The following is a 142,774-nucleotide window of genomic DNA, read 5'->3' on the forward strand; positions in this document are numbered from 1 at the left end:
TCTACATAGCAGCACTAACTTACACCATCTACCTGAGCCATCATCACCACCTTCTTGAGGCTATTAGGGATAGAAAATAAATGTATTGAATTATATTTACTGTATTTGGGGAAGAAAAGAAAGAACGCTAACTTGATGGATGCACATGGAAAGACGAAAGATTCAAATACCAAATTCTCTAACATATAAATTCAGCTAGCTAAAGGAATAAAAAATTGGTAAAAAAAACAAGGAATACCAGGAATACCAGAGCAATAAAATAAAATACAAGTTGCTAAGCTACAATTAAGAGAACTACGTGCAAATTTTGGTATCTTACATAAATTAAATTTTTTTTTTAAATCACAAAACAGAAAGAGAATGAAAGTTAATTGTAAAACTATCATTAGGAGATATTGGTACTTTTTCATTCAAGCAGAGGAGAAATGAAGTTTTAAGCACAAGAGATTCTGCAGATGCTGGAAATCGATAGTAACACGCACAAGATCCTGGAGTTGTTCACCAGGATCAGGCAACATCTCTGGAAAGGAATGGAGAGTATGGAAGGGGGAAGAAGGTAGAAGAAGATGGTGTGGGGGGGGGGAACAGAGGACTAGATAGAAGGTGATAGGTGAACCAGGTGAGGGGGAAGGTAGGTGGGTAGGGGATATGAAGTGAGAAGCTGAGAAGTGATAAGTGGAAAATGTTAAGGACTGAAGAAAGATCTGAAAGGAGAGGAGAGTGAACCATGGGAGAAAGACAAAGTGAGGGGTGGGGATGCTGCAGGGGGATATGATAGGCAAGTGAGAAGAAAAGAGGTAAGAGGGGAGTCAGAGTGAAGTTTTAAGAATATTTTTAAACTTATCAAGTTGTGAAAAAGTGAAAAGGAAAATTATTTTTAATGTCATTAAAGACGTTAGCAATTGAACACTGGACTATTTCCAGCAGCAGAGAAATCTATGATTTATTGAATGATTCAGAGAAACAGGCCCTTCAGCCCCCTGAGTCTGCAATGAGAATCAACTACTCATCGCTAATAATCCTACGTTGATCCCATTTGTATTCTGTCCATTCCTCCTGAACCACACACCCCCACAGAGAAACAGGCCCTTCAGCCCTGAGCCTGCAACGAGAATCAGCTACTCATCGATAGCAATCCTACATTAATCCCATTTGTATTCTTCTCTTTCCTCCTGAACCACAACTCCCCCCTCCAGATTCTGCCACTCACCTACAAACTAAAAAAATTAACAGTGGCCAATTAACAGCCCAAACGGCACATGCCTGAATTGGAGAATCCACAGTCAGTGGGGGAACGTACAAACTCCTTGGCTTTCTGGAACTGCAATACAGCAACACTGTGCCACTGCACCTCCTGGAAAAGGCAGGCCAAGACAAATAGTCCTGAAATACTTTAGAGTCAATGCAATATATTATACTACATCTGAGCTTTTCCTTTGTATTGATTATACTTGACTAAACTCCAGCAAGTTAAATATGCACATAGAGTCAACGAGCACTACAGCACAGAAATAGGCCCTTCAGCCCATCTAGTCCCTGCTGAACTGTTATTCTGTCTATTCCCATTGACCTGCACCTGGGCCACAGCCCTCCATACCCCTGCCATCCATGTACATCTCTTTTAATCTCTTATTGACAGTGACTATTTCTAACCCTTTAAAGAAGGATCTGCATGGCTTATTTTCATTTTATGTCTAGTATTTTGATACATATTAAGTTTAATCTGCCGTTGCTATTCCCATTTCCATATGTTGTCTTTGATTACTATTTCCTGGTTGCTATTTAATATATACAGTATAGGTTCTCTAAGGTTGTTATAGCCAGCAAAGGTAATGGGGACAAGCTCCCACTACCGATAAATACATGCGCCTCAAACAGCCTCTGATAAACAAGTTCAGCTCCTGGCCTTCACATGTGGTTTAACTACTAAGCCCAGCGGAACCATTTCTGCTGACAGGAGAAGGGGCAAAGGCGGTCTACTGGTGCCTTAAAAACAATCACTTCGGGCAGATGGGGCTCGTCAGCCGCGGTTGGCAGCTCTTCTAGGAGAAGAAAAGCTCTGTTGCCTGGTAGCTAAACCCACGCACAGGGAAGGCTTCGGGAGTCATTCCCGGGGGAATAATCCAGAGCTGGAGTTCCTAAGGCAGCCCTACATTGAGTTCCATGTTGACTGGCATCTCCTGCGATGCTGTTGGTACCAAACTGCATCAGTGTCTGCCGTTCCTTTGGGTTCATCAGATGTGTGGAGAGGGGGAGCTTGCTACAGGGGCAACCGCTTGCTCTCCATATCGTACTGCCCAGTCTTGCATATCTAGACAGCTAGGATGCAGTATCCATGGTCAGCTATGCCCAGCAGAGGCCTCACCCACTCATTTAATATATTATCCAATATCTTTACCCATATTGCTTCATGCAACAGTCTAATATCTACCCAGAATCATATTTGTATCCTTTAGATACTTTCCAGATTTTCCTCTGGTAAATGGAAATCATCTGTTGAATTCCCAGAATGGACAACAAAATTCCTGATCCCTTTGGATATGGTCCTCTGTGGCTGGTAGTTAGTTTAGTTATCCTCAACGGTTCTTAAATTGTTCATCTTAACCACAACTGGACCAGCTTGTTCCATCTTCATTATGATCAAATTAGCTTTCCCATGAAGTCTGCACCCCCTGAATCTCTACTACCACTTCAACTTGTCTTCTCTGATTCTAAGAAGTAATGTATATTTTGTGCTGTGAAATCTCAGTGATGTCTACAGTCTATTCCATGGTTCCAGCAGGGATGAACAGGGCTTTCTAGCATTCATGAAAATAATATAAAATGATTTGTTATTGACAAGATACAGATAGATCCATGTTCCTGATATATTTTCCCTCAAAATTGAGGGTTACTCATTAAACTTCATAGACACCACACTGATCTTGCCTTTACTAAGTGGGGCCAGCTTTACCTCATTTTCCAATTAGAAGGTACTGCTGCTGGCACAGAGATGAATCAGACATTCACTACCATTCATCTAAGAGTTCAACTAATGTCCCTTTTCACCATATAGTGAAAGCAAGTACTTATAACTTAAAATGCAGAATTGTTTTTAAAGTTTGGAGATTTTACTGTTTTGCACTGGCATGCTGACATTTTGAAACCAGGACATTACAAGCCATTATAATGCAGTATTAGTTTGGGAATAAGTATTTATTTTTATGTTTATGAATTATAAGGACAAAATACAAGCACAAAAATCCACTATTAATTCTTTAATATATTGGACGGAATGAAGAGACTGAGATTCAAAATCACAGATCTTCATTGCAAGTGAAAATCTATATTGGTATTGTTAATTTTCTTCTGAGTTGACGGGTATGAAATGTTTTTGAGATATATGAAGATTAAATTAATGTTAATTGATAGAAATAATGAATAATAAGCAAATTATCCATAGCAAAAGTGGCAGAAGCTGCTAATTACCTTCTAATTGTTTGTCAGTGTAGGTTACAAGGGAGCTATTCAAAAGTACCAAGCAAGAGCTGAATAATTAATACTACAAATCATTTACTCCATAATTTACCTTTCTTTTGTGTCAAAGGCCCTCTAATATAAATTCACTATATACAAGAAAATATAGTCATCGTCTATGAGTTGCCGTCAAAATGCAGACCAGCAGTACTTCCTTTGATGCACAAAAGCTACAGCAGTTTACGGCAATGGATGGCTGCCCATTTAACCTCTTAAATGCAAAGGTCTGAGGCAACATTTCACCAACAGCTTTGCCAAATCAGCATCTGGTTCTTCGGTTCAAGTGAAAACTTGAAGAATGCAGAAATGTAAACTTTTTTTTGTTTTAAACAGTGCCAGCACAGTTTCCATCATTTTAGAGGGAAGTACAATGAAATTATGATGACATGAAAAGTGTAGCTGCTATATTTGTAGATACAAATTAAATTGCTGCCTTATCCATTTACCAATGTGATAACTGTAAAATTGTCATAATCAAGTTCTGCGACATTGTAAATTGCCTATTGCTGGTGCAAAGACTCATTTCTTCACATTTTAATTGTTAGGTTTCAAAACATTTTTAAGCAATTATTTTTTCTCTCCATCCATATTTCTCTAAATCATATCATTTATTTTTCCATTAACTGAACTAGCATTGAACTCAATCATTTAAATTTCAGCTTTCCCTTTAGTGCAGGGGTTCCCAAACTTTTTTATGCCATGGGCCCTTAACATTAACCAAGGGTCTGTGGACTCCAGGCTGGGAAGCCCTGCTTTAGTGTTTGATTATGAAGTTAACAGCATAATCTATTTAAGGAGATATACAGTTTCTTTTTCTCTCGAGTCACAGTTGTCCATTTTCCCCTCACCTCACTCTTTCCCCAGGTTCTCCTTACACACACACACACTCACCCATCTATTTTTATTTTCCTTTTTTTTCCACCTTGCCTATCTCCCAGCTCCATTCTATCTGCCATCATCTTCTCCCTACCTGGTTCCACCTCACCCATTCCTCCACCCACCCCCAACCCACTTTTCCTCTTCCCTTTCAGTCTTAATGCAGTCTACATCCCCTTGTTCACCCCGCAAGGAAGTCCCACAGAAACATCATCCAGGTTGCTAACCTAATACATCATCATGCCATAGTCTGAAATCATTTGGCTAACCTGGGTTTCTTTTCTGTATCATATTATTATTGCTTGATCCCTCAAATATATTTCATCACTTGCTTCCCAGTAATATTATCCATAATGCCATTGGCACTCACATCAGCTAACTAGATAATGTGGAACAATAAAGCAGCATACGGTCAAGGAATTATTTGGGACCAGGATCTAAAGGATTTTCTAAAATGTGGTAACTACAATATGGATTTGAAATAACAAAAGAAAAATGGAGAAAAAAAAGTATCTTTAGGAAAAGCTTAAAATGTCACTTTGCCTCTGGGTATGAATGTTTAATAACCTATTTGTCATTTTATTTTTCCATAGTACTGCTTTCCCTGTCATATCCAGTTTGTCCCAATATAGGCCATGAGATTCTCGCCTCATTCAATGTTCAGACAATTAGTGGTCACTTGAAGCCTCACTCCTCCAGCCAAACAGAACTGTGGCACCCCAGTGTCTACTGCAGTTGACGTTAACTAATGTAGCCCAAGACAAAGATTCAACTATGGAACTTGAAAGCCTGGTATTCTTCATCCGCTAGTGTTACTGTTCAAATATGCCTGAAAATCTTAAAAGTATATGTTGGGAGACTGTCATCTACTGTCTGAAGTGCAAAGTAGCTTTAAGTAGTGTTGGTTAAATGGTGCTAGACGATGAGCAAAGTGGTTAGCTATCTTTCTCAGGCTTTCTACCTTCATTAGAAGCAACAAGGACAAGAGCACATTCCAGTGACCATCCAAATGTACCCCAACACCCTTTAAGTGTACGGAGCATTGCTGATTCCTCTTCTTCAGATGACTTTCCTTGATGAGGTAGATTTCAATAACAAAGTCCCCAAGTTCTATTTTCAACAGATGCATGTGAAATTCTAAGCACCATAATATTCCAAAAGTCTATTTAACACCTCAGCCACATCTTAAAATAATTTGTTAGGATATACATGAAATATGAAGGACAAAGCTGTCTGCTTTAGGCATCCTGTACAGTTTCCACATACATATATCATGTACTTGGGTGTTTTGACTAGCTAGGAACTTGCTATAACCTACAGTTCTCATTCACTCTTTTGTGACTAGTGTTAGGAACCACAACGCAGAGGAATTAAACTCTGTAAATCCTTCACAAATTTACACACACGCACTTCAAGCAAATGGTGAGATCAACCTCAGCTGTGTTCCTCCAGACTGAATGACTTACTACGAATTGAGCATTTCGCAATGGTAGGCTATTGTATCAGTGTGTTGATCATCTCATGTGTGGATGGGAGGAAGTTTGGGGGTGGGGGAGGAAAGAACAAAAGAGAGGAGGAATTTGACTCAGATATATTTGTGGTTATATTTAACTCACAACTCATCCGTTGTGGAAACCTTCAACTTCACTCACTTTTTCCAGATCAAAACTGGGATAGACCATAAGACATAGGAGCATAATTAAGCCATTTGCCCCATCAAGTTTGTTCCAACATTCCATCATGGCTGATTTATACTTCCCCTCAACCCCATTCTCCTGCCTTCTTCCCATAACCTTTGATGCCCTGACTAATCAAGAATCTACCTCTTCTTTAAATATACTCAATGACTTGTCCTCCACAGCCATCAATGGCAATGAATTCCACACCATCCTCTGGTTAAAGAGATTCCACCTCATCTCTGTTTTAAATGGATTTCCCTCTATTCTGAGGTCATGCCCTCTGGTCCTAGACTCACCCACTATAGGAAAGATCCTCTGCACATCCACTCTATCTAGGCCTTTCAATATTTGATAGGTTTCAGTGAGATTTCACCTCCCCCCACCCCCCATTCTTCTAAACTCCAGCAAGTACAGGCCCAGAGCTATGAACCACTACTCACATAATAACCATTTGATTCCCTGAATCATTCTCACAAACCTCCCCTGGACCCTCTCCAATGCCAGCACATCATTTCATAGGAAAGGGCACAAAACTGCTCACAATACTCTAATTATGGTCTGACCAATACCTTGTATGCCTCAGCATCACATCCTTGCTCTTATATTCAAATCCACTCGAAATGAATGCTAATTGTCTGCATTTGCCTTCCTAGGCAAATGTACTCTCAAGACCATAGAGAATGACACCATTAAGAAACTCTTTGACTACAAGTACCTCGGGTCAAGAATGATGAGTTCGGAGAAGGACATAAAGATACAGAAGGCGCTGGCGTGGAGGGCTATGAACGACATGAAGGAAATCTGGAAGTTGAACCTGACCAGAGAGCTTAAAAAGAGGATTTTCATAGCCGTCATACAGTCCATTCTCATGTACGGATGCGAGACGAGGACACTCACCAAGACACTGCGAAAGTCTGTAGATGGTTGCAATACACGGATGCTCCGGATGGCTCTTGACGCGAGTTGGCAACAGCACATGACGAATGTTGAGTTCTATAACAACCTACCGATGCTCACCACTAAAGGCACGCGGCCACTTCGGTGGTGATGTCTGTTATCTGTCAAGTAGGGGACCATGCACAATTCTGATATGATGGAGACGGATGTCAGAGTACGGAGGAACATCTGGAAAACTTCTGAAATGCCCGCTTCGCTGCCACTGCTACTGTGTGGTAACCAGAATCTCCGGAGCAGAAGGCCCCGAAATCCTTGGCTTTGCTTGTTTCAGCGGCCAGTGCTAGGTTGAAGGCACTCGACAGAGGATGGCACTCGGGAGGCTGTATCGGAGAGGCTGTTCGGAAGCTCGAAGTTTTTGGACGGATGGACTCAGTGTTGGCTGTGGTCGGCTGCTTCCAAGGCGTCGGCAAGTTGACGGTGCCTGGAGGTTTATGGCAGGGTGTTTCTCCCTTTTGCCACCTGCTATCGGGGACTCGGGAGTCGATCGACTCAGGGACTTTTGAGACTTTATTTACTGTGCCCATGGTTTGTTCTTCATCAAATTATGGTATTGCTTTGCACTGCTGTAACTATATGTTATAATTATGTGGTTCTGTCAGTGTTAATCTTTGGTTGTCCTGTTTTCTGTGATATCGCTCCGGAGAAACATTGTATCATTTCCTAATGCATGTATGCATTTCTAAATGACAATAAAAGAGGACTGAGTGTTCTCATAATCTAAAATCAAGGCAAGAAGACTGCAACTAGTGGGGCACTGTCTACGACACCCCGAGCTACCTGACAGCCTAGTCATCATATGGGAGCCCAAGCACAGGAGGATGAACCCTGGGCACCCTCCCAAGACTATGGTCAGCACGGTCCTAGAAGACAGCAGTGTGGCTAATGTAGATGAACTGAACACACCGATGAGGGAGAGGGAGAAGTGGAGAGTCCATCATCGTGCCCGACGCCAGCCCCCTAGGCCTGAGTCTACGTAGTAGTAGTAGTAGTGCCTTCCCTACCAACTCAACCCACAAGTTAACCTTAAAGGAATCCTACACAAGGGCTGCCAAGTCCATCTGCATTCCTAATTTTTCAATTTTCTTCACATATAGAAAATAGTCTATGCCTTTATTCCTTCTACAAATGTGCATGACCATACACTTCCCTACACTGTAGTTCATCTGTAGTTCATTTCTTTGCCCATTCTCCCAAACTGCCCAAGTCCTTCTGCAGACTCCCTTCTTCATCAACACTACCTGCTCCTCCATCTGTCTTTGTATCATCTGCAAACTTGGCCACAAAGCCATTAATTCCATCATCCAAATCTTCGATATATAATGTTAAAAGTAGCGGTGGCAATACCAACCCCTGCGCAACACCACTTGTCACCAGCAGCCAACCAGAATAGGCCCCTTTATACCCATTCTTCCACTCCTTCCAGTGAGCCAATGCTCTCTCTCTCTGCAGGTATCTTTCCTCTAATACCATGGGCTCTAATCTTGTTAAGCAGCCTCATGTGTGGCACCTTGTCAAACACCTTCTGAAAATCCAAGTGCAAAACATCCACTGACTCTCCTTTGTCTATCCTGTCACTTTTTCAAAGAATTCCAACAGATTTGTCAAGCAAGATTTCCCCTTAAGGAAACTATGCCAACTTTATCCTGCACCTCCAAGTACCCTGAAAATTCATTTATAACAATGGACTCCAACATCTTCCCAACCACTGAAGTCAGGCTAACTGGCCAACAGTTTCCTTTCTTCTGCCTCCCTGCCTTCTTGAAGATTGGGTTGATGTTTGCAATTTTCCTGTCCTCCAGAGCAATTTCAAACCTGGAGATTCTTGAAAGATCATTACTAATACCTGCACTATTTTTCCAGCTACTTCATTCAGAATCCTGGGGTGTAGTACATATGGTCCATGTGACTTATCTCCCATCAGGCCTTTCAGCTTACCAAGGACCATTTCCTTAGAAAACAGCAACTATGCTCACTTCTGCCTCTGACAGTCTTGAATTGGATAAGTGGAACAGTCATAGTTGTAGAACACTACAGTACAGAAGCAGGCCATGGAATCCATGCAGAGCTGTTATGTTGCCTAATCCCATTGACCTTCACCTGGACCATACCCCTTCCATCCGTGTACCCATCCAAATTACTCTTAAATGTTGAAATCAAACCTGCACGCACCACTTCCACTGGCAGCTCATTCCACACTCTCACCACCCTCTGACTGAAGAAAATCTTGGTATTTGTTAATAATTCTCACATGCATCAAGATAGGAGTGAAAAGCTTACCTTGCATACTGTTCATTCAGAACAAATCAATGCAAAATAATGTGTAAAAGCTACCAAAAAAGTGAAGTGCAGATAAATGACAAAATGCAGGATCATAAGGTGAGGACTGTGAGGTCAAGAGCCTATGCTATCATACAAGGAGGTCAGTTCAAGAATCTGATAACAGCAGGATAGAACCTGGTGGTATGTGCTTTCAGGCTTTCGTATCTTCTGCTCAATGGTAGAAAGAAGAGAGAATGTCCGGTGTGGGTGGGGTTTTTGATTATGCTGGCTGATTTACGGAGGTAGCAAGAAGTAGAGACAGAGTCCATAGAGGGGAGACTGGTTTTCATGATGTGCTGTGTCCACAGTTCTCTGTAGTTTCTTGGCAGTCATATGTACTGCAGTTGCCATACCAAGCCATTAGAGATTCAGTCAGAATGCTTTCTATGGCCCAACAATAAAAACTGGTAAGAGTCAACTGGACATGGCAAATTGCTTTAGCCTCCTGAGGAAGTAAAGGTGTTGGTAAGCTTTCATCAGCACGGTTGGACCAGGATGGTCTATTGGTAATGTTCACACTTACCGTAGGAACTTGTCCTTACTCTCTAGAAGTTTCTTCCTGTACACCAGCAACTGCATTCTTGCTGCTCTCTGCACCCCTGCAGTACTTGAAGATTTTACTACTCTGGGTAAACCACTTGCAACCCGCAACCACCCTAATCTTACCTTCACGTAGAATAGTTCAAACTCTTTTGTTGTGATTATTGTTAATGTCTTGTTAGCTCAATTTTTCTTACCTGCTTATACAAGCCAGGTGTTGGGCATATCCCACAAACTTACCTTTGAAACACAAATTTTCTTGGTCTGTGTAAAATGCTGCTAACTGCTTCCAACTCACCCTGTCATGAGAATTCCCTTTGATCTACCCATCCTTTTAATTTATTATGGGCAACAAGGAAATGGCAGACAAGTTGAACAGGTACTTTGGATCTGTCTTCACTAGGAAAGACACAAACAATCTCCCAGATGTAATAGTGGCCAAAGGACCTAGGGTAACGGATGAATTGAAGGAAATTTATATTAGGCAGGAAATGGTGTTGGATAGGCTGTTGGGTCTGAAGGCTGATAAGTCCCAGGGCACTTAAGGAGGTGGCTTTAGAAATTGTGGACGCATTAGTAATCATTTTCCAATGTTCTATAGATTCAGGATCAGTTCCTGTGGATTGGAGGGTGGCTAATGTTGTCCCTCTCTTCAAGAAGGGAAGAGGAGAGAAAACAGGGAATTATAGACCAGTTAGCCTGACGTTGGTGGTGGGAAAGATGCTGGAGTCAATTATAAAAGATGAAATTATGACACATCCGGATTGTAGTAACAGGATTGGTCCAAGTCAGCATGGATTTACAAAGGGGAAATCGTGCTTGACTAATCTGGAATTTTTTGAGGATGTAACTATGAAAATGGACAAGGGAGAGCCAGTGGATGTAGTGTACCTGGACTTTCAGAAAGTCTTCCAAGTCCCACATGGGAGATTAGTGGGCAAAATTAGGGCGCATGGTATTGGGGGCAGAGTACTGACATGGATTGAAAATTGGCTGGCTGACAGAAAACCAAGAGTAGCAATTAACGGGTCCCTTTCGGAATGGCAGGCGGTGACCAGTGGGGTACCGCAGGGTTCAGTGCTGGGACTGCAGCTGTTTACAATATATATTAATGATTTAGATGAGGGAATTAAAAGTAACATTAGCAAATTTGCCGATGACACAAAGCTGGGTGGCAGTGTGAAATGTGAGGAGGATGTTGTGAAATGCAGGGTGACTTGGACAGGCTGGGTGAGTGGGCAGATGCATGGCAGATGCAGTTTAATGTGGATAAATGTGAGGTTATCCACTTTGGTGGTAAGAACGGGAAGGCAGATTATTATCTAAATGGAGTCAAGTTAGGAAAAGGGAAAGCACAACGAGATCCAGGTGTTCTTGTACATCAGTCACTGAAAGCAAGCATGCAAGTACAGCAGGCAGTGAAGAAAACTAATGGTATGCTGGCCTTCATAACAAGGGGAATTGAGTACAAGAGCAAAGAGGTCCTTCTGCAGCTGTACAGAGCCCTGGTGAGACCACACCTGGAGTACTGTGTACAGTTTTGGTCTCCAAATTTGAGGAAGTGCAGCATAAGTTCACAAGGTTAATTCCCGGGATGGCGGGACTGTCATATGTCGAAAGGTTGGAGCGACTGGGCTTGTATATTCTGGAATTTAGAAGGCTGAGAGGAGATCTTATTGAAACATAGAAGATTATTAAGGGATTGGACACGCAGCAGGCAGGCAGGATGTTCTCGCTGATGGGTGAGTCCAGAACCAGAGGCCACAGTTTAAGAATTAGGGGTAGGCCATTTAGAACGGAGTTGAGGAAAAACTTTTTCACCCAGAGAGTGGTGGATATATGGAATGCTCTGCCCCAGAAGGCTGTGGAGGCCAAGTCTCTGGATGCTTTCAAAAAAGAGATGGATAGCGCTCTTAAAGATAGCGGAATCAAAGGTTATGGGGATAAGGCAGGAACTGGATACTGATAGTGGATGATCAGCCATGATCACAGTGAATGGCAGTGCTGGCTTGAAGGGCCGAATGGGCTACTCCTGCACCTATTGTCTATTGTCATCCCTCCCCCACCTACTCTCCTACTGAATTGTATTTTTCTTATTTCCAGTTCTGAGAGGTGTTGCAGACTTGAAACATTGCCCATTTCCCCACCCACAGATGCTTCCTGACCTGTTGAGTTTTTCCATGAGTTTCCAACTCCCCTTTATGTAAATCTCTGTAACTTTGGCAAAAAAAAATTAGGCAATAAGGCATTTAGTATCAAAAAGTACATTGGCGACACTTATAATGGAGGACAAATGTAAACTTGAGAAGGAATACCTCTCACCAAAGCCACATTAGATAAAAAGAGACGATGCCTCAATGTGCCAGAAATAAAGTTTTGTTAAAGTACCCCTCCAGCTGTTTCTACAGCAATCACACAGGAGCAAGCACGACTTGCTTCCTTTCTAGTCTTTAGGTTTCATGGTAGCAGAAGCCAAAGGGGGAATCACAACACCGCAGAGGAGACACACGTTGGCTTCAGGACAATATGCTCCTTCTGCCAAGTATACAGGGCTTCCATATGCTCCCAATACATGACTACAAAGTTCTCAATACCATCCCAAATCTCCTTCTCAATTTTGCCCTCTTGTGGGGCAGAAATTCCCATGAATCTGTAGAGATGTGGTAGTTCAAATTGCCAGTGCTTCCATAAATATTTTTGTCTGCTAAATTATTTCCTCCCACAACAGGGCTTAAAATAGAGTCTGTTTCAGGAATCTCAGGTCAGGAATGTGGCCTGACCAGCATGGTGGATTAAGAGTAACCAGGCCTTCAAAATTGGGGCTGGTAGTCTGATGTTGGTGCGCTCATCCTTCTGAGAATGAGGATTTTGTGGAGACGACATTGGAGATATTTTTCCCCCGGTGTCTCGTGACACTTACTATAGGTAGTGGCACATTTTCAGTATATACCCAAATTGAGTGGTTAACAGCTAGAAGTTGAGATCCAGTCTCACTGCAATATAAGGAATCTGTCACAATTACAGTCTTTCACTAGTTTGAAGATTGGATTTCTATTTTAGCCCCTTTTTATAGCCACAGGGAAGTCAGAAAAATTTCACCCCACCTCCACAATCCCATTTCAAGGGGAAACAGTACCATTGCATAAATGAAGAAAAGCAACCACACATTCCATATTTTGTAGCAGAATTTATATACATTTATTATGGCTCCATACAATAACAGCAAAGGATTGTTCTGGTGTCCTTAAATGTACACTATCAGGCACTTGTCTATGAAACAATATATTTAGATACAGTCTACATTATTCAAAGAATATAAAGCTGTGAAAACTTTCAAGTACTGCTACAGTTTGCAGAATGGACAAAGCATTATTTACATGCCAGTTTTGGATTATGGTTGGTCTATGGAACATCCATCAAAATGAGGGTCAGTTTTGTGCAAATTGGTTAACTTTTGTTTGTTGATTTTTTTTTAAAACCTACTCCTACTGAAACTTTTATAAACTGGATCCAATAGATAAGTCACATTTGCATCGAGTATAAGTTAATAAATGTAAGTACTTAGATTTCATTAATGATTCATAAAAGTATGTTTAATAAAACAGTTAAAGTTTAAGTGCAATTAATTTTCTATATTAAAAACAATTGGTCCAATGATTTTTTTTCTTCCCTCTTCCTAGGGATGTTCTGCTGAATCTGATTAGCTACTTACATTAGGCAGTCATTGCAATCATCAGTTGTACTGAAGTATACAAGTTTATCAAAAGAATAAGATTTCCATTGCTAACTTCTAAATAAACTTTATATGACACATTTGGTTACACTTAACTATATCTGGAACAATAAGTCTTTCTGTTACAGTTAAAATATCTCGTGCTCTAATATATTTTTAACAGTACAAATCTGCAAAAATGTTCAAAGTAAGACTTTGTATGCATAGGTAAATCTGCACATTTCACAGAGCAATTAATCATTTAGAATTAAGGTAGACCTATTTAAAGCTTTGAGTTTTTGTTGTAAAATGGCCAATAAAATACAGTTATGAATCTGTTTGAACATCTAGCTGAGAATGTGTAACACTTTGTGGTACTTTAAACTTAATATAATCTGAAGCAGAATGAAAACTTGTAAAAGAAATCTGATTGTTAAATAATTGTTCAAAAAAATAAAAAACTTACAGCTTTACACAAGTCCCTGCGCAAAAAAAATCCACAACAGCAATCTAACTCAGAAAACTCATATGCTTTTGAGTATTTACAAAAACAAACACCATCACTTAATAGCACCCCCTAGGATGTAAAAATCTAACATACTACATACAAAAACCTCACTTAATCCAGTTTAATATAAAACTCTGAAGGTGCAAGATGCCCCTTTTTGTGTGATTCTGTAAACTCAAAACGGGAGGAGAAAAAAGACAAAACCATTTATGACCCGCAGAACTTGCCTTTAAATAAAGGGGTAAAGTTTTCTTTTAAAAATCACATTAACAATGTCAATGTAAACGCGAATCTCTTCAATTTTTCATTCTTAAGCTACTTTTCAAACATGTCAGTTTATGGTCAAATAAAATGCTGCTATAACACTGAATGTCATCTGATCTGGCCATCAATAATGTGCTGTAACAAAGTTAAAGAGTTAAGCAGACTTTATGACTTTTGTTTGTTGACATTGCCAAAACCCTATGCAAACAACCACAGACTTTAATATTAAAATATTAAAGTGTATGACTGTATTGTTAAACATCTCTAGTAATTGTGCCAATAAAGATAACAATTAATACATTTCTACAAATACAGTGATGAAAGAAAGCTACTGGGGTGAGGGACAGGAAGGGGGAAATGTTGGAGAACACATGCAGCCACAACTATGGCAAGTCTCCAACATGTGGCCAGTCTTCACTGTAAGCCAGAAGCTTTGCTAAGACTGAGAACTCAGGCATGTGGATCACGCTGTTCCACTTGTGCATATAATGGAGGTCTGCGCAGTGATAGACAAAAGCACCTATGTAGGCAGTCATGGTGCCAATTGTCCATTTAACAATTCCCAAAAGTAGATAATAAAATCAATGACAATATTATCTTGTTTTATATTGGAATAAGATGTGGCGCGTTGGTTTACAGTGTCAGCTGGAAAAATTCAAAAACAGAACAGGGTTCGATTCCCACAGCAGTCTGTAAGGAGTTTGCACATTCACCCTGTGACCATGTGGGTGTTTCCCACCCCCAACCCAGGTGCTCCACTTTCCTCCCACACTCTAAAGACAGGCAGTTAAGGTTGAGTGGAGAGCATGTTATAATGGCGCGAGACATGTGGCAACACTTGCAGGCGGCTCAGCACAATCGTCACTAATTTGATTTGATGCAAACAATGCATTTCACTGTATGGTTCAAATGTACTTGCAACCAATAAAGCTAATCTTTATCTTTACGTGCGATAAAATCTCTATATTGCATAGGGCCTCTTACAGTAGTCTAATCTAATACCTTAAAAACTATATTCAATGGTAGACTTTGTCCTGATTACACTGAGATTTTAATCCAAATCATTTACTTGTATCCACAGAGACAGCTCAACCCAGAATCACCTGGCTCAGACAGTGGCTAGAGGGGAACTTGACAGGACATGGATAAAATGGAAATCTGGATGGAGGAATGGCAAATGGAATTTAATCTGGTTATGCGTGAGGTAATGCATTTTGGGGAGGTCAAATGTAAGAGGAAAATATACAGTAAATGGCATTCCATAGCTCCCTGAAAGCAACAACACAAGTTGAAAGGGTGATAAAGAAAGCATACAGCATGCATACCTTCATTGATGTTGAGTACAAGTGTTGGGAAGTCACAATGTGCTGGATAAAATACTTTGAATGTGGGTGTAGTTCTGATCGCCACACAATAGGAAGGAAGTGGAGGATTTGAAAGGGATGTGGAAGAGATTCACCAAGATACTGAATGGATTGGAGTGTGTTAGCAGCAAGGAAAGTTTGGACGCATTTAGGTAGTCTTCTCTGGAGTGCCAGAGGCTGAGGGGGTGACCTGGTAGAAGTATACAAAATTGTGAGAGTCACAGAGCTAGGATAGATAGCTAGAGTTCTGCGCACCCCCCCACCCCCCCACCTCGGGTGCAAAGGCCAGATACTGGAGGGAAGAGATTAAAGTACGAGGGTGAAGTTTAAAATATTTTGGTGCGTGGAATGCACTGCCAAGAGACAAGTCATTACAACTGTTTCAGCATCATCATTCTGCTCAATACCATTAAGGAGGTATGACTTTGAAAGACAGAATAGAAGGCTCTGATATAGCACAATTAAATGGGGATAAATTACTAGGCATGGCCGAAAACATTGTTGCTTCAGCTTTTAAGAACAACTACTTTAATGACAATTCACATTTCTCAATAGCTAGGCAGACTGGATATTGTAAAAGAAATGTTTATATCCAAAATTAAAGAGCTATATGGAGATCTACTGTCAATATCAAAAAACAATATTGTTCTGTTTTAGAAATATAAGCCATTTCCTTTTCATTGAGATGGTTAAGTGCAATCTTAAGTGCAGACAGTTTAAGTAGAAAATTCCTCCATTGGCTGTTACCCAGACAGCAGACACAACAGTCGTGGTCATCACTCATTGGGTCCTTCTACCAATGACAAGCTGCCAGTTATCATAAAATTCTTCTACATAACATAGAAGTCAGTCTTGTGATACAAAATAAAACCCTTTCAGAATTAAAAACCAAGTCAAAAATAGTCCAAGGAAACAAAAAGGTTTAGATTACTCTGAATTAATCTTGCAACTTAAAAGGTGACTACATGTCAATGGTGATTGGATTGTATGCATGTAGTATGGGAAGGATAGCACATTCCACCTTCCCATGTAGACAGCACACCCAAGCAAAGGCTGTCAGAACCATGGAAATTCTACAGAGAATGTAAAAACTCACTGCAAATATCACACTGCATTTCAAGAGCATAACAATATTGATACTGTAAACAATATTTTACAAGATATTTTACTGATCTCCTTAAATATGTAATTGTTGGGAAAGAGGGATTAATTTTTAATTGACATGTGATATTGAAAAATATTGGGTTCAGATTAGGGACCCCTATTTTTACCATTCAATCATATCAAGATGACCATGTTAAATGGGCCAACTCCATTTCCTGAGTTCAGATAAAGTACAGTGCCCCCTTCCGCATTCTTTAAAATAAGATTTAAAATCTAGGTTGACATAATCTTTTAAGAATTGATTTAAAAGATCTAAATTTTAAAAACAATCAGCATTAAAAACATTGAACGTGCAAGCAATCTGTTTTATGGCTCAAATTATTTAAAATACTAGTGCAATTAAATGTCACAATTCCACAGACTTGAAAACCAATCTCATGCTTAGCTGCAGACAAGCCTGAGAGGTGAGTGATGATGATGCTTTAAAACAAATGGCAAATGTGTTACTTGCATGAAGTTTTTCCACAACAGACCACTAGAATTTGTTAGAGATCTGGGATTTTGGAACCAGAGTTTGTTACAGCCACAGTTAACAACCAGATCAGGCCCATATAATGCTCATAATTAGAAAAAGAATTGTTAATTAAGCACACCTCACATCTATGTTTTGGAAATGACATTCTGTAGTGAGTTTGGCACTTTAACCAAACAGCTCCAAATTCCAAAGGCCTTATCTACAGCAGCACATAACCTGCAAACATTGGGCAAACATCCTGTGCAGGAAAATGTTCTGTGTTGCCAAGTATGATGAAAGGGAAAAGGGAACATGTTTCAAGAGAATTCAAATAGGGTGAAGGACATCTTTGGATTGCTTTTCCCAACTCCTGATGTCAATCCAGTCATGGTATCTTCAGATAAACCTGGTTTAATGAGAAAAAGGCAGCGTCAAACACAAAACAAAACAAAACAAAACAAACATGAGCTACTCAACTATTGCAAGTTAACCCGGGTGAGGCCAACACTTGTAACAATTCAGCAAAAGGGTATTAGCCTTTTGATTTTAAAATTTTGAACCACAATTCAAATTATGTTTTCCAAAATCAGAGAATCTGGCATGTCCTTGAATGTTTAAATAATACGCAATTCGAACTTCATGAATATGAATCATATCCCTGTCACAGTAATGTGGAAATGACGGAAAAAAAATCTCAATTAATCTCAAGAACACAAAACTAAATATTCCTCATTTGGTTACAACTTAGTAAAAGCTCCTTACATGGACCTGACTTCGGCCTCAGTTTCTTAATTAATAACTATTAAACCTTAACTATTCTGGCAATGTTACACTTAGATACAAGTTATGCAGACATATATATGTGCATATTTGACTGGAACTGTTGGTGGCAAACTGAATTTTAACAGGTATAAATTAATGTTTAGTATAGTAGGGTATAAATATTAGTTAAGACATACATTTAGATAAATATAGAATGTCACAATAAACTAACATGGCACAAAATTCATTTTTATTGAAAATTTACTCTATTCTACCTAAACAAGCTTGCAGCTTATTATCAAATTCACAGTGCTAGCGCATATTACAGTAAAAATCAAATGGTATGGTTATGCAATTTAAATAAAGATCAGCCTTCATTAGTTACAAACTTCAATCTCTGCATTCTGCAGTTGTACAATCCAAATAAATGTGGTATTACTGTCTGAGTTAGACAAATTTTACAGATAAGAAATAAAAACATATTTTGCATTTATACTGGTGCATTACATATCAGATATCCAAAAATGCTCTCAGTCCAAACAAATTACTTTTGAGATGGTTTATTTTTGTAGCCAATATGCTGACGAATTTGAATATTAAAAAGGGCCAAGACAAATAACTGGGTTTGTCTCAAGACAAGTGATCTGGGAGGTGCCAAACGTCAGAGAGATTCACGAACACCTTAGTCTTCTAACAATATCATAAGGTTATTCACATCAGGATAAAACCTCCAATTTAATATTTAACCCATGAGACACTAAGAATAAGTATGCATATTCCCAGTAATCATAAATACCAACTCAAATTTGTTTACTAGAGCTTGACCTCTCAGGCTTCTGAACCAATTTATCACCAGCACAGAAAATGGGACAGCTTGCTTGCAGAAATGGAAAGCTAATTTCCGTCTCCATAATAGAAGCTCTTGTATGATATTCAATTATTTTTCATAGAAGTGTGGAAAGCCCTACTCTTACTTGACAGGTACATTTTCAAACAAAGATGTGAAGCATTATTGGAGCACCCTCTCAAAAACACTAAAAAACAAATTCTTATCTAGTGGTATGTAGTGATACTAGTACCTTACTTGGTTTGTAACAAAGAATTACCAATTCAGAAAGCTGGGTAAGTGCACTTCAAAAATAGTTGGAGGATGGAAGGTGAAGAAAGAGTCAAGTTAAACTATCTATCCAGGGAGGTAGCCAGTTAAAAAGGGGATGTATGCCATTGTCTCATTCTGATGGATTAGTTCTTCCGAGCTGGTTGTAAGCAATGGAGATCTTCTATAAATATGCAAACTAACATCTGATGAAATCCTCAATCACCGATTACTAATTTCTACTATAGTAGGAGTGCTGATAACCTCATGACAATGCCAAATTTAATCTAAAAAAAATCAGTTTGAGATGATTTTGCATTGCAACACAAAGATACTCTCGCTTCTCCAGGCTTCATAAATCTGGAGTTCCCATTATGTTAGTCCCAAGCGGAAGGCATAACAACTCCCCAGTTTTCAAAGAATGGCAAACACCCCAGTCACTCCGCTGGGACACGAAGGCAACAAACAGCAGATGTATCTCACCAAAACCTGTTGGAATATTGAAAGGCCAGGATAGAGTGAACATGGAGAGGATGTTTTCTATGGCAGGGGCAGTCTAAAACCAGAGGGCACAGCCTCAGAAAAGAGGGACATCCATTTAGAATGCTGGTGAGGGATTTTATTTTTAGCCAGAGGGTTGCGAGTCTGAAATTCATTGCAACAGACAGCTGTGGAGGCAAAGTAATTGAATACATTTAAATCAGAGGTTCTAGGTCCTTATTTAGTAAAGGCCTCAAAGGTTATGGAGAGAATACAGGGAATGGGGGTGTGTGAGACAATAGATCAGTCATGATGGAATGACAGCGCAGACTCGATGGGCTGAATGGCCTCATTCTGCTCCTGTGTCTTATTGTTTTAATTAAATTTCTTTCCCTTGAAATTACATTCCCTCATTTTCATAGGAGAGCATATCCTTCTTCAACTCCATAATATTAGTTCAAAGGATAGCATTACTATACCACTTAATTTACTTCAAGTTATTTTCACTGAGGTAGTGTTAATAGACACAGAGCAAGAGCATGCAATTTTAGTACAAAATCTAATACTTACCTCATAATAAAAATTTAGCCAGATACCCAGCTGTGTGTGGGTGCTTTTGAACTGTTTGAATAGCAGTCTAAATTAAAGTCTAAAGTATCACCATCCATAAGGTCATTACGAATAATGGACTCAACATCACAATCCAGGCTTTCAATGAACATATCATCCAAATCACTAGGGAGCTTCTCTTGATTCACAGCAGCAATATTCATTCTTCCATAGCCTCCGTTGCTATTAATATGGTATGGATCCATTGCATTAAGTTGCAAAGACATAGGCACGTGTATCTGGTTTTTTGGGGCTGAAAGATGTCGGATATTTGAAGGGTGAGTCATGATGCTCACGGTACGAGGTATGACACAGCCATTCATTGCAACTGAATGCTGGCTATGCACTGGATGTTGCTGGATGTTGGGGTTCATCAACTTGGTGTGAACTCCCTGGTTAGCATATGAGGACATTGTGGTGGGGATCATCATATTCTGACTGCTCATTCGACTGTTAGCTTGTGATACCACAGTATCCACTTGTGGTAACATATCGCTGTGCGGAGGCGAGTCAGAAGTTAGTAACTCTTTAAGCAGCCCCTTTGGGCAGTTATATTGGGTGATCGGCCCAAAGTTCTGCTTTTTCTCTTGAAAGGTCTGCATAGGCATTTGCTGCAGAGAATTCATACTGCTCTGAGCATACAGGCATTTTCTGTAATCTGGGGTCTGTGAACCAATGGCTGTGTTCTGGGGTGCAAATGAGTAGCCAGTGCTTTGCTGCATTAGTGACACTGACGAAGGCTGGGTGGATGCTACCAGAGATGAGTTTGGGGACAAAAGATTCAAATTGTCCAAGAGATCTTCCATCACATTTTCAGTCATAGAATTGTTCATAGAACTAGTCATCTCACTTAGACTTGGTAGTGTTGATGCCATTTTACTGGAGCTACCCGGATAGACTAAGGGTGACATTTGATGAACCTCACCATCGCCAATATCTTCCTGTTCTGTCATAATAGGAGAGAGCCTTCCACTTAATGTGCTAGCATTTGAACCAGTTCTCGTTCTGAAAGTGGTCCAGGCGTCAAAATCATCATTACCGTGCGAGTTCGGACTTCCAGGCCACTTTGAGAACTGTGTTCCGGGACTATCAGCACTGCCATCTTGACCTGCCTGAAGAGCTGCCTTTTTCTTAGCCGCCCTTCCTCTGCTTTTTGCGAACTTGCTGTTGTTATCCATGGATGCTGCTCTTCTCCTTGGAGATTTTCCACTCTTTCCCCCTTCCGGATTTAGCATCCACCAAGAACTCTTGCCAGTTCCCTCATTCTGAACTCGTACAAACTTGCTGTGCAGTGACAAGTTATGACGGATTGAGTTCTGCAAAAAGAAAATACATATTGCCAAGTCAGAACCTCTGCTTCAGTGCACTGCTTTAGTACATTGCCACATAAACACTCAACATTCTAAGCATTTCATTCCCAAGCAAGTTAAAGTTGTAGGGCATCGGGGGAAGAGTAGATGGAACCGATATAGTTGCAACTGAGACATAAAACTACAAGATATTGTACTAACAAGAAACATAGAACTACAAGATATTGTCAAGTATTAACAAGATATTGTACTAACAAGAAACATAAAACTACAAGATATTGTCAAGTATTAACAAGATATTGTACTAACAAGAAACATAAAACTACAAGATATTGTCAAGTACATTGTTTATTCAGTTTTTACAGATAGCCAAGCAGGAATATTTAGAAACAAAATCTAGAGTCTAGTCTCCAAATACACTAAGGACTGCAGGCATGCACAATTATCTCATTTGATCACAACACAAGTTTATGATTTCAAGACAATAAAGATTTAGGACAAGACTTGCATGGCAGGAGGTATTTTGGAAACAAAACTATTGTATTAAGTTTTTAATTTTAAAGAAACACTGCCTGTTATACTCAAATAGACTACTAACAATTTCAACTACAACAAATCTTCTTCCAGTTCAGAGTAACCCAACATTCTTCAGCAAATCTATGTTAAAAGTTACTAATAAACTGTTAAAACTATTGGAAAAATAAAAGATGTTCTAGCTCAATCTTTACAATTGGTAACATCAGATGTTCCATCTGCTGAGCATCCCTTGCTCACTAGAAATGCAAGTTTCTAGCAACATACTACCAGTCTCTGGAATGGAGATCAACACAATCATCTGGCAAGGAAATGTCAGAAGAGGGGGAGTAGAAAGATGAGTGCTGGGGTGAGGTTGTATATGGAGAAAGATAGAAGGGCTGGTGACAAGCAAGCATCAGTCATAATCAAAGCTAATTAAATCAAAAATGTTCATAGCCATATGCTTATTTATACTTTTCAGCCTTTAAACAGTATATGCATACACTACAAGATGTGCCATATGGACTACTGGTATAATGTACAATATCCTTAAAATTAAGATATAATCCAGCAAAAAAAAACTTTGTATAGTAAAATAATGCAGTTTGAGCTTTGGGTTCTATTTTATTAACCCAAGCTAGAGAAAAATTCTATGACCAATAAGGGGCTTAAAAATGAGCATCAGGGTCTAGAACCAAGAAGAGAAAAGAAATTGCATTTTGTGCTTAAAAATTTTAAATTTGCTCAAATGTACCGAGTGTTGACCACAACAGTGGGACAGCAAGCTGATTTTGAAAAAAAAAACCTGAAACTCAAATTGCTGGTCAGTGCAGAAACTCAATAATATCCATTAAATTTGCTTGAAATAGAACTGATCACAGATCCAGTCATTTCTGGCATACCTACAAAAAAGAAAATCTTTTGGCAATACCTCAGTTAGTTATGCTGCCAGATACAGAATTTAAGTTTCTGCTAAATGCTTTTTGTCACAACTGATGTACATTACCATTTCGTGGAACATTTATTGCATCATCTTCCCCTTCTTACTGATAAGTTATACCCAACTACTGAAAACTCAGGTCAGGACATTTTTCAAAAAGGCTGTTATTTTGAATAGAACATTTCACCCAGCTCTGATCACATTTTTAGTTCCAGTGTTCATGTAAACATTTAGCGGCAGAAACAAGGACATTAAATTAATCACTTGCAGAATTAAATTGGTGGAGGTCAAAACATCATTGCCTTATCTACATGCAGTTGAATGTTGATAGTGTATATGGGCCTCCTTTCACTTTTTAAATGAAAACAATTAGACACCTACAGAGATCCTGTAACAGTTAGATCAATGGGCGAGTTTTCAGGTCATGTTTCCAACTAACAGCACTGCCTCCCGGTGCTGCCAAACAATAAAGTCTTTTTTTCCCTAACAGGAAAAGGGCTGCAGGGTTGCTACACAAATTCCTGTTTCTCGTGCAAAGCTCAAGCCATAAATGAAGCACTAATTTAGCAGCCAGGGAGGAAAGAATGATTACCTCTTAATCTTTCGAAAGTATGTCCTGCTGTTAATGATGTTGTGTCTGCTGGCAACTCCAGACACAAATACAAACTGAAAAGGGATATTGGCAAGAGGGTTAAACGCAATGACAAATCATTGCACTCTTCCTCATCTGTCTAGGCACTGAACAACTTCTGGGGCGCCACAGTAGTGTAGCAGTTAGTGTGATGCTATTACAGCTCGGAGAGTTCGGAGTTCAGGGTTCAATTCCAATGTCATCAGTACATCGTTCCCATGGAATGTGTGGGCTTTCTCCACAGTGCAAAGACGTACTGGCTAGTAGGTTAATTGATCATTGTAAATTGTCCCGTGATTAGTGTCGGGGTAAATCTGGGGTTGCTGGGAGGTGCCGCTCGAAGGGCCTATTGCAGCCATATCTCTAAATAATAAACTAAATAACTTTTTCCATGCTGTATTATGTCACACATACACAACTCATTCTGAACTTCCACACAGGGTAGTTCGGACTTACAATAAGATTTCCAGGTTTATACATATTTCAGGATGAAGGTGCTACTCTTTAATAACTCGACCAGCTGCATCAATTAATTACATGGGAAATACCAAAATGTCCTTGGCGGACACCAAGGATTCAAAGCCACGTTAGAGAACAACAGACCCATAAAGGACCATATCTCACAGGGAAATGCTGGATGTTCTGCACAAAATATTTTTCTCCATATTAGCTCTGTAATTTAGGATTCTTCTTCAAATATAGAACTCTCATACTTACTGGTCTTTCTTTGACAATGGTTTTCTGAAATCAGACTCCTTATGAAGTCTTAAGTCTGAGTGAGAAGGTACAGCAATTTCACCATTCTTGCATCCAAAAGATACATGGAATTAATGGATGGTTAAATCCAGAGGTAAAGATTATCCTCCCCTTCCCCCCATCAGTTATTTAATGAACAAGGATTGTTATAGCTTCAATCTGATGCGAAGGCATCGATTCACACAAAGGATTAGGTTAGTTTAGGAGCACAAGGTAACTAGAGTTGATTTACAAAATGATCAAGTTCAGCAACAACCATGGACTACTCACTGGTATAAAGTTCTGAGCCAAAATGATTCCAAACCAGTGTTCTTTAATAATTAACATGCTAGAATGTACAAAGGATAAGCATTTTCATAATAATTAGTAGTATATTAGACAAAAGTAGCAATCCTTATAATTATGCTACTGAAGATGCTTTGCTTGGTAGGGTTGATTCTGGGCAGCAGGGGATCCCTGACCATCATCAAGCTACTGCTCATAAAATTCAAGTAACACAAAAGAAAATTATTGCCACTTGGAATGTAAGAACCCTATATCAAGCAGGAAGATTGGACAATGTGATAAATTAAATGGAAAGATTAAAGATTAACATCATGGGAATTAGCAAAGTTCGTTGGGCAGGTGCTGGAACATGTCAGAATAGAAATGAAACACTAATATATTCTTGCGGAACATCCCATACTAATGGAGTAGGAATTCTTATGGATGAAAACATGCAAAAAGTGATTCAGGACATTGGGCAATATCAGAAAGCGTGCTCCTTGTTAGATTCCGAGGACAGCCATTTGATGTAGCAATTATACAGGTATATGCATGAACAACAGATGGAACAAATGAGGATATAGATAAATTCTATGAAGAGCATGAACAAGCAAAGAATAGATGCAAATCTCAAGATATTGTTATTGTCATGGGAGATCAAAATGCTAAAGTAGGACAAGGTGCTGATGGAAATACCCCAGGAAAATTTGGACTAGGGGAAAGAAATGAAAGAGGCGAGAAATGGGTAGAATGGTGCAAGATGAATAATCAGGTCAGTATGAATACCTACTTTAAAAACCATTCAAGACACTTAAGGACCTGGAAAAGTCCAGGAGATAGCACCAGAAATCAAATTGACTTTATTACTATAAACCAAAGATCTAGAAACTCAGTGACTCAATGCAAAACATAGCCAGGTGCGGACTGTAATAGTGACCATAACCCAGTAGTATGTCATGTAAAAGTAAAACTTAAAAAACTAAAGAAGCAAAAACCAGAACAATCCCTTGACTACTCGCAATTAATTAAAGAAGAAAACTTAAGACAAAAATTTACAATTGAAGTAAGGAATAGATTTCAAAGTCTAGAAATAGAATCTGTTGAAGATGATAGCAATCATGAAGTTTAACTCTTTAAAGGATGCCTTGGTAGAATCAGCAAAGTCAGTGATTCCTAAAAGAGAAAAAAGCACAAAGAGTAAATGGATGACAGATAAAATCAAAAATCTAGTAGAAGAAAGAAGACGGAAGAAAGCAAATCCTATAGAATACAAGTCCTTAGATAAAAAAGTTAAAAGCTTGTATCAAAAAGCCAAAGAAGAATGGTTAAACCAGGAATGTGAGCAATTAGAAAGAATCCCTATTACTGATCCAGAAAGGTTTCATCAACAAATCAAGAATATCACTGGTAAAATAAACTCCTCTGTTCTTCAGATGGATGTTTGAAAGCAAAGGACGGTACCATTATCATGAAAAAAGATGAGATTATGAACAGATGGACTGAGTATATTCCAGGAATTCTTTGAAGACAAAGAAGAACATTGAAGGTCCAAGTATTTTAAAATCTGAAGCAATAGATAAGATGAAGAAAGGAAAGGCAGCAGGTCCTGATGAATTAGTAATAGAACAAATTATCGCCCTTGAAGATTATGGAATTGAAAAACTTAATGATTTAATCAATGACATTTATGAGAATGGAATAATACCAGAAGAGATGAAAAAAAAAAATCAGTATTTATCACTCTTCCTAAGAAAGCTGGAGCAATAGAATGTGAATTGCATAGGACCATAAGTTTAATGAGTCATATCACCAAGATCCTTCTAAGAATTTTGATGACAAGAGCTAAAAGTAAGATACAAGCTGAAATAGGTAAAGAACAATGTGATTTTGTGAAAGACAAGAAGGTACAAGAAACGCGATATTGATGTTAAGGATACTATCAGAACAAGCTATTCAAGTGCAAAAAGATTTGTTTGTTTGTTTTATTGACTACACAAAAGCATTTGATAAAGTGAAGCACAATAAGTTATTCGAAATATTACAGGAAACTCTAGATCTAGATTCGAAAGACCTCCGCCTAATTAGAAATCTGTACTGGGAACAAACTGCCGCTGTAAGAATAGATGGAGAAGTGAGTCAGTTTACGAAAATCAAGAGAAGGGTGTGTTTTCTCCCCTGATCTGTTTAATGTGTACAGTGAAACAATATTACAAAAAATAAGAGACATCTTGGGAATCAAAGTTGGCAGTGAAAACATCAATAATTTCAGATATGCAGATGACACTGTGTTAATTGCAAGTACGGAGGAAGAATTACAAAACTTAATTGATATAGTTGTTGAAGAGGTGCAAAAATGGGTCTATCAATTGCAAAAAGACAGAATGTATGGTGATATCCAAAAAGGAGAATCCTATCTGCAGGCTGAGAATAAACGGGGAAGACATAAAACAAGTACAGAACTTTTGCTACTTAGGAAGCTGGGTGACATCAGATGGCAGGTGCGATATGGGCATCAAAAGAATAGGGATGGCAAAAGACACCTTTACGAGAATGAGGAGTATACCGACCAACACTAAACTAGGCATGACAACCCATCTCAGAGCACTGAAACGTTACATTTATCCAGTTATGTTATATGGCTCCAAATATTGGACAATATCTAGTAACCTGAGGAAACAAATTGAAGCAGCAGAGATGTGTTTTTTGAGGAGGACACAAAGAATATCATGGACGAAACGAATATCTAACGAAGATGTCATGAACAGAGCAAACACAAAAAGAGAAATAATGTATGAGATCCTGAAAAGGCAATGTAACTTCATCGGACATGTGATTAGGAAAGAGGAGTTAGAATGCACAGTAATTATGGGAAAGATTGAAGGGAAGAAAGCAAGAGGAAGGCAAAGACAAATGATGATGGAGACAGCAGCCAGAGAACTGGAAATGAATACCAATGAATTGATCCACTTGACCCGAAACAGGAGTGTGTGGGCCATGGCAGTCAAAGCTCAAACTGGGCATGGCACCTGATGATGATGATGATGGTGACTGGAATAGCAACTGGTAACCTCGTCTCAGGGCTATATTTTTAGTGCATTCCATTGAAGTTTGTTGTTCAGACAATCCGCACTATGTAGTCAAAATTAAATCTCTGCTGAATGTTGTAAAGGCACAGTTAAAAAATCCTTCAGTGTGTCAGGATCTTTTCAGGAAAAAAAAAAGAAATCTTGATACCAAATAGAATGACAAGTACATGATCAGCTAGCATCAACTCTGATATCCTTACACAAATGCTGTGTGTCAGCTCACATGCATTTAACAGAGTACCAAGGTCAGAAATGCGTGCGCAGGTTAAGCAGTCAATGCACTGTTGACAAGTTTATTACTTCAATGGTGTCAGGGACCACCCAGGCCTCAGCTTTCCTGGTAAGTGACCAAAATTGCACACTGTTAAATCACAAGAATAATGAGCCAGCTACTACGAAGGAGCAGACACCAGTCTCAACTCCCAAAATCAGACCCACCCATCTTAATGAATGAATATAGTGTATATCACAGGGAAACTAAGCCGGTCAGAGCATTCTAAATTTCATCAACAGAATTCCACTGTATTCCTTTAAAGCAAAAGGAAAAGCTGAAATCATTCCCAGCAATCAATCCAGTGGTTATTATCCATCACCCCTAATATTAGCTTATTGCAGGCAATGGAAGCAATTGACAAAGTTAAACTCCAAGGCAAACTAGCAATCTATCTCTAACGTAGGAAAATGGTAGAAGTCAATTGAAAGGCTTGCAAAATGGTTTTATTTTGGAAAAGCGGAGTAAAAGCTGTTTTGCTTACAACTTCAGAGTAAGGCAACTAAGAGGCTTTACTAAGTATTTTTGCAACTAAACAGGGTACAAAATACCACAAGCGAAAATTATCACTAAGCTTGCACTCTCAAACCTTCAGAACAGATCAAAAAATCACAAAGGCTGTTGTTATGGCAACTACACTGCTCCCCTTTGGTTTCCTATATATACCTCACACGTTTCATTATCAAATAATTCTATCTGCCATTTATATTGACCTTTTCATATCAATAGTGGAATATTAGATGGACTCTTCGGTTTGTCATTTATTAATTTTACTATTTTATTTTTACTTTTTGTATTTGATTGGTAATATTTTAGCAGCTGAACAACAACTTTATTAGACTCCATCAGCAATAATCCTTATAGTAATCCAGCTCAGCAAAACTGCAGCCTTACACTGTTCTTAATAAATGTTAGCCATCAATCGTTATAATTAGCAGTTTTCTTTGTAATTTGCACAATATGCTGACTTTTAGACCTGGCACATCAATCTAGTAAATTGGAATGGAGACACTAAGGCAACAACCATCATTATCAAGATACAGTTCAATCAACTGGTGTTTAATGTTAAAATTCAGACTGACTGATATGGAAACAAATTTAGATAAAAGTTCTAGCATTTGCACTCTGCTTAGAAAACTTAAATTCTGTACACAAAAAGTCTAAATGCCTAATTGAACGGAATGAACTCTTATTGCAACAACCGTTACTCTAGTGGGACATTGCTATCACCCAAGTGGACACAGTTCAACACGCACTGATCTGGGCAGTAGCAATTCTCCACAGCCAAGAAAATATGATTAAAAGAGTATAGTAAGTTTTCAAAATCCAAGACTCAACTGATCAACCTGTACGATACAAAGTGCTGAAAGCATCAAAAGAGCTGATCAGCTAAGAAGTGGGAGGTTTGTTTTAATGTGCAAACTTTTCCACAAGATAACAAAATGACGACGTACATTTCTGGGTAGGACCCAATGTCACATTAAGCCAAAAATAGATTTAACAAAAAAAAAATGCTGTTTTACGGTCCTTGCCATTAGTGTATGCAGCAAAAGAGCATCACATATTGCTAGAGGGTAGGACGGTGCTATCATTAACGACTAAAAGGGAAAAAACTCCTCACCTGGCTTCACCCATCACTGCCAGCTTATACTCCTTCCTTTCCCCCCACCTTCTTATTCTGGCTTCTTCCCCCTTCCTTTCTAGTCCTGCTGAGGGGTTTCAGCCCAAAACGTCAACTGTTCATTCATTTCCATAGACACTGCCTCGCACCACTCACCCTTTACATCAGCAGCACCGCATTCTGTGTGTGTGTGTGTGTGTGTGTGTGTGTGTGTGTGTGTGTGTGTGTGTGTGTGTGTGTGTGTTGCTCTGGACTTCCAACAATTCCTGTTTGTGGAGGGATGCTAAAGAATTGCACTCACAACCAGGTGTACCTAATAAAGTGGCCACAGAGTGCATGTTATGAAGTTTGCTTGTGGCAGCAGGAAATGAAAAATTTCTGCAAGTTACAATAAAAATCAAAAAGTAAGCTCATGTGTGAACATAATACTCGAATGCATAGAAACATAGAAAACCTACAGCACAATACAGGCCCTTCGGCCCATAATGCTGTGCCAAATATAGAAATGACCTTGGGTTACCCAATGCAGCACCTCAAATGATTGAAAGGTTGGTCTGTTTTCCCCATACTTACATAGACTACATCACTGAAATCATGTGAAATTAGAAAACTATAACAGCAGAAAAAATTATGGCTCATTATGCTTGTGCTTCAAAACTATCAAATGTGAAAACTGCATTCTTTCTTAGTGGTAGTTCTCAAAATTCATTGAGTTATTGCATTGAAGCTTTTATTCACAGAATATGGATACACCTGCAATAAGAAATTTGAAATAAACAATAAATACTGGACAGACAAACACACACAAACAAATCTGGCCGCATCTGTGGAGAGAAATAAAGAATCAAAATGTTTCAATGACTGATGAAGGGTCTCTGCCCAAAATATCAGCTCTTTATTCCCCTCCACAGATGCTGTCTGACCTGATGAGATGGCCTACAGACAGGAGATAGAAGAGCTTGAAATCCGGTGCCAAGCAACAAACCCCTTGCTTAATGTCAAGACAAAGGAGATGGCTATCAACTTCTGGAGAACTCACTCCACTCACCCTTTACACCAGCAGCACAGCAGTGGAAACTGCAAGCAGTTTCAAACTCCTGCAAACGCACATATAACAACCACCTCTCATGGTCCCAACAATACAACAGACATATAATCAATGTATACAAGCTATCCTATGTACTTATGTCTATTGCATGTTTTTTTAGCATTATTGTGTTCTTCATCTTTTGTGCTGTATCTGATCGGGAATAACAATTATTTCATTCTCCTTACACTTGTGTGCAAGAAATTATACTAAACAATCTTGAACCTTGAGTTCCTCAAGCATTTTGCGTGCGTTACTAAGAAACTCGGGGCTTCTTGGTTAGCTCATGAAATTATTGGACTAATGCTAACTAAACACCAACTGCAAGCATTACCACCAAGGCCAACAGTTTAGTATCCATCTCAACTACCCCACAGGTTGTGCAGGAGAGTTGCCACTTTGAACTGAGGCAACAGTTCTGGCAACATCCCTCCTCCATGCTCCCAGATGAAATGCTTAAACGTTGGATCCAAGCAGCAATACATCTCTAAATATGGATTGCATGCAACTTGGAGGGGGAACTGAATAACTCTTGACGCTCCCCATGCATCTGCTGTACTTGGCTTTGCAGTTGGTTAGTTGTTACAGGTTTGGGAAGCTGCAATGCACAATGTAAGCGTGGCTGACATGTTGTGGTGCAGAAAGTGAATTTGTTAATGTGGTGGCTAAAATCCCAGTTAAGCTGCTGCATTGCAGAAATGAAAAGCACACAACATTTATTCCATCATACTTCCGACCCATAACTTATAGCTTTTAGGTGATAGAAGTAATTAAGGGAAATCAGGAGAATCACTGATCACAGAGTACCCAAGCTTTCGAAAGGCTCACATGCAAGGGTTGCTCCAAGTACCATAGTAGCCAAAAGTTGATGAAAGTAGATCCAATTAATATAAACTCAAGTGGTTAGACATGTCCATGTTGGATGAGGATCATTTCCTGGCACATGTGGCCTGTGTACCTTTGCACATTTCAGTCCATCTAAATGCTCACTGCACCTTAATGTTGGAGGGAAGTGAAGCAGCTCCAGGATACTCTAGAAGTTTGGTTCGGCAGCTGGAACAACTAGCCTCCAACAATTACAAACACAATCCTCTGAGAAGCACAGCTCTAATTTGTGGGGGTTTACTACTTAATTAGCAGCATCTTCACTGTTCCAGGGGCTGCTTGATGGGACACAGACAAAAGATGCACCGGTATCAAGAGCATTAATTCTCACCACATGGAACTAACCTCTTGCTCTTGGAGATTTTGGAGCAGGCAGTAATGAGCTGAGTGATCCTTACAGAACACAAAAGGAGTACGAGTGAGCACATTACTGGCAAGTGCTGCTTGAAAACATGATTGACAAATCCCATCATAAATGGAGAAGTTGAGTAGAATGGTAGGGCAGTGGATGCCCTGATTAAACCTGTCACATTTTGACCAAGGGGCTTAGTTGGGTAATTTTATTTTAAATATATGCTTTGATGATAGATGCAAGGATTGAAAAAGCTCGGTAAAAAAAAGGCACACTTAACAAGTGCAGCACAACATCTCTGTATGGGAATTTTGTGGGAACCCAATTGCCTAATGCTGCATTTAGTGCCATCAATTGCTTCTTGATTTCATGTTATTCTGGTCACAGCCATTTAAGGTTGGTAAAACTGTGTAAATGATGTAGTTTATAGTACAGCTAACTGATCCAATCTTGGATACCCAGAAAAGGAACAATGAAGCTTTAGAGTGTCTTTCCCATTAATAGCTCAAGGTTTGTTTACAATTTTGTTTTCTCTTCTTATTTATATCTTTCGTCTTTTTCCTCTCTCCATTACTTCACTTCATTTTCCACCTGTTTCTAAACCTACTCTAATTTACCCAGTTTTTTTTCCCCACAACCATTCACTCAATTTCTTTAAAAATAACCTTGCTTGGTTCAAGCGACTGAAAACCTGAATTAGATGTCCACGAAGTCCCAAATCCCCTGCAGCTTAGTGATTACAGCTGGCAGAGGTTAGAGTCAGATAGTGGGAGGGAGAAGTGGTCATGAGGGGATTTAAACTTGATTATGAGGGTTTTGAATTACAGGAGCAGAGTATCAGGTTATGAACAGTGAAGTTTCCATTGAGCTGAAGCTTACCAAGGGCAAGATATGGGAGCCCAACCTGATCTATTAAAAATAAAAACAAAGAGGTGGGTGGATGGAACTCACTGCTGGAGATGGTGATAGAGGCAAATATATTAGGGACATTTGAAATATTGTGGAATATTGGTAGCTCGAGTTGGCTATTTGAGAATTTGGCTGACGCCGAGCTTGGCAAAGTGTTTGCAGATGTTTCGGCTCAAATTGAGAAGCCATCATCAGTGCGCAACTGAGGGTGCTGTCTCCTCAGAATGGAGACTCACGTAACATCAGCAGTCAACAAATCACCAGCAATCTCGGGATCTGGACAGTGGAGCAAACATTTCCAACGGAGCTCCCTCGAAGCTAGCCGATCAGAACCTTCTACTACTAAACTGTCCACATTGACAGTCCAATCAATACCCATTCGGACTCTGGAGGCCGGCATTCTGAGGAGACAGCACTCTCAACTACCCACTGATGGCTTCCCGACTGGCGCCAAAAAGTCTGAAAACATTTTGCCAAGCTTGGTGATCAACTAAATTTCCATATTAGGGATATTTTAAGAGACTCTTACATAGAGACATAGATGAAAGAAAAATGGACGGCAATATAGGAGGGAAAGATTAGATTAATTTTGCAGTAGATTAATGGGTCAGCACAACATCATGGGCTAAGAACCCATACTATACTCTACTGAACACTTTTATGTTCTGAACGTTATTTAGGTTGTCAAACGAGGTAGTGACAAAGCTAGCATCCAATATAGGAGGCAAAGTCGAGAGACACTCCAGAACTCATGGTGCCCAGTGTTTGGTGTCCTAATGTTGGAAAGAATTCCACCTTATGCAAGATAAACCTTCAAAGTGGCAGCAGTACAGATGCAGTGGAAGGATCAAAAGGCATGGTGGCTCGTTAAAGCCATGTACCAAGTCGGATTAATATGGCAGCTGACCACATGTCTGCTTACTGACAGCGTCGCCAGAATCAGGATACACAGAAGGAAAGTCTCTAGCACTGGTTGTGTGAGGGTAGGGAGAAAGAAGATTCTTTGATATAATCAGATTGATAAACAGCAAAATTACTTCAAAGAAAATCTGTCAAACTATACAAGAAAGCTTTTGAGGAAGAATTCACAGACAACTAGGGCAGAAGTCACTGGAAGGCCAAAGAGACAAAAAAAGAGTGAATTCCAGTTAATTGGGTCATCGGCGATTCGGGACAGCTGCTCATTTGGGACACAAAATAATCTGCAGATGCTGGGGTCAAAGCAACACTCACAACACGCTGGAGGAACTCAGCAGGTCGGGCAGCATCCAATATAGGAGGCAAAGTCAAGAGACACTTGCTGCCCAACCTGCTCATTTGGGACAATGCTTAAAGAACAAAAACTATTTGAGAAATTAGCCTGGATTCCCTTCGTTTATTAGGGCCACTATGCCGCTTAACTGGAGTGGGAGACTGTTTCTGAACATTTTCTAACCGGCATCACTGCACTGTACTTAGAGCAAACAGTCTTTAAAATGGTGTCACTTGTGTGTTTGGGTTCAAAAAGCAGTGATTTTTGTCACTGATAATTGGCCAGTAATAAACAGCAAGATCATTCAGAACTGTTTTGCTCAATGTGGTTTCAAGCATTGAAGAGCTGGTGAGATTGCATCCACTGTAGACCTATTGTGGTGAAAGGCAAATTGCAGCAGGCACAAGCCCTTGCTTAGGTGGGAGTTGATTCTGGCCTTGACCAACCTCTCAAAGCTCTTCATCACAGTAGATGCAAGTGCAACTGGGTGATGGTCATTGAGCAGCTCAACCAGCTCTTCTTGGGCTCTGGCATGATTGTCATCCTTTTGAAGCTGGTGGGAAGCTTCAACTGCAGCAGTAAGAGATTGAAGATGTCCTTGAACACTCCCACCAGTTGGTTGGCACAGGTTTGCAAAACCCTACCAGCTACACCATCAGGGCCTGGCACCTTTGAGGGTTCACCCACTTGAAAGATGTTACGACGTCAGCCTCCCAGACAGAGATCACACGGTCACCAGTTGCTGCAGGCACTCACACAAGTGCAGTTTTACTCTCCCTTTCATAGCGTGCTGAAAGGTGTTGAACTCATCCGGGAATGAAGAACCCCAGCCATTCCTGTCAGGTTTCACCTTGTAGGAAGTAAATCACCTGTAAGCCCTGCCAGAGCAGATGTGCATCCGACTGCATCCCTAACTTGATTCTTCAAGTAGTCTTCAGTAGGTTATTTGTTAAATTTATGTGTGATAATATTATTTTGTACTGTGTACCTTGGTCCGGAGGAACATTTGGCAGTATACATGTATACAGTTGAATAACAATAAACTTGAACTTGAGCTCACTAAATTAGCATTGATAATCAAGCACCCGCTTACACTAATCCCATGTTCTTTATTTCTTCATATTCTCATTTCTCTCTCCCAGGCTCCCCTGCCCCAGATTCCGCCATTAATATGCGCTTGGGAGCAACTGACACTGTCAATTGATAGTGTGTTGGACTTCATCAATCCATCTGGTTCCACCACACTTGCAGTATTTCATTCAGTAATGGCTCCCTCTTATGCGGAAAGGTTGAGTGAGCGAGGGCTTTTCTGCATGGAGCGAAGGAGGATGAAAGGAGACTTGATAGAGGTATACAAGATATTAAAAGGGTATAGATAGAATGGACTGCCAGAGACTTCTCCCAGGAAAGAAGTAACACAAGGAGGCCTAATTTTAAGCTCACTTGAGGAAAGTAAAGGAGGATGTCAGAGGCGGATTTATTTATTTATATATATGTTGTTGTTTTTTTAAAGAACACAGAGTGATAAATGCATGCTATGCCCTCCCAGGGGTGATGGTAGGGTCAGATACATTGAAGACATTTAAGAGGTTCTCAGATAGGCACATGGATGAAAGAAGAATGGAGGAGGACTATATGGGTGGACAGGGTTAGATTGATCTTGGAGTCATTTAAAAGATCAGCACATCATGAGCCAAAGGTTTGCGTCTCAGCTGAATCTATAGTGAACTCAACAATTCACACATCTTTGGGACATGGGAAGAAGCCAGAAAACCTGAAGGAAATTCATGCAGTCATGGAGAATGAGTAAATGTCAGAGAATGCCAAAGGTCAGGATTGAATTCTGGTCACTGGAGATGTGAGGTTGCAGCTCTACTAGATAGACTGTGCTGACCAATTCCCCAGTTCACAAGATTACACCAAGATGCTCTTGTCTGCGGAGACACTTAATAGTGCATGGACTAAGGGCCAGGCAAGATGCTGAGAAAGTATTTTAAAAGGCTTCAGAATCTCAGCTTTATTTTCGTACCGTCCCACTTGGTCCACATCACACAAACTGCTATTCAATGCAGGTTAAAGCTTTGGAAAGTGGGTACAATTTTAACCATGCACAGCAACAAGCCTAGTTTCATGCACAAGTTGACATTGGCATGAGAGATCATTATTCAAATACGACAATTCAATTGGAAGTTTGGTTGATCGCCGAGCTTGGCAAAATATTTGCAGACATTTCGGCTCCAATCGAGAAACCATCATCAGTGCACAGTTGAAAGGGTTGTCTCCTCAGAATGCCTGCTTATATAGTCCTCCATGGATATTGATTAGGTGACATCAACAAATCGCCAGTAATCTCACAATCTGGACAACAAAGCAAACACTTCCAACACACTTCCCTTGAAGTTAGCCAATCAGAATCTTCTGCTGCTAAACTGATCACAGTATTTTGAACCAGACAACCAGATCTTGATTAGTAAGGCTGTCAAAGGTTACAGGGCAGAAGAATGGGGTTGAGAGGGAAAATAAATTAGCCATAGTGGAGTAGACTCGATGGGCCAAGTGGCCCAATTCCGCTACACCTCATAATTTGTATTTCAGTTAACGTTAGTGAGTTAAAGAAATAGCCACTAGAAAAGGAAATGACGAAATTCTTTGGCACTGGGAAGAGACACCAGTCATGTGGAGTTTGATGTTGTTCAGTCTGTGCAGATGATTGGATGCTGTCAGGGTAGCAATCCGCTAGACATCAGCATGAACAGTCCACCCCACACTCCGGCCATTAACCCATCTTCTCCACCGTTCCTACAGGTTCAATCACTGGGAACATTCAGTTAATCTTGAAGGAATAGCCAACCCACACTCATTAATTCACATACCTTTCCTAACTGTCCTTCCAAATTTCCTCCAGTTATTTGAATGCCATGCCCAGCTTTTGAGGGTGGATGGAGGTGTGGTTGTTTCAAAGCAATCTTAGGCCATTGGGAATTGCACTCTGTCATGACACTATTCTTTTTGTTTGTTCTTTGGCTGTCTTTACACGGCAAGTGAAAGATTATACAAAATATATCACTGAACTGGATTAGAAAAATAATATTTTTGTAGGAACAAGCAACCTACTTTCAGGGTTCAAATAAGTGAAAATTATTGAAACAATGTGGAAATGAGGTAGAGATTATGGGCAATTCAGTAAACTGCAGAGGGAAAAAGATATGCGGTATAAGGTGGTGTGGGATTTTACAGCTTTCATTTTTTCTAAAAAATGTTCATAGATGTCGTTAAACTTGTAGGTTACAGAACTATTCCAGACATCGCTCATTTTTGGATGTTTTCTTTAGAGTAGTAAATGTCAGATTTTAAAATGCTAATTGCAAGGTTTACTGATCTGGCCAAAAGTTACCTAACAGCTGTATCAAATGCATTGTATTTGTAATTAAAGTATTATCTTATATCTTACAATTACAAACTGGTATAACTTGAAAAAAAGATGAAATGACTGTACGTAGAGTTTAAGGAACATGTCTTAATGGAGTGAAAGGCCTGGTCTGACACAGATCAGAAGGTCCATTCACAACAGTCTACATACTTCCACCCAGTCTGCTGCTGAAGAAAATCATGGATGGTTCTAATATTCTCTACGTCACAGGCAGAAATCTTCCAATATCTGGAGAAGGTGATGGGATTTGATGGGGTGGGGTGCTGAGAGGTAACCACTCAAGTAATGCCACAAATAGTCACCTCTGACAGAACACCATCTGAGATTCTTGGTTTTTCTGCTCCCATCTCTAACTCAGCACTTGCCCCAGATTGTCTCAGTCCTGGAAGCAATTGTTCTCATTCAAAATGTACTTTAAAAGTTTCCCATTATGGACGGTCATCAAACTTTAAAGTTGATGAAATTATAGCATATGAAGATTTAAGTTGCATGTTGTATATCAAATGAGCATGCAAGACAACCAGTCCATTGAGGACTCATGGAAAGTCAACATAGGTCTCCTGCACATTGCCATTTCAGCACATATTTTATGGATTTCCGGGCAACTGTTCTCAAATTTCATCCGGATCCAGGTTTGCCAAGCTACTAAAATCTCAATGGAATCATCCTCCAAAATCAGCCTGAAATTTAAAAAATCCCCTCATCACTCCAACATAACATTAACTACCTCCGTGTGCATCCTCCAATCCTAATGCAGTGCAATATGCTACCAAATCAAAAAAAATGCAGTGACCTTTTCTGTCAAATAGTAGGTAGCCTTTTGAAATTCAGCTATAACATCCATTGTCTGACCCTCATTCACTAAATCATTGAACCCTTTAGAAAGAATAAGTAACTTAGTCAAGCATGACCATGAAAAATCATATTGACCACTTTTAACTCCAATACCTCAATAATTCCCTTAACCATTCCTCAGAATTCAAAATTGGGTTTATGTCAATTTCAGTAAATATCAAATCTACACATCACAAAACAGACAAAGGTCACTTCTTAGTTTCCCAATCTCATTTTGGATTGTGTACCATCAGGCTACTCAACAATGCTAAACTGAAAATATTGTATTTTCATATTTAAAACAGACAAATTTCAGCAAGGAACCCCTACTACAACAGCTGGCCATTGCCCTGATACAAAAAAAAACACAAACTAGCAATCTGATACAAAAAAAACACAAACTAGCAATGCTGACCACAAAACTACCAGATTGCTACAAAAAAAATTCTAAACAAACGGGTTCACCGATGTCCAGAGAAAATGTGCCATCCTCACCCAATCATTCATATGGGTGACTACCAACCCAACGTGATTGGTTCATAAATGCCTTCAAATAGCTAAGCAATCAATACAGCTCATCACAGTGTGCTGAAGGAAAATAAAATTAGATTTAACACAGCAGCACTGCCTTATGCACCGAATCTGAACACCATTTTTAAGCCCAGTCAACTTCAGAAAAATCCTAATCTCAAACACCTAGAACTAGTGTCTTGCTGTTGTTCCTTTCCACATCTTGTGTTGCATTGGTAAGCTACCTTGCTATTTCTTTAGCATTTGTCTGTGTGTTTTTTTTTACAAGGCCGAGTTGCAAGCTCAACGCTCTACTCAATGCGGATGGAAGGCGTGCAAGGAGCCAGCCGATTCAACCCTGGGGCCACCTGCCGTGAAGTCCAGTGCAGATGCCTGGTCCCACAGACCAGAAAAGCAACCTCCCAGTTCTTTACAGGCAACATGCCAGACTTGTCCATCATCAACCCAGGGTACATATTATCACACCAGCAGGACAGACCCACGAGCTTTGGCAACGCCATGGTACAAGAGGAAGTAATCCTATAAGTCATCAACGTTTACTGCAAGCCCCCAAGTCTTATGGTTTCAGATCAAATGATCGAAGAAACCTTTCTACTGCCATCAGCTGATGAATCAATACTCTGTGCAAGCATGTGGAAGTAGTACAATGCAGCAAGAACACAGAATGAAGTTCTCATGATGTACACAATACTGGTTTGATTGCTCTACTGCTAACCAGACAGGTCAAATCCAGAAAGGCATACCTGTCAGGTTTAGGTATGCAGAAGATGGTGATCAGACCAGCTGAAGTGTAAATCTACCCAACTTTTCCTTTGACAACTTACCCATCTATGCCAACATTGGCTAAAAAAAAATCCTATCTTTATATCAAGGACACCTTTCAGTGTGCTTTATGGCACTTACAGCTGTGCTAAAATGGGAATACACAACTGGCATTACAGTTCAAGACTGGGTATCCACAAGATGCTGTATATCACTAACAGAGGCAGAAATTTGCCACAATATGTGATATCATGTCCTGGGAGATCCATCATGACTAAACAATGATATCAAGGCAGGGCAGGCATGACAGGCACTAACTCATGAAACTAAGCAGCAATCAATGGACAGAGTTAAACAATCTCACAGTAGTTCAAGTTTCCATTCATATCAGGACACAAGAGTGAGAGTAGAACATCTCCATCCTTGATGTTGCCCACTACGAGTTCTAACGGCGAAAACATTGGGAACCATATTCTGCCAGAAGCACCAAATGGATGAATCATCTCAGCTCTCCAAGTTCCTCACCATCAGTTTCCAGTCTTGAACTAATTCAGTTCACTTTAAGTGTTTACAAGGAAAAACCAGGGGCTCTAGATGTAACAAAAACAATGGTTCCAGAAAATAAAACAAAATTGATAACCTGCATTCTAGAACAGTGAATTTAACCACTGTTCTGGTATATTACAATATTGGCATTTACCTGACAATGTGATAAACAACTTCTTTGCAAAAAAAAAAGTCTGACAAATCAAATCTGGTTAATTATTGCCCAGTCTACTTTCAATACTACCTCGGCTAGTTTTTGTGATGTGCTGAACTATGTCCACAACCCTCTGCTGTTTTTTTTTAATAGTCCTGGGCAGAGCAATTGCCAAGTCAAGCTAGATAGGATGTTTTTGGTGACAAAAATTGGCAAGAGTCAAAGGGGACATGCCAAACTTCTTTAGCCGTCTGAAGATGTTGAGGAACTGGTGATCATCCTTGGTTGTAGTATTTACGTGGTTGGACCAGGACAGACTATTAACCTTAAGAACTTGAACCCCTCAACCTCATCACCACTGATCCAAAGAGCAGCATGGGCACCACACCCTTCCTGAAACCAATCACCACACTTGTTCTTCTGATATTGAAGGAAATGTCATGGCATCATATCATCAGGCTCCATCACTTTCCTGTACACCAATTTGCTATTTGAGATACAGCCCATATGGTAGCATTATCTGCAAACTTGTAGATAGAGTTAGAGCAAATCTGTACAGGATTCAGCATTGTGGGGACCAGAGTTGAGAATAATCATGGCAGAGGCGTCACTATCAATCCTCATTGATTGGGGTTTGTTAGTCCAAAAATCAAGGATCCAGTTGCAAAGGCAGGTTTTGAGTCTCAGGTCTAGGGGCCTGGAGAAGACTTTTCTTAGCATTCTAGTATTGAAGTTGGAGCTGTAGTCAATAAACAATAGTCCAACATAAAGTGTCTTTAATATCCAGATGCTCCAGAGATCAATATAGGGCTAACGGGCCAGGGAGATGATGTCTACAAAAGATCTGTTTCAGTGATAGATGAATTACACTGGGTTGATGTTGTGGGAGGACGGAGTTAATGTGTGCCATGACCAACCTCTCATTATGGGTGTTACCTTGTGTTTTTTTTTCTTAGGTAGTATTTGATAGAGTGCAAAGAGCCTTGATAAAAATGTGTATTATTTGGCACAAATTTAGAGGATGATGGTTACCCTTCGTTGAGGTCAATCCCCGAGCCAGGACATCACTCAGAGCAGTGTCCTTGGACCAACCATCTGCAACTGCTGAAACGATGTTCCTTTCATCAGGTCATAATTGAGGGGTGCTTTCTAGTGTCCGATTCCATTCACAGCTAACCAGCAAATAAAGCTACCTATGCCCATACAAAAGAATTGGACAACTTTCAGGCAAGGAATGACATTTGGCAGTAACATTCATGCCCCCAAGTAGCAAAAAAAAAACACTTCAACTCTAGAGGGTAACTACTTACTCTATACATTCTATGGCATAACATTGCAGACAGTAGTCATCCAGCTGAATGCATTTTTTAAAAATTCCTTTCTGGAAAGTGCTACAGTACTATTAATACAAACTTCATGGCATCATAAAGTTTCTTCTCCCAGGCAGTTAACCTGATCAACCATTCCAGTTAGTCCCCACAACAACCCCTCTCCCCTTTACTACCTCAGTCTCTGCACTGCAAAAAACTTTAAACCACCTTTTTTTTAAAAACTGCTGCTTACGTTGAAAATACATGGTATTTATGTATTTATGCACATTTTTATTCCATATCTGTTCTTTAACCTTCAAGTTTATTTTTATTTAATTCTTTATTCTTAGATCTGTGGAATGTTGTTTTTGGTTGCATGTCACGTCAAAACACCACAGCCAGTTCCTAATACACGGTGAATAAAACTGATCCTTGTTGCCCAAACTTCTCCATCATCCTGAGAGAGGTGAAGCTAACCGGACACTCAGCAAGTGTAGTCACAAACATTCTGGCTACAGGTCCAGGTTGAGGCTAAATATCTTGTAGCAAAGTAGTCAATTCCTGACTCAGGTTTTTTTTTTAAAAGAATGGGGGAGCAAATTAAAAGAACAGGCAACCAGAATCTCAGAGACACTTCTGCAGACTGAGAACAGGTGCTCTGCAAACAATCACCCCATCTGTTTTTGGTTTCACCAATGTATTTATTTATTTACAGACACACCCCAGGACAGGCCCTTCCAGCCCACTGAGCTGTGCCGCCCTGCAGCCCACCAAGTCGGCTCTAGCCCCAGGCCACACGTGTACAGTGAACAGCGCAAATGGTCCTCAGCCAAAACACACAGAGGAACAAATCAAATCTTCTCACGTGGAGTTTTGATGGGTAATCTCACTACCCACACTTCCTGGTATTCAAACAGTGACAGTCACCACTCTGTCTAGTGACAATGCTGGTGTTTTAAAGGCCACTATGCTTACAAAACACCATCACTTTGCAGGCAACTCTAGCTGAGTTCAAGTTCATTTTTTAAAAAATGCAATTCCTTCTCCCTGCCAGCCCTCTTACACAAGATCCACTCCTCCTGTTAGACATTGGTGATATGGACATGAATATTGACTCCAATTTGGATCAATACAATTAACAAAAGATAATGAGAACTACTAGAACTTGTATTATTTATTCTACACTAAATGCACCAAGCACATCATAATCATATTCAAGTATACAGTGTGACTGTAAAATGCCCTCCCACACATATTCTTCAGAAATGTGTTCAGTTTTAAAATAGAATTTATACAGATTCTGATTTTACTGTTATGTTAAAATATATTGAATTAAACATAATAAATGATAAATTAAGTCCTCATTGAGGAGTTATCCATTGATGTTGAGGAAGTCCAACTGTGTTGATTTCACAACTCACAAACCCTTCAAGCATATTTTCTCTCTGAAACACAGACTTTACTTCATATGTTCATCTTACACTGGAAGCCTGTAGAACTTTGTTGGTGGAATACACCAGTTGATACGTTCCATTTATGACTTAATCAGACACAGCCTTGTGTTTATGTCATTTCTCTGGGATTTCCTTGCATCATGTGCCAAGATTACAGCAGAATCAGGACAATTCTGGCAGAAAATCTGCCTTGATAGGTTTATCAACCATAATTGCACAGGAAATTCGTAAGCCAAACTTGTTACATACAGAAACCTGTGTGTTCACATATTTTGATAAGAAAGATGGCTGCATTTAGCTCTCAGTCCAACAGAAACTCTAACTGGGAGGCTCTGCAGAAGACCCATGTTCATTTATTCAAGGCAGATTTACACTGAATTAATTCATTGGCTAGAATCCTGTAAGAAAGTACTCACTAACTAGTTTAATTAGCAAACTGTTCTGCAAACTGAAAAGAGAAAAAAAATACACATTGGAACAGAGTTTTCATTGTGATTAGAGATGCAACTGAAGAAATCTGGGGGAAAAATCTGTTCTGAAGACCTCTACTGACCAGCATGCTGCTAACTAAAGTGCAACACATTTCCTTTACAATAGGGCTTAACTACATTTCACAGGAAACCCCGACAAAGTAGGAAGCTGTCATCCTGTGTAAGGAAGGGCAAAGCCCTCTATTACTACAGAACTACAAAAACAATGTCCCTAATGGAAGAGTCTGGCGTGCTTTGTTCAAAATTATGGAGAATCAGAAGTAATATATTGTGGAAAAAAAGCTCCTAGTGGTTTCCCTCTCTTGGGGTTTATGCTATTTATCTTTAAAACAAGACCTGTAAAGAGTCTAAATCTGGCTGCATATTTAATTCAGAATGGTCACAATAATGGTCAATATAGACCAGTGCAAATATTTCCACTAAGCTGCTCAGTCAGCGTGGCTCCAGTTGTAATCTGTGTGCGGCAGAGTATTTAACAGAATTGTATCATTGCAGTTGTATATCTTCAGCAAACAGAGGAATGAGATAATATTTATCTGATAATTTCTATCAAAACTAAACTGAAAATGGTCAGTTTTCTTCTGTGCAGAAGCCCTGCCTTGATTATTTTTTTTTAAAAAGAGCCATTAACTTCTGATTGAAGTTAAAAACAAGTTACAAAGAAACGATGGGTGGAAGTGTTGGATCTCTTGTGAATCGCCCACAACCTTGCCATGAGCAACAGCAGATCTGGAGCAGAAGTGAACAGTGATTCACTGAGGTTGACCAGGTTTAACCCAGTTAAAGAACGAGGAATCATTCATTCATTCAGCACCCATTCAGAGCTCAGGATATAACCAGTGGTTGAGCACGCAAGTATTTTTGAAATGTAATCACTAACAAAGGGCAATCCAATCTGGCCATAAGAGCACCCTACAACACTAGGACAAAACTGCACAGAGCAATCACGGAGTACTTCTCTCATCCATCAAGTCTGGTGAACTGCTGTAAGTAACCAAGAGAAATTTTACTATAATTCAGCTATAAGTATCTTCCACATTTTTGCTGCAGAAAAGATTTTGTTTCTATCAATCCAAGCACATTTTATTTGCTCACAAACATGAGAAAGGTTTCACCCATCACCCTCGTACTTTTTCGTCCCCTCCCCCCCCCCCCTTTTACTGGCTTCTCTTCCTTTCCGGTCCTGATGAAGGGTCTCAACCCGAAATGTCGACTATACTCTTTTCCATAGATGCTGTCTGGACTGCTGAGTTCCTCCAGCATTTTGTGGGTGTTGCCTTGACATTTTAATTGCTGTAATGATAGATAATTTGCTACAAGATTCAAGTTTTAGTCCATATCCAACTCAATTAGCTGAAGCAGTAAAGTCAGAACTACTCTGTTGGAAAATGTAATGAGAAAAGCTGTGACTTTTGTTGGTGGACAAATATAGATCAAGGCAGATGGAGTCCTCTCCATTCTCAAAATGCATCATGGAAGAGGATGGATCTTCCTAAGGAGAGAAAAATGAGATTTCACACCAACACAGTCCTCCCATGATGGAGCAATGAAGTTTCAACCTAGATTATGCACTCAAGTCATTCAATTGTGACTTGAATATTTGAACTGTTTACTCAGAATGGAAGATTCTATTAACAAGTCAAATCAACCCACCAAGGAATGAGTAATTCACTCACAAACCCCAAGGTACTTATTCAAGTAGACCTCAAAGAAGAGTTATGAGATCAGTAAGAAACATCAGAATTAGGAAGCAGTGGAATTTGGTCACAGTTGGGTAGAAGTAGTAGGGGAGTACCCAAAAAGGAAGACAATGTCAGATCAAACCTTCAGATATGGCAAGGCTACATTTGGATGTGTTCAGTTTTGGACACTCTTCTTTAGGAAAGATGCCATTATGTTGGAAAGAGTGGAGAGGGGATTTACAAGGATGTTGCTGGAATTCAAGGGACTGAGTTATGGAGAGGGGTTAAGCAGGCTGGGATTTTTTTGTATTTGAGTAAAGGAGAAAGATCTTATGAAAGGTGTCCAAACAGGGTGAATGCACCCATTTTCCCCAGGACTGTGGAAATCAAAAACTAGAGGGCATAGGTTTATGGTGAGAGGTGAGAGATTTAATAAGATCCCAAAGGCTGTTTTTTTGCTGCCCAGAGGCATGTGGAATGAGTTGCCAGAGAAAGTGGTTGAAGAGAGTACATGGGCAGGAACATGGAGAGGAAGGGTTCAGAGGGATATGGGCCAAATGGGACTAGCTTAGATGGGAATCCTGGTCGGCCTAGTTCAGTTGGGCCAAACAGCTTGTTTCCATCTGCATGGCAGAGACGGCCATTCACTTTTCAGCACTGGTGGACTTGGGAAATCACTGAGAAAAGCAAAAAAGGGGAAAGTTTTTGGTAACTGGGAGGACTACACAGGATTACATACTGCCCTGGGATTAGCTTACTGTGCCAACCACTTATGTTGATGAAGCAAAAGCCAGGAGACATCCATCTATTGGCAGCAGAGCAAAAGGAAAGTTTCAATTTCACCAAAATGGAACTGATGGAAATTTCCACTCATTCAGGGGTTGAGAAAGGGCCACCTAGGAAGACACCAATACACACACTCTATAAATAAGGTGCACATATTTAACGTACCAACAGCAAGAGAAAGGAGAGCATCCAAAACAATACTCTCACCTGTAATTCAACACTCTAAAGCAAAAACAGATTAATGAGTCCATCTTTTGGTCATAGACTCATTTTCACAACTATTTCTTACCACTATAGTCATACTTTTACTAGTTGGTATGCTAATCTGACAGGAAAAATGTTGCAATTAATTATTCCTGTTGAACTATAAAGCAACTTTATGGTGGAATACCCAAGCCTTAATTCTATTTCCAGATGAAACATAGGCCCCAGATCACTTGCACTAAGCTTTAGTATTCTTGTGTTCCTGGAGGTTGTCAAGAAAAAGGATACAGTCCAAGATTCTCAACATAAATGAATGAACATATCCACTGAAAAGTAGGAAAGAGGAGTTGCAGTGAAACAAGCCTTCCATAAAAATATTACTTTCATTATCAACATGAGAACAAGAAAGGAAGAATGTTTTCAGAGCTTTTATAAATGATACAGGTGCGTAAATCAACTATAATAAAGAATTTTCCTATACAACATGTTGCGTTAACAAATTAAATGGACTGACAAAAATGTCTCAAAAGTGGAACCAGGTAGGTAAAAGTTAGCTACCACATCTGACACAGTAACATTGCACTTCCTAATCTCCCAGACCTTTATGTAATCTCAGAATAACCTTGCAACCTGATCTAAGCAATTATTCATTCAAGGCAAAAACCCAGCCTCAGGACTAAGCTCTTGGCCTAATCATTTTCAGCGCTTTCTTCAATGGCCTTCATCCCATCACAAGGTTAGAAGTGAGAATGTTTGGTGACAATTGCACGAAGTTTTGCTTGCAATTTCCTGCAATTGATGAACTGACTTACAGCAGGACACCAACAACGTGCAGTCATGGGTTGATAAATAGGAAGCATCTTTAGTGCAAAAAAAAAGTATCAATGACCAAATCCAAATGGATGTAACCACTTATCATTGGTAAGAGAGTGTTGAATGCCAGAGACATATGCCACAACAATGTCCTGAAGGTTCCCATGGACAACAAACTCACCTGAATCTCCAAGAGCAGAGACTGGTTATTCAACAATGAGCAACTCTTATCCTAGTGCCTTTCCACCATCCACAAGGCGCACATCAACAGCCTAATTGAAAATGCTTTGGTTGTCTGAATGAGTAGAGCTCCAACCCAAGCAGCTCCCTACCATCCAGAGAGAGGTTATCTGATTGACAATCATCTACCACATTAAACACTTATCCCCTCCATCAGTATCTTGAAGTTCAAAGTAAATTATCAAAGTACGTGTCACTGTAAATCAGCCTGATTCATTTTTTCAGACCTTCACAGTATATACAAAGAAACAATAGAATCAATGAAAGACTCCATACAAAGACAAACACAAACTGTGCAAATACAAAAAGAGATAAACAAAAACAATAATAAATCATTAAGCAATAAGTAATGAGAACACGAGTTGTAGAGTCCTTGAAAGTGAATCCAAAGGTTGGGAACCAGTTCAGCGATGAGTAAAGTTGAGTGAAGGTATCCCCTTTGGTTTAATAGCCTGATGGTTGAGAGGAAATCTTGTTTTGTTATCTACAAAATCCACTGAACCATTCCAACTTTGAAGCCACCTTCTACCACCAAGAACATGCTCCTCTGAAATTGACATTCCCTCCTTCTCTTGGAAGTATCCCCATTCTTTCATTGTCACTGGTCAAATCCTGGAGTTCCCTGCCCAACAGCACTGTGGGAGCACGTACTGAAGTAGTTCAAGAAAGCAGCTCACTACCACCCACATTGGCAATTAGGAATGGGCAATAATTGCTCATCTTGCTCTTAATAACCAGATCCCAGAAAATGATGAAATAATCAAATGACAGATCTACACTGTGCACCACTGAATTTATTCCATATATATTGCTGGATATTTTAAGGCTCAATCAAAGGATCTTCCAAGCTACAAATCTTCTTTAAAAAAAAACTAAGGGAAGGATGAGAGGTTTGATTGTTGGTACTAAGTGAAGAATTAAGAAAATGTCAACAGCTATTAATCTTATAGGCTTGTTATAGTGAACAGTGAAGCCCAATCTCTTTGGAAAGACAATGTATAAAAACTGTGTGGAAGAAATGTCAATGCAAACTAGTTACACTAAAAGGCCAATTTACAGGTCGGGATTTTAATTAAATTATATCCAAAGTATTATGTTTCAAAATTGTCTAGAAGTTCAATTTATAAATGTCTTCATGTCTTTTGGGAATGTGGGGAAGGTTTCACAAAAATGACTGAGAGAATAAGAAAATCTCAGAAGAAAACGGATGGAAGTTCAATCAATATGATTAGAAAGGACAGAGAAAAAGGAACACTTCAGGCTTTGGGAGTACAAGGGGATGTTAAAAAGTATCAGAAAGCAAACAGAAGTCTGTCTTGGTCAAGGTCAAGCAAGCTCTGCTTCTAAATGTCATCCTTGACTCCTTACAAACGGGAGAATCTACAGTAAGATTTCCCCACCATAAGATCCCTTTACTTCTGGAAATACCAACTCATGGATATGAGAGATTGATCAGGAGGAACCACTAGTGTTAATCTAACTTGGCCATCACTACATGACCAAGAATGTCTTTGTTGATGTGCCCTGCTTCCAATGCAGGTCCAACAACATCACTCATTCTTCCCCAGGGCACCAATTCCATATAATTCAATCAATCAAAAGCAGCATAAGATCACATTGTATTAGCAGCAAGACAGCCAGCAGCTTCCTTCAATGCTACAGGTTGGCAAACACAGGCTAGTTCTCCAAGAGCTGCTAATTACTGCCATCTGAAGAGTTCCTTTGAAAAGCTGATCTTCCGCAATATAAAACTGTTTCAAAAGTGAAGTAATGTTCCAAATTAAATATTTAAAGACTGAATTGAAGAACAAACATACTGACTGATGGCTGGAATTTGAATCTCTCCCAGAAAAATTAAGCTTAATTAGTTAAGAGTGAAAGTTTAAAGTGCCAAATATATCCTTACATTGTAAAAGAGAACATCTTGCAGCTTTTTCATTATGAATGACCAGGTAAATGCAGTTGTTCTTTGAAAATTGGGCTTGGCCAACAAGATGCACAGCACAAAACTCTGACTGTAAAGAGATTTTAATAATCAGCTGTAAATTTTCTCCAGTTTCAGAAAAGAGGGAACCTATTTCAGTTCTGATGATAATTACAGGCAGCATCTTGATATACCAAATACCTTCAGAGACCACTGTGCACCATTATTACAGAGTGTAGCAGTGAGTGTGGATTCAGTTCAGTACAAACCGCTCCCTTGTGATACCACAAGACAACAATAAGAGACTATCAAAAACCTCCGATCGTCTGCCTTTACAAACTGCCATCCCTTTTCTAAAGATTTTTTTTATTTTAGAAAAGGCTGATGATCGAAGTTTTAAAAAGAAAAATATTTAAGAAACCTTGAGAAATAGCAAACAATAGCAACACTTCAACAGATAATCTTAATCCATGAAAAATAGATCTATTAGCTTCATGTCCCTTTTGCTGGGGGGAAAAAGTCAAATGATGAGCTCAGGAAACAGATGACAGTGAACTGAATTTTGAATTGAATTGGCTTTATTTCTTACATCCTTCACATACACAAGGAGTAAAAATCTTTACGTTACGTCTCCATCTAAATGTGCAGTCATAGTCATTTATAATAATTTATAATAAATGGAACAGTCAATGTTATATAGAGTACACTCAAATCAGTGAGAGTTCATCAGTCTGATAGCCTGGTGGAAGAAGCTGTCCCGGAGCCTGCTGGTCCTGGTTTTTATGCTGCGGTACTGTTTCCTGGATGGTAGCAGCTGGAATAGATTGTGGTTGGGGTGACTTGGGTCCCCAATGACCCTACGAGCCCTTTTTACACTCTTGTCCTTGTAAATGTCCTGAATCTCAGGAAGTTCACAGCTACAGATGTGCTGGACTGTCTGCACCACTCTGTGCGGAGTCCTGCGATTAAGGGAGGTACAGGTCCCATACCAGGCAGTGATGCAGCCAGTCAGGATGCTCTCAATTATGCCCCTGTAGAAAGTTCTTAGGATATGGGGTCCATACCAAACTTCCTCAACTGTGCCTTCTTCACCACACAGCTGGTGTGTACAGACCATATGAGGTCCTTGGTGATGTGGCTGCCGAGGAACTTAAATTTGTTCATCCTCTCAACCCCAGATCCACTGATGTCAATAGGGGTTAGCTCACCTCCATTCCTCCTGTGGGGTTAAGCCTAGGATTATATATACTCTCTAGGACAGTATCAAACATTGGATATCTATGGCAGAAGAATGAGGCTCTCCAAAATTTGATATGGTTATGGTCATGAATAACAGGAGTTGTGACTTGGATAAGCTCACCTCTGCACTTCCCCAGATGCTGATGGAGGCTTTAACAGGGCAATAACTGATTCAGTTCACTATACAAACAACTCCCACCTTAAGGATGCTGTTGTAACAGAAATAACAGGTGGAGGGGAGAACATAAAAAAGGTAGCATGACAGGTGCTTAATTTCTATTAATTTAGTGGAGCCAAATGTTCCATTTCCACACTATACAACTCCATAACTCTGTATCCAACAGTATAAATAAACCATTTCTCATACTCCATATTGATCTATTTAAGGATGAAATAGTAATTGTACCCGAAATTCTTAACATCCTGAAAATTACTTTCTTGGAAGCAAATCCCTCTGACTTGAAGTGGGCTGGTACAGCAGATCCCATTTTATCCCAATCCCACATGCTATGTCAGACTACAAACCCAATTTTCAGAACAAATTCCAGGCAGTGAAATAACTGACAGCAATTCAACTCAAGTGGAGTGGCATATTACACACATCAAAAAACAGACAAGCTCTCAAGAGCATCAATTGCATTGATGTAGGACTACAGTTAAAGACCAAGCTGGCAGTTTTCCTGTTGTGAGAGGCATGATCAATTTGTTTGCTTCTTTTTTTTTTTAAATACCCTCTCAGCAGCTTCATGGTCACTTACCAATGCCAGAACTCAGCCTTCCCCCAACTTTTATAGCCTAAATTTAAAATACTCACTCTGCAAGACAGGATTTAAATTCACATGAAAAATTTTATTAATTAGATCAGAGAACATTACAGCACGGTACAGCCCCTTCAGCCCACAATGCTGTGTAACCTTCTGCAAGCTCAATCAAACCCTTCCCTCCTACATAACCTTCCATTTTTCCATCATCCATGTACCCATTCAAGAGCTTCTTAAATGCTCCCAATGTATCTGCCTCTATCACCACTCCTGAGAGAGCTTTCCACTCACCCACCACTCTGTACAGAAAACTTATCCCGACCCCTTTCCTATACTTTCCTCCAATCACTTAAAAATTATGCCCCCTTGACTTAGTCAATAATTCATGCTTCTTGATTGCTAAATCTATTACTGTGGATTAACTATGTTGCTTTATTTATAATATTTAACATATACAGAAAAATACTTCAAAGTCTTGGAGGCTACTTCAAAGTCTAGCTTGACCTATCAAAGCAAGTGGAAACTTCAGGTGCTGTGGCAAATTACAAAAGTTCATGCCTTTTTAAAAGGCACAAGTAGCACAAGGCAAGTCAGTGATACAGATCTCAGCAGATTCACAGCAACACCAATCCACAACTGCATTTCTTTGATCATCCAGAGAACCCATTTTGCAGATTATGGCAGAAGCACTACATAAAGTAGAACTCAGAACAGTACACAACAGTACAGGCCATTCAGCCCATGATTTATGCTAACCTTTTAACCTACTCCAACATCAATCTGACCCTACCCTCCCATATAGCCCTCCATTTTTCTTTCATCCATATGCCTAAGGATATCTCCAATATCCTTAATGCATCTGGCTCTACCACCACACTGGCAGTGCCCCATACACCCTGTAAAAACCTACCTCTGCCATTCCCGACACTTTCCTCCAATCGCTTTTAAAACTTGTCCTCTCGTATTAGCCATTGCCACCCTAGGAAAATGGTACTGGTTGTCATCTCTGTCCATGCCTCTCATCTGAAACACCTCTATCGAGTCTTTCATCCTGCTTCACCCCAAATAGAAAAGCTCCAGCTTGTTCAGCCTTTCTTCACAAGATATGGTCCCTAACCCTGGTATATCATCACTGCACCTTCTTCAGACCCTCCTCATTCTTCCTATAATGAGTCGACCAAAACTGAACACAGTACTCCAAATGTGGTCTAATCAGAGTTTTATAGAGCTGTAACATTACCTTGCACCTCTGGAACTCAATCACTAACTAAGAAAAGCCAACACACCCCACAAGTCTATCAACCTGCATGGAAACTAGGGGATCTATGGACTTGGACCTGGCTGAGATCACATGACAATATACAATATCTGGTTTAGCAATAAAAACAGAATGAAGTAGTGCCTAATTAACATTCAAACCGGCAAACATTTTGAGATGTTCGATGGCTACTGTCTAAATACAGTGGATTCTAGTTAAGTAGGACATATAGATACCAGGTCATTTTGGCCAAATTAAGCCGCTGCCCCAAATAACCACAGAAACGGAGAACAAATTAGAACACTACAACTGACAGAAAACCTGTGCGGGAGAATGTTTGAAGTAGAAAAGCCAATGAATTGGGGTAGTTTCTTGGAAGTCAGGGTCCACTGGTACAAGTAGAAATCACAGCTGGGGTCTTTCCGAGTTACAATGGATGACCTTGACTTGTAGGCCTCGTTATGCCCTTTTCGCTCTTCACACTGCATTGCAGAAATGCCTTACTGGTCACTGGATCTCACTGTAGGTAGTATCTGCTCAGACCACCAGAGCTGACTTTACATGCTAGGATAAGCATGTCCCTATTGCACTGGGATAAGAGACCCGCCAGCTACCCTCACCTGTCGAAGCGGTGGATTAGGGTCTGGCCACTGTCGCATGCGAACAGCTACATGGAGCCACAGGTAAGAGCAGAGGATCCAGTGGGGAACAAAAGTGACATTCAAGATGATTGTCAATACCTTAAATTCTTCATAGTTTCTAACTTGTTGAGGTACCAAAATTGTTTCATTTTCACTACCACCCATTTCTGGCATCTCCAAGCCTGAATTCTTGAAACCGCAGTGACCAAAATGGTTCTGAATCGTCCTGCTGCTCACTTATCGCCAACTATCAGTGACAAAAATCACTGCTTTTTGGTACTGGTTGTCATCTCTGTCCATGCCTCTCATCTGAAACACCTCTATCGAGTCTTTCATCCTGCTTCACCCCAAATAGAAAAGCTCCAGCTTGTTCAGCCTTTCTTCACAAGATATGGTCCCTAACCCTGGTATATCATCACTGCACCTTCTTCAGACCCTCCTCATTCTTCCTATAATGAGTCGACCAAAACTGAACACAGTACTCCAAATGTGGTCTAATCAGAGTTTTATAGAGCTGTAACATTACCTTGCACCTCTGGAACTCAATCACTAACTAAGAAAAGCCAACACACCCCACAAGTCTATCAACCACAACTCGTTGAGAACTGGTCGCTCTAAGCACGGCCATACAAGGGCACGCGACTGACGCTAGTTAGAAACTGTTCAGCAACGGTCTCCTGTCCCAATCAAGTTGCATAGTGTCCCAAATAAACAAAGGGAATACTGGCTATTTTTCTTAATTAGTTTTGTTCTTTAAGAGTTGTCCCAAATAAATGGTTGCCCCAATTAACCTATGGCCCAATTAACCAGAATTCACTATCATAATAAAAGTTTTTTTACTCATCAGACAAGACCACACCCTGAACTGAGGTTATGATCTGTACAGTTCATCTACCCACTAAAGCACAACAAATCATTACACAAAGCTGAACCACACCCTTGAATTTGAAAACCTGCCTTGGCATCCACCCATTTATGATCGGTAAAAGTGAGAATGCTGTGGCTAATAAAATGAACTTGGACCACACCCCGAACTCAAGTTTATAAACTAGTCTAACCTCAGTCACAAGTGCTTTCAAAATCTTTATGGGCAGAATAAATGTCATCTCTATCACCCATGTTTTATTTTTCTTGCTCATCTATCTTCACTGCTTTCATTCATTGCTTTCATTCTCCTCCAAAAATATATACTTTTAAACTTACTTCTCTGACCACTACATTTTGTTTTCCCTGGCCCAGAGTGTTTCTTCTCTTTCAGTACAATCACCTTCATACAGCAACTCCTGCAGTGCAAAATATATACATATATATTCCGCCGCCCCCAGCATCTCCCACCTGCCACAATACTGAACATTCAAATACTTACAGGGACTGCACACAGCAAACATTCTCATTATTTCCTTTGTCTTGCCCATAATGTGCGCTTCTCTTCCCGCCCCCCCCACCCCCAATTTAAGCTGCTGACCTGTGGCGATACTTTGGGGAAGTAATAACAGATTTTCTTCAAGCAGGGGGCAGTTTAAGATGGTCTGGTGTGGTCTGAGTTCCAAGGAAACCTCTATAGACTAGAAATTACATTTTACAGGAAACCTCAACAGGTCAAATATAGGCTTCATCTATGAGACACAGAAGGTTTGTGGTTTTACAATAGGTGAAGTAACAAAGGATTCTATTACTAAGGAGAAGGAAACAAAATGCTCCTCATGAATATGTTTTCTCCCAGGAACCTGGAGCTATCTGGACAGTGTTAGACTGTTCGGCACGCTAACTTATTTAAGGAGGTTCTATAGTCAGCTATTGTACTAATATTTAACTGGAATGTCATCTAACAGGCAAATTAGACACTTATGAGATTCTTTGCCACAGAGTTCTCTTTCTTGCCCCCAGCACTGTGTCATTAATAGAAATCCATCATGTTAATTGTTGGTAAGAGACAGAATTGTTGAAGGGTCAGACAAGCTGTATTTTGTCCAACGTCATGGATGGGGGCAGGGGGAACGTACCCTGTTTTAGCTGAATGCAAGGGCAGCAGCTTTGAAGGTGGCATGCATACAGCAGAAGAATTGAGTAATCAAACTGCTAGAGTTTATTTGTTACAGCACGAAAAGCTGGATGCCAGGGTAATTATCAGCTTAAAGCACAAATGGCCAAACCCACCAGGCAACTGTCAATCATATCTAACAGCACATTACACTCCATTAGTCATTTCTAGAGACGAGGGAAGATTTTTCAGATCACAAGATGACTAAACCTTTTACCCAAGCTGTTAAAGTTCACATAATGGATCTCTGTAGGGGAAACTTATGTTTCAGATTTAACGTTGAGACACATTTGAAAGCAGACAATAAAATTCTACCTTCCTTTCAAGGCCTCCACTCTTCAAATTGATAAAAATGAGACATGCAATTTGGGGATTCTAATCTGAAGATCCACAGAAGAGCTGTTCAGTGTTTCAATGTGACTCATCCTCCAAGGCCTATTGTAGTATATTAATAATGTATCATCAGCCAAAACTGTGTGTGTGGGCGGGGGGGGGGAGGAAGAGGGAGAAGAACTACTGCACAGGATCAAAGTAAGCTGCATAGAGTTGTAAAATTTGTCAGCTTCATCATGGGTACTAGCCTCCATAGTATCCAAGACCTCTTCCAAGGGGTGGTGCCTCAGGAAGGCAGCATCCATCATCGAGGTGGTACAGGAGCCTGAAAGGACCCACTCAGCAATTCAGGAACAGCTTCTTCCCCTCTGCCATCCGATTCCTAAATGGACATTGAACCCATGGACACTACCTCACTACTTTTGCTTTTATTTGTTCTTGCACGATATATTAAAAAAAGGTTTGAACTGCATTGCTAGTTATTCAAATGATTCATTAATGCAAGGGTCCCCAACCTTTTTTGCACTGCAGACCAGTTTAATATTGACAATATTCTTGCAGACCGGCCGGGGGGGGGGGGGTTCAAGTAGGGTTAAACTCACCTCAACATGTCTTTTACAGTTAGGGTTGCCAACTTTCTCACTCCCAGGTAAGACACAAAAGTAGCGGTCAAATACGGGACACTTGTGTTTACCCCGAAGAAGACTACTATGACCATGAAGCCTTGCGCAGGCACCTGTGTGCGCATGAGTGACATGCGCATGCGTGCCGATTTTTTCCCACAAATCAGTTTTGGCTTAATCTTCCTGACTACACTGTACATACATCATTTCTACTTTAAACAGGCTGTGTATTCATCATATCATTCCTGCTTTTACTATATGTTAGTGTTATTTTAGGTTTTATGTGTTATTTGATATGATTTGGTAGGTTATTTTTTGGGTCTGGGAACGCTCAAAAATATTTCCCGTATAAATTAATGGTAATTGCTTCTTCGCTTTATGCCATTTCGGCACAAAGGGTTTCATAGGAACGCTCTACCTTTTTAGCGGGGGAAATACGGGACAAGGGCAGTCCCATGTGGGACAAACCAGTTTAGCCCGATATACGGAATGTCCTGGCAAATACGGGACAGTTGGTAACCCGATGTTCAAGTTCAACAGTGCGTGACAGGGAATGAGGAAAGGTGCAGCTGACTCATATCGTTTCCTCGCGGCCCAGTAGCACATGCTTTGTGGCCCGGTACCAGTCCGCGGCCCAGTGGTTTGGGGACTGCTGAATTAATGCACCTCCTCTTAACTGCCATTAAACTAAGTCCCAGCTTTTAACACAATGCTTGCTATACAAGTTACCTTTTACATTGTTCTTATTTGAAATCTGATTCATTGGACATTTAAGCTCACGCCAAAGGAAATTCTGAAACAGAACGATTCAATATTAAGGACAAAGTGTTATTCCCACAAGAAGTAATCAATAATGGGAACCAACATTATACAGAATACGGGATGGAAGGGAACAAATTGCTCAGGAGTCTGGCAATTTCATCCCAAAAGAGTTTTGACAAAGTTGTTGGAAATGAGAGGCCTCAAGCCCTACAGCCAATGACTGTATCATTGTCAGTAAAACAAAGTTTTATAAATGACACTTTAATGCTACTATGAAAATCAGGCAGCACCTGCAATAACATGTCCTGGAAAGAAAGAAATTCTCCAAAACTGAAATGGATTACAGATGTAATTTTCAAGTAACCAATTCAACTCTCCATCTTGTCCAGCATACTTGCCTTGCAGTTCTGCATAGAGTTAAAATTACAGGCTGTATAGGACAACCACATCCCGCCACAGATTTCCTGTTCTGCTTTTTCCTCATCATTCACTCCATTTCTCAATAAAAAGAACTTCTTGGCAATGTTTGGGGGGTGATAACACCGCAACAGCAAAAATAAAATTGAGATTTACTGTTTTGTGAAAGACAGACAAAACAGACAGACTTTGCAAATCTTTCACTGGCTTAAAAAAAAAGCCTTTTGGTTCAATACTAAGTTTCAGAGGAAAAAATAATCACAAAAAAAAACCAGGATAACATTACCTCAGATGTCAACTCCACAGAGTTTTATACCAATTCAAAACAGAAAAGGCAAAATATTCAAATCAATCCCAAAAGAACTGGAACTCAGAAACGTTCATCCACCTTCAGAAGCTTCCAGTATCAAATTCTCAAATTATAGCCTTGAATTTTACAGATTCTAAATTACATCTACAAACACAACCATCGAATTCACCTATAGTAACTGTTAAGGACAGTTAAATAAAGTTTCCTTGCTCGTTGTTACAAATTGCATACGTTGATTAATGCACACAATTTCAAATATCAAGCAACAAATCCAAAAATGGAGTTACAATTTTTCCCTCACAAAACTCCACAAAATATTTATACAGGTATATTAAATAAATAGCTATGCATTAATGTTTAGTTTGCAAGACTAAGATAACCCAGTTTCAGAGACTCGATAATGTCAAAATTAGCAAAGTTTAAATGTTGCACTCAAGTAGACAATGCAAGCATCTCAGACTCTGGATCAATATTACTTCCAAATGATTTCTTCCAACTGTTTCCATTATCTACAGAAAATTAAATAGCAACATTAAAATTGGAAACAAATTCTTTTGTTGGTACTGTTAAAATGTTAATTTGAATATTTTGACCAAATTACTTAACAAATCCCATATTTAAAAGTAAATGATAGCAAGAAGGGAAAAAGAAGCAAACATTTTGGCCTCACTAAAGGGCTCCTAAACATTTAGCTGCAAGTCTCATACACATTATAATCAAAAGGTCATGCTGAAGGCACAAAAAATCTGTTAAAGCAAGTACCACTGTGGTTTTAAAACAAATTAAGCACTTAAGGGTTGAGTTTTTTTTAAAAAAGTATATTAGATCATAAAACCATGAGCTATAGGAGCAGAATTAGGCCATTTGGCCAATCAAGTCCGCTCTGCCATTTCAGCATGGCTGATCCATTTTCCCTCTCAACCCCAATTTCCTGCCTTCTCCCCCCATATCCTTTCATGGCCTGACTAATTAAGAATCTATCAACCTCTGCTTTAAAAATGCCCAATGATTTTGCCTCCACCACCACCCATGGCAATGAATTCCACAGATTCACCACTCTCTGGCTTAAAAAAAAATTCCTTCTCATCTCCATTCTCATAGGATGCCCTACTGTTCTAAGGCTGTGTCCTCTGGTCATAGACTTCCCTACCACTGGAAACCACATTTATTGTTTGCAATAAATATAACACCATTTCTAGAATATTATGTATATTGTGCATATTATTGTATGTAGCACAATCTGAACAAACAGAACATTTAACCTAACACCTCATGTATTAGTCTGTACACCCAGTGATACACTCTACTTGAGGTCAAGGACATAGAGAATATGTTACAGTGGTAATGAGAATGAACTGGTGAAAAATAACACCCATCTAACGCAGAAAAGTTGTTAAGGATGTCAATTGACTGCCTCGGTAGGGTGTGTCTGAGAAGATCACGATTAAAACACAAGTCTGAGGTTCAGACCTTGAGCAGGAAGGAAATAAAGTGCATTGCAAATTAAACTGAAGTCTGGTAACTATCAACCTGGAAGACAATACAAAATAGTAGTCCAGTCCCCAAGCAATTATATTAGAAATCTCAACAAATATGACAAAGTACAAACGCTCTTCCATTGAAAAAACAAAGCGATGAAAATTCTTTCAAGGACAAAGAAGAAAATGCCCAGAATGATGGTCTATGCAAACAAGAAAATCTTGTTGGTGGAAACATTGCCAGATATCTGTGACATTGTCCAGCTTACAGAACACCCAATGTCTCATTTGACAGTGTTTTACAGCTTTAGTATTACTGCTTCAACACAGCACTAGAGATTGAAGCCTGGAAAGTACAGAAAAAAAAAAGGACCAAGAAAACTGTTTAACAATTACGTTGTCATTCTCCAAAAAAAAAAGGCATTCCTCCAAAAAGGGACAAGAAGCGAGGCAAGGCTACTGATTTTGCTTACTAATTATGGGACACCGACACGGACACAAAAAACTGCTGAAGGAACTCAGCAGGCCAGGCAGCATCTATGAAAAAGAATAAACAGTTGACATTTCAGGCCAAGTCTTGATGAAGGGTCTCAGCCCAATATGATTGTTTATAGAGGGATAGATGGTGAACAATCCCCTCTACCCACATGTCAAGAGGGTATGTTGAAATGGTGTGGGCAGGAGTATTTAAAAAATTAGATGCATTTACACCCTCGCCCAGTTTAATGTTGAAGACGTTACTTGACCAACTGATACACTGAGCCATTAAATGAAATAAAATAATCACCACAGTATTTCCAGGCGGCTCTGGGCAAGTCCAACAGTTTACGCAACCAAGATGCACCTATCATGACTGCACACAAGGAAAATATTTGAATACTCAAGGAAGTGCTCAGAAGGCTTGATCAGAATCAAATTCCAAAAATGCCTTTGTTGTGTGAATGCAGGAAATTACATATTTAGGCAGTAGCCGGTTAAAGAGATGGTTTAGGCCATCAACAGAGTCAGAAAGCCCAAAATCATTACTGGGTTCTGTTTTTCCTTTTGAAAAGGCCTGATCCCACGCTGCCTTACATTGACCTTGCCAATGTTGACACCTCTTTATCTGCTATTAAGTAAAACAAACTTTGGTACTGGGAAAAGAATCAGCAACAAACCCCTAGCACTAAATCCATTAGGGCAATGACAACATGACAATAATTGATCCTGATGAAATACCAACTGCACTTTGCTTTCCATATATACTGCTTGACTGGCTGAGCACTTCCAGCATTTTCTCATTTTATTCCAGATGCCAACACGACTTTTAGAGTCGAAAAGGGATAATTGCATCAAAAGATGCATGCTGCTCCAACAGCATCTGGCAAATCTGCAAATCCCACCAACGCAACGAGCTTAAAGATTTTTTTTAAACTGATATTGGGTTAAATTTATAAAATGAACTTAATTAGTTCAAGCAAATCAGTATGGCTCATGTAAAAGTGTATCATTGCTGTAATCATTGATTACATGTTTACTTCTGTATACAGAACAGTCCGAGTACAACATTTCAACACGCTGGGCACACTTGAGCTTGTGTCTCTACTTTACTTAACAATGTTAACCCTTAACAATACAAGTGTACTTCCGATTGTGCAAGGTAAGTGATGCAATGTGCAAATCTTTGAATAACTCCTGAATCAAATAGTAACTTAATATTTTTTCTAACCACTTAGTGAAGGGAAGGTTTTTTGAAGGATAGTCTCCGCCATATAGTACAGAATGTACCACTCTACAAATCAATCCCTGCTTCTGTTCCACTTTAAAATTTGTCATCCTCCTTCGTATATTTAAAATAATCGTCAATTTCACAGCACGCCATGTGTATTAGAGGTCAAAAGTTTTTATTATGGTTACAAAAAATGACTTTCATGTACCACAATTTACACAGATTATATAATCAAGATCAATATGCTGTGACCAAGCCCAGAAACAAAACACAGGAAGCTAATGTACGGTAATGTGGTATAGGAAGTTAATGCATGGTAATGTGATGTATTTTGCCATGATGTCAGTTGCAAAGTTGGCATCATCTGGCACTCTAGTGCATTTAAAGCTCAACTTATACACGTGGATTACATCTGAAAGAAAGCTGGGACTGAACAACAGAACTGTTAGAGCAGATTACAGTGGATGCACATGTCCCATGGGTACTGTACAACAGAATCCAGAATGGCTGCCAAGTTTCATTACCCAGCAGGGAAAGAGATTTGATCGATGTCCTATATGAAAAGGTAATGAAGGTTCTTATCTACTCCCTTTGGAAGTAATTAACTTCGAGAGACTGCCACACGTGCCATTATTCTCTTTTCAATGGTGCGATTATTGAGTTGCTGTCAATGCAACACGCTTCCCTTCCAGGTAATATATCTGCAAACTAAGGGCTGAACTAAAAGAACAGGTGCAGGAGATGAATCATTTAACTGTATTTATATCTAAACATACAAACCTACCAAGTTTCTGACAACATTGGTTTTCCAGCTTGCCCAATGAATTGGGTTTAACTGCTGTGATAGAGCTCAAAAGAACACTCCCCAAAACTGTCCAACAAGGAGCTCAGTGGCCCGGATGGTCCTAGATCCAATCATAATTTAACAGTATTTGATAATAATGTTGCTCATAATCCCTTTCACACCTAGTGTCAAAAAGGTAAATGTGTCTGTGTTAATATTTCTTAATGCAAATATCAGACTGAATTGGATTAGGATTGTCTTGACTCTTTGAAGCATTTCGCAAAACTCAGAGCTAGGTGCAACAGATGAATAACTGGATAAGATAACAAAAGAGTAACAGATGACAATAGTAACAATGGGGGGTGGGGAGAGAAACTATTTCTACAACTCATGGAGCTTCAGTGTCTCATGATTCTGTGCACATACCTCTAATGCTGTAGAGTTGTGTTTTAAGGTTATACATTGTTACTGTAAATCTCAAGATTAACAATTCAAACCAACTGCAAATGAACACAACAGGTACACAACCTCTAAGATCAAGAACACCAACTTTAAAAAAAGGAGAATACTACCACCCCCGATTCCCCTCCATGTTTAAGAAACATCCTGGCTTTGATGTAAATTGCTCTTTAATTGCTAACACAAAATACTCTGCAGATGCTGGGGTCAAAGCAACACTCACAACACGCTGGAGGAACTCAGAAGGTCGGGCAGCATCCATGGAAACTATCAGACAACGTTTCAGGCCGGAACCCTTTGTCAGGACAAAGGGTTCCGGCCCAAAACATTAACTGATTGTTTCCACGGATGCTGCCCGACCTGCTGAGTTCCTCCAGCGTGTTGTGAGTGTTGCTCTTTAATTGTTATCCAGGTTAAATTTAAGTTAGTTGTATGATGCATTAAAAGCACCACCAGCCACATATATTGCAATAGTTCACTAAGACAGCTGATCAACAGTCTTTCAGGACATGAAGGACAACAAGGTCCCAGTCTCTCACATCTGATGAATCCACTGAGAAATTGGTAAATATCATGACAAGTTCAAAAGAATCGACTTCAGTCTATTTATTTCACTGGATATAAAATGTTGAGGGCAACAATGGATTATTCCACAAAAATAAAAATCCCTAAACCCAGTATCAATTGATTAGCTGTTTGGAAAAAAATTTAAAAAGGCATCTGGTAATCGTCATTTTAACATGTTCAAGTTATTTCTCAGTCTTGCGTTCTCCAAGGAAATACACAAAGGCCTCAATATTTTTTTTACATAAAAACACTTGGGTAAAGAAACAGAATCCTCCATAACAGACATAACTAAATTGCTGCCTGAATGTCATTGAAATGTATATTAAGCATAAAGTTTCAAGTGATTCATGAAATCAATATGGTTACAAGACAATGTCACAGATTACATGTAAAAATATTAATATCATTATATTAATCATATTAGGGTGTGCAACTTCTCCCTGTGAGTAAAGTGTGCTGAACGTCAAAATCCTAAGATGCCATAATCACTTCTGATAGCCAGTGGAGTTTTTTTTTTAAAAAGGCGTCCAATCATTTATTAGAATTCCAAACAATCTATGCAAATCACAGAAGTCAGAAAGAATTACCACTGTGTACTAAAAATAGTATTCTTCAACTGAATAAATGTACCATTTGAAGAGGAGACAACCTGGTAATGAGTGATGACCTCATTAGAGAAGAATTGTGTGAATTCAATCCAATCAATAAGTGAATTTGAACAATTATGATTGATGGAGCTGCTCCAGACTGTTCCCTTGTTACCTTGGCTTCATGTGTTTAATAACTTTTCTAATGTTGGCATTAATAAAGTTAACTTTAGAAAAGTGAACAGCGGATAAACACCATCCTAGCTTAAAAGCAAAATAGAGTAGATTCCTGTTAATTAAGGCACTTCTGGACCAGTACATTTTGACCAATTTAAGTGGCATCGCAATTAGCTGAAGTTTCATGGAAATAGTTAAAAGCCATAAAATAGACGAATTACCATTTAACAAAAGTAACTAATTATTTAAATGAAATGAGAACATAGAACACTACCAATACTACTACAGTATTATAAACCTCTATATTCATTCCTAATATTTATTGGAGGAATTCATCCAGTATATGCTGCCATGTTCTTTCGATTAACTGCAAATGCACAAAATTAGTGTAGACACCTAGTACAGATTATAGATGGCTTTCATACAATGCTTTCAATGACTGCATTTCCCCAAATCTTCAATTTCATTGTAACATTCAAGATGACTGTAGATACCTACAAATTCTTCGTAGTTCTTAATTTGTTGAAGTAGGAAAATAGTTTGATTTTCACTCCCAGCCGTTTCTGGCATCTCCAAACCTCAATGAGCGAAACAGTTCTGCGTTGTCTTGCTGCTTATTTCTCAGCAACTATCAGTGACAAAAATCCTTGCTTTTTGAACACAAGCACACACAACAGACACTATTTAAAAACAGTTCGCTCCAAGCAGAGTGTAATGTCTAACAGCCACAGAAGTGCACGCGACTGATGTTAGAAACTGTTTATTTGGGACACTGTGCTGTTTAATTTGTAGAGGAGACTTGCTGAACAAAAGGGATTCCCAGATATTTTCTTGATTTCTTTTGTTCTTTAAGTGTTGCCCCAAATAAGCTGCTGCTTCAATAATCTGATGGGTCAATTAACCAGAATCCACAGTACTGCAAAGTTTAAAGTTTGAAACATCCAGCATATCCTGCATTGGCTGTGGAGAGAATCTGTTAACCATTCAGGTTAATGGACTTCCATCAACTCTGAAATGTTAATAAACAATGCTCTTATTTCTGCAAAGGTAAAGCCACCTGCAAAAAGGTATTTTGCCTCATTCCTATTTCTTCCAAGTTTATGATAAACAACATTTACATTAAAAGACCATCACATTTTAATCTCTGTGCTTTGTTCAAAGTTCTAAACATTGGACATTTTTAAGAGAAATTGTGATAGCGATCCCACATAAATACTGCGGCTGTGAAAGAAAGTTAAAGACTAGAATCCTGTGGTGAGTGACTCACCAAAGCCTCTACATTAGTGGTCGCCAACCTTTTTAAAGCCCAAGATCTCCTACCTTAGCCTTAGTGAAAGGCAAGAACTACCTACTAAATCATTTAGAGAAAAAACAGCTCAGAATTGAGGCTTTTTATTTGGGCTAATTGTATTTGAATTACATAAAATGCTTTTGTCAAACTTTCAAATTAATTCAACCAAGAAAACACTACAACTAGCATATCAAACAGGCCATAGCTGTCTTTCTTTCAGAATATTACAATACTTCATACCTTTTGTAGTATCTTCTACTTTGAAAAAGGACCACTTAACAACTTCATGTCCAAAGGAACAACTTTATGTGGGATGGCAAAACCTATGCGGCAGAGGGGCCTATACACACATGCGCAGAAAAGACCGGAAGTAAAACCCCACAACCCCGGAAACAACCTCTGTTTACAAACAGCTTTCCATAGTGGGAGTATTGCTATATTACCATTATCCTAATTGGTATTAACTTATCTTTATAATGCTCACATTACAACACTTCTCCCCCTTTAAATTCTAACATTCCTCAAATGTAAAAGGACTGGGAAACAAAAAACAGTGGCGTCATTAGCTTGCGTACCCCTGAAACTTATACTAGTGTCTCAGTAACAGTTTACCAATACAAAACACCTGAAAAACGTGGCAGATTCAACATTCAGTCTAACAAAAGAAACTGTCCATTCGAAAATTCAGTCTGTCAGGAGGTTTTGCAAGGGCGCTGTGCTACAACTGTTTGTTGACTTGCTGCCTGAGATAAAGAAACGAGGAGCACGAGGAACTGTCAAATGATGCGTGGCTACTGGATTTAGGGCTTCTGACAGACTAACGGCTAAATTAAATGAACTTAACAATGAGCTCATGGGAAAGACCGACACACCTGCCCCACGTGATAAGCGTAGTAAATGCGTTTAAGGCCAAGCTCGGTGTTTGGATTTCAAATTTAAAGAACGGGAGACTGACACACTTTCCCAACTTGGAGAAACTGTTATAGGCCATCAAGGAAAAAAAACGCTTTTTGCCCTGAGCAGTACTTTGCTTACCTAGACAAACTGGCAATAGAGTTCCATCGGCGTTTTGGGGAGTTAAACATCATGAAAGATATTGTTGCATTTATTTCAAACCCATTCCTGCTGATCGATATAGAACAGATAGCAGCCAAATTCCAGCAAGTATTTGGTGTGCCAAGTGATATTGAAATGGAAATAATTGATTTGCAAAATGACATCAAGCTTAAAGCAAGATCAAGGGACGGTGACTTTTGGGGGCTTGTCAGGGAGTCTTTCCTCATCTCACCACATGTGTACTAAACTTAGCTGTGTGAAATTGCATTTTCACAGATGAAAATTATTAAATCTAAGTACAGGAGCTGTCTTACTGACAGACACTTCACAGACTGTCTCAGACTGGCTGGCTGTAGTTATGAGCCAAATCTCAGGGAACTAGCAGAAAGTATTCAGCCCCAGGCATCACACTGAGTGCAACAGTCAACTTTCATTCATTTATTTTTCATGTTGAAATAAAATTAAATAATGAAATTTAGAATTAAAAGGTGTTGAAACATGAGCATTATAAAGATAAGTTAATACCAATTAGGATAATGGTAATATAGCAATACTCCCACTACGGAAAGCTGTTTGTAAACAGAGGTTGTTTCCAGGGTTGCGGGTTTTACTTCCCGTCTTTTCTGCGCATGTGTGTATAAGCCCCTCCGCCGTTTTGCCGACCCAGATAAAGTTGTTCCTTTGGATATGAAGTTGTCGAGTGGTCCTTTTTCAAAGTAGAAGTTACTACATATGACTTACATATGCGCTGTAGGGGTAAAATATACCTTTGCATCAAAAGGTTTATCAGGTATAATGTATTTGTGTGTGTGTGTGTTTGTTTATTTATTTATTTATTTGTTTATTTCGGGATCTACCCAGAAAGTCTCAAAGCTCGACTGGTTGGCGACCACCACTCTACATCATTAACAAGGATCAAGTATGGAAGTTAACAGAATATTCTTCGTGTCTGAAAACTGCAATTCCAATAACACTCAAAACTTGACATCGCCCAGTTAACAAGTAACCCATTTAACCGGTATGGCTGCCTATACTCAAAATAATCATTCCCACCATCAGCACATCACAGTCTGCATTATTCAGAAATGCACTGCAACAATTCAACAAGGCTTCTTCAACTGGACTTCCCAACTCCTGAGTTCTAAGCCTGCCTGAGCACAAGCACCTGAAAAATCCCCCAGATCACATGTTCTCCACTGGAAAGAAACCAAATTCTTTGTTGCCCTTGGGTCAACATCCTGGATCGATCGCGATCACACTCACACACCAATAAGTGCTATGGAAGCACCTTCACATGACATACAAAATGGCTGCTTTTTTTTTAAAAAGTATAAAAGTCTTGGGTGATCAGTCAGAACTTTTATACCCAATGTCAATATAAACTCTTCACTGAGTATTCCTTAGTTAAAATTCTTCTTTCCGAAGAAGCTTGCTAAGCTGCTATCAAATTTTGCCGATGAAACTTTTAACACAGTTCCTCCCAGCTTATGAAAATCTGACATCTACAGCTCACACATAAACTACCGCTGTCTGTAAGGAGCAATATGTTCTCCCAATGACCAGTGTTTCCTCCAGGTGCTCCAGTTTCCTCCCACAGTCCAAATATGTACCGGTTGGAAGGTTAATTGGTCATTGTAGATTATCCCATGATTAGGCTAGGGTTAAATTGGGGAATGCTGGGCGGCATGGCTTGAAGGACCGAAGGGCTCGTTCAGTGCTGTATCTCGATAAATAAATGAGTGTGTGTCTTGGAGACCAATGACACGGATTTGCTTGCTGCTGAGGGGCTGCAGGCAGTCTCAACTTGGAAACTGGGTTACAAAGAGCACACAGGAATACAATCCTGCTGTCAGCTGGGGAGGACCTGTAGCTACTGTTTCTCTGTGAAACTTGAGAATTGGGGGCTGAAGTACCACTTTACAGAAGAACCATTTGCAGAGGAGAGCCAAGGATGATGTTAATGCCCTGGTAATCCTCACTAAAGGTTCAACATGTACAACCAGTGAACAACAGAGCCATGTAATTGGCCAATCCAGAGACTTGAAGTCTCTCATGTAGAAGGAATTCTGCTGGCTTCAACAGCCCTGGGTCTGAAAAACAAAATTAGGTTCACATTGATGCTACATATGCAGTCTCTGCTAGAGGTATGTGTTTAAGGATAAGAGAAAGAAAAGAGTCTCCTATAAACTCTCCACCTCAACTACTCACGCTGATTAAGTAGCATACTACAGCTGTGAATACACTACATCTGAATACGTTTCAGCAAAAAGCACAGATCATATGACAGCCATTGGCTGCAAAGACTGAAAATTGGTGAGCAAGGTTATTACATGGTTGGGAAGGGGAGATAAAACAAAAAGAGGACACAGCAATCAAGAGAATAGTACAAAACACAGCGGAAAAAAAAAGATCTTCATCCGCTGTAGGAAAATGACAAGATTGTATCTTTGCTTGTCTGTCATTCTAGAGAAAGCAACATCTGAAAGACCATGGGCACAAATTCATAACCCATCATACCATGACTTTAATGCAACCAGCTGTTACAATATCCCATCACTATGCAAGACAATTTTCACTTCTCTCCAGATCTATTTTAGCACATGTTGGAAATCCCCAAATGAGGAAAGAGCATAATAATCATCACATTGCTTTACTAACTAGAATTTTTTAAAAAGTGTTGACAAAGCAAGTTATTTGACTCTTTACAGTGAGATTACATGCTATAGATTTGTCGCAGGTTAACTCAGTATTTAACTGTGTAGAAGGAGAACAGAGATAGAGGATATTTAGACTTCACAGTTGAATGAGTTATGCAAATAAGAAACCGTTGAAATATATTAAACTGCTTTTCGCAAGTATGGAGCACAGATAGGTTAAAACAGTAAAATCTAGAATGAACAATTCTGACAAAAAAAAATTGCTCTGAAAATGCTGTTTTAGCATTGTGAAAGAATTAATACCCATGGGCAAACTGTTTCAACCCCAATCTAAAAGAATCCAAGACTGTTAAAGTATAGTATTTAAAATAACTTGCACTCTTTCCTTGCATTCCTTTTCTGGTCAAGCAGCACTCCAGCTCTCCTGCACTTGCCAAGAAGAGAATTCAATAATCCAATAAAGTTTATGGAATATGTAATTTTAACAAATACAAGATCTCACCTCATATGTAATTGTTATTAATATTAGATGTCATGTCAAGCTAGTTGTCTAAACTGCCTGATAAAGTATTTATTTTGACACTTCAGGAGGCAGAGGGAAAGGGGAACTGAGAGAAGGTAAAGGCCCTTTTGGCACTAATATTTATTGCTGCAGGATTTCCAAGCCAGAGGTTTTACAAAATTAACCAACGGCCTGAGAAATGAGGTTTTTAGCTGATCTTCATCCTACTTCCATCAACAATGGATGCCAAGAGGTCCATATTCAAGACTTTTTAATATTTTAATTTCTGATGAGAACTTGCCTGTTTCTGGTTGTTGGACTGAATGCCTGCTTCTTAACTGAAATTTCTATGAAACTGCTCCAGTTTGGTCTACACTGGCCTGGTGCTTGTGGTCCTAATGCACTGGGACTCATCTGGATGGCAATGTGGAGACAGCAACTCATCAATAGATCTGCAAAATACTCCCAACAGGCTTTGGGAGAAGGCAAACTCCCTCTTGTTGATGTGCTTATGGATTTTAACTTAAAAGCCCAACATTCAGAAACATGCAAATTCCATTAAGAGGAAATGATAAACAATAATTCTAAAATAGTTAATTAGGAACACAATAAAAATACACAATGTTCAAAAATGTATATCCCTCATTGCTTCATAATTTACTAGCCTAGAACGCCCTTAAAATGATTGGTGTATCAAATCCCACAACTAGCACAAGATCAAAGATGTTCTTCAGTATAACATTAGCAGATCCAAGAACAGGCTCAACTGTGGATCTTTGTGTGGAGTTCAGTAACAGAGGAATGCCATGTATAACAAAGAAGCTGTCATACTTCCATGCATATGCTGTTAGACATGGAAGATTCACTTCAATTTTGTCAAGTGAAAGCCCGCCAGTTCTTCATGGATCTGCAAGATCCACCTAGCAAGGTTCAACGATACCACCTAGTTTCATGCCTGACATGTTTTTTGCATTCAATCCATCCCCAAACATTTCCCCCCTTTTGCATAGTTTCTCATTTCCAGCTGAAACAAATCTAGCAAGAGAATTTCCACCGTCAATTCCCCTTTCTTGCCCCCCTCTTACCCCCTCACTGCCCATAACCTCCCTCTGGTATCTGTCCTCCTTCCCTTTCTCCCATGGTCAACTGTTCTCTCCTATAAGATGCCTTCTTCTTCAGCTCTTTACCTTTCCCATCCATCACCTCTCAGCTCCTTACTTCATACCCACCACCCATCTTCCCCTCACCTGGCTTAACCTAACACCTACCAGCTTGTACTCCTTTCCCTCCCTTCCTCCTCCCCCACCCCACCCCCATCTTCTTATTCTGGTTTCTTTCCCTTATCTTTTCAATACTGATGAAGGGTCTTGGCCCAAACATCGACTGTTTATACCTCTCCATACATGCTCCCTGACCCATTGAGTTCCTCCTGCGTTTTTTGCATGTTGGATTTCCAGCAGCCACAGAGTCTCTTGTGTTTAAGAGAACTTTTCTTCTCTCTCAAACCTACCGTGCTAAAGGAGGACCCTAGGTTATTCCCTTCAGATATCATTGACTTCTACTTGTTCTTAACAGCAGATGCACAGGTAGGCAAGTGCACGTGTTTAACGGCCTCCTGCATGGCTTCATAATGAAACCCTTTCATTTCATACAGAATAATGTATTTTCCTCCTTGGAAAAGTTAAAAATACTTAACTTCTAAGCAAATGAAATGGACAAACCTCAAGTCTTAATGCACGCAACAAAGCCCAACAGCTTACAATCCACAAGCCAAGCTCAATTTAAATTACTGCCCACATAATAAAGGTTGAAGAAATAAACAACAAGCTCTACTCCGATAAACCACAACCACCCTCCCAAATAACTACAAAAGCCACTTAAAAACTTAAGTGAAATATGGAGTTTTTTTCCCCATCACCAGACTAAATAGCTTCCTATCTGTGGCAGTCTTCTTTGTATTCAACCAGTTCAGAAAAGCTGTTCAACCACAATAAGAGTCATCAAATATTTGAATTACACATCATCAACGCATTTTCCAGATGTGCACAGTGAAGAACTCCACATCAGATTTCAGCACTGTTCAGCCACAAGGGAATACTCTGTATAATTCAACTTTAGAAAACAGTAACAACCATAAAGTCTAACATGCCACAAAGTTGCTGGAGAACTCTTCCTATATAAATTTACCTTCAGTTTCTAGCTTCTCAACTACTGATGCAGCAAGATATTTCATGAACAATAATGAACAAGGTGCCAAGTTAGAGTTTTAATCTTACTGGGAACTACCTGCCATTCCAGTTTTTATTCTTTGTGCCCATAATGGTCTTCTATTGAATCAGAAACTACCCACCCATTCTAAACATACAACATTGTACACATTCTGGCACCCGCACATGTTCCTGCAACATCACCATTCGCTTCAGTCTACTGCATTCATTTCCAGTAAATTTGCAAAAAAACTTGCGGATACACTTTCAAAGCACTGAAACAAACTTCTTCCAACTCTGTCAGAAGAAAAATAATCATGTCTCGCTATTTTGCTATTGTCAATTTTTAAAAAATGGAACAGACAGCAATATATACTGGAAAGCATCATTTCAGTCATTCACTTTAAGCATACCAGAACCTCTGCTGGGAGACAATAATGAGGAAGAATCTAATACAGCACCCCAACTAGCTTTAGTATTATACACATTGGGAAGAATAGCTTCTTTGAAAAAAAGATGTTAGTGAGGTGCACCCCAACCTTACTACTATATAACCAATAATTTAAGGCCTATTGTCTTTCAGAATGCCTACATTTAGAGTAAATTAGTAAAAGCTGTTGTGCTAGACCCCACCCACTTTCTTGTATTCATTTGAAGATGTGCAATCCAAACTTATGTGCATCTCAGTAGTTCTTCTACTGAACGTGCTGAGGAAAAGAAAAATATCAAGTGTGTAAAAAGTAATGCTGTCTATGCAATACCGCAATCACCATCAGAGCAGATGCACTACAAAAGCTGTGTGCTTAATCCGCTGTTCTACTCACTTTATACTTAAGACTGTGTGAGGTTAAGCACAGCTCCAATGCTATATTCAAGTTTGCTGATGACACCACTGTCGTAATCCGAATCAAAGGCGGTGATGAATCAGCATATGGGAAGGAGATTAAAAATCTGGTGGAGTGGTGTCGTAACAACAACCTCTTACTCAATGTCAGCAAGGCCAAGAAGCTGATTGTAGACTTCAGGAGAAGGAAACCAGAGGTCCATGAACCAGTCCTCAGAGAGTCAGAGGTGGAAAGGGTTAGCGACTTTAAATTGCTAGGTGTTATTTCAGAGAATCTGTCCTGGGTCCAGCACACAGGTGCAATTATGAAGAAAGCACGGCAGCAACTCTACTTCCTTAGGAGTTTGTGAAGATTCAGTATGACATCTAAAACTTTGACAAAATTTCTATAGATGTGCAGTGGAGAGTATATTGACTGGTTACATCACAGCCCGGTGTGGAAACACCCTTGTACGAAAAACCCTACAAAAAGTAGTGGATACAGTCCAAGCCATCACAACCATTGAGCACACCTACATGAAATGCTGTCACAGGAAAGCAGTATTAATCATTGGGGACTTCAACAGGACCTGCTCTCTTCTCACTGCTACAATCAGGAAGGTGGTACAAGAGCTTCAGGACTCACGCCACAAGGTTCAGGAACAGTTACCGCTCCTCAACCATCAGGGTCTTGAACCGAAGGGAATAACTTCACTTGCCCCATCACTGAAATCTTCCCACAACCAATGGACTCACTATCTCATGTTCTTGATATTCATTGCCCATTTATTATTATTTTTTCTTTTTTTATTTGCATAGTTATTTTTTGGCACTCTGGGTTGAACGCCATCATAGCTGGGCGGATTTCATTGCTTCTATTATGGTTACATTCTACAGATTTATTCAGTATGCCCACAAGAAAATGAATCTCATGGTTGTATATGGTGACACAAGTACTTTGATAATAAATCTAGTTTGAACTTTAAAACTTCCAAACTTCCACTGGTGTGCATCACCAAGATTAGCATTTCAGGGGGAATAATAAGTATCAACATGTTAACAAAACTGTTTGGGTACAGATACCTCCCAAGTTACAAGTTTCACACATTTTCCGAACAGAGATACAAGCCATCTAGCTTACCTGCCAAGATGAAGCCAATCATAATAGCAACATTAAACCATAACTAATGTCATCAGAGTCGTGAACGGAGGAATGCTGTTACATGACTGTCATTATATGCATCACCCTGGCCTTTGAAACTTAGAACTACAAAAAGATAGATTTAATTGTCGATCTACTGGCATTACCGAATGCAACCTCCCACGTAGTGCAGAAGTAGAATAATCACTTTGGACAGTTCATTTCATTGATAGTAGGTACAGAGGAGAAAACACAATGGGCCTCCACCTGATGGAAAAAATGAAGCTGCTGGACAACTCCAGTTAAACTGTCTGTACGTGCATAACTCACTGGTGGTTTGTTTTTCCATATGCCAAAAAAATCCCAGCGTGCACCTTTTAAAATTAGAAGAGGAATAATATAAACAAGTTTAAGACCTTTGAAAACTCACTGTAATAGCGATTTTATTTTACACCAGTTACTATATACGACCGCACAAGAGCTAAGCTGAACCAGTCCCCCTCAAAAAAAAAATTATGCCTCTCTCATTAGATACTTAACTCACATATGCATGTGCTTCACAGAGGAAAGTAAGCCCGACAGGTTATTCAACGAGGAGGGTTTGTCAGCAAAATTGGTGGAGTTCACACCCAACATTAGAGTCCTTCCAGCCACAGCTGTCTGAAGCAGCAACTCACCCCTACCCCAACCATTGCTTCCATCATCTGACATCATGAACTATTTAACACTTTGCTGCCATTGCCAAGCAGAACAATAACCTATCAACGAGGGGCCAGGTACAGAACTCAAACTTACTTGTCAAAAGATCTTATTAAGCACAATAATCAATTCAAAAGTTGGGATGCATAAAAATTGCACAATTGTGCCTACTAGTCCAGTTGCAAATTTTAAAAGATGCTAGAAGATAATAAAATAATTAATAAGATAATAAGACATAGGAGCAGAATTAGGCCTTTCAGCCCATCAAGACTGCCACCACATTGGGAATGGAATCAAAATTGGGTCATTCAGACCACAAAAACTGCTCTGCATGAGAAGAATGAGAATTAGGCCATTCAGTCCATCAATTCTGCTTCATATGAAGAATGGAATGAGGGATTAGAATTTGATTCTAGTCATTGAACCACTAAGATCCACTACTATTCACTTGTTGGCCTTTAGACATAGGCGCATCACAATTTCCTAAAATTCACAATAAATAGAGTTAAACATATTTCAGTGATACTGGGAAAAGTTTACCAACCTACAAGATGGTCAGTAGTCCTCTGTTTTTATTACTATCTTGCAGTAAAGATATGGGCAAGCTGGCCCTCCAGCAATCTTAGTTTTCCAAAAAAAAAATTCACAACAGAAGAGCTTAAATGGCCAGAAATACATTTTTTGCTTCTAGCAAACTGCACATGCCAGATCTCAAGCACCATTGAGACAGCTCTAACCCAAGAAAGAAGAAGGAAAAAAAAATCGAAATGCGGTACAAAAATCAAACCAAATTAACCTGATTTTTCTGCAGAAGTAATGTTTCTTTAATCACATTTGATACACAAAATAGGATTATGTTATTTATCTCAAGGCAAATATAGTGAATTAATGAAGAGATCTAGATTTTGACATTATTAGGTAAGACAAAGACAATGAAACAGTTCAGCACAATGAAGTACTAAACAAAAGTAAGTTGTTAGGGGATGTGGTGGTTGGCGGTGGGGTTGGTGGTTGCAGAAGCAAAGGGAAGAATTGGAGCGTAATTCTGCACAGGCACAGAAGCCAGTGCATTCTCACATTTAGAAAAGAGAGGAATCTTTAGTGTATGTAAGGAGAAGCACAGCGAATATACTTGGGAAATAAAATGAAGATTTACAAAAGAGTATTTAATGCCAGTTCTTTTGATGGCATTCTTGAAAGCAATGTTGCATTTTTAAAATAAAATCTAGAGCTCAAAATACAAATATTTGAAAACAGCGCCCATCAAGCTTCCTTAAAAATGAAATAACAGATGTTTTTCAGTAACTCAAGGTCGAACAAGAGATGCATGCATATAAGCTGGCAATGTTAAATACTCTTTACTACACAAGTATGAAAAGCTTGCTTTCAACACTGGAGACGTGGACGTAAAACCATTAGACATAGGAGCAGAATTAGGCCATTCAGCCCAAGTTTGTTCCGCCATTTAATCATAGTTGATTTGTTACCCCTTTCAAATCCATCTTCCTGCCTTCTCCCCTTAATCTTTGACACCCTCACTAATTTAGAATATAATCAAATTCTGCTTTAAATATACCAACGATCTGGCCTTCACAGCCATCTGTGGTAATGAATTCCACACATTCACCACCCTCTGGTTAAAGAAATTACTCCTTATCTCTTGTTCTAAAGGGATTTCCTTGTTTTCTGAGGTCGTGCCCTCTGGCCCTAGACTCCACCCACTATAGGAAACATTCTCTCCATGTCCTTCTCTTCCTGTGTACCATAGTCATTTCTTTCCCTACTTAAATATTTTTATTGTGCTTTTACTTTTAAAAATATAAACAATTTACAAGAAAACTTTTTTTAAAAAACAGTTTATTCTTCCATGGAGATGTCACTGGCAAGGCCAATATCTTCTCTAAGCATTTAAGAGGACAGTTAATTATCTATCAATCTTGGATCCAGAATCATACATAAATCAGACTGGGCAGAACTGACAGACTTCCTTTCCTAAAGAACTTGGGAGAAAAAAAAAATCAATACCTTTTGTGTTAATCCAAAATAATTTCCAACACTGCAACAAAATTCACACAACATTCAAGAGGCATTTTATCAATGCTATGTAGTTACGGTTTAGTTAACATTTAAAAATCTCAATATGTCCCTTTATAAATTAGAGTAAGGTGCCATGAAGTTTGTTAAGAGGACACATACCAGAATAATTTCAGGGATAAAAGGGTATTACTTACAGGCAAAGCTTAGAGAACCTAGAGTGCTTTCTTGTTGCAGGCAGGCAGGAAGAGGAAACCTAACAGAGATGTGGAAGTTTATGAAAAGGTTTTGATAGGTGTTAATAAGTTAGAACAACTTATTTGCTGCTCTGTTTGACACTGGCAACACTGCCATTTTTATGGAAAGGAATAAGCCATGCTGTCCGATACTTTTTTTTTAAAAAAAAAGCTAACAATGAACTTCGTGTACACCATACATATTTACAATTTAGTGACTTTCAACTGAAAAAGCTGGGAATTAAATATTACAGTAAAAGTATAATTATGAGAAATACCATCTAATCTTTCAGCAGTGAAAACAAGTCTCACCTTCAGCACTGAGAACCACATTACTATATCTCACAGCCAGTGAGTAAGATTCCGACCTGACATCACAACCTGATAGCATAACCCAAAATAGTTAGTGAAAAAATATTTCAAAGTTGTTTGCCACCAAATTAATCCTTTAAAAGTGTGTATTTACTCATAAATATTGTTACTTCTTATAAAAATGTTCCATTCCTAAAAAACTCAGAAAATTCACTACTGGAGAAATAGGTGGCAGAACTTAAAAGGGCAATTCCATCATCAGCAGATCTGAACAGGAAGTTGATAAAACTGCCAACACTTTGACAAAGCCTTCAATTTAAACGTACATTCAACTGACACAAAAAGGGATTAAAGAATTTCAACTGAACTGCTTTGCTAACCTGCGCAAAGCCTCCCGGATATTACTTCCAATGTGCACATTTCCCCTAGTTATTGATGAGCCAAGGACTGAATCTCTTCTCCCCACCCTCCAGCAAGCACAATTAGAATTATAACCATTACATGGTTAAGTTATTCAAAATTACTTTTACCAATGATAGAATGGCAACTTGAGACATTACTTCTCCATTTCATTAATGTAAAGTGCCAAGTTAGTTATATAAGTATGAACAAAAATACAATTTGCAGTGTTCAGCAAAAATTTGATTGTGCTCAACTTTACCATTTACGAATACAATTTTATTCAGATATGAATACAATTTTAGAAGCAGATACATTGGGAACATTCAAAAATCTCTCAGATTGGTACATGGATGAAAGAAAATTAGAGGGATATGAAGGGGGGGGTGGGAAAAGAGAAAAGGTTTGACTGATCTTATAAGAGTATGTTATGTCAGCATGCCATTGTGGGCCAAAAGGCCTTACAGTGCTGTAGTGTTTGATGTTATATTAATTTTATAAAGGTTATTTTAAAAATAATGGTCATAACACTTACCAAATGCAATTAATACTCTGTAAAGTTTTCTAGCGTAGAACAGGGTATTAGCGAAAAAGAACAGGGTATTGTATTTGGTTTCACTTGATTTGTCTCCCCTGCAACAGTATTCTTATGAAGATTACATCTTGCTGACACAAATACATTAACTCAAAGAGTAATACTTTTTAAATTAATTCCAAAACTGAGATCTATTTATCTTGTAAAGTATCTATCGCAAGCTAGGGATATTCCATACTCCACAACCAATGAAGTTCTTTGCAGTGCTGTGGTACAGGAGAATTCAATTCACACTCAGACCTTGATCACAACAGTGTAACAAATGGCCAGGTATTCTACTTCAATTGCCTTTGTAGAGAAATGACTATCTGATAATAGAATTTGTTCAAAGCTCAGAGGTTCAAGACAAATTTATTATCAAAGTACATATATATCACCACATACAACCCCGAGATTCATTTTCTTACAAGTATTCGCAGTAAATACAAGAAACACAATAGAATCAATGAAAGTACACACCCAATAGGACAAACAACCAATGTGAAAAAGACAAAAAATGCAAATATAAAAGAAAAAAGAAATTAATGAAATAATAATAATAATAATAATAATAAGCAATAAATTGAAAACATGAGGTGAAGAATCCTTGAAAGTGAGTCCATATGTTGTGGAAACAGTTCAGTGATGGGATGAGTGAAGTTGCATGAAGTTATCCCCTCTGGTTTAAGAGCCTAATGGTTGAGGGGAATAACTACTCCAAAACCTGGTGGTGTGGGTCCTGAGACTCCTGTACCACATTCCTGATGGCAGCAGCAAGAAGAGAGGATGACCTGGATGATGGGATCCTTGAGGATGGATGCTGCCATGCTACTTTCCAATAACAGCACTGCATGTAAATGTGCTCTATGGTAAGGAGGGCTTTACCTGTGATGTGCTCGGCTATATCCACTACTTTTTGTAGGCTTTTCTGTTCAAAGCATTGGAGTTTCTGAACAAGGTCATAATGCAACCAGTCAATATATTCTCCACTGCACATCTATACGAGCTTATCAATGATAAGCCAAATCTTCACAAACTTCTAAGAAAGTAGAGTGCTGCTCTGCTTTTCCTGTAATGGCACTTGTGTATGGGACTCAGGATAGATTCTCTGAAATGATAACACTGAGGAATTTAAAGTTTCTCATTCCCCAGCCACAACATCCAGGAGTGGAAAGTCGACACTTCAGTTTAACAGAGCACAGAACAGTTCAGCACAGTACAGGCCACTCGGCCTTTGATGCTGTGCCAGTGCACATTTCAAAACTTCCTAGACAGAACAATGCTCCAGTAACAATCAGCTAATTAGGCACAGGATTTTAACTCAACTTTACAAATCCGACGCTCACTGAGCTAAACCTTTCAGTTAATATATTGTGGTCGTCGTTTACGGTTACTATATTGTATTATCCAGCAGTTACTTTTGAGTGGGGAATATGGCGTTAACTGACAATGAGGCATGATGTGCACACACAAGTGACATTTAATTAGCAAAGATAAGAGAACTGAAACAAAGTGTAAAATGGTCCCAGAGGAAATACTGTCACAAATCACCAAACACTTTTACCAAGTTATCCAACTTAATTAAATATTAAGTGTGCAACACCCACATTTCTCTTTTATCACATAGTGCTTCATCAACTGCATTGTACTTGTAAATGGCTGACTGACTGAATACAGACAAGTACTGTGGTCAGAAACTTTGGATTCTGTATTCTAACACCATGTGGTTAGGTAACTAAAGCTGAAACCCATAAAGCAAGATAATAGTTTTAAATGTATTCATGCAGATATAGCAAGTCCCCACTTTGTTATTTACAACAGGCACTGTTACTATATTACACACTTTAGATGAACATTTGGAAGTTCACAGCTCAGCTGATTTCCCTTGGTCATCACGGGCCATGGTGCTTATGCTTTGAATTTAGGAATAACTTATTGCAGTTGGAGAAGTCAGGAAGAACATAGGCTCAGCTAATTTTATATATATTCCAACTGTAACCAGGGTGGCGCTCACAAATCTACAATTCTTTCACTTCCAAGGCTCTATAGAAGGGGCATGGAGCTTGATACACAAACTAGGCTTCAAGTTCCCAAATAGATTAGGCAGAAAAAGAAAATCAAGGTTGGCTAGGGCACCCCTAACCCTCTCCTAAAGTCCAAACTCAAAAAGCAAAAACAAAAGAATCCAAAATTGAACAAGAGACATGCTAATTTATGGAATCATGCTCCACAAGAAACCAGGCATAATAATATGAGAAAACATGGATAGAAGAGTCTCATTTTAGGGTGATATTTTTTGAAAGTGAAAAGCAGAGTCAAACAGTCTTTTGCATCGCTTTCCCATTTCAGTAGGGATGTATAGAACATATCAAGAAAATGGATATACAAAAGAAACACTGAGATCTGCCTTCAAGACCAGTCATAAAATGAGACAAGAAACTGCACAAATTAGAAGAACTTACAGGTAGTGCTCTCCCTCCAGTGTTAAAATGGATTAAAAGCCATTTGTGCCTTTCTAGAGACTGGAGGATACTTGCATTCCTATGACAGTTCAAAATTCATACCATCTTACGGCTTTATAGACAGCAAGATCCCATGGACAACTTCAACAGTGAATACCAGTGAAGTTGATTAACTCAAGATATTCTCTCATAATGCATAGCCAGGAGAAACATCAGCATTCAGGTTCCAGGACATCAGCAGACATCTCTCTTAGATGCTTCAGTACATGGACTGCAGGCACATTAGGCCTGTTTGCACCTAGTAAATCTATTCTGGAATTCTTTTTTTTGTAATGAAGGGATCGTGTCACCTTGCATACAGTAATCATGATCTATCAACCATAGATCATTATTCCCACACAAAATAAGCTGTAACAAATTATAAACATGATACTTAGATGTGTTGCTTGCTCAATTTTTATTTAAGAATAAAAAAGGTACTTCTTAACTGGACAATGTTTATGTGCTTTCCCCATTTAGCTAAATTCCTATATCATTACTTCAGCATTAATTTCACCATTTATGCCAATTCCCTAATCAGGGCTACAGTAATCACCACTACATTTTATTTCAAAAGGTAAATCTTATCACCAATAGTTCTACATTTAGTAATTCTGCTGATCTACTAATACACTGGATCTGTGGCTTTCCATAGATGAATATTAAACTTACTTCCATGGTTTTTCTTCGTTTCATGGCTATCTGGAGAAGAAGAATCTCAGAGTGACATACTTTGATAATAAATGAACTTCTTTTTTAAAAAACAATTTTATTCACCAAGTTAGTTTTCTTGGACTCAAATTGGCAGACGGACTAAGCTTTTCATTTGTCAGCCACTGAAGGTCATGCAAGGAGTGCATTGTGAACCTTTCATTCTCAAAGAAAGCCAGCATAGGTGTTGGCAATGCTGTAGGTAGAGTTGCTAAGAACACAGCCCTCAAACAATAAGTGGTCATCATGAGCCCTTTGACAATAGGGGGACCTCTTCTCAACAAGACACATATCAAACATGCACTGATGTGGCCTTTGGTCAACTGAGGAAAAGGATTACCTCAGGCCTGGCAGAAAACTTAAGAGTTTACAAAGCAGTAGCAATTTCTGCCCTTCTATACATGCTCTCGCAATCTGCACTACAGCAACTAAAGCATCTCATGACAAAAAAAAACACGAATGCTATCATCACAAGATCCTCCAAATACACCAGTTAGTGTCACTCCCTGGGCCAACATCCCCAACACAGGGGCTCCAGTAACACAGTAGACGATGCTGGACAAAAAACATGTGCACACCCCTCAACAAATTCCCAAAATAGATGTGAACACCACATTAGGAAGGGATTACCAGGATGGAGGAGTGGTGGGGGGGTGGTCTTCATTAAAAAAAAATGCAACGCCTCTCAAGAATGCCCAGTGCATACTGGGTTTGCGCCACAGCATTAGTGATAATAGTGAGAAGCCCCCGTCATGAGGAGCACAAGAAGCTCTACATAAACAGAACGTGTACACCACTTCACAAACTACTCACCTCAACTATCTGTGAAAGAGTACAGTGCTAACACTGGCCTCCCACAAACTGGACTGAAGCAAGTCATTCTTGACCTGGAGGAACTAAATAGTCAAAGGTTATTTGAATTGGGCAAACAAAGCTACCAACAAATTAATCCCCAACTAATGACGATAAATACTGTCACAACACTAACTCAAAATCTCCAAACTTCACTATGAAGTCAATACGATGAATTACTGATGTAGGATACATGCACTGATGCTATTAAGTTGCCAATTTCTATCCATAAATTCATTCCTGATTGCAGGTGATGTTTTTAAATATTCTAGAACTCCTCTGTAAAGGCACAGTTATACTAATGTGGCAAGTCATTTAATAAATGAGGGAAGTGCTGCAACTCCAAGTAGGCACACAGAATGCCTGATTTCACCTGCAAACTGCTAGTGGCCTGTTGCAGCATCTGACTGAGAAGATAGAGCATGACTACTAAGTTTAAAACCCAGCACAATATCAGCATAGGAATGTAAGTAATGCCTTTAAATCTGTTTCTATTTGGCATAACACAAAATTTTGTGAACTCTTGTCTTAGCTGTAATACTGAGGGCATTTCCAAATTATTCCAGTTAGTGCTCAATCTACGTTTGTGGATAAAGATTTCCAGTGCTGCATCTCAATTCTATCTCAGAACTTAACCAAGGTAATTTGTCTCCATAACTAGGTACACTGCATAAAAATCTGGCCCAATTTGCTCCATGACATATTTGCTAAACATGATTGATTACAGGGCACTGGGCATCAACTTTTCTTAAGGTCCTAAGGCAAGCTTTGTACATCTGAGACAGTATCATGACTATAAAGGATACTACAAAGAAATTTTACGAAGAGACAAGTATAAGGAAATAATATCCACTTCCTGTTCCATGTATGGATCAATAAAGCCTTCATTGTCCTTATTTCAGATCACAGAGGAAGAGGATTTTCAGTAAACATAATGGTAATCCCATCTTAAAGCATTCATACATCTTTCCAAGGCATCTCAAGCAATACACAGTGCTTATATTATGCAACATGCCGGGAGGGGGTTGGTGAAGAAAAGCTGCTACTGAGGACACATCCTTAAAATTGAATTTGTAACAGGAAGCATTTAGTCAGACAACATACAAAGTGTTCTTCAGTTACCCTCAACTGCAATTCAGTAAAAGGGTATTCAAACGACTATCCGAACTCCCCTCACCAAATCACCATCTACATGACCATAAACAATTTACATCCAACACCCAGAAAGCTTCATCTGATAGAAACGGTATGCTTCAATTCAGAGAATGAGTTGTATTTTAAAAAAATGCAGACTGCATTCACTATACCTTAAACACTCTGAACCCAATAAAAATCATTCCTGGAACATCTAGTCACCATTGCAACGTAGGAAATATGTCAGCCAATTCGTAAACAGCAAGCAGCATAGGTGAATCTCTTTCAGGGATATTGGAGAGATAAATACTTGCCTGGAGTCAGAGCACAAGAATGAGCTTCTAGGTCTTCTTCAAAAGTAGTGCCTTGAAACCCATCTGATAGATGTTACATGGAGTCTCAAATTTAACACTGCTGCAAATGGCAGCACCTCCAATAACATAGCATTCAAGAACCAGGGTTCACCTAAATTTTAGTAGTCTATAATGGATTTGTGGCTAAATTTGCCGATGATACAAAGATAGGTGGAGGAGCAGGTGGTGTTGAGGAAACAGAGGGCCTGCAGGGAGACTTAGATAGTTTAGGGGAATGGGCAAAGAAGTGGCAAATGAAATACTGTACAACGTTGGAAAGTGTATGGTCATCCACTTTGGTGGAAGAAATAAATAGGCAGACTATTATTTAGGTGGGGAGAAAATTCAAACTGCAAAGGGACTTGGGAGCCCTTGTGCAAGATACCCTAAAGGTTAACCTCCAGGTTGAGTCAGTTGTGAAGAAGGCGAATGCAATGTTGACATTCATTTCTAGGGGTATAGAATATAAGAGCAGGGATGTGATGTTGAGGCTCTACAAAGTACTCGTGACACCACACTTGGAGTATTGTGTGCAGTTTTGGGCTCCATATTTTAGAAAGTATATACTGACATTGGAGAGGGTTCAGAGAAGATTCACAAGAATGATTCCAGGAATGAAAGGGTTACCGTATGAGGAACGTCTGGCAGCTCTTAGGCTGTATTCCCTGGAGTTCAGGAGAATGGGGTGGGGGGGGGGGAAATCTCATAGAAACATTCTGAATGTTAAAAGGCCTGAACAGATTAGATATGGCAAAGTTATTTCCCTTGGTAGGGGATTCTAGGACAAGAGGGCATGACTTCAGGATTGAAGGACGTCCTTTTAGAACAGAGATGCGGAGAAACTACTTTAGTCAGAGGGTGGTAAATCTGTGGAATTTGTTGCCATGAGCAACTGTGGAGGCCAGGTCACTGGGTGTATCTAAGGCAGAGATAGATAGGTTCTTGATTAGTCAGGGCATCAAAGGGTATGGGGTGAAGGCAGGGAGTGGGGATGACTGGAAGAATTAGATCAGCCCATGATTAAATGACAGAGCAGACTCGATGGGCTGATGGCCTGCTTCTGCTTCTCTATCTTATGGTCTTATAATGTCTGCATTTTTGAAGGGGAAGAAATTTTAAGGAAATGATTTCTCCTGCCCCCCCCCATTAAATTCAAATTCTGTTAAAAAAAATTATAAACAGGAGCATCTCAGACTCACCTTACTTGCCAAAAGATGTGCATTTCTCGTCTTTGCACAGGTTAAAGATTATTAAAAGAGTTTTAGTAGTATCAAAATAGTGTTTAGCTTAACAGAGACATCCCCTTCCCTGCCGCATGTTTCTTTTCCCTTTCCGAGACCTTTCGATCTGAAATATCCACTTTTTTTCCCCCTCTTCTCATAAATGCAGCATGCCCTACTGACTAACTCCAGGATTTTTCATTTTTACATTAGATTCCCAACATCTGCATTTTTGCTTTTTTTGTGTAAATGGAATACCATCTTGGGTTAACACCACAGCTGAGGGGGAATCCAAAAATAAATGCACTCACATCCATTCTTGCGAACAGAAAGCTAGTTCCTCATTTACAGTCAGACCCAAGGGTTCCACATTGAACCCATTGTCACCTCCCTCCATGCAGCTGATCTATTTTACCAGCAAAAGAATTTCAGCTCCAAATAGGATTACACTCTTTTTGCTACGAGACAAGCCCTGAAAACTTTACACAAGGCTCCACTGTTCTGCATAATGGTAAGCTGTGCTGCCTGGCTGAATTTTATGATTCTATGTGAACTGCATTATAAGCCAAGCTCTGTAAGCAGAGAACCTCAAATAAGAAAATTTGGCATAGTATCCTCTTCAATGACAGCTTAGATCAACTGCACCATCAGCCAGACAACACCATTTCCATTTTTGCCACTGCTTTGAAATCAATTATCACGATGCCAAATATTCTGGTGCCAAAAACACACCTCCCCCTCCCACCGCTTAAAATATACAAATAGTGGGCGTTAAGTGGCAAATGCTTCCATCCTTTATTGTATAAAAGAAGAGAAATATTTATATTGCCAAATGTGATATTTATGTGGCTACTCAAGAGGTTGACCCTTCAATTATTAATATACACAAACAGCACCACCTTATAGTCCAAAATTACTGTATTTTTTTTAAAATCCTTGTCAGTGAATGTATTACTTTAAAGCCATCTCTAAAGCTGATGATACAGTATAAATTTGAAACATGTACATACATTTTGCATTATTAGCAACATTCCTTCTAAAGATTTGCCTGGCCCCACCATCATTATGGTAACCTTGACACACAAATATTGCATAAAAATACAAATAATAATTGCAATGCAGGGACTTCCACATTATCAATATTGCTCAGATAGTGCACTACGTTCAGAAGGACTGCATGCAAGTTAACTTGCAGGTACTGGTAACATCATATTCTGTTCATGAATAGCAAACACAGCCCGACCACCGGGGCTGGATTCCCAGTAGTTCAGCAATACAGGCTCACACTGCTTATTAACCAACTCATTGTAACAGAAAATGAACATACCACAACCTGAACCAAAACTGTGCTAAATGTCAGAGTGCTTCCTGACAGTTTTTGCATGTCTAGTCTTTTAGGAAGCTGGCTCCAACAATTCATTATTGACTGTGCCTGTAATTATAGGGAAGCATGGAACCTAAATGCACACAATGTTCTATTACCAGCAAGATAAATGACCAATTTTGAAGGCATGACCATTTTTCAAACAGTACCACAGGATCTTTAACACCTACCTGTGGTAGGCCTGCTTTTAACATTTCATCTGAAAGACTAGATGTCTCCAACAGATTTGCACCATGTCAATCAAGAACTCAAATCACTGGCATAGAACTGGAATTAAAAATCCATCTTACCAGAAGGAGTGGTATCATTTATACACTCATCAAGAAGTGGCATTAGATCCTATTGGTTCATTAGTCTTTTCATATTTATCTGCTGAAAACTCATCAAGATGCTCTCCGTTGCAAAAAAAAAATCCCCAAATCAACCTATGGTTGCAGGAATTTAATCAAAGCAAGTAGTGTGAAGGATGAACCAGAGGCTCACAAGAGAAGCAAGTTGAATACATGACCTATAACTGAAGTCCTCAGCTTGTCATGTGAATGTCAATACTAAAAGTATGATCTGAATTAATTAACCTCCCATGCACATAATAAGTCAATTATCCTAAGGCATGGTACTCTTAAGGACAACTGGGTGGAATTCCCCAAAAATGAAACCGGTTTGTATCAGATCACCTCGTTTTATTATAGACAAGAAGAAAAAAAAAATCAGAAATCCCAGCTTTGGAGAAGTCAAATCACCTTGGCCATTTTTAAAATTAAACCTGTGTTACTGACAAAAGATCCAGCGGCAAGACAGTGAATTAGAAAGGTGTTAGGATAGTTACAAAACATTAATGAAGTGAAATTCATTTGCAGCTCAGACCTATAGCTGCTCAGTAACTGAACTGGTGGTTTATGCATTACCAAACCACAGGAAGGAGAATCCCAAACCAGCTTCCCAATTCTTTGAATGTAAACAGTGGAAAGTATTTGATGCATTAATATCAATCAGCAGGCAAGTAGTGAAAATAGTGGGCTGAAAGGCCTGTTCCTGTGTGCTGTTATACTCTTTTGTGTTGGTAGTATATTATTTAACTTATAAATAGGAAAATGGATCTCCAGACTGCAGAAGTACTTTGTCTTGCCCAGAAGAGGGGCAAACTGGGCTGGCTTTTGAAGACGATGCGGTGGGGACAGCACAAGGATAAAGAAAGTGGGTTCCTAGCCAAATAGTTTAACTCTCATCCCACAAAGTAACTAAGCCATCACATTATTTCATTCATAACATCATGCAGACAGTAATCTTGGAAAGTTCAGTGTAGCTCCAAAGTATTAGAGAGACAGTGACAGAGAGAGAGAGGAAAGAAACAAGATCATTTAAAGCTGTAATTACAAAAAGGTTAATCATGTATCTGGGACTAGAAAGACTACCCAAACAACTGAACAATTGCTCATTAGTTCAGGGAAGGTACTTTCATGCTCAATTAAACCGCTAGAACTAAAATGTGTAGGTACAATGACTCATTGCAGCTAGTACTCTTCTTCCCACCCACATGACTGCTAGTAGCATTTACCTTATTATGAATGATACAATACAGCAAATTTGTTTCCTTATTGGTTTTCCACCATTACTTACCTTTATCCAGTACTTGTAAGCAACAATAGCTTAGGTTATTGGGCCTTGCAGCAAACTATATTCCATTTAGGTCCCACTGCTGAGATAGATTGTTAAAGTAACAGAACATTTCTTCAGGAGAAAAACATCGTTAATTTGAGCGTACCAACATTCAATAGTCTGGCTCTATCACCTCGTTCTGGTGCCCCTCCTCTTTTCCTTCCTCCCATGGTCCTCACCTTCAATATGCTGATGGTGAAAACAGCATATTACACCAAGATTCCTTCTTCTCCAGCCCCTTGCCTTTTCCACCCATCACCTCCCAGCTTCTTACTTCATCCACACTCCCCCACACACACATAGCATCGGCCAAAATGTTGACTCTTTATTCATTTCCATAGATATTGCCTGACCTGAGTTCTTCCACCATTTTCTGTGTGTTGCTTTGAATTTCCAGCATCTACAGAATCTTGTGTTTAATATTCAATAACAAATGCTTAATGATTTGATATCCAACACATCCAGCTTTATTTCCAGCAACGTCGGTATATAATCTTGTTACCACACACAAAACAGCTGGCATGGAAGATTTCCTTCAACAAAAGATAACTGCTAGTTCTCTTAGTATCCCATAAATTTACCAGTAAGAGCTTAACAGGGCTCTAAGCAGCCCCTGCAAGTTTCAAGCATTGGTTCATTCATCAAACAGCACCAATGTATTACTTTATCATAAGTAACAAATCAAAGGTTGGACACAAAGATGGGACCTGAAGGTGAAAACAGCATATTGCACCAATTATATAAAATTAACAAACATTACCAGTAATTATCTTTAATTCTTAAACAGTTGAAAGCCATGTGCGCTATATTAAGCGCATCAGCCAATATATGACCCACCACATGCCCATTTTCTTGTTGGCCAGCTGCCAACAAACCAGAATTAATTGTATTCCCCCATACAAAAAATAACACTGGAAGTACAACCAAATAAGTATTTCATACTCTAATTAAACTTTTTTTAAAAATCATAATTAAATGCGATCCAAGTGCAATCAAAATTTGTGTGACTAAAATTGGCATCCTGGTCAGCCAAGGCATCATGAGCTGGAGCAAAGGGCTTATTCCCATTCAATTCTACATTCCTTAATCTATGGAAACGTTCTCTGATCAAGCCCTCTAAGAATTTTCAATGAGGTCACTTCTCATTCTTTGCAGAAGGCAAATATTGTGTACCTGTGACACTTCCCACCATGTGCGAATGGAATACTTATCACTGCTCTACTCACACAACTTGCTTCACCTTGGTTTCATTTGATATTTGTTGATGCTTCCATGATCATTTGTTTCCATTCATAAACAGACACCATACCAGTGTTCACTGGCAACTAAACACCTATCCCACTCAATCTTCCCACATGACAGATCTGCCATTCTGGAATCTGTGTGGCAAATATTCACAAAACATGAACATTGTTTTTTTAGGCAAGGGGGCTACAGTTGTGCACAAAACCTTGGGTGTGATCTCTTCTATGTCATTGTGCCAAGACATCTTTATTCTTGTGCACAAATCCTCAACAATAAAAGCCAGTATAACATTTGCCTTCCTAATTGTCTGCCACACCTGCATGTTACTTTGAGGTACTTCTTTACATCTTTTAGCACTTGTTCACTCAATTCCAGAAGTGAAACAGCGAGCATGGTAGTATGCAACTTATATACCAAACTTTGAATTTACATATCATTTAGACAGTCTTGCATTTAAAATAGCAACCCATGCATTATTTCTGAATTTATTTCTGCACTTCATAACCAATAAATTATTCATTAATGTAATATTGGGAAAAAAATCATAGCCAATCCACAATGCGATCTGTTTAACTCTTAAATAGAATGTTGAAGAATGGATAAATATTCACTAATAAAAAATTACTTCTTTATCTTTCTTTGAAATAGTGCAATGGGACATTTTTGCACAGGTACCTTCACAACTAACATTACCTTCCAGTTGTGATTAGTCCTCTTAAATGATATTCTAGAGGTGATCAAATTCAGGAGGCAAAATATAAAATTAAGCCATTCTTCTTTTTTGCTTAAGGTGTGGAATTGTACAGTTTGTTTTCTTTTTAAAATGTCATAGACTAATGTAGCTTCACTCAATCTAAGGTTGGATCTTCAGTGGTTTGAATCCAAGACACTTAAACGTAATTCTCTGTTTTGAGTTTGAAATATACAGGCAAGAGTCAGATGCAAGTAGATTATATTCTCTCCTAAGTATCCTCAAGACCAGCAGGAAACAAAATCAGCATACCCAACAGAAACACTGTCAGAAGGGGAAAATAATTCAGTGAATTGTACAGTAAACTAACAAGATACCCTCTCATACACCGTAGGAATACTTACCATCTGCAAACGCATAGTATCAACTCAAGGCATCTTGAGCACCACTCCGCAAACACATACCACCTAAAAGGAAAAGTGCGCCCCCCAGTTTACCCCAGTCAAAATAGAATCCTAGCTTGGAAAGTCATCTGTGAAACCTTCAAAAACAGCAAGTCAAAAATCCTGAGACTGTGGAAGCATCCTTACCACTCTTTCCCCAACTCAACCCCTCCCCCCCTCCCAAAGGAAGAGGAGCTCAGAACCAGAGGGGTAAAGGTTTAAGATGAGAGAAGGTGGAAATTTTAAGAGAGATTTCAGGAGCAAGTTTTTTTTCTGCGATGAACTGCCAGAGACAGTGGTGGAGACAGGTATAACTGCAGCGTTTAAAAGACATCTGGATGGGTACTTGGATATAAAAGGCACGAAGGAAACTGGGCAAGTGTAATCATTCTAGTTAGGAATGTTTGGCATGGACAAGGTGGGTTGAAAGGGCCATATCTGTGCTGTACGATTCTACCATTCAATGAAAAAGATTGCAGCCAAAGTCGGGAGGAGTGCTCACTGCTATGCGAGGACAATTAGGGATGGGCACTAAAGGTACTCAGCTTCCAGTATCATCCGCACCCAGGAATCACTGTTAAAACATCTGCCATCAGTCAGCATTTGCATTATAACCAAGTGAGTTTGTTTTAATTAGTATTTATTTCCATGACCAGACTATGGAAGTGACATAAAATTGTATTATAACAAAATGCCATTGCTACAGTAATTGATAGTCAAATAATACTTCTTAAAATGAGTTTAAAGGAAGAGTACAAAAGTGTTCCGCAAGTGTCATACAACCACAGCTGCAGCCACCCAACCTCTGCATCTAGCATAGTTCCAAAACGGCAAGTTGAGGAATATTCTACAAAAAGTCCCAGGTAAAGTCTGTATCAAGACAAGTAATGTTATTCTGTGCCTTACGATTCCAAGATGATAGTAACGTAAACATTCGAACAGTTCAAGCAGGTTCAAATGAGTCAATTCTGAAAAATGTGTTATTTTCCAACCTATAAGGAAATGCATCACGGCTTATTGTGGCTGTTTTGCCGGAAGATGTAAAAATAACGAACCGTTCCGCTAGCTGCCTCTGTGCGAGTGTGTTTTTTTTTTGCTCAACAAAGGGTATCGCACAATTCATTTGATAAAAAACGTCAAATCCATTTCCATTCTGATACCAAAAACAACAGTGCGACATATTCATGCAAAATGAAACGACAAAAACACATGAAACTGGTCCAAGTTGCCGCAAAGTCACGAGAGAAAACGGAAAGCCGACAAAGGAGCAGGTCACAATCTGATTCGGACTTCTTATTTATCGAAGCTTTTCAATTCACCCAAACAACACCCTCTAAAACACGTGTAAAATGATTCAGCATCGCCTGTTTTTAGATGACGGCCAATTAATAAATTACAAGTTAAGTTTCAACTAATTCAGATCTTTACGTAACTTTCTGGCGATGAGTCACTTCATGTCCGTCACTCGCACTCCCTGAAATCAAGTTTGGCTTCCCAGTATGATCGACAGCGAGTACCGTCCAATCGAAGACTCCAGTTAACGCCTTCCACGCGCGTACGCTGTGGCCAGACCAATCAGAACACGGAATAGGCGGAACAAGCGACTGCAGCAAGTTAAGGTGCGGTGAGTGACTCTTGTGCGTAACAGTGAGGGTAGTAAAACCTCAGGGACGGGCAGGCTCGCAGCTGCACAGGTGCGTGATTCAGCGGGCAACTATGAACTCCATTATCGACAATGGCTCAAAAACCCCAAACAGGGCGGATAAAACAGACTATTTCCGCTTAAATCAAAATAATGAATGCCCTACATGACTACGGTATGACCCTTACTGATGTCTGTCCCGATATGGGACTGGCAGTTGGCACAGTACAACTGCAACACGATTGCCACTTGCAAACTTTAACCTAGTCTATTTAAAATCACGACTAGTGAAATGCGGGACAATTGCGCTTTTTGAATGTAGATTACTTTAGGCAGCATTTTTTTTAATTGTTAAAGGTCAAAAATGTAGGTTCTCTTCTAAACATTCCAGCTGTACGTCAGACTGCCTTTCTTTCTAGGAGATATTGATTAATCCTGTTTTACTGGAAACACGCTAGACTCATAATTCCTTACTGGTGTTTTAATTGTGGTGGACAGGGCCATGCTGATTAGCGTTGACTAACACTTCAAAGGACAGCCAACTGCGATTGAACAACTGAGATTTACTCCATGCAGCCCATGTTTTCCAACACATTCTTTACATAAACGGATATCGCATTAAATGTACTTTATGGCGAAATAGGCTCATTGCCAATCCATAATACTACGGCCCTCTCAAAGCATACTTTCTCCAAGAAAATGCCTTGACAGTAATGCAAAAGACTTACCGCTAAACCATTTTATGTCACAAAAATACTTGTTTTTTTTTTGCGAGCTTGGATCGTACGTCAGTCAGTATTGATTTATTTACAAAACACTTGTTCCCCCAAGGCTGAATAAGTCTTGTTAATAATACGTTATAGAAAGACAGTTTAACTTTAATATTATACTATGAACAGTGGGATTAATAGTTGTTTTCAAAGACGAATTGGAAATCTGACGTGAAACTGTCAAAAGACCTACATCCGTTTGTGCAAGGGACAATTCCTTGATTACTTAAGCAGAGTCCAGAACTGTTTCGTCGCACGGATTATTGTAGTGATCAAAGTACTGTGCTATCATAATGGCATGATAAAAGTTAAAAGGAAAACCTCTAATGTTTTATTAAATAATCTATGATCAGCACTGGAACGATTTACAAGTCGAGTTTAAAAAATGAATAAAATTTACTTTCATAAAAGCGGAATATTTAAACACCGAGTCGCTCATATCATCCTCATCAGATTTCCTTCCTCCGGGACAACATTTGGCGCTAAGTGAATGTGCACGAATATGGACACACGAGAGCATGGACGTGTTACAAAACATCCGATTTTTTTTTTGGAAAAGTTAGCTAAACACGACCAACTCAATCACAAGTTCGCGCAAACACCCACCCTGGCACTGATTTAACTGCGACAACATTTGGGGCAATGTGAGGTGAAAATAAATAGTATTTTGCTCCCACCTTCCATCCAGCTGAGCTGTTACTGTCTCCTTTATCCTTGAAGTAGGGAACGCTCCTGACCATCCAGTCGTAAATCTGGGACAGGGTGAGTCTCTTTTCAGGAGAGCTCTCGATGGCTTTTGTGATGAGGTCGGCGTATGACAGATTGCCCCACGCGTTTCTCCGGGACGAACTGCTCTTCCTCTGGGCTGCCGACGCGGCTCCAGCCGGCGACACTTGCTGCTGCTGCTGCTGCTGCTGGTGCTGATGTTGATGGTGACAACCATCCTGGTGCTGGCAGTGGAAGTCGCCACAGCACTCGGGCGCCAGAACGACCGGCTTCTGGTCGAAGTCCTCGTCCTGCTCCTCCAACACCAGAGCCGGCGAGACCGAAGCGCTCACACGGCCGGCTCCTTCCGGGGTCAGGTTGAACTCGCTCGCTCCTTCTTGCTTGACCGAAGCCGGCGAGGAAGCACAGCTGAAATCCGGTCGGGGTAGCGGCCAGGTGCACGACCGCGGCCGGGACTGGGGCTCGAAATCGGGGTCGATCTCCACGACCTGTTGCAGCGGCGGTGCCTCAGCCATGACACCAGGCAGGACTCGCTTCAATCTATTCTCGAAGAAGTTATTTTCCCCCTCCCCACCCTTCCTCCTCCCCTCTTGGCAGGGCTGCGCGAGGGGAAAGAAAGTCGAGAGAAAAGTTGCTCCGTCACTTCATAAATTGGCAGCCAAAGAAGAAAAAGAGACCGACAAGTCACTTCGGGCCAAACGAAAATGGTCACAAGCCGTCGAAGCTCCAAAAGGAAACTGTGATTTCCAGACAAAAGCACCAAGCGAGCTAGGAGCTGGGTTGCGTTCGCAGATCGCTGTTAATAACACTCATAAACCTTCATGACCCTGCCGTACCATTTGTCCTACTTTCCTTCCCTCGCACACACAAGCAGGGTATTGTACTACGCCGAACTCCGGCACCTCCACCTAACCTGCTGGTGTCATGTAATATAACGGGGCGGGGACAACCTTGACGAGAAGGCGCTTGTTCCAACCAACGTCGCAGCTTACCGGCAAGCCTGAGCAAAGCGGCCAATGGCGCGGCGGCAAAGGCGGGAGCCTGTCTCTCTTGCGAAGCCACCCCCGTTTCAAGTTGATGAGGAGGAGCTTGTTCATGACAAGTCCGCCCACCAACACGAGAGTTACGTTGAGTAAACACATGGCGCTGGGCTTACTCACACTTTAAAAACAAACATATACACACTGCCATTTTGACAGCTAAATAGGATTTTATTCAACAGATATATAGAGGGGAGGGGCGGAGATGTTTTAAGCACCCATTAAGTGGGGGAATGGTGTTTACTCCAGTAACTCGTGTGGAAAGCGAAAAACCTAGAGTTGCAAACAGTTAGCGATGACGCCGTCATGGAATTAAAATCGCCAACCACAACCAATGCAACTTGTTTTTGATTTCTGTATAGTATTTGGTGATCTGCGAAGTAAATCTGATGTTTATTGGAAAGTGCGTGATAGTTCTCCAGGCTGGACGCCCCGTTCTTTTGCAGACCTGTTGTATTTCTGGATGTGTGGTTAACCGACTTCAAATATTGACAGATTTCCTTTTTATCCCTCAAATCTGAGTCACTTCCACACTAATAAACGAGCTAGACACTCGACTGCAGCTCTCAAATTAATTCAATCTGGAGTTTGTTTTCTGTACTTGGAATATATTCTGCTTTTGTAGATTGTAATTGGATCTATGAGTTCAAACCGAGTTCACGCTAAATTTGTCACCCATATCAATATGTTCTGTGGTGCGCCCGTTCGCTGGTTTCCGCTGAAAGGAGAGATGTGTACTGTTACCTGTAAGCGAGAGATTTGGATTTGATTTTTTAAAAATACTAAGTTATTTAATTTAGAATTATTGACGGTGTTCTGGCAATTCACAAGAAGTTGCTAGAACCACAATCAGTTTGCGAATTCTGGCTTTGCTTCGGAATTTGCTCTAAAACTTGCTGAAATTCAACACCGTACAGTAATTGTTTAAATGCTTTAACTTTTTAAAAGCTTTTACATAGAAAAACTATCGATGCTAATACGTCGGTTTTAATAGTCTGTTACAAATATTATCAATGTCATTACTGTATTTTATGTGGATAACGCGGGAATCTGTAATTCCACATAGGAAGCAGTGGTCATCCACCGCTGTACCTACATCTCTGCAAAGGTCAGAATTGATGTGGCATATTTTGAAAGGTGATAAAGGCAGCTAAAACAACCGCAAGTGGAACCAATTAGATGCGAGTCATATAATCATGTGATCATGATGTTAAATGATCAGAGTGTTTATTTTGATGAGAGGATTAACCAATTGAAAACAGAGGAAAACACTATCTTACACATCTGGTCTGTGGGTCTGTGGGTAGCAAGCTGAATTCCAGAGCTGGAGAGAATGGGGGTCATGGTGGTGTGAAGTTGATAGTGGTGATGGGTAGAGAATAGGAGAGAGTGAGAAAGAAAGTGATCATCAAAGATATTCCTCCTTTTGGATAAGTAGTTTTGTGCAGAATTCACGTCGACAGTTCACATGTCAATGCTATTTCTTTTTAAATGATTGAAATTTAATTGAGAATTTATGACCGTGAGTAAACAACTGTGCTCACAATAGAGTACACCGCCGTTACTGCACGGAGCACAGGGCAGGGTATGTTCCAGTAAGAAGGAGCGACAGGAATAGCAAGGTAAGGGAACGTTGGATGCAGAGAGAGGAGGTGAAATTAGTCAAGAAAAGAGGGTAAATGTATGCAAGGTTCAGGAAGCTAAAATCAAACAGAGCTCTTGAGGATTATAAGGAAGCCAGAAAAGAACACGAAAAGGGAAGTTGTAACCCCAGGTGGGGTCATGAGAAGGCTTTGATAAGTAGGATTAAAGAGAGTTCCAATGCATTCTATACATGTATCAAGAGCAAAAGGATATCCATGGTCTCTCTCAGGAGGGAACATGTACTTGGAGGCAAAGGATATGTTTGAGGTCCTAAATGAATATGTTGCAGCAGTATTTACCCAGGAGAAGGTCATGGAGGATAGAGAAATCAGAGTGGAGTATGCTTTTTCGCTAGGGCATTTTGAGATAAAGAAGGAGCTAGTGTTGGATCCCCTAAAGAACATTAAGGTGGATAAGTCTCCAGGCCTGAAGGGATATTCCCTAGGTTATTGAGAGAGGCAAGAGGTGAGACTGCTGGTGTCTTACCAATATCTTCATGTATTCTTTAGGCACAGGAAAGGTCTTGGAGGATTGGCAAGTAGCTAATATTGTTCCATTATTCAAGAGGGGAAATGGGGATAATCCTGGAAGCTGTAGACCATGAGTCTCACATAAGTGGTAAAGGAATTACTGGAGATGATTTCCAGGGATAGGATTTGTGAGCAATTGGAAAACCATGGCATAATTAGCTACTGTCAGCAAGTCATGTGTGGGACAAGTCCTATCTTAGTAACCTGATTGAGTGTTTTGAGGAGGTGATGAATGTGATTGATAAAGGCAGAGCTGTGAATCCTGTCTACATGGATTTTAGAAAAATATTTGACAAAGTCTTTCATCCAAAAGATAAAGATGCATACAATTTATGGTGAATTAGCTGGTCGGATTCAAAATTAGCTTGCCCATTGAAGACAGAGGGTAGTGGTCAATGGGATTTATTCTGGCTGAAGGTCTGCAACTGGTGGTTTTCCATAGGGATCCACACTGGGATCCCTTCTATTTGTGATATGTAGTTTGCAGATGATGCAAAGATGAGTGATGTTGCAGATAGCATAGAAGACTGGCAAACATAGAACAGTTGCAGATATGGGTGGAGAAATGGCAGATGAAGTTTAACCCATCCATGTTGAAAATGTTGCACTGTGGAGATCAAATGTAAAGGGACAGTACACTTTAATGTCCAGAGGGGTCTTGAGGTCCAAATCCATAGTTCCCTGAAAGTAGCTACGCAGGTAGATAAAGCGGTAATGAAAGCTTATAGCATGCTTGCCTTTCGTAGTTGAGGAACTGAGTTCAAGAGTCAGGAAGTTACGTTGTATCTTTATAAAACCTCCAGTTAGGCCACAGCTGGGGTATTGCATTCATTTCTGGTTGCCCCATTTTAGGAAGGAAGTAGAGACTTTGGAAAGGGGACAGCAAAGGTTTATAAGGATCCTGCATGGATTAGAGGGCATGTGCTACAAGGAGAGATTGGACAAACTTGGGTTGTTTTCTCTCGAGCAGCAGAAGCTGAGGGAAGATCTGGTAGAAGTTTATAAGATGATGAAAGGCATAGATAGAATACCTTTGATAGATAGAACATAGAACATAGAATAGTACAGCACAGTACAGGCCCTTCAGCCCACAATGCTGTGCTGACCCTTAAACCCTGCCTCCCATATAACCCCCCAGCTTAAATTCCTCCATATATAGAGATAGATAACCAGTATCTTTTTCTCAGAGTTAAAATGTCCAATACAAGAGGGTATGCATTTAAAGTGAGAGGGGATAAGTTCAAAGAAGATGTGTACGCAGAAAGTGGTGAACGCCTGAACTGTCCTGCTTGGGGTGGTGATGGAGGCAACCCAACACAGGCATTCAAGAAGCTCTTAGATAAGCACATGAATGTGCAGGAAACAGAAAGATATGGACATTGTGTATGCAGAGGGGATTAGTTTAGTTGGGCCTTTGACTACTAATTTAATCAGGTTGATTCAATATTGTGAACTGAAAGGCCTTTTCCTGTGTTCTATTGGAAGATACAGAATTCAGAGCTAATGTTAAAAGCAATTTGTTACTCTTTTCCTATAATTAATTACTAGTTTTTTGTTTGCTGGTGACATTTCAACGTCATATTTCATGGCTTTCAGCACAGAGTATGCAGTGAGAACTAATTTTCTCACCTAAATGATTTTACTCCTGATCGCCCATTCCCCTTCTGTGGACCATGGCTCTTTGCACTGTTGTAAGCGACATTCTGACAATCTTTCCAAGTAGCCATGCTGCGCGCACCCTAGTAATAAAAGTTGCTAGCTCCTCAACAAGCTTCTGAACTGATCTTGCAAAATGCAGTGTATATGTTCACACATCAAAGTTGCTGGTGAACGCAGCAGGCCAGGCAGCATCTCTAGGAAGAGGTACAGTCGACGTTTCGAGCCGAGACCCTTCATCAGGACTAGTCCTGACAAAGGGTCTCGGCCCGAAACGTCGACTGTACCTCTTCCTAGAGATGCTGCCTGGCCTGCTGCGTTCACCAGCAACTTTGATGTGTGTTGCTTGAATTTCCAGCATCTGCAGAATTCCTTGTGTTTACGCAGTGTATATGTTCCTATTTTCTCAGCAGGAATCAATGAATAGATGAATGTCATTCTCCTGAGCAAAGTTACAGCAGAGTCTGTTGAAGTGTACATGACCCATCTCCAGTGGTGTTCTTGCTGACATGGCCTACCTCTGAGAAGAATGCAAGAGTAATGTTCTAATCTTTGTGAGCATCAACATTAGCAGCATGAATTTGTGCAAAGTTTGAACCCTCTCCAGTTTGAGCACATCCTTTCCAGTTTCAACACATCAAGCACATAAGGAGACGAAACTGCTCGCAATACTCCAAGTGAGGCCTCACCAGCGCTTTATAAAGTCTCAACATTACATCCTTGCTTTTATATTCTAGTCTTCTCGAAATGAATGCTAACATCACATTTGCCTTCCTCACCACAGACATAAGCTGCAAATTAACCTTCAGGGAATCCTGCACAAGCAATCCCAAGTCCCTTTGCGCCTCAGTTTTTTTTTGTATTTTCACTGAATTTAGAGAATATTCAACCCTTTCATTTCTTCTACCAATGTATCAGTACACGGAATTATGATGTTGCAATTACAGAGACCTGGTTGAAAGACAGATAGGACTGGCAGCTCAATGTTCCTGGGCTTTGTTGTTTCAGACATGATGGGAGGAGGCAGTGAGGAAGGCCATGGACGGCTTGCACTACCGATAAGGGAGAATGTTACAGTAATGCTCGGGGACACACAGGATCACTCATTCACAGGGACAGTTTGAGTGGAGCTCCAAAATAAGTAAGGTGCGCTTACACTCATGAGATTAGGCCAAGCGACAGACCTGGTGGTGGTTGAAGATTTTGGGAATATTGGCCACAGCTCATTATGTTTTAAGGTAGTTATGAATAAGGATAAGATCAAATCTTGTGGGGAAGTTGGAGGAGGGTAAATTACCATAAGATGAATTATGGGGCATTTATTGGCAGCAGCTGCTGCTGGACAAGTCAACACCTGACATGTAGAAGTTGATTAATGATCAGCTGATCAGAACTCAGGATCAGCATGTTCTTGGATGGAGTAAGGACAAGGATTGTAAGGCAAGGGAACCCTAAGTGACCCGAGAGGTCCGACATTTAGTCAGGAAGGAAAAGGAAGCATACATAAGGTTTAGGAAGCTAAAATCAGTCCGATAGAATATGTGGATAGCAGGAAAGTGCTTAAGCAGGCGATTAGAAAGGCCAAAAGTAGCTGTGAAATGTACTTGGCAAGCAGGATCAAGAATAAACCCAAGGCATTTTATACTTGTTTTAAGCAAACGAGAATGATTATGAAGAGGATGTCCAGTCAAGGATAAGAAAGGAATTTGTGCTTAGAGTCCAGAGCAAGTGGATGAGGTACTAAATGAGTACTTTGTGTCAGTATTTACTAAGGAGAAAACATACTGGGCCACATTCCCCGCATTTCCTTTTTCATTTTTAATCTTTGGCAGTTCTTAAACAGTTTTGGGGAGCAAATAGATTCTTCCTCAGCTTTATACTTAAATAGTGATACTTTTCTATTGCAGACCTAGAGAATGTACAAATACATAGTTTCCTATAATGCTAATGTAACAATATAAGCAAAATCTTCATCCTTAAGCATTTAAAGCTTCTCCAAGACTGTGGCAGAAGTAGCGCACTGCCTTAGCAGATTGAGCTCCTGCCTCACTACTTCAGTTCAATCCTGATCTGTGCAGGGTTTGCACGTTCTCCCTGTGACCATGTGAGTTTCCTCCGCTTTTCTTCCACAGCCCTAAGATGTGAGGGCTAGTAGGTTAGTTTTAAATTGGCCAATGTAAGTCGTTCCTAGTGCCAAGGTGAGATGCAGAATCTGGTGTAAATTGTTGGGAATGAAGAGAGAATAGCATGCCGTTAATGTAGGATTAATGTAGATGGATGCCTGATAGTAGGAGTAGACTAGGTGGGCCAAAGGCCTGATTCTGTGCTGTATGACTCTATAACTCAAAAATAAATTAGTTTTGTTCTATTATAAAGTAATGGTTTGGATTTATGGCCCCTAAACCTTTCCACCAGTGGAATTTACCTCATATCATGTTAGGAGCTGTTGTAGATTAACTGATAAAAATTGTTGATACGACTTAGTCACGATATCAGTAACGTCATATGACAACCAATATAGCTGGTCAAAACTCACGGACTTTGGTCTTTCTCGGTTTATCACATTTTTAATAATATTGATATTGTAATGTATTTGGTCTGAAGTGGTTAGCACGCTTCACAGTATTTTTGCAATGTTCAAAGCCAAGAGATATCAATATTTCCTTTTAGTTCAGATGGTAAATGCATTGAAAGTAGCCATATAATTACAGAAGATTCCAATCCTTCCATGTTTGGAAGAGGAATTCAAACTGGTTTATTATTGCCACATATGCTGAGATACAGCAAAAATTTGTCTTGCTTCCTGTTCATACAGGTAAGTGCATTGAGAAAGAACAAGGTAAAACAATAACAATGTTGAATAAAGTGTAACAGCTATTGAGAAAATGCAGTTCAGGGAAATAATAAGGTGCAAGATCATAATGAGGTAGATAGTGAGGTCAAGAATCCAACTTATCATACTGGTGAACTATTTAATATTATTATTACAGTCAGGTAAATGTTGTCCTTCAGCCTGCTGACATGTACTTTCAAGCTTTTGTATCTTCTGCTCTATGGTAAAGAATTGTAAACACAAAATACTCTGCAGATGTTGGGGTCAAAGCAACACTCACAACACACTGGAGGAACTCAGCAGGTCGGGCAGCATCTGTGGAAAAGATCAGTCGACGTTTCGGGCCGGAACCGATGAAGGGTTCCGGCCCGAAACGACGACCTATCTTTTCCACGGATGCTGCCCAACCTGCTGAGTTCATCCAGTGTGTTGTGAGTGTTGCTATGGAAAAGAATGCTCAGGGTGGTTGGGGTCTTTCATTACACTGGCTACTTTACTGAGGCAGTGAGAAGTATAGACAGAATCCATAGAGGAGAGGCTGGTTTCTGTGATGTGCTGAGCTGTGTCCACAACTCCCTGCTGTTTCTTTCAGTCACGTGTTGAGCAGTTGCCATACCAAGGCACTATACATCCAGATAGGATGCTTTCTATGGTGCATGGAAATAAACTGGAAAGGGTCAATGGGAACGTGCCTATCTTAACTCTTCTTGGCTAAGGTAGTGGCAGAGGAGTCCATAATACTGAGGCATATGGGAGTGTGGGGAGCAGTTAGAAGTGTGTATATGAGGCTGGGGACAGAATCAACATTACTAGACTGATAGGATCAGGGGAAATCTCTATTGTTAATCTCAGGAGGGTGCTACCTTGTCAAGTAGCTACTGGGTGGTGCTGATGAAACTGGGCCCAAAGAATCACTGCCTCAGGAAAGGTGAAAATATTAGGGACAATTTATTAGGGTGTAATTGCTTTACATAAAGTGTTTCTAATTTCCGTTTAGAAGATAGAAAAGTAGAACATTAAGCTTAATCCAAATTCTTTGTGGACAACTTTGTTTTAAATGGTGGAACGTTCCAATATTCAATAAAGGACAAAAATAAAGAAATGATTATTTTTTTTAAAAATTCATTTCATTCAAGTGTTCAGTGAAAATAAACTGACATCTCAATATAATGTGATAATGGTGTGAGATTTCCAGTATGGGCAAGCCTCCCGACACAAAGTGTTCTTGTCCTTGGCTCTTGTTCAGCACAACTGAATTTGGAAATGAGCATTTTGTTTATGGAGGAAGCAGCATTTTTTGCCTCTCGATCTGCTGCTAAATGGCCTGTGAGCATGTATTCTCCATGGATTCAAAACAACTGATGAAGTCTTTGTGAGTCGTGGGCATGCTACTACATGTTCATGCTGGAAGCGTCGAAACAATTGCGGGCTGTCCCCCGTCACAATCCTCAGGCTGTATTGGTCCTCGACACAAAACGACACATTTCGCTGTATGTTTTGACATACATGTGACAAATACAGCTGGTCTTTTAAGTACAGAGAACGCAGACAAGCCCAGGAAACATAAACAGCTCAAAACAACCATCCCTTTTATTCAAGGAATCTTCACTGACTGCCTCTCTGGAACTTTCTAAAAAACATCGTAGCAGTTCAGAGAGCAGTTACTCATTCTTCACTATTCCAAAAGAGGTCTCTGTGCTAGATCAACAATTACTATACACAATCAATATTATAAATACTATTATTTCCCTGTTTCCAAAAACACCAATTCAACATATTAAAAATATTATATTCTAAGCAATTTCCATGATCTTCTCGTTGATTTGGTGCCTCCTGATACTGAGTTCGAAGCTGTGGAGTATTGTGCAACTGATGCTGCCTTACCGTGGTGTTCATCAACACAATCACGTGTCAAAGTCAGATTTATTGTTATACTCTCTCACTGCCATGCACACCTCTTGCTGTTGCAGTTGGGAAGGAGGTCCGGGAGCCTTAGGTCCCCCACCACCAGGTTCAGCAACCATCAGGCTCCTGAACCAGTATGGCTAACCTCACCCAGCTCAACACCGAGCTAGTTCCACAACCTATGGACTCACTTTCAAGGTCTCTATAACTCTAAGTTCTCAGTACTACTTATTTATTTGTTTTTTTTCGTATTTGCACAGTTTTTCTTCTTTTGCACATTGGTTTCTGTGTTTAGTTTTGCATTGAATCTATTGTATTTTGTTGTGGAAACATTTCAATGATGGGGCAAGTGAAGTTGAGAGAAGTTATCCCCTGTGGTTCAAGAGCCTGATGGCTGAGGGGTAGTAGCTGAACTTGGTGGTGTGCGCCTGAATGAAAATGAATCTCAGGGGAGTACATGGTGACATATGCGTACTTCGATAATAAATTTACTTTGAACTTTCAAATGCACAAGTACATGTATGCACAGGTGCAATGAAAAACTAACTTGCAGCAGTGTTAGAGGTACAACATTCACAAGGAAATAAATAAAAATAAATTATGCAACACACATCAAAGTTGCTGATGAACGCAGCAGGCCAGGCAGCATCTCTAGGAAGAGGTACAGTCGACGTTTCAGGCCGAGACCCTTCGTCAGGACTAACTGAAGGAAGACCTAGTAAGGGATTTGAAAGTGGGAGGGGGAGGGGGAAATCCAAAATGACAGGAGAAGACAGGAGGGGGAGGGATAGAGCCAAGAGCTGGACAGTTGATTGGCAAAGGAGATATGAGAGAATCATGGGACAGGAGGCCCAGGGAGAAGGAAAAGGGGGAGGGGGGGGAAGCCCAGAGGATGGGCAAGGGGTATAGTCAGAGGGACAGAGGGAGAAAAAGGAGAGTGAGAGAAAAAATGTGTGTATAAAAATAACGGATGGGTACAAGGGGGAGGTGGGGCATTAGCGGCCTGCTGCGTTCACCAGCAACTTTGATGTGTGTTGCTTGAATTTCCAGCATCTGCAGAATTCCTCATGTTTGCATTTTTTAAAATAAATTATGCATAGTTTTTTACAAGAAAGAGCACATTTAGAACAAAATAACAAAGTTCATTGTAGTGCCAAGTGGTCAAAATGGTCATAGTTTGCTCTACTGAGTGAGTAATTAGAGTTGTGCAGGTTGGTTTGGGAACCAAATTGCTGAAGGAAAGTAGCTATGGCGATCCTGGGACTCCCTCCAAAGCAGTGCCGTGTGAACACCTATCAAGAGAGTGGCTCACCACCAGGTAACTGGGAATATACAATAACTGTCAGCTTTGATGGCAACATCCAAATCTGATGAGAAGCAAATTAAAATAGTGGATTAATTGCAATCAATGGGTGAAAGGAAACGGGTTAAATAGAACATAGAATATAGAACAGTAAAGCAGAAGAGTAGACCCTTTGGCCCATTGTGTTCATTCCGACCACAATGCCAATTTAAACAAGCCCTGTCTGCCTACACATTTCTATATCTCTCTATACCCTGCCTATTTATGTGTGTCTAAATCTCTCTTAAGTGGTTCTATTCTATCTGGCTCTACCACATCCTCTGGCAGCACATTCCAGGCACTACTCTCTGTGTAAAATAAAAAACTTGCCTTGCAAATCTTTTAAATTTTCATCCTCTTACCTTAAAGCTATGCACTGTAGTATTTGACATTTCCATCCTGGGGGAAAAAAACTTCTGACCGCCTCCCTATCTATACCTCTCATAATTTTTAGAAACTTCTATCAGGTCTCTCCTCTGTAACTAGTTCTTCAGCCCTGTGCAGGATGCCAGAAAACATTGTTTTTAGAGCACCTGAATTGATGAATAGTTGTTTAATAATAGTCATTAATTCTTTAGATTTCCTTCTGTTTTTCTCATCTTTGTAATGTGGTCTCCTGGTGCCTTCTGTTTAAGCTTGTTAAGTTTATTTTGATAGGCGCAGGAATTCCGCGTTACCTGTATTATTTAAGTGAATGCCCAGTTAGCAATTATCGCAGGGTCCTAGTTTTGAGAATGTTACTTCTCGCGGTGTCACTTGGCCAAGACACCGATATTCTTTTGGAATTATTATGAGTAAACTCTTGTCACTGTCTCTACATCAGAGTCTGTTTTTCCTCTGCATTTGGGTTCCAATATTGCCAGCACACACCGTGACACCCTCAGCCTCTGAAACTCCAGAGAAAACAATCCAGCCTCTCTTTATAGCGAATCCTCTCTAATCCCTGCAAGATTATAGTTATCCTATTCTTCTTGCCCATTTGAGGGAGTCTTTCAGGAACATTTCTGAATTGACAGTACTTTTTGCAATGTTCCTAATGATAATGAGCTATGTTAGTGGTCACCGTGCATTTTGCACACCTATTGCCAATTCTCACTATACATTCTGAATTCCATAGAACCCCTGTATCTCTCCATTCTCCAACTCCACATCTCTGATTTGGCTGGAGCTCTGAGGTCCAAAGTGCACTAGGAACTACTTTTACAGATTGAGTCATGAAGCTTACTTGTTCCATTTCCTCTCCTCTACTTTCCCCCTCCAACTGTGTTGCACATACTCAATATTACTATGACATACAATATAAAGGCCATAAGTTCATAAGACATGGGAGCAGAATTAAGGCATTCAGCCCAGTGAGTCTGCTCCGCTATTCCATAATAGTTGATTTATTATCTCTCTCAACCCCATTTTCCCTGTGTTCTCCCCATAATCTTTGATGCTCTTACTAATCAAGAACCTATCAACTTCCACTTTAAATATATCCAATGACGTGGCCTCCTCAATTGTATGTGGCTATGAATTCCACTTGCTCCCCATCCCCTGACTAAAGAAATTCCTCCCCATCTCTATCTGAAGGGACGTCTTTCTATTCTGAGGCTGTGTCCCCTGGACCTTGAATTCACCACTATAGAAAATATCTTCTCAATGTCCACTCTATCTATGCCTTTTAATATTTCATAGGTTTCAATGAGATTCCACCTCATACTTCTAGACTCCAGTGAGTACAGGCCTTGGCCCATCAAAAGCTCCTCATTTGTTAACACTTTCATTCCAGGGATTATCCTCTGGATCCTTTCCCAAACCAGCACAATATTCCTTAGATATGGGATTCAAAACAGCTCACAATACTCCAAGTGCAGACTGACCAATGCCTTATATAAAGCCTCATCATTACATCCTTACGTTTATATTCTAGTCCTCTTAAAGTTCAACCTGCAAGTTCATCTTTAGGAAATCCCGCACAAGGGCTCCCAAGTCCCTTTGCACCTCTGATTTCTGAATTTTCTTTCCATTTAGAAAATAGACTATGTTTTCAGTCCTTCTACCAAAATGCATGACCATACACTTCACACATTGTGCTCCATCTGCCACTTCTTTGCCCATTCTCCTAAACTGTGTAAGTCCTTCTGCTTCCTCAACACTACCTGCCCTTCACCTATCTTTGTATCATCAACAAACTTGGCACAATACCATCAACTCCACCATCCAAATCATTGAGATATACAAGCTGAAAAGAAGTGGTCCCAACACTGGCCCCTACAGAACACCAGCAGCAAAAAAAAAATGACACATCAGTTATTTCGTCATGAGGTCACAATAAGCCAAAAATGTAATTTTTATTGAATAGTTTGGAGTCTCCATTGGAGTTGAATAACATAGAAAACCTACAGCACAATACAGGCCCTTCAGCCCACAAAGCTGTGCCGAACATGTCCTTCCCTTAGAAATTACCTAGGGTTACCCATAGCCCTCTATTTTTCTGAGCTCCATGTACCTATCCAGGAGCCTCTTAAAAGACCCTATTGTATCTGCCTCCACCACTGTCACTGGCAACCCATTCCATGTACTCACCACTCTCTGCGTAAAAAAAACTTGTCCCTAACATCTCCTCTGACACTGCTTCCAAGCACCTTAAAACAATGCCCTCTCATGTTAGGGAAAAAGCCTCTGACTATCCACACAATCAATGCCTCTCACTATCTTGTACACCTCTATCAGGTCACCCCTCATCCTCCTTCGCTTCAAGGAAAAAAGGCCGAGTTCACTCAATCTACTCGCATAAGGTGTGCTCCCCTATCCAGGCAACATTTGTTAACATTTCAGCAGAAAAAGACCTGTTTAATCCCTGCTCATATTTGATCTGTCTCTTCAATCCCTCTTTTACTGTGCGACCTGCCCTTCAGAAGCTAGGTGGCAGAGAGGACTGAAATCCTGCTTTATTCCATTACCCATTATAAGTTGTTCAAATAGAAAAGATCTCATTTGCAGACTATTGTCTGAATGGATCTCTCGAGACAGGCCAAGTTAGGCAAGGGTGACTTCTTTATAATTCTTTAATTTGTCTTTAATAGATATCAATTAACATAACAAATGAGGTCCACTTCTTTCTCCCAATAGTCAATTTGACGTCACTGGAGTGGTGTTCCATATCTTAAATATGAGAAAGTCTGCAGAGGCTGGAAACCCAAAGCTTTAGAAGTTGTGTTTTATAATCCTGAGGTTGGGTTCTATAATTATAGTCAAAGTCAGAACAATAGACAATTCCTCCACTACTGCCTTCATTTCACTGTTCCTGAGAGTTGTATCTGAAAATTATCCATTATTTTTCCTTGCCGTTCTCTTGAAATCACAAGCAATACCCACAATAGCTGGAGGAGCTCAGCAGGTCAGGCAACGTCTACGAATGGGAATAAACAGTCGATGTTTTGGGCCAAGACGCTTCATCAGTTCTGATAAAGGGTTTTGGTCTGATACATCGACCGTTTATCCCCAGATATCAATACTCTCTGATCTGCTGAGCTTCTCCAGCACATTTGTGTATTGCTCTAGATTTCCAGTATCTGCAGTACCTCTCCTGTCCATGTTTTGGAATCACTATCCCGTATCTTCATTTTATACATTAGTTGGTAGATAACTCGTATGGTCTGTAATGAAGTTGCTTCTTTTCTCATATAGATCCAAGTCTGGGTTTATCCATCCATTGAATGTGTACTCATATGTTTTCACAAGCGTGACACGTTTTAATGTACCTTTACCTCTCACCTTTGCTCCAAAATGAAAAACGTTATCTCCCATTTACTGAGGAAATTGTTGCTTGTCTGTTGTGACCGCAGTGGAAAATATTGACAAAATATTTGCTGTAGCATTTTGCTTTGCAGTCTACACTCAAGTCATGGTCCCACCAGAATCAGTAGTATGGCCCAGAGGTCGGTGACTCCAGAGGTCAGAGCCCAGGATCAAAGCCTCTAGGCCGGTGAGTCCGGCGGACCGAGGCACAATGTCTGCAAGACTGGGGCATGGTCTGGAGGTCAGAGGTCCAGAAGCAGCCTGATTTGGGGGTGGAAACTCATCTGTGTGCGGGGTGGAGGGGTATGGGAAAGAGGTTTGCTTTGCTACTGTTGCTTGTTACATGTTGGCTGCATGTTGTTCTGCTGAATGTTGTAGCCATACCATATTGGCACCAGAATGTGTGGCAACACTCACAGTCTTCCACAGCACATCTTCAGAGTGTTTTGTTTATGATTGCAAGCAACACATTTCACAGTATGTCTGAACTAATCTAATGAAATCCATTCTAATCTAATCTGCAATATTGGGGCAGCCATAGATGGAATGACTGATTTTGAATTCAATATGAAAGCAAAGATTTGTGGACAGCAACTAGTGCAGCCAGTCTTCCCAGCAAACATTAGTGAAACATTGTCACTGTAAATATAATTGCCACTGTGCTAGACTGACGTGTTTTTGCAACATTTCTATTACATTGGACATCAACTGTCTCACAGAGGCCCAAGTAGGTTTGCCAGCACTGCATAAATATAAGACCATAAGATATAGGAGCAGAATTAGGCCATTTGGCACTTCGAGTCTGCTCCACCGTTTCATCTTGGCTAAACCATTTTTACTCTCAGCCCCAATCTCCGGCCGTTCCCTCATATCCCTTCATTCCCTGACCAGTCAAGAATCTGTCAACCTCTGCCTTATACATAAAGACTTGGCTTCCACAGCTGTCTGTGGCAACAAATTCCATGGAGCTAACACTCTCTGAATAGAGAAATTTATCATCATCTCCGTACTAAAAGGATGTCCCTCAATCTGGAGGCTGTGTTCTCTGGTCTCAGACTCCCCCACCGCAGGAAACATCCTCCGCACACCCACTCTATCAAGGCAGATAAGTTCCGGTTTGATAAGTTCCATTGAACTCACCCTCAATCTTCTAAATTCTAGTGAATACTGGCCCAGAGCCATCAAATACTCTTCATATGACAAGCCCTTCAATCCTGGAATAATTTTTGTGAATCTCATTGAACTCTCTCCAGTTTCAGCACATCCTTTCCAAGATAAGGGGCCCAAAACTGCTCACAATACTCCAAATAAGATCTCATCAGTTCTTTATAAAATCTCCATTATATTGGAGATTATTCCGTTTATTCCCACCCTTTACCTCCTGCCAATCAGCCACTGCCTTATCCATGGTAGAATCCTTCATGTAATACCTTGGGCTTGTGGCTTGTTAAGTAGCCTCATGTGTGGCACCTTGTCAAAGGCCTTCTGAAAATCCAAGTACACAACATCAACTGGTTCTCCTTTGTCTATTTTGTTTGTTATTTCCTCAAAGAATTCCAACCAATTTGTCAGGCTAGATTTTCCCTTGAGGAAACTATGCTGACTACGGCCTATTTTATCATGTGCCTCCAAGTACCCTGAGACCACATACTTAATAATCAACTCCTTCATCTTCCCAGCCACTGAAGTCAGACTAACTGGCCTATAATTTTGTTTCTTCTTCCTCTCTCACTTGAAAAGTGGAGTGACATTTGCAATTTTCCAGTCTTCCAGAACCATCCTAGAATCCAGTGATTCATGAAAGGTCATTACTATTGCTTCCAAAATCTCTTCAGCCATCTCTTTCAGAACCCTGGGATGTACAATATCTGATCCAGGTTACTTATCTACGTACCTTCAGACCATTCAGTTTCCCAAAAAATTTCTCCCTGGTAATGGCAACTTCACACACTTCTGCCTGCTGACGTTCTCAAACTTCTAGCATATTGTTAGTGTCTTCCACAGTGAAGACTAATGCAAAATGCTTATTCAGTTCATCCACCATTTCCTTGTCCCCATTACTACTTCCCCAGCACCATTTCCTAGCAGTCCGATATCCACTCGCGCCTGTCTTTTACACTTTATGTATGTGGCAATAGTAGGGGCATATCACTCCTTTCTGTCGCTGGAAAGGTCCTGGCTAAGGTGATGCTTCAGAGACTCATCAGCAACATCACCGAGTCAATGTTGCCTGAATCACAATGTGGATTTAGGAAGAACAGGAGCACAACCGACATGATCTTCACAGCCCGGCAGCTTCAGGAGAAGTGCTGGGAGCAACATCAGGACCTGTTTATGGCCTTTGTCGACCTCTCCAAAGCATTCGACACTATGCAAAGAGAGCTCTTATGGGAAGTCCTCCTTAGGTTTGTCTGTCCCAATAAATTTGTTAACATCCTCTGCCAGTTCCACAATGGGATGACTGCATGGGTGACCATAGGAGGACAAGAGTCCGAGCCCTTCCTTGTACGCACAGGGGTGAGGCAGGGGTGTGTGCTAGCGCCAGTGCGCTTTAACATCTTCCTCTTGTGTGTTACCAAGCTTCTCCACAACGAGATTGAAGACAGCAGCGGTGTGGCAGTGGATGTCAGATTAGATGGCAATCTCTTTGACTTCAGGAGGCTCCACGCAACCACCAAACTCCGTAGAGAGTGGGTCCTGGAGCTGCAGTACGCAGACAACTGTGCTCTTGTGGCCCATACTCCGGAGGATCTTCAGACTGTCCTTGCTGTGGCGGTGAGAGCGTACAGCAGGATGGGGCTGACTGTCAATACCACCAAGACAGAAGTGGTTTGCCAATGGATTACCAGTGTCCCACCCACTCTGCCTTGGTGATGAAAAGCTGTCGGTAGTGCCATCTTTCAAATATCTGGGGAGCATTCTCTCTGAGGATAGCGGCATTGACAACGACATCCAGAGCCACATTAAACAAGCATCAGCTGCCTTTGGGAGACTTCGGCGTTGAGCCTTTCAGAACAGGAGCTTTCGTCCCCCCACAAAGGTCGCCGTATACCAAGCGGTCTGTGTCATCACCCTCCTTTATAGCTGTGAAGCTTGGGTAACCTACAGCCGTCATATCAAGTCCTTGGAGCGCTTCCACATAAGCTGCCTCCAGCGCATCCTGGGAATTACCTGGCGTGAGCGGGTGCCTCACACTGAAATACTTGTAAAGACCAACTGCAGGAGTATTGAAGCCATGATCACCCAGCGTCAGCTGCAGTGGCTGGGGCACATGATAAGGATGCCCCCATGTCGGCTGCCCTGCAGAGTGTTATACGGCCAGCTACATCATGGTCGACGCTCAGCTGGAGGGCCGAAGAAGCGCTATAAGGATCAGATGAAGAATGCTTTAAGGAAGTGCAGGATCAGACCTGAGGACCTGGAGGATGTTGCTGTTGACCGTACCACGTGGCGACAGCTGTGTAGGGACGGGGTTCGTATTCTGGAGATGGAAAGAAGAATCAGAAGGCAGCAGAAGAGAGCCAGGAGAAATGCAGCCATGGTTGCCACCACAAACACAACTATCACATATACATGACCCACCTGCAATAGAGCTTGTGGGTCCAGGTTAGAAATGCATAGTCATCAAAGATCTCACCGTTAAAGGAATAGACGTCGTCATCGGGTTTCGATGGACAACCAAAGAAGATGTATCTGAAGAAACTTTTGGTATCTTCTCTAATATTATTGGCTAGCTTACTTTTGTATTCCATCTTTACCTTCTTAATAACTTTTTTAGTTGCCTTCTGTTGGTTTTTAAAACTCCCCAATCCTTGAATTTCCCACTATTTTTTGCTCTATTATATGCCCTCTCTTTGGCGTTTATGCTGGCTTTGACTTCTCTTGTTTGCCATGGTTGTGTCATCTTGCCTTTAGTATACTTCTTCCTCTTTGGGATGTACATATCCTGTGCCTTCCAAATTGCTTCCAGAAATTCCAGCCATTGCTGCTCTGCCAGTGTCCGTCTCCAGTCAATTCCGGCCAACTCCTCTCTCATGCTTCTGTAATTCCCTTTACTCCACTGTAACACTGATACATCTGACTTTAGCTTCTCTTCTCAAATTTCAGGGTGAATTTGATCATATTATGATCACTTTTACCTCAGGGTTCCTTTACCTTAAGCCCTCTAATCAATTCTGGTTCATTGCACATGCCTAATCTAGAATAGCTGATCCCTTAGTGGCGCAACCATGAGTTGCTCTAAAAAGCCATCTTGTAGGCACAGTAGAAATTTCCCCTCTTGGGATCCAGAACCAATTTGATTTTCCCAATCAACCCGCTTATTGAAATCCCCCATGACTATTGCAACATCGTCCTCTTGGCATACATTTTCTATCTCCTGTTGTCATTTGTAGACCACATCCTTAATACTATTTGGGGGTTTGTATACAACTCCCATCAGAGTCTATTAACCCTTTCTGTTCCTTAGCTCCATCCACAGTGATTCAACACCTTCTGACCTTATGTCACCTCTTTCTAATGATTTTATTTAATATTCTTCAACAAACAGAGCAATGCCACCCCTTCTGCCTTTCCTTTCGATGTAATGTGCATCCTTGGACATTAAGCTCCCAGCTATAATCTTCTTTCTGCCATGATTCAGTGATGCCTATAATATTATGCTTGCCAATCTGTAACTGTGCTGCAAGTTCGTCTACCTTATTCTGTATACTGCATGCTTTCAAATATAACACCTTCAGTCCTGTATTCACCCTTTTTGATTTTGTGTGCTTTTTACATTGCAATTCATCCTGTTGACTGCAATTTTGCTCTATGATCAGTCTCTCCTAGCTAGGAGTCTCACTACACATTGCCTCTGTTTGTAAACCACCTGGTCCTTTTTCTACTAATATAGTTGCCTTCTTACATTCACAAATACTCTCATTATGATTATCTCCACTCATTCTTTCCATTTCATTCATCCAGCAAATGGGCAGAAGATATAAAAACTTGAAAACAAGCACTGCTGGCTCAAAGACAGCTTCTTTCCCTCTGCTATAAGACTGTTGTAAAGACCACTTGTACAACAAAGGTTTACACTTGATCTCCTATTTACCTCATCATTCTGCTTGTACTTTGGTTGTCAACCTGCAGTGCACTTTCACTGCAACTGTAACACTGAACTCAGTGGCCACCTTTATTCAGAATGTTGTTTCATTTGGTTGTGTATGTATAGTCAGATGACAATAAACTTGAACTTGAACCTTTAGGAACACGTGGATGAAAGAAAATGGAGGGATATGTGAGAGGGAAGTGTTGGATTGATCCTTTGTTGATGGGTTGGCGCAGCATTGTGGGCCAAATGGACTGTACCGTGCAGTACTGATCTATGTTCTATGAAGAGCCCCTTTAATTTTATCACCATCTCCGAGATTTCTACTATACCTGATCTGCACCCAGTCAAGCCTTTTGCATGGTTTGCCACTCTAGCAATCAAAGGACTGCCTTTTACTTGCGACCTAGTTTTAGAGCACGCTTATCTTTACAGTATTCAGGTCTGCACCTTAACTCCTTGCAGTCGACCCGAAGGTTTTTGCATTCACCTTACCAACCAAACTCATTATTTCTGATGCTTGTGATTCTCTTTTGCATTCCTATAGAGTCCCAATTTCCAATTAAGAATATTTGCAGAGTATGGTCATTAACACACAACACTGGAGCTCAAAACAAGGGGTTTTTCGAGCATCGCAACAACCTGGGTTACAAAATCCTTAAAGAAATAGAGCCTAAAGAATTTAGACTCTCAGATCTTTGGCTTTGAATCTGGCTCTGTGGTTCAGAAGAGAAGGGGGAAAAGAGGTGAGCTGTGGTGATAGGGAATTTGTTGAACAGAACAGAGGTCTCTGTGGATGAAAGTGAGATTCCCAGATGGTATATTGACTCCTAGGTGCCAGGGTCAGGGACATCTTAGATCAAGATGAGGTTGCTCTAGTGGACAAGGTGAAGGAGAATTCTAAGGGCTTCTACAGATATATTAAGAGCAAAAGGATATTAAGGGACAAAATTGGTCCTTTGGAAGATCAGAGTGGTAACCTATGCATGGAGCCAAAAGAGATAGGGAGATGCTAAATGGATTTTTATTTTTATCTGTATTTACTCGGGAGATGGACTCGGAGTTTATAGAAGCAGCAACAAGGTCGTGAACCCTATACAGATTACAGAGGAGGAGGTGTTTGTTAACTTCAGACAAACCAGGGTGGATAAAACCCCTGGGGCCTGACAAGATGTTCCCTCAGACCCTGTGGGAGGCAAGTAAAGAAATTGCAAGAGTCCTGGCAGAGATATTTAAAACATTCTTAGTCATACGAGAGGTGCCAGAGAATTGGAGGATAACTAATGTTGTTCTGTTGTTTAAGAAAGGCTCTAAGAATAAGACAAGAAATTATAGGCCAGTGATCCTGACATCAGTAATGGGAAAGTTATTGGAAAATATTCTGAGGTACCGGATATATAGGTATTTGGATAGATGAGGACTGATTAGGGATACATGGCGTCAACGTGGCGTTGTTCATGGTAGATCACATCTAACCAATGTTATAGAGTTTTTCGAGGAAGTTACCAGCAAAATGGATGAAGGCAAGGCAGTGGATCATTGGCATTGTCTATATGGACTTTAGGAAGACTTTTGACAAGACCCCACATGGGAGGTTGGTCAAGAAGGTTTAGTCGCTTGGCATTCAAGATGAGGTAGAAAACTGATTTGACTTTAGGTTTGCGGAGGAAGCTGGAAAGTGCTAGACGGGTGCCTCTCTTAGTGTGCTACAAGGATTGGTGATGGATCCATTGTTGATTGCCATTTATATCAATGATCTGGATGATAATGTGGTAAACTGGATCAGCAAATTTGCAGTTGGGGGTGTAGCAGATAGTGAGGAAGTCTATCGAAGCTTGCAGCAGGATCTGGACCAGCTGGAAAAATGGCAGATGGAATTTAATGCAGACAAGTGTGAGGTGTTGCGGTTTGCGAGGACGAACCAGGGTAAGTCTTACATGGTGAGCGGTAAGGCACTGAGGAGTGTGGTAGAACAGAGATATCTGGAAAGTTGCTTCACAGGTAGATCGGGTCATAAAGAAAGTTGTTGGCACATTGGCCTTCATAAATCCATGTATTGAGACGGGGGTTGGGATGATATGTTGAAATTGTTAGTGAGGCCTAATTTTGAGTATTGGCTTTCCCTACAGGAAAGATGTAAATAAGATTGCAAGAATGCAGAGAAAATTTACGAGAATATTGCTGGCACTAGAGGACCTGAGTTATAGGGAAAGTTTGAGTAGGTTAGGATTTTATTCCCTCGAACATTGAAGACTGAGGGGAGATTTGATAGTGGTATACAAAATTATGAGGCATATGGATAGAGTAAATGCAGGCAGGCTTTTTCCACCAACGTTGGGTGAGACTACAACTAGAGGTCATGCGTTAAGGGTGAAGGGTGAAAGATGAAATGTTTAATGCTTAATGGGAATATGAGGGGGATCTTTTTCACTCAGAAGGTGGTGAGAGTATGGAACAAGCTGCCAGCACAAGTGGTGGATGCAGGTTTGATTTCAACATTTAGGAGAATTTGGATAGGTACATGGATTGGAGGGGTATGGAGGGCTATGGTCCAAGTGCAGGTCAATGGGTCTAGGCAGATTAATGGCTCAGCACAGACTAGATGGGCCAAAGGGTTTCTTTCTGTGCTGTAGTCTATGACTCTAAAGTCTTAAAGCAATAATTAGTATGCACAACCTGTAGATGCACCTTCAAGAGCTCTACAACTTATGTTCTCAGTATTATTTTTTATTTTATTTTTTATTTTTTATTTTTATTAGTTCATCTCCTTTTGTACATTGGTTGTTTGTCAGAATTTGTTTGTGTATAGCTTTGCAATGATTCAATTCAATCTCTTTGTCTTACTGTGAATGCCTGCAAGAAAATGAATTTCAGGGTAGTATATGGTGACAGATACTGTACGTAATTTGATAATAAATTTACTTTGAACTTTACGTAGAATACATTCTTATTACATAGAATACACTGCCTGTTTTTATCCTGCTTCAGGATTGAACACTTTTCCAAAGACAGGCTATTGTCCTCTTGGTTTGAGAAAACAAATGAATGAGAATGAAAAGTATTTTGCACATTAAAACTTTAAATCTTATTTAGTAATTCTTATCTTTCATTACAATTTCTTCCCTTGGTCATTTAAATACCACAGATTTGAATTTAACTACTGCTCGTTTTGCAATCCTTTTGAAGTTTTAGAGCTACTAAATCATACTGACGTGATTCTACAGAACAAAATGCCAGCGCTTTAGCTCTAGCTGGGGTCCAGGATGTCCTAGAGTGGCTGCAGAAAATTCTAAAGAGAGGAGGTGAGCAGCCAGAGGTCATGGTGCACATTGGCACCAATGTCAAAAGTAGAAAGGAGGAAGAGATCATACACAGAGAATGTAGGGAGTTATGGAAGAAACTGAAGAGCAGGACCTCCAACATATTAACCTCTGGGGTACTCCCAATGCCACACTCTAGACAGGGCAGGAACAGGATGATAGTACAGATGAATGAGTGGCTAAGGAAGTGGTTTAGGGGGCAGTGCTTCAGATTTCTGGGTCATTGGGATCTCTTCTGAGGAGGGTATGACCTGTACCTTCTAAGGAGAAGCTCCAAGATACACCAGGCAGATCGGTCGAAGAGAGTGCAACGAGATGATTGACCTTCAACCGCAAGAAGACCAAATGGATGGTTGTCACAAGGGAGAAAGACATCAAGGAGAAAATGCATCAACCGCAGTGTCGCGTGGGGCTGGGGGGAGGTGGGCTCGGGACTCTTATTACAAGATTGTGATCTTATGTGCGCTTACTGTGTGTGACTATCGGTAATGTGTCTTTGCACCTTGACCCCGTAGTAAACGGTCTCATTTGGCTGTAATCATATACAGGTATGGTTAAATGACAATTAAACTTGAATTTAATTGAAATACAGAAATGTGAACTGAAAGTGGCCAATGGGACATTTATACACCCATGGAAGTTCCATTACTTACGGAGCACAATAACATCTGACGATAGGGCTGATGTCGCAATTAGGACGATTGGGATTGCTAAATGTAAATTCAAGTGTTGAGCAAGATTAAAAAGAATGACATAATCTCTATGGGTAGGAAACTCAGTGTTGCAATGTTACGCTCATTCCACACTAGCATATGGAAGCGAATGTTGGACACTATCAAAGGAGAATGAGGGAAGACTCGAAGCTGCAGAAATGTGGTTTTGGAGAAGAACCAGAATGGGAATCAGATTTAATATCACTGACATATGTCGTGAAGTTTGTTAACTCCATGGCAGCAGTACAGTGAAGTACATGATAAATAAATATAGCAGGAGAAAACTGAGTTAAGTATATACACGTGTATTATATACGTTTCTAGTTAACTTAAAATAAATAGTCAAAAAAAACAGAAATAAAAAAGTAGTGAGGTCGTGTTCATGGGTTCAATGTCCACTTAGAAATCCGATGACAGAGGGAAAGAAAGAAGCTGTTCCTGAATCACTGAGTGTGTGCCTTCAGGCTTCTGTACCTCCTATCTGATGGTTACAGTGAGAAAAGGGCATGCCCTGGGTGGTGGGGGGTCCTTAGTGATGGATGCCACCTTCCTGAGGCATCGCTCCTTGAAGATGTCTTGGATACAATGGAGGTTAATACCCATAATGGAGCTGATTAATTTTTTACAAATTTCTGCAACTCATTTCAAGCTTGTGCAGTAGCCCTCCCCCATACCAGAATGTGATGCAGCCAGTCAAAATGCTCTGCACAGCACACTTGCAGAAGTTTTCAAGTATCTTAGATGACAAACCAATCTCCTCAAACTCTGAATGAAATTTAGCTGCTGCCTTGCCTTCTTTATAGCGGCATCAATATGTTGCATCTAGCTTAGGTCCTCAGAGATATTGACACCTGGGAACTTGAAATTGCTCACTCTCTCTCTCTCTCTCAAGAATGATGAAACTATCATAACAGGACAGAGTAACAAAGGAGAAAGTGTTCAAAAAGCCAGAATAAGAAGAAAGCTGATAGCATCAATTAGGAAATGGCAACTGGAATTCCTGGGACATGGACCGAGGAAAGAAAAGCTCAAACATTTTGCAGTGAGGGGAAATATTTATGCAAGAAAAAGTCACGGTCGATAGCACGTGACATTCATGAGTTACATCAGGGGGTGGATAGGCAAAAGTTTTGAAGAGCTTATTAGAACTTCTCAGATTAACGACAGATGGAAGACCATGATCACCCACGTCATGCAACATGGCACATTATAATGATGATGATGGTCTGTACAAGAAGAATGGATTGCACCTGAACCTGAGGGGGAACCAATAACCATGCAGTCAGGTTTGCTAGAGCTGTAGGGGAGAGTTCAATCTAAGTTGGCAGGGAGATGGGAACTGGAGTGATAGAGCTGAATGGTCCAATTCTGTTCCTATGTCTTATGGCCTTATGTCTTGGTCCCATTGTGAAACCTATCACTGTGTGTCAATTGACCCAGTGCACAGTTTCAGTGGAAGTGAGTTTGTTCAGCCTACATACACCGCTTCAGCTCAAGCGCTAAACCTGCAGGTGTCTGACTTAGCACCTCCAGACAAATTCAAGTGATGGTAATCGCCATTTAGGCCCAAAGTGTGCTAAAACCAAACTTTCAAACAGCCTTGTCTTAATAGCACTGCACCCACTTCGTGCCTGTTTACACCCTTTTGTCAACATAATCTCCAGAATGAGTTATTTTCAGAATAGACAATAAAAGCAGAAAGATACCGTACATCTAAATAAATATTTGGATAGAGACAGAAATTAATCAATAGGGAATTAATTGCTTTTTTCCCAAAAACGTGTAGCAGAAACATGTGTCAGAACTCAGGTTATAATGAAGAACTGCCAGCTGTGTGTATTGCAAACATGGTCAAAATGAGAGAGAGACAAAATAAAACTGGACACTATCTAGGCTATGGGAATTAAAAAGGGATTAAAACTAAAAGATTAAAACTAGAAGACTGAGCATTAGAATCAACACAATGATAAGAAAACCTCATAGGAGAAAGAAAAATTAAGGGGGAGGGTGCAGAGGAGATTTATGAAGATCTAGCCCAGAACTGAAAACAAAACGAAGCTGTGAGGATAGGTTGGATGGGCTGGTGTTGTTTTCTTTGGATAAAAGGAAGCTGTGTGGAGGCTTAATAGAGATAGATAAGGCCATGAGGGCTTAAGATAAATTACATAGGAAGAACATCTATTTACTTTGAGCAGAGGGGTAAACAAACGAGGTACATGAATTTAAGCATTGGTAAAAGGATTAGAGGGGAGATGAAGGGATAAAATAATTCTGCCAGTGCATTATGGGAGTCTAGAATTGACTTCCAGTGGAAGGAACAAATCCATCATCACAGTAAAAACAATCCTTGCTGATTGACTTGAAGAACCGTGATCTGCAAGTTTCAAGATGGAATTATGCTGGGTTGTTGTTCTTTTTCAGTGAAGGGAGATACAATGTGCAGAAAGTATAAACTTCTGTGTGGTAAATTTTGGTTGATTCTATACTATAGGCATCAGGGGAAATATAAAGCAAAGAGAAATGGAAATAGAGGACATGGTTTAGTCTTCACTGTCTAAAAATAAACAAAAAATAATTCTAAATCAAAATATTTTAATAATGTATCATTTCAATCTGTTACATTTTTAATTACTTGGATAATCCAAGTCCCAAAATCAAAAAAACAGAAAATTCCGGAAATATTCAGCAGACAGGTTGCATCTGTGGGTAGAGAAAAGGAGTTAATTTTTCAGGTCAGACATCCTTTGTCAGAATGTCCTGCTGAGTATTTTAAGTATGTTCTGTTTTTTTTTTAGTTTTCCAGCATTTGCAATATCTAAACCTAAACTTGATTTAAAATAATTTAATTTTTACAATTGCAAACTATTAGAATGTTTTTTTTCATTTCAGGCAATGCACCATTCCTTGACCATGAATCGTTTCCAGGTTTTATAAGTCACTTTTAAGTTAACGGTTATCAAATATGCATGAGGGAAATGAAATAATCTACTCTCCATATTTTCCATACTTTTAGGGGAATGGGTATTTTCTACTTGTGTATTCCTAGGAAAATTTGAGGTTGGGAATTCACCAGGGAAAAGTTTGCAGATTCATTCCACTGCAAATTGAAAATCGTACACGGACCCAGGTATAACAATGATCAGCCATTGGTTGTCAGAATTTCCTCTAAAGAGCTGAATAATTTGTGGTTATATTAATTGTCAAAACAGAAAAATATATTTAGGTGAAGGGTGTTATATACGTAGATAGAAATATGATTTCAAAAGCTGCTAATCTTTTTGTCAACTGGTAGTCTGATACATTTGTGAAGAATAATTGGAGGCAGGAAACAATAAAATCTGATCTTTCTATATGATTCTCTATGGATTTAATCCTGAGAACTGCTTAGGTGTTGCATTCTAACATGAAGTAATTTCATTTTTATTATCTGATTTCTTGGTATTTACTGTCTGCTGTGCATATTGCAGGAAGTAAAATTTGCAATAGATTTAAGTGTCACAATTTGCACACATATCAACTGAAGTAATCACTACAGTTTAAAATGCTGAGTTACATTTATTTTCTCACAGAATACTTGCTGTCAGAGTCAAGCACAATAACACTGTATTTGGTCACTGGAAAGTCAATTGAATAATGGAAGAGTAGCAGAAGAATCAGAATCAGGTTGGATATCATAAGCCCGGTTTGCTGAAGTTTCATGGAAATAGTTAAACAGTATAAAAATGGCAAGCTACCATTTAACTGAGTAAAAACGTATGTATTTAAATGAAACATAGAAACATAGAAAACCTACAGCACAATACAGGCCCTTCGGCCCACAATGCTGTGCCGAATATGTCCTTACCTGAGAAATTACCTAGGGTTACCCAGAGCCCTCTATTTTTCTGACCTCCATATACCTGTCCAGGAGTCTCTTCAAAGACCCTATCATACTCACCTCCACCACCATCGCCAGCAGCCCATTCCACGCACTCACCACTCTCTGCATAAAAAACTTACCCCTGATATCTCCTCTGTACCTACTTCCAAGCACCTTAAAACTGTGCTCTCTCGTGCTAGCCATTTCAGCCCTGGGAAAAAGCCTCTGACTATCCACATGATCAATGCCTCTCATCATCTTATACTCCTCTATCAGGTCATCTCTCATTCTCCGTCGCTCCAAAGAGAAAAGGCCAAGTTCACGCAACCTATTCTCATAAGGCATGCCCCCCAATCCAGGCAACATGCTTGCAAATCTCTTCTGCACCCTCTCTATGGTTTCCACATCCTTCCTGTAGTGAGGCGACCAGAACTGAGCACAGTACTCCAGGTGGGGTCTGACCAGGGTCCTATGTAGCTGCAACATTACCTCCCGGCTCCTAAACTCAATCCCACGATTGATAAAGGCCAATGCACCATAAGCCTTCTTAATTACAGAGTCAACCTGCGCAGCAGCTTTGAGTGTCCTATGGACTCGGACCCCAAGATCTCTCTGATCTTCCTTCTTCAAAGGATGGGGTTTTCCTTCCTCTACCATTAATGTTTCCTCACCCACATCACCTCCATTTCCTGGACATCCACTCTCAACCCATCATGGTGCTGCCACACAAGTATAGAGCTCCTCTTGCCCTATCAGTCTCTGCATTCAACACATCAGTCTCCGCAATTTCTGCCATCTTCGGCGGGATCCTACCACCAAACACACCTTTACCTCCCCTGGCTCTCTACATTCCATTTAGATCGGCTCTCTCTGTAATTCCCTTCACCATTTATTCCTTCCTCCTGGCATTTATTTCTGCATGCAGAAGTGCTACACCTGCCCATTCGCCTCCTCCCTCACCGCAATTCAGGACCCCAAAGAGTGAGGCAGCACTTTACCTGCAAGTCTGGAGGGTCATCTACTGTATCTAGTGTACCCAGTGTGGCCTTCTGTACATCGGTGAGACCTGACCTGGATTTGGGGAACCACTTTGAAGAGTACCTGGTGCTCCACCCGCAACAGGGAAAATTTCCTGGTGGCCAACCGTATTAATTCCACTCCCCATTTCATTTCTCTACTGCCACAATAAAATAACTCTGTTTGGAAGAGCAACATATCGTTTTCAATTTGGGTGGCCTCCGACTTGATGGTGTTAACTTCAATTTCTCTACCTTCCGGTAATTTCTTCCCCTCTCCCTCTTCTCTCCTTTTCCATTCCCCATTCTGGCTCCCTTCTTACCCCTTTTCTTCTCCTTACCTCCCTCTAGTGACCCTCCTCTTTCCCTTTCTCCCATGGTCCACTCTCCTCTCCTGTCAGATTCCTTCCTCTCCATCCCTTTACCTCTTCCACCTATCACCTGTTTATTTGCCCAATGTTAAGAGGGCACTTCCACTATAATTTAGTTCTTTTATTATATTCTTTAGTTAATTAAGCAAAAGATGCCGATGACTCTTTCACAGCCGAAGTATGCAGAGATGTTGCTTTTAGTCAGATAAAGCTACAAAGTGCAGAAGCACAAAGTGCAGAAGCACAAAGCACTGATAAGTTTCTAGAATTCTTGTCCAACTTTGTACTACCTTCCTGTTACATTATTAGGTTGTACAGTTATCTGGAGCTGAGATAGAAGAATTCCTGATCCTGCTAACAAGAACTGTTTATTTTTCTAATGCCTGCTAAGGGGTCAACATAGAAGATCAACCATGAACAAACTACAGACTTAATTTGACTCATATATTGGATTTAAGTCTGCCAAAGTTGTGACTTGCTCCCGATTCAGTAGGGATCTTGTCTCAAAACCATTTCAACCTCAACATAATCTTTTTACATGTTGTAAAACAAGGCAGCAGCAAGCTGGTCATTAGACAAATGATGAGCTGATATAAAACACTTAACAGGCAGCAGCTACCTGAACTCAAGGTCAGAGCCATGGTGAGCATTACACTTCATTGTAAGGTGTGTTCGTATATTGCTGCAAATTGGAAAAATAACACTTCTCAGATATTTCCTCTTACACACACTCCACCCATCTGTCTAGTTAACTTCTCCTTTTGTTCACCACTGCCTTCTTCCTCCCCCACCTGGTTCCATCTGCCCATCAACCCTGCCCTATCTGGTCCCACCAATTATCTGTCCCATCCCACCACCCCCACCCCACATATCTTCTTGTAAATCCTTCCTCTTCCTTCTCAGGGCCTTGGTCCAAAATGTCAACTTGCACTTTTATCATCACAGTTGCTGCTTGGCCAACTGAGTTCTACCAGAGGTTCTTTCTTCTTCTAAATTCCAGTTTGGAGTCTCTTTTGTCTTCACTGTCACAATTCCCTGAATTTAACATTGACAGATCCTGTAAACCATTGGATGAAATCTCCACCAGCTGAAAAAGTGGACTTCAGCAACTACTACCCTAGTTGTGGTTGCACTGAGTTTTACACATGCGAGTTCTCATTTGCACATCCAAACTTCAGATAACACATTCCAGCAGCTGTTATCCCAAATTTTAAGTTATTTAAAATATACCTCACAATATCCTTTCACCACTACGCACGGTGAAAGAACATGCATAGTTGTAGTTCACAACAGGGTGGACCTTTGCTCTTTTAGTATTCATATCCATGCCAGTTGAGTCTCAGTTGGTAGCAATAACTTAATCTGGGTCCTCGTATGAGGAGATTTTGAATAGCTGATACCCAACAGGTAGCTGTAAACATAAATGATACTTCAATGGCAATGAATTTAAAATTGATTCTTCTGGGAGTTAAATATTTATGAGGGAAATCCATAAAAGAAATATGGAAGTACATAAAAAGGTATAGCAACACACATTAAAAATGCTGGTGAACGCAGCAGGCCAGGCAGCATCTATAGGAAGAGGCACAGTCAACATTTCGGGCTGAGACCCTTCGTCAAGACTAACTGAAAGAAGAGATAGTAAGAGATTTGCAAGTGGGAGGAGGAGGGGGAGATCCGAAATGACCGGAGAAGACAGGAGGCGGAGGGATGGAGCTAAGAGCTGGAAAGTTGATTGACAAAAGGGATACAGTATGAGGCTAGAGAAGGGAGAGGATCATGGGATGGGAGGCCTAGGGAGAAAGAAAGGGGGAGGGGAGCCTAGAGAATGGGCAAAGAGTTATAGTGAGAGGAACAGAGGGAGAAAAAAAAATAATAATGATAATAAGTAAATAAGTAAGGGATGGGGTAAGAAGGGGAGGAGGGGCATTAACGGAAGTTAGAGAAGTCAATGTTCATGCCATCAGGTTGGAGGCTGCCCAGACGGAATATAAGGTGTTGTTCCTCCAACCTGAGTGTGGCTTCATCTTTACAGTAGAGGAGGCCGTGGATAGACATATCAGAATGGGAATGGGATGTGGAATTAAAATGTGTGGCCACTGGGAGATCTTGCTTTCTCTGGCAGACGGAGCGTAGGTGTTCAGTGAAACAGTCTCCCAGTCTGCGTCGGGTCTCGCCAATATATAGAAGGCCACATCGGGAGCACCGGACGCAGTATATCACCCCAGTCGACTCACAGGTGAAGTGTTGCCTCACCTGGAAGGACTGTCTGGGGCCCTGAATGGTGGTGAGGGAGGAAGTGTAAGGGCATGTGTATCACTTGTTCCGCTTACAAGGATAAGTGCCGGGAGGGAGATCGGTGGGAAAGGATGGGGGGGACGAATGGACAAGGGAGTCGCATAGGGAGCGATCCCTGCGGAAAGCAGAGGCGGGGGAGGGAAAGATGTGTTTAGTGGTGGGATCCCGTTGGAGGTGGCGGAAGTTACGGAGGATTATATGTTGGACCCGGAGGCTGGTGTGGTGGTAGGTGAGGACAAGGGGAACCCTATTCCTAGTGGGGTGGCAGGAGGATGGGGTGAAAGCAGATGTGCGTGAAATGGGAGAGATGCATTTGAGAGCAGAGTTGATAGTGGAGGAAGGGAAGCCCCTTTCTTTAAAAAAGGACATCTCCTTCGTCCTGGAATGAAAAGCCTCATCCTGAGAGCAGATGTGGCGGAGACAGAGGAATTGCGAGAAGGGGATAGCATTTTTGCAAGAGACAAGGTGGGAAGAGGAACAGTCCAGGTAGCTGTGAGAGTCCGTAGGCTTATAGTAGACATCAGTGGATAAGCGGTCTCCAGAGACAGAGACAGAAAGATCTAGAAAGGGGAGGGAGGTGTCAGAAATGGACCAGGTAAACTTGAGGGCAGGGTGAAAGTTGGAGGCAAAGTTAATGAAGTCAACAAGCTCAGCATGCGTGCAGGAAGCAGCGCCAATGCAGTCGTCGATGTAGTGAAGGAAAAGTGGAGGACAGATACCAGTATAGGCTTGGAACATGGATTGTTCCACAAAGCCAACAAAAAGGCAGGCATAGCTGGGACCCATATGGGTGCCCATGGCTACACCTTTAGTTTGGAGGAAGTGGGAGGAGTCAAAGGAGAAATTATTAAGAGATATTATCATTTTACCAATAAAAAGGTATATATAATTTTTCTGTGACTAATAAAAAAGTTTTGTTAAACAAGTTCTTGTCGCCTTGAAAAGTACAACAAAATGGAAAAATCTTTCATACTGAACACAAGTAAACATTTATTATGTTGTAATTTTTTAAAATTCTTTTAAATGCCTAAAAAACAGGGAAGATAAATAAAGTTGTAACAAGTTAATGCCTGGAAGAAACGCTAATCCATGGTGCTATCTGATTAGTTATGTTCCCTGTTTAACATCCACCTTCTTCAATGGGATCTGTATGAGTAGCCATGACCTTACTGCCATGCGAGGAGCAAGGCGATTTCCACACATAGAACAGAAATCTTGTTTCTGATAATTAATATCAATTTATTTTTAAACCGTTCAATCACGAGTTAGCATTCTATAGTCAGTTGGGTAATATTAAAATAGTAGTTGTATCGTATATGGCATTTTATGACGTGACCAAACCACAGGATATCATCAGTATGTGAAGATGGAGGGAAGATTCACCAGGATGTGAGGGGAGGAGAAGATGGTGGCGGACGCAGTGCGCACGGCAGCTTCGAAATGATATCGTATTTGTAAGTAGGTACCGTGCGCAATCCTGATTTGATGGAGACAGATGTGAGAAGCACAGAGGAATATCTGGAGAAACTTCTGAAATGCCCGCTTCGCTGCTGCTGCTACTGTGCAATCGAGAATCTCCGGAGGGGAAGGCCCCAAATCCTCGGCTTTGCCTATCACCTGTTGCCGGGGCCGGGGTCGAAGCGCTTGGCAGAGATGGTGCTCGGTGTCGGAGGGCTGGTCGGAGGCTCAAAGTTTTCGGACAGACTCAAGAGTCGGTTGCGGTCGGGTGCTTCCAGGGTGCTGCATCGGCAAGTTTGCGGCGCTGGAAGCTCATGGCAGGGAGAGTTTTTCTTCCTTCTACCGTCTGCGTGAGATGATGGGACTTTGAGAGACTTTGAAACTTTTTTTTCCGTGCCCATGGTCTGTTCTTTATCAAATTACGGTATTGCTTTGCACTGTTGTAACTATATGTTATAATTATGTGGTTTTTGTCAGTTTTTTCAGTCTTGGTTTGTCTTGTGTTTCTGTGATATCATTCTGGAGGAACATTATATCATTTCTTAATGCTAAATGACAATAAAAGAGGACTGTGTGTCCTCATAATCATAATCATAATAATCATATTTCCCATTTTTGTAATAAAGGAAGACTAAAGAGCAAAATGGACTAAAGAGGCAGGGTCAGATTTTCCTGGAGGTTAAGAAGGAACATGATTTGGGTATATAAAATTATAAAGGATGTAGATAAGGCAGAGTGCAGGAATCTTTTTGGCCCATTTGTCCTTCTGCAAATGTTATTTTCAGAAGTCAGCACCTTAGGTATATGGCAGTGATCATTGTTTCTGTTGGCTACTGCTCATCATTATTGCCCAGTGCTTGCTGAACATGTTCTAAGGCAAGTACTGATAAACTTGGCATCAGGAAACACATGATCTATCAGTGTTGGATAGATTAAAATATGAAGGAAAAAGCTGCAACCATTCAATGGAAAACATTCGTGATTTTCTTACATGAATAACTATTGACTGGCGATCCGTTTTCTTGTTTTGCAGTGTAACTAAGAGCAACCCCTAATATTTGAAAGCAAAGGCAAATTACCTAACGTGTTGCTGTGCAACATTTCTCCAGGAGTTCCTCCTGTTTTATAGATGCCCCGTCATCAATGTATTGATGACTCTGACCCTCCAGCACCTCCGAGTGAAACTTCTCAACTCCTAAAACAATACAAAACGTTCCAGTGATCCATTGGTACACAATAATCCTTTAACCTTATGGCATGGTTTTTAACGTCATCTATTCTCCCCTATCCTGTCCTGCATTCTTGCTTAAAAATCCTCTGACCAGCATCACCATAGAAGCCATCAGATGTCTGTGTTTCCTTCTTCAGGAAACATTGCTAGGGCCATATAGTTCCTATTCCAGGGCTTTAAAAAAAAAAGTAGATGAGAAGATTTTAGACACCTCTGGTATTAACTCCCAAAGTATCTCTAATTCAAGAAAGATTACTTAAGAATTCAAGTCTACATGTGTCTCCACCATTTAAGGACAACAAGGAAATTATTGAGCAGTCTAACGTATATTGTTGAGGAAGTATTTACAGTACATAGTAAACAATAGATTGCTTGAATAATGTGAAACTTAGTCAGCTGACCAGGAAGAGCTAGAATTGATTTAAAGAGGATAACTCTTATCAGAAGTTTGGGTAAGTGCATAGATAGGTGGAGTATGGATGCTATGGTCCAGATGTGGGTCAATTGGCACAGACTGGATGGGCTGAAAGGCTGTGCCTGTGCTGTAGTGTTCTGTGAATCTCTGACTCTTAGAGTCTGATAGAACATCTTAACTGATGACTAAAGCAGTGAATGGTGTAATGTCTGTGAATACGTATTCCAGAAAGCATCATTGCAGATTATTAAAAATGTCATGAACACGCAAGGAAAATAATCAAGTATGTTCATAGAATTCCAACTTTTATCAATGAAGGTCCATTACACAATGGGGCGGAATATACCTGAACCATTCTGTTCAGGATACCACACTTCTAGAGGATGTGCCGGTCTCAGGGGTGCAGAGTGAATTTCTCAGAATAACATCTTGACTCCAGGCCTTGAATTAGTATTGTATGTGTTGAAAATTAAAAACTTAACTGATACATTTTAAGATATCAAGAGGAATTGTTGGTATATACTGTATACAGAGAAAGTAATTCATCTGACTGGGAGTTTATGACAAGAGCAGGATTGTCTTATGATGTAACCAAATAATTCAGGATTGAAGTAGGAAATATTTCCACTATTAAGGAAAGAAGAATTGTTCTCTACGGAGCTCAATAAGAGAAAAACAGTGAATGCAGTGATGCCCCAATCTTGAAAGTTGTCAGTTTAGAGTCTGATACTAACCAAGGGGATGAAAGGATATGAACCGAAGCTGGAATACAGAGTTAGCTCCTGAGTGACACAGCAGATTTAAAGTATTAATCAGTCCAATCCTGTTGTTGCATTCCATAAAGGTAAATTAACTCTTTTTTCTTTATAAATATCTTTATTAGTTTAAAGTGTTAATTAATCCTGTTGTACATTCGTTTCATGTTTAAAATTTTGTGATTTAAAACGTTTAATGTTTACTTGCGTCACTCTAACTTCCATCTAATACATAGTTGTTTATCGCAAACTTTACTTTGCGTTTAACAAAATAATTGAAGAGTGAAAAGTTTTAAAATACCTTTGACTTCTACTTTCTAGTTTTTGGTCTATTTAACCATCATTGTTCCTGAACGCCACAGATGTCAGAAAGAGATTGTAATTCATACTGAGGAGAGAGAAATTCACCCCGCACAGCCACACACATCTTTGGATGCTGCTTTCTTTGAGTTCGGCATTGAGATCTGTCTCTTTAACACTGACTGCAAAGGCCGCTCAATGCCTATGAATACAAACCATTGGTGTCTGCTATGCTGGAAAACAATTGCTTGTTCAAAATGTCAATAAATTTCTATGCATATAAAATACAATCAAGAAACACATCCGATCAATTTATTTTAAAATTTATGTGGGAGGAACCATCTCTTACTGGCACAGAATAGAATCTTTGTTTACTGTGGATGCAATTAAAGCTGTCTTTGTTTGTAACAAGTAATTGAAGAATTTCCCTATGTATTTAGTGCAGATATAAAGATCATCCTCTGTCACCCATGCATTGTATACAATTTATTTTATTTCTATATAGGGAAAGATTATCACATGTTACAGGCTATCTGTATAAATGTGTAATTTGATCCAGCCCAAACAGTAGCTTTGTGTTTAGAGAATAGGAATTAAATGTATCCGCGTGTTGAAAAGTATCTACATCCTAGCTTTACAATGAAGCTTTTCATACAGGAATGACTGCGCAAAATGTAGATTCCCCATAGTTGCTTATCTATGATCATTTGATTTACTAAAGACCTAAGGCTGGGGCTGTTTTTTCATGGAATCTCACAGCTTTTTGTTTTACATGTCTGAGATACCAGAAGTACCAAACCTAAGTTTAGGAACCAGCACACAATTCAGGAATAGATTAGGAAACAGTTGTCTATTACATTCTGCCATTAAAATACTTCAACAGTTTGGATGTAAAGTGTGGATGAAAGGTGTACAACTGGCAATATATAAGTACATAGATGGAGTTCTATCCATTGTCATAAATAATATTGTTAGAGGGAGTACTTTCATTAAGGTTAAAGCAAGGAAATGTCAAATTCGGTCCATATTGAGGGACTCAGCGGCCAACCTAAAGGAGGATGGAACTGTCATCACAGACTTCATCAGTAAGTGTGTAGACGCCTGCATGTCAAAGAAGTCACTATGAGAGTCTCCTGGCCAGAAACCATGGATGAGCCAAGAGATCCACTCCCTACTGAAGTCGGGCCCGAGGCTTTCATGCTGGCTGATCGTGGCCTATCAACAGCTAGCCTGGGACTCTATTTTGGTCTGGTATAGTCCCTTGGCATCCCGGATGACCTTTGAAAAGTCATCAGGGATGCCAAGGGACAATGCCAGACTGAAATAGGGATGCAGGCTAGCTGCTAATTGTGGCAAAGCTTGCATGCTATACTGAGCCACAGAGCAGTATTGCTGGCAATAATGCATCTCTCCCCAGTGAGCTCAATGAATTCTATGCTTGTTCAGAAAAGAACAGCAATGAATTGATGCCTTCTGTCTCAATGACATCTAATGCACCTGTAATCTCAGTCACCATCACAGACCTCAGATTGGCTTCCTGAGAGTAAACCCCCAGAAAGTGGCTTGGATGGAGTCCCTAACTGTCCTCAGAGTCTGTGCAAACCAGCTGGAGGGAATATTTGCAGATAGCTTTAACCTCGTCTTGCTCCAAGCTGAGGTTCCTCCATGCTTCAAGAAGACCACTTCCATCCTGGTGCCAAAGTAAGATAACGTGGCTTGATGACTGCTGACATCCATCATCATGAAGTGCTTTGCGAGGCTGGTCATGGCACACATCAGCTCCAGCCTCCCAGACAGCGCTGACCCACTACAATACACCTACCGCTGTAATAGGTCCATGACAGTTACCACCTCCCTGGCCCTACACTCATCACTGCAATACCTTGATAACAAAGATTCTTCTATCAAACTCTTACTTATTTATGGTCTTATGGATTATAGCTTCACCTTCAACACTACAATTTCAAACAAATTCCTTTCCATACTGTTAAACCTAGGACAACTCTCTACAACTGCATTCTTGATTTCCTGAATGATAGACAGCATGTAGTAAGATTAAGTAACAACATATCCTCTACAATTATCTTCGACACGTCACTCCACAACAATGCATCCTCAGCTCCTTACTTTAATGCCTATATATTCATGATTTTGTGGCCAGATCCTAGTCCGCCTCCATCTACAAGCTTGCAGATGTCACTGCTGTAGTTTGCCGGATCGTGAACAATGACAAGATGGAGTACAGGAAAGAGATAGAGAGCCTAGTGGCATGGTGCCAAGACCGCAGCATTTCCCTCAATGTCAGCAAAAGTAGCTGGTTATTCACCTCAGGAAGCAGGGTGGATTACACAACACAGTCTGTTTCAATGGTCCTGAAGTGGAGACAGTTGAAAGCTGCAAGTTCCTATGTGCAGAAGAAGAAATCAAATATCTTTGATGTTGAAGAGATGGGAAAGGGCTGAAGAGAATGAAGGGTATGTCAACTAGAGTGGAAACAAGGAGACAGTGAGGTTTTGTACAGATCCACCAATGTTTTATATCAGCTCTCACTTCTGCTTCATTTATTTTCATCTCCTCAGGCAAATCAACTTGGATTAATAAATCTTTACCACCATTCCTCAGTTGACACGATCTCATACTTATTCAGTCCCAGCCAGTCACAGACATATCCTTTGTTCACTCCCTTCGACAACCTAAGACATTTTTACTTTCATAATTATCCTAGTTCAATAATCAATAATCAATGATATTACTATGTTTACACACATCAGAGTTGGAAACAAGAGAAATCCAATCAGTATTAAGACCCCTTTTCTCAGTTCCAATGAAAGGTATTCATCCGAAAACATTAAGTCCCCTTCTCTTTCTGCAAAGAGCGTAAGGTAACGGTTAGCACGACACTATTTCAGATCGGCACGTCAGAGTTCAGAGTTTATTTTCAGCGCTGCCTGTAAGGAGCTTGTACATCCTCCCCATGAATGCGTGGGTTTCCTCCAGGTTCTCCGGTTTCCTCCCACATTGCAAAGATGTATGGGTTAGTAGGTTAATTAGTCATTGTAAATTGTCCTGTGATTAGGCCAGGGTTAAATAGGTGGGTTACTAGGCAGTGCACTCGTTGGGCCAGAACAGCCTGTTCTCCACTGTATCTCTAAACAAAAAATAAATAAAAATATGCTGCCTGACTTAATGAGTATTTCCAGCATATTAACTTTTAAATAAAATCCCTCCTTTTTCAGTTGATTTCATGAAGTAAAGTTACGTCTCAAACATTTTGTAAACTCATTGGCTAAATACTGTACCTCAAATCAATTGGCTCAACGGAAAATTAAAATATTCCACCATAAAGTGTGGCAAGCTCTTCCAATTTGGGCACAATGATAAAAAAAAGTGATCCTGGCAATACATATGACCAATCCCAGATTGTTATTTGTGGCCTTATCATTAGAAGCTATTGTTAAACTGCCATAATAAATTTTCTGTTATAGTTAGTACAAAATAGAATTTATGCTGAACTTTGGACCTTGATAGACCATCTCAAACCTTTTGTGAAAATTAGATACTTTTAACATCAAGTCACAGTTATTTTGTACAAAACAGGCTCTCTCCCACCCACCCCCCAAAAAAAAAGTTTAAAATACAGCAAATTGTTCAGTATCAATTAAACTGCTTTTGATTTGTGTGGGGGAGGTGATGAAGAGAGGCGGTTATAACTGTTCCTGAACATGGTGGTTCAAGGTGACAACAGTGAGAGGAGAGTATAGCTTGGATGGTGGGGGCCCTCCATGGTGGATGCTACTTTCTTGTAGCAGTGCTCTATGTGGATGTGCTCAACGGTGGGGAGGGCTTTCTGAATACTCCAAAATGTTGTCTTTATATAATACTATATAATACTTCTCAAAGACCTAGCACAAACCTGATAGATTGAATTTGGCCTCTTTCATACATAAACACAAGTAAAATCAGGAAATGTGTCCCACTCAAATTATGTCAGCATTTTAATAAAATTGGCTATGCTTTTGAAATACAATAAATTCCCTTAACAAAAGTATGTAACATAAAAAAATGAGACTAAATCTGCCCCTTAGATGGACACAGTGCATCAGTGTTTACATGCTTTGCTTGGTACTATCTGGTCTTGTGTTTTGTGTTATTATTATGCTGTCTAAAATTCCACTATACTGTTATTTATTAGTCTTGCTTTACAACCACAAAATGCCCTCAGTGACTTATAAAAATGTTTCAAACAATGAATTAGTAAGGAAGAAGCTATCCAGAGCTACTTAGCATTGATGGGTTGACAGATGGTGATTATGGACTTTGGAGAAATCACTGGTCACCTCAGATTTATGGGGATGGTGGGGGATTGCTTTGCTGGAAAGCACGCAGTCTTGTGATTTCATGTAATGACCCAAAGAGCATAGGGCAAAGGAGCAGATGAGGCCATTCAGCCCTTTGAGTCTGCTCCACCATTCCATTATGGCTGATTTATTATCCCCCTCAACCCCATCCTCCTGCATTATCCCTGCAATCCTTGATGCCCTTACTAATCAAGAACCTATCAAACATATAACTCATGACTTGGCCTCCACAACTGCCTGTAGCAATGAATTCCATGGATTCACCACTCTCTGCCTAAATAAATTCCTCCTCATCTCTGTTCTAAAGATACGTCCTTCTGTTCTGAGATTGTGCCATCTTGTCCTAGACTCCCCAACTACAGGAAACATCCACTCAACATCAACCTTATCTAGGCCTTTCAATATTCAATAGGTTTCAATGAGATCCTCTCACATTCTTCTAAACTCCAGTGACTACAGGTCCAGAGCTATTAAATGCTCCTCATACATTAACCTTTTCGTTCCCAGGATTATTTCCCTGGACCTCCTCAGGACCCTCTCAGCATTCCAGCATATCTTTCTTTGACAAGGGTGCTGTTTTCCCATGACAGAGCACTGTCACAGGAAAGCAACATCCATCATTAAGGGTCCCCACTACCCAGGCCATGCTCTTTCATCACTGCTGTCATCAGGAAGAAGGTACAGGAGCCTCAGGATCCACACAACCAGGTTCAGGAACAGTTATTACCCCTCAACCATCAAGCTCTTGAACCAGAGGGAATAATTTCACTTAACTTCACTCACCCTGTCTCTGAACTGTTCCCAAAATCTTTGGACTCACTTTCAAAAACTCTTCATCTCATGTTCTCGATATTTATTGTTTATTTATTTATTATTGTTATTTCCTATTTTTCTTTTGTATTTGCAGTTTGTTCTCTTTTGCCCACTGGTTGTTTGTCTGTTCTGTTGGGTGCAGTCTTTCACTGATCCATTTCTTCCATTGATTCTATTATGCTTCTTGGAGTTATGGTGTATGCCTGCAAGAAAATGAATCTCATGGTTGTATATGGTGTACTTTGATAATAAAACTTATTTTGAATTTTAAAACTTCTAACAACACTCCAAGAGCAGTCTGACCAATGCCTTATAAATCCTCAGAAATTCATTCTATATTCTAGTCCTTCAAAATTAATGCCAACATATTTGCCTTCTTTGCCACTGACTCAACCTGCAAGTTAACCTTAAGGGAATAAGGCTATTAAAGGAAATAAGGGAATATTCTGTGATTTATGAATTTCCTTCCCGTTTCAAAAGTGGTCTACACCTTTATTCCTCCTACCAAATTGCATGACATACACATCCCAATACTGTATTCTATCTGCCACTTCTTCACCCATTCTCTTAATCTGTTAGTTCTCATTAGATTTACAATATATAGCAAGAAATGCACTAATAACCATTAACCATTTAACCAGCAGTGACGATACTTTGACTGATGTAATTTGATTGCAGAGGGAAACAATATTCTCTCAATATTTAAACTACTCCTCACTTTGTTTGGATCAGTCAAAGACCAGAACTAGGTAGCAATTAACAAGAATTTTTTGAAACAGGCCAATTGTAAAATGATAGCTATTATTTATTTTACCTTGATGGTAGCAGAGAATGTGGATAAAATAAATAAATTATTCACCGCTTAAAGAAGTAATTTGAGAGAACTCCTTAACTCAGTAACAAAACAAAACTCCTATTAAAAAAGTACAAGTTTTAAAGCAGTTTCAAACAAGTCGTTCATCTAGGAAGCGAATTTATATTTGTCTTTTCATTGAAGAAATGACTGGGAAAAAGTAATACTTTGCAAATTATATAATATTCCAACAATTGTAATGAGAAGGCATATAAATATCATACTGCTTCATGATTGTTCTAACTTATTTCTTAAAAACTCCTGTTAAGCAATGCCTCTTACACGTACTTGCAGAGGAATGTGTTATAATTTGGCTGCAGGATTCAAGTAAAGGTTTGTATTTGTCTGGTTCCTTTACTCTCTTTTTCTCCTCTTTCAATAGGTCACAAAGAGTTTCACAGCCACCTGAGAAATTTTCAGGAGAAATTATTACTGTGTTGTTGGAAATGTAACCTTAAATGAGCACCGCAAGATCTGTCAAACTTCAGTAAGATAATCAAAAAGCTAAAATAAGTCAGGAGCTGGAAATGTGAAATGAAAATGCAAGTCAGGCATCTGTAAAAAGAAACGAAGCACTAATGTCTCAAATTAATGTCCTTTTATTAGAATCAATAATGTCAAATGAAAATACAAGGGATGATTGATAAGTTCGTGGCCTAAGGTAGAAGGAGTCAATTTTAGAAAACCCAGCATATGTATTTTTTCTACATTTACACACTTAGTCCAGCGGTCATGGAGCCTACGGATCCCTTCTTTGTAGAAGTCAGCATCTTGGACCTCCAGGAAGTGGTCCACAACAGGGGTGATTGATAAGTTTGTGGCCTAAGGTAGAAGGAGAAGAGGAAAAACTTCAAACTTTCTGCATTTTCACTCAAAGAGTTGAACTGCAAGTGCATGTAATGAGAGCTGTATAACTTAATTCCTTCTACCTTAGGCCACGAACTTATCAGTCACCCCTGCTGTGGACCACCTGAAGGTCCAACATGCTCTCGTTAGAAGCATGTGCAGTTCAACTCTTTGAGTGATAATGCAGAAAGTTTGAAGTTAATAATTCATCTCCTTCTTCCTTAGGCCACAAACTTATCAATCACCCCTGCTGTGTACCACTTCTACAAAGAAGGGATCCATATGCTCCACGACCGCTGGACTAAGTGTGTACATGTAGGAAAAATAAATGTGCTAGGTTTTCTAAAATTGACTCCTTCTACCTTAGGCCATGAACTTATCAATCACCCCTCGTAAATATCAGCTGATACAATAAACATCTGCTTCTTGAAAACTGTGTCTTGGGATCAAAGTCTCTATTTAATATCTTAAATGAAAGCTGGCAGTACCTCTGACAGTGCAACACTTTCCCTGTAATGCACTGGAGTGTAAACCTAGGCTTGTCCGTGTAAGTTTCTGGAGTCAACGTGAATCTATAACCTGCTGACTCAGAAAGTAGAATGATACTAAATAAGCCACTACTGATATCTAACATTCATTCCCAAACAAAATCCAGAAAAGAAAATGTAATTCTCTTATCTCTTATCTGACGTTACTTTCACCCTTGTAATTCATTTCTGTACATGAATCACATTGACTTAATTATTCAAACTGACACTTTGTGGTTTAGACTACACACCTCAGTAAAGATCTCTTTAGCTGACTGAATGAAGAGGTGCACAATTGTTAGAACATAGAACAATACAGCAAAGAAACAGTCCCTTCAGCCTACAGACCCAGTGCTAACCATGGTGCCAAATTAAAATAAACCTCTTCTGCCTGTATGTAAACCATATTCCTCCTTGCATAGTCATCTGTCTATTTACAACTGCATTGTCAATGCCACCATCTTATCTGCATGCGCTACTCCCCCTGACAGCCCATTCCAAGCACCCATCATTGTAAAAAAAATCTTGCCCTGAACATCTGCTTTAAACTTTGTCCCTCTCACCTTAAATACATGTCTTTGACTCTTCTATCCTGTGGAAAAAAAATTGGCTGTCTCTCCGTCTATTACTCTCAACTGTATAAACTTTTATCAGATCTCCCCTCAGCCGATAATACTCCAGAGAAAACAATCCCAAGATTTTTCAACCTCTCCTTATAGCTCATACCCTCAAATCCAGGCAGCATCCTTGTAAACCCTTCTGCATCCTTTCCAAAGCCGCGACGTTCTTCCAAAAATACACACAACACTCCACGTGTGGCTTAACCAAAGTTTTGTATAGCTGTACCATGACCTCCTTACATTTATACTTAATGCCTCAACCAAAGACAGCAGGCACAATATATGCCTTCTTTACCACACTACTTACTTGTGCGGCCACTTTCAGTTTGTTTTCTTATTCACATTAAATTCTCCTGGGGGCAAATTTTACAATTAGTCAATACTTCCTCTATCTGTGCTAAACATTCCCTAATTCAATTTAAAGTTGTTCATAGAGCACATATGTCCAAAGATAAATTAGCTCATTTTTATTCTCATATTAATCCTTTTTGTGATAGATGTTCGGGGCAGATAGCCTCTTTAACTCATATGTTTTGGTCTTGTCCTACTCTGGAAACTTTTTGGAGAGACATTTTTAATATTATCTCAAAGGTATTAAATATAGATATCTCTCCTCGCCCTATTACTGCTATCTTTGGACTACCTAAAATTTCCAGTAATCTTTCTCCTTCAGCCCGTAGAATGATTGCATTTCTTACTTTAATAGTGAAAAGATGTATCTTACAACATTGGAAAGAGCTTAACGCTCCAACCACCTTTTTTTGGTTTTCTCAGACGATACTATGCTTGAATTTGGAGAAAATTAGAAGCAATCTTTATGATTCCTCACTTAAATTTGAACAGACCTGGAGATCTTTTATTCAATATTTTCATTTAATGTAATTTTTTTTCTTCTCTTTTTTGCTCCATATTTATATACCCTTCTTGTTTTTTTTTACTGTTTTTAATGGAGGTCGGGTTTGAGGACGTGATTTTAAGTTCTTTAACTCTATTTGGTTCCAAGTTAGCCCATTGCTTTGCTTTGCTTTTAGTTTAGTTGCACGGTGGGTTTTTTTGGGGTTTTTTTTCCCTTTTCTCTATTGATATATATATATATAAATTAGTATACTATTATGTTACCTTAGTATGTTATGTTTAAATTACATTGTTTGTATCACTTTTTTTCTGTATTAATATTTCCTGTAATTTTATTATATTCTAACAGTGTATTAGTGCCTATATGGCTTACCCTTTTGTATACTTATTCAATAAAAAGATTTAAAAAGAAACAAAGAAAGTTCTCCGTCCTTTTGAGAACACGGTACAGTATTAAACTGCTGATGCAAAAGCCTGCAAAAATTCTGTGAGCAGTTGTGTCACGATTAATGACAAGCATTGTTTACCACTGCGTGCAAGATCTGAGCAAATGAAGTGCTACTTTTTTCTTGCTTTTCTCCAGATTTTAAAACAATCACTTGAAAGAAAGCAAAATTGTGAACTGTGACACTGAATATTAACAGTTTAATCACCTGTTATTATGTACTAACAGTTTTCCAAATTATACTGCATTTGAGCAGCATCTGTATAGACATATCTTTTCAGAAGGGCCAGAATACAGTTTAAACCAAATCTGTGCACCAATGCTCTATTTATCTGAATTTCTTTGAAGGATAAATGTTGAATAATAGGTTGCAGATTTACAACAGTCCAAGGCCATAGTCATGCATCCCAGTTACTAAGTTTCAACTTGCAACTGAAACAAAATTACAAGAGTCCAGACCAAAATAAATCTTCCCATGAACACCTGACAAATACTGGAGTCAGTATTTTACACTCCGAGGACATTGAATTAAATTTTTTTTCCTCTCTCAGGAACAAAGTCACCGAATATCCTTTGAAGAATCACCTGCCTTGGTTCCAACACAGTCTTGATGCAAGAGGAATTTTTCCTCATGCATCAAGATTATGTTGAAACCAAGGAGACTGAACTGGAAATTGCAGAAGAACAAGTATTGGAATCATGATGTACGTTTAGATGGCCCCTGCTTAAACAAGTGCTGATGGAGCACACCAAATACACTACATTCTCATTGGCCCTACAACAATGGCCAATCAACATTGAGTGCATTGTTGCTAAATCAAATGTCTCCGTTGCAGAAGCACAAAAATAAATGATGCATTCTCATTGGTCTAACAGTGGTCAATCAACATTGAGTGCATTGTTACTAAACCAAATGGCCCCGTTTCAGGAATAGGCAGAGCATATTCAATCCAGCTAGCTATGCCAACAAAGTCAGTCCAAACCTTAGTAGGTTACTATTGATGAGACATGCAGGCAGAAAATATACCACACACTTCAGATAGCATTCTAAAGAAATTGGTGTTGCAGTGGAAAGAGATCTTCAACCTACAGGAAACAGGTCAAGGCAGCAATGGGAGGAAACATCAGCTGAGGAAGACGCACTATGCCAAGCCCCACGGACAGGAGACAGGAGTGTGGTACACAGTTCAGAATGGGAATCAGATCTACTATCACTGAATTAGATGATGTGAGTTGTATTGTTTTGTGGCAGCAGTACAGTGCAGAGACATAAAGGACTTACATGAATGGTCAAAGTTAGAGAAACATCTGAAAATCCAAACCCCCCCCTCCTCCCCCCCAAACATTATGCCAAGCTCACATGTTTTTGTTTACTTATATATCAGAATTTGGGCCAGCATTTGTCATTCCTGAATGTTCCTGAGAAGATGGGAACCACCTTTGTAAAACATTGTTATCCTCCAAGTAGGAGGACAAAGCAATAAGGGTATTAAGTAGTGAGGTCTTGGATTATCTGCTTATCATGCAGAAGGAGGTACTTGCAGCCGTGAAGCTCAATAAAGTGAGCAAATCAGCAGGTCCTGACCATGTGCATCCCCGGACCTTTTGGAAGGCCGGGGGGTGGGGGTGGGGGGTGGAATATTGCAGCAACAGCAAAGTTCCAGAAGACTGGAGCGTGTCTAATGTTGCCCCATTGTTGAAAAAGGGTAGCAAGGACAGGCAAGGGAACTACAGGCCAGTGAGCCTGACTTTATTTGTAGGCATGTTACTGGAAGGAATTTTGGGAAACAAAATGTACCCTCTAGCATTGCTTGAATAGTCAAGAGCCCCACCACCCAAGTCATGCTCTCTTCTCGCTGCTGCCATCAGGAAGAAGGTATACGCGCCTCAGGACTCGCACCACCAGGTTCATGACCAGTAACTACCCCTCAACCAAAGGGGATAACTTCACTCAACTTCATATGCCCCATCAGTGAAATGTTCCCACAACCAATGGACTCACTTTCAATGACTCTTCATCCCATGTTCTCGATATTTATTATTGTTTCTTCTTTTTGTAATTGGGTAGTTTGTTGTCTTGTGCACTCTGGTTGAACAACCTAGTTGGATGATCTTTCATTGATCCTGTTATAGTTATTATTCTATAGATTTGTTGAGTAGGCCCACAAGAAAATTAATCTCAGGGTTGTATTTGGTGACACACAGTTGAAGTCAGAAGTTTATATACACCTTAGCCAAATACATTTAAACTCAGTTTTTCAAAATTCCTGACATTTAATCTAGAAAACATTCCCTGCCTTAGGTCAGTTGGGATCACTACTTTATTTTAGAAATGTGAAATGTCAGAATAATAGTAGAGAGAATGATTTATTTCAGCTTTTATTTCTTTCATCACTTTCCCAGAGGGTCAGAAGTTTACACACATTTTGTTAGTATTTGGTAGCATTGCCTTTAAATTGTTTAACTTGGGTCAAACCTTTTGGATGGCCTTCCACAAGCTTCTCACAGTAAGTTGCTGGAATTTTGTTCCATTCCTCCAGACAGAACTGGTGTAACTGAGTCAGGTTTGTAGGCCTCCTTGCTCACACATGCTTTTTCAGTTCTGCCCACAAACTTTCTATCAGATTGAGGTCAGGGCTTTGTGATGGCCACTCCAATTCCTTGACTTTGTTGTCCTTTAGCAATTTTGCCACAACTTTGGAGGTATGATTGGGGTCATTGTCCATTTGGAAGACCCATTTGCGACCAAGCTTTAACTTCCTGGCTGATGTCTTGAGATGTTGCTTCAATATATCCACATAATTTTCCTTCCTCATGATGCCATCTATATTGTGAAGTGCACCAGTCCCTCCTGCAGCAAAGCACCCCCACAACATGATGCTGCCACCCCCATGCTTCACAGTTGGGATGGTGTTCTTCGGCTTGCAAGCCTCACCCTTTTTCCTCCAAACATAACGATGATCATTATGGCCAAACAATTCAATTTTTGTTTCATCAGACCAGAGGACATTTCTCCAAAAAGTAAGATCTTCGTCCCCATGTGCACTTGCAAACTGTAATCTGGCTTTTTTACGGCAGTTTTGGAGCAGTGGCTTCTTCCTTGCTGAGCAGCCTTTCAGGTTATGTTGATATAGGGCTCGTTTTACTGTGGATATAGATACCTGTCTACCTGTTTCCTCCAGCATTTTCACAAGGTCCTTTGCTGTTGTTTTGGGATTGATTTGCACTTTTCGCGCCAAAGTACGTTCATCTCTAGGAGACAGAATGCGTCTCCTTCCTGAGCGGTATGACGGCTGCGTGGTCCCATGGTGTTTATACTTGCGTACTATTGTTTGTACAGATGAACGTGGTACCTTCAGGTGTTTGGAAATTGCTCGCAAGGATGAACCAGACTTGACATCATTTTCTGACCTCAATCTGATAGAAAATTTGTGGGCAGAACTGAAAAAGCGTGTGCGAGCAAGGAGGCCTACAAACCTGACTCAGTTACACCAGTTCTGTCTGAAGGAATGGAACAAAATTACAGCAACTTACTGTGAGAAGCTTGTGGAAGGCTACCCAAAATGTTTGACCCAAGTTAAACAACTTAAAGGCAATGCTACCAAATACTAACAAAGTGTGTGTAAACTTCTGACCCACTGGGAAAGTGATGAAAGAAATAAAAGCTGAAATAAATCATTCTCTCTACTATTATTCTGACATTTCATATTCTTAAAATAAAGTAGTGATCCTAACTTACCTACTACAGGGAATGGTTTCTAGGATTAAATGTCAGGAATTGTGAAAAACTGAGTTTAAATGTATTTGGCTAAGGTGTATGTAAATGTCTGACTTCAACTGTATATGTACTTAAATACAGGTTTCCCCCGCCATCCGAAGGTAGAGCGTTCCTATGAAACGGTTCGTAAGCCGGAATGTCGTAAAGCGAAGAAGCAATTACCATTTATTTATATGGGAAAATTTTGTGAGCTTTCGCAGACCCAAAAATAACCTACCAAATCATGCCAAATAACACATAAAACCTAAAATAACAGTAACATATAGTCAAAGCAGGAATGATATGATAAATACACAGCCTATATAAAGTAGAAATACTTCTCTACAATCATTGCCTACACTGTTCTCTGTAGGAAAATCTCGCGCAAGCACTCTCGGCAACAACACTTTCTCCAGTAACCTTTAAGCTATGAAGCTGCCAAATCATACCAAATAACGCATAAAAATACACAGCCTATATAAAGTAGAAATAATATATGTACAGTGTAGTATCACTTACCGGAATCGGGAAGACAGCACAGAGCACACTGATGATGTACCATCATACTAGCCCCTTGGTATGAACATAGAATTCTCCAACTTCCGGTAATTCCCTCCCCCTCGCTTCCCCTATCCCTAGTTCACTCTGGTCCCTCCCCCAGTTGCCTATCACCTCCCTCATGGTTTCGCCTCCTTCTACTACCCGTTGTGTTTTCCCCTATTCTTTCTCCACCTTTCCTGCCTGTCACCTCCCTACCTCCCACCCCTTTATCTTTCCCCTTACTGGTTTTTCACCTGGCACCTACCAGCCTTCTCCTTCCCACCCTCCCCCCACCTTCTTTATAGGGCCTCTGCCCCTTCCCTCTACAGTCCTGACGAAGGGTTTCGGCTCGAAACGTTGACTGATCATTTCCACAGATGCTGCCCAACCTGCTGAGTTCCTCCAGTGTTTTGTGAGTGTTGCTTTGACCCCAGCATCTGCAAATTATTTTGGGTTTACACTAATGATGGTGTGTTAGGCTGAGTCATCAGAGGTTTGGGTGGTGCAGTGGTCCCCAACCTCTAGGCTGCCAACGGATACCGATCCGTGAAGCACGCAATGGTATAGCGGTGGCCGGGACGCACCCAGCACATCTTTAAGAAAAAAGCCAAAATAAACAAGCTAATTAATTAGGGGCTGCCCGGCACATAATTACCGGCCCAGATCAGAGGCGACGCAATCGGCAATCACCTCTGATCTGGGCCGACATTTACATGCCGGGCGGCACCTAATTAATTAGCTTGTTTATTTCGGCTTTTTTTCTTAAAGATGTACTGGGTGCCTCCCGGCTACCGCTGCATTCTCCGCGAATCGATATCTGTCCGCGGCCCAGGGGTTGGGGTGGTGGGACA

The 142,774-nt window shown here is 40.1% G+C and overlaps 1 protein-coding gene across 2 annotated transcripts; it reads right to left on the minus strand.

Annotated features, from left to right (window-relative positions):
- Positions 1-13,334: 13,334 nt before the first annotated feature.
- Positions 13,335-93,675, minus strand: foxo1a (forkhead box O1 a). Of its 2 annotated transcripts, none has more exons than XM_063054379.1 (3): positions 92,697-93,675; positions 21,340-21,616; positions 13,335-17,759 (listed from the first exon to the last, which is right to left on the minus strand). In XM_063054379.1, the coding sequence occupies exons 1-3, from the start codon at positions 93,258-93,260 to the stop codon at positions 17,671-17,673; spliced, it is 930 nt and encodes a 309-aa protein (XP_062910449.1). In that variant the 5' UTR covers positions 93,261-93,675; the 3' UTR covers positions 13,335-17,670. The 2 variants fall into 2 exon arrangements, with proteins under 2 accessions (XP_062910449.1, XP_062910448.1); XM_063054378.1 differs by having other exon boundaries at positions 20,262-21,616.
- Positions 93,676-142,774: the final 49,099 nt, after the last annotated feature.

Source organism: Mobula hypostoma, chromosome 7 (genome assembly GCF_963921235.1).
Source record: "Mobula hypostoma chromosome 7, sMobHyp1.1, whole genome shotgun sequence".
NCBI classification, from domain to species: domain Eukaryota; kingdom Metazoa; phylum Chordata; class Chondrichthyes; order Myliobatiformes; family Myliobatidae; genus Mobula; species Mobula hypostoma.

Excerpts from the sequence above, each read along its gene's own strand:
- foxo1a (XM_063054378.1), bottom strand. The coding sequence starts at position 93,260 with ATGGCTGAGGCACCGCCGCTGCAACAGGTCGTGGAGATCGACCCCGAT. Across the intron at positions 21,617-92,696 it reads ACAGCTCAGCTGGATGGAAG|AACTCAATCCGTCATAACTT; the intron begins GTGGGAGCAAAA and ends TTCTTTTTGCAG.